The sequence below is a fragment of the Homalodisca vitripennis genome, chromosome 1 (genome assembly GCF_021130785.1).
Source record: "Homalodisca vitripennis isolate AUS2020 chromosome 1, UT_GWSS_2.1, whole genome shotgun sequence".
NCBI classification, from domain to species: domain Eukaryota; kingdom Metazoa; phylum Arthropoda; class Insecta; order Hemiptera; family Cicadellidae; genus Homalodisca; species Homalodisca vitripennis.
In genome coordinates, this window is record NC_060207.1 from 182,358,424 (window position 1) to 182,497,343 (window position 138,920).

At 32.8% G+C, this 138,920-nt stretch overlaps 5 protein-coding genes across 7 annotated transcripts; 3 read left to right on the forward strand and 2 right to left on the reverse strand.

The window, feature by feature from the left end:
- Positions 1-5,388: 5,388 nt before the first annotated feature.
- On the reverse strand, positions 5,389-32,119 carry LOC124352852 (U3 small nucleolar RNA-associated protein 6 homolog). 2 transcript variants are annotated; one of them, XM_046802561.1, is made up of 11 exons: positions 31,997-32,119; positions 21,968-22,104; positions 19,819-19,945; positions 19,332-19,478; positions 17,612-17,849; positions 13,647-13,815; positions 12,267-12,368; positions 11,263-11,458; positions 8,459-8,698; positions 7,520-7,784; positions 5,389-6,520 (listed from the first exon to the last, which is right to left on the reverse strand). In XM_046802561.1, the coding sequence occupies exons 2-11, from the start codon at positions 22,054-22,056 to the stop codon at positions 6,354-6,356; spliced, it is 1,740 nt and encodes a 579-aa protein (XP_046658517.1). In that variant the 5' UTR covers positions 22,057-22,104; positions 31,997-32,119; the 3' UTR covers positions 5,389-6,353. The 2 variants fall into 2 exon arrangements, with proteins under 2 accessions (XP_046658517.1, XP_046658518.1); XM_046802562.1 differs by lacking the exon at positions 31,997-32,119 and adding an exon at positions 24,948-25,054.
- A 2,817-nt stretch (positions 32,120-34,936) lies between these two features.
- LOC124352854 (vacuole membrane protein 1-like) lies at positions 34,937-43,203 on the forward strand. The gene is made up of 2 exons (XM_046802563.1): positions 34,937-35,262; positions 41,784-43,203. The coding sequence occupies exon 2, from the start codon at positions 41,811-41,813 to the stop codon at positions 42,999-43,001; it is 1,191 nt and encodes a 396-aa protein (XP_046658519.1). The 5' UTR covers positions 34,937-35,262; positions 41,784-41,810; the 3' UTR covers positions 43,002-43,203.
- A 6,340-nt stretch (positions 43,204-49,543) lies between these two features.
- On the forward strand, positions 49,544-63,733 carry LOC124352855. Its single transcript, XM_046802564.1, has 8 exons — positions 49,544-49,728; positions 57,607-57,868; positions 58,951-59,172; positions 59,738-59,922; positions 61,772-61,883; positions 62,240-62,401; positions 62,739-62,851; positions 62,974-63,733. Exons 2-8 carry the CDS (start codon positions 57,619-57,621, stop codon positions 63,190-63,192), a joined length of 1,263 nt encoding a protein of 420 aa, XP_046658520.1. The 5' UTR covers positions 49,544-49,728; positions 57,607-57,618; the 3' UTR covers positions 63,193-63,733.
- A 7,531-nt stretch (positions 63,734-71,264) lies between these two features.
- Positions 71,265-99,618, reverse strand: LOC124352856 (ralA-binding protein 1-like). 2 transcript variants are annotated; one of them, XM_046802567.1, is made up of 12 exons: positions 99,392-99,618; positions 96,142-96,280; positions 92,806-93,035; positions 90,171-90,287; positions 88,980-89,121; positions 86,408-86,585; positions 84,804-84,934; positions 82,022-82,205; positions 80,457-80,661; positions 77,297-77,462; positions 76,518-76,599; positions 71,265-71,685 (listed from the first exon to the last, which is right to left on the reverse strand). In XM_046802567.1, exons 1-12 carry the CDS (start codon positions 99,474-99,476, stop codon positions 71,587-71,589), a joined length of 1,758 nt encoding a protein of 585 aa, XP_046658523.1. In that variant the 5' UTR covers positions 99,477-99,618; the 3' UTR covers positions 71,265-71,586. The 2 variants fall into 2 exon arrangements, with proteins under 2 accessions (XP_046658523.1, XP_046658522.1); XM_046802566.1 differs by having other exon boundaries at positions 77,297-77,465.
- A 10,819-nt stretch (positions 99,619-110,437) lies between these two features.
- On the forward strand, positions 110,438-136,423 carry LOC124354174 (small G protein signaling modulator 3 homolog). Its single transcript, XM_046804445.1, has 9 exons — positions 110,438-110,883; positions 116,875-117,080; positions 118,532-118,630; positions 118,874-119,037; positions 122,171-122,381; positions 124,126-124,256; positions 127,585-127,818; positions 135,906-136,000; positions 136,337-136,423. Exons 1-9 carry the CDS (start codon positions 110,815-110,817, stop codon positions 136,421-136,423), a joined length of 1,296 nt encoding a protein of 431 aa, XP_046660401.1. The 5' UTR covers positions 110,438-110,814.
- The last annotated feature ends 2,497 nt before the right edge of the window (positions 136,424-138,920 follow it).

The window sequence follows — 138,920 nt, forward strand, 5'->3', positions numbered from 1 at the left end:
CCAAATTAATCGATCGATTTCAGAAGCAGGAATTCACAAACGAACAGAGAAATGATCACAAGAGTTTTAGTTTGTTACAGGTGAGCGCGCACCATACAGTACGTCAGTTACAATTGTTACAACTTGTTACACGCCTAGAGATATTGAGTCAATGTCGAGAGGGGAAGATCCCGAATTCTATAATAACTGTAGATAAGCTAAGAGAGGATTTAACAAAATTAACAGTTGCATTAAAAGCGGACAGCTATGACCTAGCGATACCAGTGGAGGAAGTGTCTAAATACCTTAAGTTAGAAATAGCTGATTGTGTAATTTCTGGTAACTCAATATTAATAAATTTGCAGATTCCAATCAAGAAACTTACGTCCCAATGGAGATTGTATACCCCTTTAATAATACCTTTTGCGTGGAATAACCAGACTTGTACCATTAAGCAGGAAACGTCATTTTTGGTTAACAGTGAAGACAGTATGGTAGTGATACAGGGAGCAGCCTTGCAGCACTGTCAGCCGAATATTAATCCACTATGCTATGTCCCTAGATACGCCGGTGATGCTGTGTCCGGATCACGTTGCCCTAGAAAAACATTTATGGGTGCGACCATACAAGAGCTGAGCTCACTATGTGTATTTTCATGTGTATCAGGTGACGTGCCACTTATCACCCAGATAGACGACTTCACCTATGTACTAACCCATATTGTTGAGCATTTAGAGTTTGTGTGCAGATACACTTCGAACACTACAGTTAAGATAACAGAGCGTAAGAGCCTGGGTGCACTACACGTGAGAGTGCCGTGTGATTGTAGCTTAGTCGCTGACTCCCACATTTTGGTTTCAGAAAGCTATCCGTGTAGGCAGGAAGCGGATAAGTTAGCTGTGGCACACATACTTCCAGCTTCGTGGTCAAAATTAAAAACTTTGAAAATCACCTCTAAAATTAATCATGTTTCCAGCACTTTCGAGACACTAGACGAATGCTTAGACAACGAATGGCCTAGTCAGCTGCCGCACTGGAATTTATCTTTTTCAGAACATAGAAAGTTAGAGAGCCCGACGCTTAAGGTTTTGTCAGTGGAGAGGGACATGTATACATCACTGTCAGCCGTGCTGCACTCCATTTATTTTTGTTTACTAACCATAATTGTTGTGAGAAATCCCCATCTAGTAGGCTTAGGTATAGGAGCATTTGTGAGAGCAGAAAATGAAATATTCTCCCCGAATCAGGAACAATTTATTGTGGATTTATTTTGTGGCATTATAATAATATTGGTTCTGATTGGTTGTCGGTACGTCGTGGGATTATGGGTAAACTGGAGATCCAAGGTATCGAGACGGAAAGGCGACAACATAGCGATGACCGCCAAACGTGACGTCAGAGACGATGGCTTGCCAAAGAACTTACCTATCACGGAGGTCGATGGAAAGGAGCTGAGAATCACTCTTGAATGGTGGGACCAAGTTCGTGATCAGGTATAAAGGATATCAGGTAATCGTTGTAACCATAGGTAAACTTCGAGGTAAACTGTATAACTGTGAACGTTATAGTGTATGATTAATAAAATGTATAAAATATATTATTTCAGGAGATTATTGTTATCATGAATTCGTAAACATGTAAGTCCAGTGTGTGAATGAAAATGTGGGGAGTGTGAAAGTTTGAATGAAAAAAAACCGAGTGGCCACTCAGAGTGAATGTGAGTGAATATGAGTATTAGCTAATATAAGAGTTTATATTTCAAAACTGTTTATTATGATTGACTAGGTGAAATACATGTTCTGTTTTCAGCGGTACGTATACATACGCCAATATCAGCGTGGAATGGTTAGAAGTTGATTTTGACTAATAATAATTAAATTGTAAACTCATAATTATTCTGTAAATACAGGGGACCCTTGAAATAGTTTTAGAATTCCTAGATTAGGTTAAGACTTAATGTTTAAGAGGATTGGTACGTCGCAATGACATAATAATTTGTTTGTAAAATATAATTGCCTATTGTATTATAACACTGATGTAAAACATTTAATAATAATTCATGTTGTTCTTCCAGTTGTCATTAACGTAATTATGAACTAAGCGTTGACAAGTTAGTTTCTAAGATTGTAACACCGTATACGAAACCAAATGTTGTATATGGTTATGCTAACCAGTGTTAAGAACTAAGTAATTACTTTTGTAATTTGTTTGTAATTTGGGGAATAAAAATAATCAAGTATTAGCTTGTCAATGCATACAAAGTAACTTATAAGTCGTTCGGGTATAGTTAGCTATTAACATATTCTTGTGTGGTATTGAGGTAGTTATGTTAAAAGGTAGTTAGATGTATGTAAAGAGTAAAATTTAAGAGGTAAGAGCTTGGTTGAAAAACGAAGTCATTTCATGCTAAGTCTTAGAGCACCGGTGGGAAGTCCAGTAGCTCAGAGCCAGGCCGGTGACCCGAGAGGTCAGGTGACCAGAGAGGCCGGACGGCTACTGCTGACCACAGCTACTTTTGTCACGTAGACACTGCCGCTGTGCACAACTTCAGTTACAAAACTTTGTACCACCTCTTGCACTGTAAAATATCTGTATCCTGTAGTACATGGTTACGCTTATAATGTCCTGCTATAGTTTGTTTCACTTGTCTATGTTAATGAGTAGGAAGATGTCAAATATCTAGAATAGCCTTGTCGTGGAATTATAATTACAATTGTTTAGTTTGGGTCCCTATAATAATATCAACTTTGTAAGGTTATTATCTATAAAAAAAAAGTGTTTTTGCAATAGTAAGTTATAGTATGGGTAGATAATAGGGATTAATGTACTAGTTAGTAATTTGGTAAATAGTTCTAATAATAATATTATCATGTTTGAATTGGAATATCGTCATTGTACTAGATAATAAGAAAGGGTAATATAGAGGATTAATATATTTTGTTTTGTATGACTCGCACAGAACAGCTGAATGGTTCCGGAATGTGTCATGAACTCATTTATTCATATACCATTATAATTTCTCGCTTCAGTAATTATAAAGACATGTAAAGTTGATTAATGTATTTTTAATATAAAATGTCGAATATACCTACACGTAAGGATAGATGTATAATATAAGGGAATGGACACCACCGCGGGTATTTAAGAGTAAGTTTCTATGAACTAATGTTTCTGTCAAATAAATGCGATTACACCAATAGCAAACATTGCTAACTAGAGTAGGTAGATAGGCTCTCGTAGGACAACATGTTTTGTAGAAGGCAAACCTTTGTGAGGAACGATTCATTGCCTGTTGCTGGAATAACATTAAAAATTAATAAACTTTCCCTGGAAATGTATTAGTGAAGCGGTACCGATGGGAGCGAACGACTGAGGCTCGTGATCGGGCCGTCCCAACGCCAGAGACTTTATGTGTGATCGGGCCGTCCCAACTTCAGAGACTTTATGTGTGATCGAGCCGTCCCAACTTCAGAGACTTTATGTGTGATCGGGCCATCCCAACGCCAGAGACTTTATGTGCCAGTGTAAATGACTGTCCCTGAGAAGTGGCTGCCGCAGTGTCGTTGTTCCCCATGTGTTTCCTCCACATCTAAAGACAAATATTGACTGTTGGAGAACCCCGACCGCTAGCCACACTGTTAGCGATACGCGGCGAAACGTGAGGGTAGACGCCATGGTGACTTGTGCACGTGACCCAGCCGCCCAGCTGAACACAACCAAGGGACCAGCTGCCAGGGCCTGGAAGAATGAAGAAGACTAACTCCTAGAGGGCATCCACCCCAACAACCACCCTTAATTTGGCTGGGGGTGTGTGACGTCGGGGCCCATGTTCCCGCCGTCTGGAAGTACTGGAGGGGGAGGTCAGCAAGGTGAGCGCCCGAGGCGGTGTGTACGTGAGAGGACTCCGGCGCGAGCGGACGTCCGAGCTCCCTGAGGGCCGATCTAGTGTAGGGCTTAGCCTAGTGATGGTCGTGACGCGTGGTGTCCGTGGGTTCGGAAGTGTTGTCGTTTAAGTTAAATAAAGTTGCTGTAATCTGAGCTGCGTTTGGTTCCTGAGTACACCCCCTTCGCCCCCAGCTGAGCAGGAGGCGTGACAATATATACATATATATATATATATATAGATCTAAAAAAAACTAGAAAAACCATCAAATTCATATTCATATGGCGCGTTGCATTGTTGTTCCGTTCAAGAAAATATATACTGTACATACATAGGTCTGAAAAGTCTCCTTCAGTCAAGAAACATCGTCTACTTCTGGTCATTGTAATCCACTTCCAGTCGAAGAACACCATATACCACCCGTTCCGGAATTGGACATCATATTAGCGTTTGCATTAGATCATATTAGCCTGATCAAGAATATCTCGAACATAGAAAAGATTCTTTGGATAAAAAGCGTGTCTTTCCAGCCATTGTTATATACTGGTAGACCATTTTGGTCTACGGCATTTCCAGTAACATATTAGTGTTTGCCTTGTTGTTCTGATCACAACTGTATATCACGTTAGTCTAAAAAGTCCACTTTGGTTAAAAAGCAACTACTTTCGGTTATTGTAATCTACAGTAAATGTCTAAGGTATTTCCAGCACTGTAGTAGCATTGGCCTTGATATCCGGATCAAAAAGGATATACATATGTTACTCTGAAAAGCCTATTTCAGTCATAAAACTAGTACTTCCGGGCATTATAATCTACCTGTCTAAGTGGCAATAGTCTGTTGAGAGCGCAATACACATGAATTTTAAATTTCATAGGTCTAGGACATCAGGAAGTTGTATAACAAAATTATACTCATTGTAGGGGTTGCCCAACCTTATTTTAGCCTTTATGGGTGGTTGATCTTCTTAAAAAACTTTTGATTTGTCTGTTGAGAGCATAAAACTAGTGACAAATTTAATCTTTCGAGCGAGTACTTAGAAGTTAAAAAACAAAATACAATTCTTCTACGGGTTGCAATCTCATTTCAACCCCTATAGATGTTTGATCTTTATGAAATCTATTTAGGTCATGAGGTAAATGTGAGTGAAATATAAACGTTTTTAAATATCGGGAATATTCGAGAATTAGCGATAAGTAAGTGATTAAAAGTGAGGGCTTTGCCTTTTATCTATAGAAATATCTTTGTATTATATACTTTTAACAAAAGAAACTATTTATGAATACAATAGGGCTTGTAATACTATTGAAGACTGAATCCTGTACTTAAGTCAATCCTCTTCAGTCGAACTCAAAGGATTAAAGGCCTATATTATACATAATGAAATTTTCATATTCTTACAATGTTTGTACAAATGACAAGTTCAATCACAATCCATGTTTTGTCTCCAGGATGGAGATCAGTAGGTTTGTTAAGTTATACTGTATTGTTCTAGTAGAGAAGAGAAGGATAAATGAAAAATCTGAAATGTACAGAGTCTCTTTACTTTTTACCAAAGTAACAGCAATTATTTACAGATGGGTATTTTAAAACAAAGATGCATAATTTGAAAACTATATTAAGAACTTGGGTAGAAAGAAACAGCAATATAACTTAAATATGCTTCCTTAACTGAGTTTTAAACAAAATCAAAATAAAACATAAATCCAAACTTAACAAAGTTTTAATTGTAAAAAGCACAAGGCAAAAGTAGTTTTACATCTCATACACCATGATTAAATTTTAACATCAAATTAAAATGTACGAGAGATTAGGCATCTCTTCATTGGTGTACATATTAAGCATTTAAAAAAGTCACAAAATATATTTACTATATTTAAATTCTGCTAAAATATGAAAAATGTAAACCATGGACAAAAAATACAGCTATAGCTATATAGACCACATTAATTAGTCGTAAAATCTTAAATGAGATAAATACATTTGATAAAAATCTGAAATGTACAGAGTTTCTTTACTTTTTACTAAAGTAACAGCAATTATTTACAGATGGATATTTCAAAACAAAGATGCATACTTTGATAACTATATTAAGAAATTGAATAGAAAGAAACAGTAATATAACTTAAATATGTTTCCTTAACTGAGTTTTAAACAAAATTCAAATAAAAAATAAATCCGAACTTAACAAAGTTTTAATTGTGAAAGTCACAAGGCAAAAGTAGTTTTACATGTTTCAACACCATGATTAAATTTTAACATCAAATTAAAATGTACAAGAGATTAGGTATCTCTTTATTGGTGTACACAATAAAAATTTCAATAAGTCACATAATATATTTATTATATTTAAATTCTACTAAAATATGAAAAACATAAACAGTGATCAAAAACACAGCTATAGCTATATATATACCACATTAATTAATCGTAAAACCTTAAGTGAGATAAATATACAATTGATATTTAATGTACAAAAGAGACTCTTTGGAGTTAGGGCGTAGGATTAGGGATAGGAACGGTGCGTATGAGGCTGAACTCGGAGAGGAATGTCTCGAACTGTTGAGGGGACAAGTTTTTACGAGCCCGCCAGTAAATCTCGCTAACTCTCTCCGGGTCTCCACTGTTGATCTCAAACTTGCAATGGTCCATCCACACATCTGTACAGAGAAAAAACAAACAATTGTAAAGAAATTTTTAATAAATAAGAAACTTGTAGGCTTAAAGCATAATATACACCAAAATAAAATAATTATAAAATACTTCCTTACACCTGTAAATGGCAATTATACTAATGATTTCAATGGTATCTAAATCGTGTCAAAATTTTCATTTTTATAGTACAACAAATATATTAGTGACAATACGACGAATTGATGGATAACGTGGCACTTCAACAAATATATTTCAACAAATTGTATTTCCATAACATGCTATAGATACACTCTAAAGCCCAATCAACAATCAGTCCGTTGAAACTACATGGTTAAAACTCCTCTTTGTTCTTTACTATAACAATTCATTACTCTGAATGGTATACCAAAGATGCAAACTCAACATTTCAGTAGACTATACATGCAGAAAGAGATATTAAATTAATAAGTCAAGGAAAAATATGAAGAGCAATCTAATATTTTAAAAATTGTTTAGGTTTAGGTTTAGATAATTATATTTACTTGTATTTGTTTCTAATCTATTCAGCTTTTTCAATTGCATATCATTAAAAAGTGGCTGTAATAACACTATTTAATAGTCCTATATTCATTTTTATATAAAAATATAGTTTCATCAGGATAAATGCCAAAAATTACTACTGCATTGGATCTGGGTAACACCTAAATTTGGTGCATCTCTGGCATGTCAATAAATGTGTTAAATATTAATTCACTTAATTTTTTGAATCACTCCATGAACCGTAAGGATCTCTAGAATTCAACGATGCAAGTGGTTGTCTAATTTGGATCAAAAATAAAGTTAATAAAACCCCAATGAAACCTTTTCCCGACTCCACAAGTTTGTAATTCTTCAAACTAATAAAAGTCACGTTTACAAGATAATCAATGAGTCTACGAATAAACGATTGCATGATTATAATCAACTGCAGATATGTCCGGCAACTATAGAATTAAAATCTTGGTACATTTGTCCCTAGTACTTACCCACATCCAAGAAGCCAAACTGGGCACAAGCAATTGTGTAGCTCTGACGGATTCTCCTCATGTTCATTGTCGGTTGGATGGATTCTAAGTACACCATCTTTTTGTGCATCTCAAGACAAGGAGGAGGCATTTCACACATCTGGTCATACATTTTCCGAGCGATGGCGATGCCCTGAGTCAGTACTAGCCACTCGAGGTACATGGGCTTGAGTGGACCTGATATCTCTGGACACTGGGTCCAACTCTTCTTGAATATCTCCTCAATCTGAAGTTCACAAAATAAATATCACAAATGAAGATAAAAAATAACCAGGTTGAGATAAAAATATAGACAAAAATTAAAATAATTTATAGTTTTTCAAGTTATTCAAAACTGATATGAATAAGTGAACCACATTACAAAGATTATCTGAAAATTGATAAAATGTAATTCAATTGCCTTGTTACTTGTTTACTATTTGTAAATTAACTGCAGTTAACTTTCAAACTAAACATTGGATCTCAAACTTGAATAACCATATACATATGCCCCCCCCAGACACATACACACACATGTATGTGTCTAAACATGTAGTACCCAGTTGGCATAGCTGATGTCTATCCTTTTTCTATAACTTGCATGGTCCACAAATTATGGACCATCATGCCATTTTTGACATTCTGGATAAGGGTGATGAATTTCCCCAAGAAGGCCTAATTGGTTGTTTTCTGCGCTTTTGTAGCACTGTTGAAATTGTGAATTGGTAAGCTACACAGTGTACGTCCAGAATGTCCAAAAGGCCCTTGAGACTTCAGTGCATGGCAATAGGCCGCCTCTTAGAAGAATAGAATATTTAATATTTATGAGTAACACTAACAAATGCCATATTTTAACCTTGGATATGCACCATCAGAACTGGTAGTAGCAGTTGCCCAGTAGGAGTGAATAATTTATCTCACCTTGTTATGTCGTTTGATCTGTTCAAACTGCAGCATCAGTTTCCACAGTGGCAGGGACTGTGTTGTGAGTGCTGCCACTCCCTGGTCGAACACCTGACTGGCCTGAACCTCCTCTCCCTTGGTCAGGTGTACTCTCAGCAATGTATGCCACAACGTCACAGACTCTGGCAGCTTCTTGACTGCCCCTTGCAGTACCTCCACCAGCTTCTTGTGTTTCTCTGGTCCCTGCAGGTGACTGACCTGCAAAAACAATCTTTCAATAGTTATAAACGTTCAAAAGTCCTATTTAGTTTTGAGATATTATTTTCTGAACATAGCACATGCACTCATGTTTCAGAGTATTTTAAATCTTTAAAAGACTATACTGAAGGATAGTTTCAATACTTGATTTTTCTCTTCTCTTTAACCCTTTGGCTGTTCGCCAATTACTAAAAACTTTTTCTACAACTGTTCAGCCATGACGTTTTTGTAGGGTTTGGTTTGAAAGTTTGTAGGTTAAAAAATTATGATACTTGATTGAAATTAGTTTTGAATAGTAATTGCTGGATATTTTTACTATTTATTTAAAAATTTAGAGTTATATACCATATATATTTGTATTAACATTGATAGTACAATATCTTAAAAGTACTTATAATTATGAACAGATCCTGAAAATTTTTACGTAATTTGGATAAAATATGCCTAAGTTATAACAAAAAAAAAATAAATATTAATGTATGTGAATTTAAGGAGGCAACTCTTAAACACTCAGTATAAAGTACTTTTTCAGTAAAAAAAAAAGAAAACAATCACTTTCAAGTGTCATAAAACTCACTTTAGGCTCAGACAATCAATTTACAAAATATAGAAAAAGTTTTTCACAATATGTATAGTTTTTCACTTGTGTTTACCTGGCAAATATGCTTGATGAGGCATTCAGCATGAACACCCTGCTCAAACATAACACACACTATGCACAACCTTTTCTTTTTCCCCTTCAGGGTGGTTGTCACCTGAGCATATCTGGCACAATTTTTCTTTGTTTTTTCAGGGAGCTTACCGAGTCCAAAACTTGTTGAAAGGCCATACCCACTACCCTAAATATTCTGAGTTAGAGATCTGACAGTGATCCATTCTGAGGTAAGGTCCCTATTATTTCCTTCATGAAGTGAACTCTGGATAGCCACCACTAAATCAAGCCGCCAGAATATATTGGTATATAGATACATATGCTAATTCACAAAAAAATTACATTACAGGAAATTTATTGCGCAACAACGCAATATATATAAAACATTTTTGTTGACGTAGGCTAGTTTAGCTTGGTGTGCTTGATCCATATTAATAGTGTAGCCTCCAAAAGTGTTTAACTCTTTGCGATCACCATTAAACTTAATGATTATTCTCTCAGATCACCGGACCATGAGGATAGCCATGGTTGTTCTCTGTGTCAGATCCCTGATTTATGACCATGTCCTAACCCTCAGCTTGGTGGGCCAAACCTAACAGCACTCACTGTTTTGAATTTCAGTTTGTAAGGCCACTTCATGTGGTCCACTGTATTCTGCAGTTATAAAATTCAACCATTATCCAGTTGTGATTGGATTTTTCGGTAAAATAAGTAATTAAATTAATATTGCTCTATTTGCAGCACATACCATAGTAAACATTGTTAAAATTTGTTTTTTATCGACGAAGCTCAAAATAAGGAAACGAGTTTATATCCATGTTTAAATCATGTGACCTATTTGACATTGATTGTATTTTTATTTCGCAAATAAAAATAGTTTTAAATAAATCAAATTTTAAATTACATATTACTTGGTTTGTTTCAAAGCAAATAATAAATAACCAATCGATAAATTTTCAACAATGAAGCTAAAAAACTTTGTGAATTATATGGAAATTTCATTTAAATGTCATTCATTTAAAGAGCCGAAGGTCAAATATTGCCATTTAAACCTGCGTCAAAGTGATGTACATGGTTATGCAAGCACTTAGTGGTGATGCAGAACGCTGCTGGCCACTATGTGTGGCCCGGCAAGCTGAGAGGACAACCATCCAGCTGAGCGAGAGATAAGTTTTAGCCACATTAGTGCACTCCAGATTGCAAAGGGTTAATACAACTCAAAACTATAAACGAACTATAACAATTTTATAAGTTTTATAGGTTGATCATACTTTCTACGAATAACGCTTAACCATTGTGAAACAGCCAGTGTTAAATACCTTAAAAATTCCCCATTCTAACTTAGATACAAACTAAAGAAAATTTGAGAAAAATTTCCAGATCTTATAAGGATTTGTTACCAAAATATTTTTATAAGGTATTTATATAAATATACGTAGATGATTAAATATTAATGTTTACGTTTGATAGGGCATTTAATCATAATTAATAGGGAATCGTGAGACAAAAAAACTCTTGGGAGACCAGGGAATATATATTACCTGCATCTTTTATACTTGGGAAATTATCAACATACATTTGTTAAATATTTTATGAATTTCAAATAATTTATTTTGACATTTGAAATAACACTTAAATATTGATGGATCTTTTAAACTGGATAACTAATATTCACAAATACAATTATTTTAACTAGTACAACCCCTAGTGATTACGAGTATGGCTACTCTTGTGATCATGATCACAATCACTTGTATACTACACTTTCTTGGTATGAATGTCAACTGTAGGTTACCCTGCTAGCACAAAATAATGATTCCTGATTTAAGAAAATATCAAAATAAATCAATTAACTAAAATAACAATTTGTATCTCAAAAATTTCAGATATCAGTTAGTTACAACAGTCTTACCCAAATGAGATAGTATTTCTCTGTGAGTTTGCCAGCAGAGGCTCCCCTCTGTAGTGCAGTCATTAGCAATTTCCGCTTGTAGATGGGTAGCACAGAGCTGTCCTTCGCTAGCTCTAGCAGAGCGTCCAGATAGTAAGCCCACATCTTGGGGGTGTTGAGGCGCTTCACCGCTGTGTCATACAGAGTCACGCACTTCCTGTTGATCCATTAACTACTTTAAGTACAAGACCTTGTGCTTTATGTAAAAGATGTAATTATATTTAGTAACTGCTGATGCAGCTATTTGCTAATTTATATTTTGTGTTAACTTCAAAAGACATTGGCTTTTAAAAACAAATGTCTCATCATCAAAACTTCTGGTTTTATTGAAGCTTAAAAATGACAATGGCGAACTCTATACAATGTCATGTCTCAGGAGGACTCCACAGATTTGACATCTTAATAGATTTTGGATTCAATAACATCAAGAGAGAACCGTGATTGTATACAAGCACAAATACAACTGTGCATCAATTCATGTGCTACAAGGGACAGTGAAGGGGGCAGTCTCACCTCTCTCACATCAATTTTATACTCGTCAGTTACACTTAAACACAATGGGTAAAAAGAAAGTGATATTAATCCTAACTGTCCAAAACGTTTCTTCTAATAAGTGTTGACCAGAGTAACATGATACAAGCCACATCAGGATTATAACTTGTGAACCGCAGTTAATTGCCACCATTACTTTTTGGCTGACATTAGTGTATCTAGGTATCTAGTGTATCTAAGTCCACTAAGATACAGCCAAGGAAGTGTTTTACACTTCATCCTACAGCATGTTTTCTTTATGTACACAGAATACATATTCTCTCTACAAAACTTAAAATCATCTGAAATGTATGAATTACTCACAGGCATGCATATAATGTTTAATTATTAGCAATGACTGATAAGTGATATGAACTAGCTGTGAAATTATTTCTTACTTTCAATTAACACCTTATCCAGTTTTTTGTACTTACCCTATTTTCACTTTGGGGGTTAACTTCTCTTCTGTGTTGTTAAGTTCTCTTTGAGCAATAATATCCCACATCCTTTCATCTGATTCATACTCAAATAGATCACTGCAATTAGGAACACAAACATTTGTACAGATTAATAGAATATAAAATGTCCATTGGTAAATAATCATCAGGTAATTTGTTTAGTTTTAACCATAAACTGACCACTTGTTGTAGCCCCAAGTCATAAACTATACAACTTTTCAACAAGAAATAGGATCTGAAATATACTCTGAATGTGAGTGTACGGTCACAGTATTATTATTTATTTCCCCCTATCTGTTAAAAGTAACATAGAAGAGAGTTTGTTGCGAATAGTCTATAAGTATTTTTTCAGTCATCACACAACATTAATTGAGATATGTTTTTAAAAACACAATCATTTCTTTTTTTAAACCAAGGCAGTAATCAAGGCACAAATCAGATATCTTGAAAAGGAACTTACTCACATGCCCAATCAAATGATTACACTTTCAAAAAATATACAAAAGAAAACAAATATATCCTCCTTTTTTATCAATTTTAGAAGTCAAAAGATCAAGATACTGGTAAGCAATGCATCAACAACATACTGTAGACGAGTCACAAGACGACTCCTGGTTTCTTTGTGTATCGGCAAATTCAAGGTGCTAATCGTCTTTCTTGAGACTCTTAACTTTAATCATGTGCACTAATGTTGCAGATGTAATTACTGACTTGAGTGCCTGCAAAATAAGATGATACCACTACAATATACAACTGCACCGTATACTAAACCAGGGGTCGTTTCGTGACTCACCTACAGCATTTAGCAATCTAACCTCAATATGTAAACCCATTGCAGATCTCAGACGAAATATCTCGTCATGCAGTAGCGGGTCTAGCATCAAGGTGACGAGCTCAGGTCACAATAGTGATCTGGTTTTAATTTCTCCTCCTAATACTTTTGATAATGTCTTGTAGATAGCGTGACCATCATTACTATTCTGCTTAATCTTTTTAATAATGGCCTTTCTTTAGTTTTCTTAAAAACATTTATTAATATTCTATAGATTGCAGTTATAATAATGTAGAAGTTGAAGAATTAGCTGAATTTACTCTCCGCTATGCAGCACTATTGATGTATTTTTTCTTTAGCTGTTTTTATTACAGCCAATGGTTTACCATTTTGCAGTATCACTTGCATGTATTATTATGTGCTGTTAATAATAATAATAATATAAACACCAGCTGTTCGATGTGGGCAACAACACTGTTCTGCTGCCAACACGTAAATTAATTCGTGCCCACTGGAACATGAGACACATTGAAATGGAATGGGTTAACTTGTATTTTAACAGTTAAAAATTAACACATACTTACGTGTTCAATTTATTTTGTAGCCTGACTGCAAAATCATACTGGCCACAAATGTTTAAGAGATCATTCATGAGTTCTACATCATGTAATTTTTTTATAGAGCAATCATAAATGAACTCTGCTTTCCGTGAAGTTAAGTGATTGTTTGTTGGATCCAGCGGTAGCTTCTTTTCTGGAACAAAGTTAGGAAAGAATATTAAACACAAAATAATGGGACTTTACCTTGCAAAAACACTTCTTCATTGGTTATCTACATGTTCAGAGATGCATATCTCATCATGTGTTACAAAATCATGAAATATCAAAAATAAAAACAAAACAAAAATTGGAAAAAACACAGAAAATTTAATAAATAATAAATATAACATAAACAAGATAGGCATTCCACACATGCAACTATAAGCTCAAACCAGTCGGATAGCAATGGTACAGAAAGACGCAGATGTTACGTCACTCCTCTTCCCCTACTTCCTAATGTATTCCTATCAAAGTTTTTCTATAAATTTATTATTATATGACTACAACAATCATAAATTTATAAGAACATTTTCAACAGACTTTGTGATATAGGCACTGGAGATTGGTCAGCACTTACTGCTTCATGAGATGAGATGGAGGTATGAAGGTGGTTTGCAACAAGGATATTTACACAGATATATTGATCATGACTGGCTTTGCTTAACAACAGTCAAGTAGATTTCATCAATTTTTTCACCAGATTAATAACATTATTTCTATTGCACCAGTCTGCTTATCCCCCTCCACTCAAACGATGGGTTCGATAAAACAGCCAGTGCAAGGATAGTTATGACATGTGCCTTAATATGTCCATGGTCGAAGGAAGGACAAATTAAAATTTTGTCTGACAAGTGAGACAACAGAGTTTTCTTCACTGTTAACAAGTACTGATGGCTTTACTATTAAAGGGTGTCAACATCATAATTTATTATGAATTTCTAATTGTTAATCTTAAGATCTAAGTGTGAAAGTTGTAAGATGTTGGAAATTAAATTATTAGGTATAATACCTAGTATTTTTACAACAATTCCAATCAGTAATTAGTTTTAGTTTGAAGGGTTAGCAAAAAAGGACATCCCATAAATTATAAGTTTATTGGCTTGTTTGTGATGATCCTTTAACATATAATGCTGCTGGCTATAAGTTATGAGCTATCACTTCTAAAATGAAAAGGCATGTTTCCTGATTACAATTTGTTATCATTAATTATTGATTGAGCAACAAAACCTTGGGACTGACAAATTTTCTTTCTGCCTTTCTGCACAATATCCCAAGAACGAATTGACCTACAGACTTGACATTTTCTATGAAGCTTCATTTTTAAATAGGGAACATTGAGATCGATGATGGTGCATATCCCTCAATGAGATTCGGCTGAGCGGTAACAATGCCTAACTGTCTTCAAGATATCTTGAGAATGAATTGACCTACAGACTTGACATTTTCTATGAAGCTTCATTTTTAAATAGGGAACATTGAGATCGATGATGGTGCATATCCCTCAATGAGATTCGGCTGAGCGGTAACAATGCCTAACTGTCTTCAAGATATCTTGAGAATGAATTGACCTACAGACTTGACATTTTCTATGAAGCTTCATTTTTAAATAGGGAACATTGAGATCGATGATGGTGCATATCCCTCAATGAGATTCGGCTGAGCGGTAACAATGCCTAACTGTCTTCAAGATATCTTGAGAATGAATTGACCTACAGACTTGACATTTTCTATGAAGCTTCATTTTTTAATAGGGAACATTGAGATCGATGATGGTGCATATCCCTCAATGAGATTCGGCTGAGCGGTAACAATGCCTAACTGTCTTCAAGATATCTTGAGAATGAATTGAGTGATAGATTTGAAGTTTGGTATATTTTACAATCACTAAGAGGACTGATACCGCAGGAAGGTTCACTTCTGGCTGATTTATAACTTTCAGTTAAACCTACACTGAGTACAATAAAAACCGTAGCCATTTACATCTGAGCAACTTTATGGATGTTCGTCCAGGAGTGACCCATTACTAACTGCAAGTGTCAAGATATTAGTAAAAGTGTTGATCGATAGGTCTAGTTTACTGTAGAGAATGGAAAGTTACAAAACAGCTAACTGGAGTGTGTGGCTGGAGTTAGTGAAATTCCCTTAGTGTTAAAAGCTGTTGGGAGTCTTAAACATGAGGGAGTTTAAGACCCCTACCCGCTTTTACTGGAAGAGGTTGGAACAGAGCTAGTCCCCCCTTCTTCCAAAGTGACATGGCTGAGATATACTGCCTACTATCTCTCCTCAGGGATCTCATCAGGAGGCGACCCCTACCCCCCACCTCACCCATCCTGAATATCGGTCACCTGAAGAAAGCACAAACCTTCTTTAAGGATTGAGTGAAATGAGAGGTTTCATCAACTTCTTGTCTTAAATGAACAAAAAATAGAGGGCTGGCACCATTCCTCTTGACAGACAGTCTGTCAGCCTGTCTGTTTGTTTTCAGCAGAATATCTCGAGAACTAATTGAGTTACAGATTAGAAATTTTGCATGCATTATCATTTTTACAATGACAACATTGAGTTCGATGATGGTGCATTTGGCTTCAAGGGAATTTAGCTACGGGTTACCAAGTAAATCCTATGGCTCAGTGGAATATCTCGAGAATGAATTGAACTATAGTATGGGGGAGAATTTTGAGAAAATTGCCTCCTAGGAATCATATTATAAACTACTCTTAACATCAACTCTGAATTGAAAACCATTTTTTCCATTTGGTAATTAAGATATTAGGTAGCATTTTTTATCCCTGCTAATCACTCAATGTTTTTAAAGAACTCGGTTTGAAATGCAGAATAAACTTTCTATTTAATTGTGTTAAGTTTAGTACACTAGGAATAGGTCTACCAAGATTCACTGTTTTCTATTTTTCATTAAATAGATTACTTATTAGGCTTTTGATAATAACTGTTCATTGGCAAAAGATGGTATTATGTCACAACTCTTTAGAAAAGTCACTCTTAATTAATTTAATAGGTTTGCTTACTAACATCCTTTCTTTATGCACACTGAACATTGAGTACTAGAGCAGACATGGTACATGCTAACAGTGGTGTTAAAAATCGGGCTGACTCGGTTACATCCTGTCATATATATTTCACTATATCGAGTTGGTTTTCACTGACTCCTCAACCCCCCACTTCCAAATACTGTGCACGCACAAATGCCAACCTAAGCTGTTACCTTGATAGCTTTACTAAAAGTGTACAGAAATTAGTGGCTAATTTGTAGCCTACCATGTCCTATGTGTAGTATGTGAAATATTGTTTATTATAAGTGGCTAAAGTTATTTATTTTAAATACTGACATATACTAATAAATAAATACCTGACCTCACTCCCTGCTTCATCTCACTGCTCACCAAAAAAAATTCCTCTTCTGGTTATCTATCTGTCCATCTGTTTTCCGCAGAATATATCCAGAACAAATTGAGCTATGCACTTGAAGATTTTCATGTAATTACATTCCTATATAGACAATATCATGTTTGATTGGTGCATATCCCTCTATGGGATTTGGCTGAGCGTTAGTGTAGCCTAACTGACCATCAGCATTTTCACAGTTAGCTAGACAGCGTTGAAGGCGTTAGACCCTTGTGTGTGTGTAACTCTAAACTTTGTTCGGGATCGTTATCAGATTGTTTCTTTCCTTGGCAGAATCAACAATGTGACTTTTTGTTGGGTTCCTGGTCTTGAGGGGGTCTTAGGGAACGAAAGAGTTTATGCCCCGGCCAACCTGGGTCGTGCATCCAACATGACAAAGCCTCAACTGTTCTGTGGAATTCCCGGGTGTAAATCTTTTAGGGCTTATTCGAAGTGAGTTTACACTGAACATGTGGGAAAGTGGAAATTTTTTTCAAAGTTATAATATTATAAAATAGTGTAGTAATATTTAAGTTGGAAGGTCTTACCTATGCACTCTTTTCGATTTCGGTCAGCATCAATCAGCTCAAGCCTGAATGCTTCAGTGAGAAGCATTTTGGAGTCCTTGTGCAAGTGGAGCCCCATCATTAGGTATTTCCTTGCCTTTTCTATACAGTTACACTCATTCAGCTCCCAGTTTGCTGCCATTTTGAATAGTTCTGGTCTAGAGCCTCCATGCAGTTCCAACATTTGCTCTAAAATGCGACTCGCCGCTGCAAAGAAGTTCTGTAACAATTTTAATAAGTTGAAAATTTTATTAAAACATGTTTTAACACTAGAAATCTACACTAACAGAGATTAAAAACAAGGGATGATATCAAAATGAAACATAATTAACTTGATTTCATTCTTACAATGTTGATTTAGCACAAACTTTTAACATACAATATGTTTTACTATAACAAATAAATCCTTTGTTATAGAACATAACTAGCTGTTTCCTGCGGCTTCGCACGCAATTTCCCGTTGAAAACAGTACACTATATTCACTTATTCTTTTTCTATCACATTCTAAACATTGCTGAGATAATTGATAGTCGTTCCATCGTGAGCCTCTTGGGCGCATTATGAAGGTATGTACCATATTCCTGCCCCTATCTTTCGTGGTTTTTGCTAGGTGTTGATAAGTTATTCAGAACAATTAATGTATATGGATGAATCTCGGTAAACTAATTAGGTTATAAAGAATCAAACTCGGTCTGTTAAAATTAGTTTTCTGTCTAAGATATTTCCAGTATTATTTAGGAGTGTGCCTTCAAGAAAATGTATCAAAGAAACCCAATTTCGATCACAAGTGTCTTCTTTCGGCTCTTTTCATTTACCTTCCATGTAACCAAATTCGATTACCTTATGTGCAAACATTCACGGATTTTTACAATGAGGTTGTTTTCATAATAGCGTTTAATAGTATTTTCATTGCATTAGATAGTTTATTGATCATTGGTGCAATCTGAATTTAAAATTAGGCAATGACGTCTTCTATGCAACCTGCATTACACTACTGATCAAGCACTTTACAATAAAAATTTTCTAAATTTTAAATGTAAACAAATGTTTCTGCCTCTTTGATGAACTTCAGCTGAAAGTATTAACAGCTGTTAAGTATCAGTTCGCTTTGTATTATGTGTCGTAGCGCAGTCTGTCGGATCCAATATAAAACACTCTAACATCAACAACAATTTATAATTAAAAAATTAATTAAATAAACTATTTAAACAGCCACCTCTCTAAAAGTATGCCTATGTTACTTCCAGGAACGTGTAGAATCACTGTACAAAATTTCACGACGCTTTGTGCATTGGTTCCAGAGTTATAACGGAACATACAAACAAACATTCGCATTTATATATATATATATATATATATATATATATAGATTCACTGGAAATAATCAGACCTTATAGGTATAAATTTAGTAACTTATAAAAAGAAATAGAAATTAATTGATCAGACAATATATTTTATGTTATATATTTATAAAATACTCTCCCTCTAGAAGTTTTGTTTTTTAGGTAACTATAAATCATTAGATAGAACTATTTGTAATCAACGAAATATTAGCTGAGTTATATATATATATATATATATATATATATATATATATATATATATATATATACTCAAAATCTGTTCTTCCAATAAACAGTTTAATATCTTGTGTTGTTTGTCCTAATTTTAGACAGTTTTAAAAATTACTGTATTACTAACCATCTTCTTGCAGAACTTGATGTAAGTTATCCACAGTTTGATGTCATTGGGAAACCACCTGATTGAGAGGATGAACATTTTATTCAGGCGTCTACCAAGAGAAAACTCTAAATTTGTCATCTTTGCATTTTTTTGTATTCCTTTTTTCTGAAACAAGAAAATTACAAACTATTTTAACAAGAACCAGATATATTTTAAGAAATTTTGCAAAAATGCATATAGCCAAAAGACTATAACACGGACCTACTTTGATGTGAACTACTAAAATACATCTGGAACAAACTTTCTCCAAAAATAGTTTGAGATTTAAGCTTAAATGTTACCTGTAGAATATATCTATCTGTATCTAATCTTAAAAATAATAATATTAACCATTTTTATTTTTTAAGCTTAAATGAAGTTCAATAGAATATACCTAGCTCATCTTAAAATAATAATCTTTACATATCTTACATGTTTAAATATATAACTAAAATGATAATATTACCTTTTGACGAAGTTTGATTGTTTTCATGAGCAGCATTTCATACTTTATATATTTCATACAATCTTCTTTGCGTTTTGCTTGCCTGTGCATTTTATACTCATAATCTTTTCTTTGGTTTGTTATGGCTCTGTAAATGAAACATAAATCACATCACATAAAAACTACTAAACCACCAATTATCCTGAAATTTTAGATGGACATTCTTAGGGTCCCTAGTTATCATATAGGCTTATTCATATTTCGAAAATTCATCTGGGCTACACTCCACTGATCTCTAAAGTTGGGGAAAATCCAATCTTTGTTTCTAAAGTTGCACTACACCAAATAGATTGAAAGAGCTTGTTAAATAGAATCAACTTTTCTGTATAAACATAGTTTTACATAGACAACCATATGTTTTGTTAATTTAATCACTATTTTCAGTTTGCTTATATCTGTAGTCTTGAGAGCATAGAGTAAGCTTGATAAGTATCAACTCTTCTTATTTCAATCATTTCTCCAACCACTATTGAGCACAGAGTAGTTTTATTTTTTATCTTTTATTATAAATTTATATAAGACTATTACAGTATATAACTCATCTCAGGCTTCTCAGACCTGAAGACCTGAGTGTGTACATATTGATTGGGGAAACAAAGCGAAATCAACTATGGCACAAAAATGCTAAGAACGGAGTAAATTATAATGGCTAAAAAGATACACTTTTTTACATATTTTCTTGATCATGGCAACAAGGCAAACATAACATTGGTGTCGGAAATATAATTTGCTTGAATCAGAAGTTCTCATACATGTGCAAAGCCTACGAAGTTGCATGGGAAGCCGTGAGTAACTGTTAGTATAAGCATATAATCAATAATAGGTCATTAATTATTTGTCTTAATCAATTTTTATATAAAATAACTTTTTAAATACATGACAGGTTTGGTATCATCTTTTTAAATTGTTATACATTTTAAATTACATTTTAATTGAATTAAACTTTGTTTCTTTACAATACACCTTGTTTAATTGAGCTTTTATAAACTAAGAATCATATTGTCTTAGGCATAATTGAGAGAAGATCAAGGTCACTTATGGACTAATCAATTGCTAATCTCATCACATATGCTAATCAAAAAGCAGATTTTATATACTGTGGACAAATTCAAATATGGCTTTTCTATGTACTTCAACAAATTACTATCATCCCATGAGGGCAGACCAAAGTTTAGACTCATTTAGAATTAAATTCATTGGTTATGCTTCTTTTTGATTCAAATGACAAATTAACTAGACATTTTTACCCCTGTCAAATCCAAAATCAACCATAGATATTGTCATTCATTATGTTTCGGAGATATCCACGTTATAATAATACTCCATCAGTGTAGGCCACAGTGTAAAATTGAGTTCACCGAATGGCTTCGGTTTGGATGAGCGTTTTGATTCACGTCATAGGTTAATTTTTGATTGAACCGAGGTAAGAATACATAATTCATTTCACATTTAAGAAAAATCATTACTCAACAAGATCATTAAAAATATATTAAATCCCTTCCCTAACAAGATAATAAAAATTCTCTGAGCAGTGTAAAAAGCAAAACAGAACAATGGCAGTTGCCAATGCTTCTAGACCTTTTGATGCCTTTTCATAGCATTTTACATATCGTGCTATTCTTTGCATTGATGTACAATCTAATAAATAAAGATTATTTTGAATTTGAATACTCACCTTCACAGAATTTTTTTATATACGTAATTTGGTACATTTACTTTTTGCATAAGATTCTATATTATTCTACTTATTGGGGGTTTTACTTTGTAAAATACAAAAATTTCTTCACAAGCTACATTTTAATACTGTGAGCTTGCTGTTTTAACTTGTAAAGACATTCATGGGAAAAAGCATGTCGAATTAATTGTTTATCAACCATTCTCTAAATATTTTAAACTTTAACGGTTACAGTACTTCTTATACTTCCCAAATTATCTCTACTGATCGATTATCTAGATTCTATCTTATGTAATTACCTTGTTTCTGTGAGACCTTACAATATTGGAATTACTTCTAGTTTTTAAATCAAAAGCTGATTTTTTAAAATTCATAATTGTTCTATAAAATATGTACTAAAATAGCCATATCAATGTTTTAATATGTCATACTCACTGAACTTCTTCTTTTTCAAAAAGAAGTAACATCATTGATTCCAATTCTGGAATTGATTCCTCACAATTCAATTCTACAATTTCTGCCATTGCTGAGCCTTTTCAAACCAGAGCAAATGTTAAATATACACCAGACACCTAGAAAAATGAATCATCACTATTACACTCAAACGTAACAGAGAACACAGTTGGGTCCAGCAAATACTGGCACAGAGCGTCGTCAATATTGCTTCGTACCAGAAAAAAAAATGCTCTCCATATAGTGGCTTTTATTTTATTATAAAATCTTTTATATTCAAATTCTGTATTGTGACCATTTACATAATACACATTATTTTAATCCAGCACTATGTGTAGTGTAATACATGAGGAGTCAATTTCCTAACTTTTTACACATTTAGTTGACTTTGCTTATTATGGTTGTTTTCAGAATTAAATTCTCTACAATCTGTATTAGGAAAAACAATTTGTTTATTGATCATTTAACAATGTTACTGGACATCAAACATTTAAGAAGGTATTTTTGTTATTAGATGTTTGGCAAATTTCATACTTTTTCTCAAAAACTGTTCGCACTACAACCTCTAGAGTGGTTTTATTTGATTTTTCAGGTGATTTTCTTTATAAATCCACCTTATTTGAGTTAAAAAGTAAAACAAAACATTTCAGAATCACTTAATTTCACCAGGTGACCTGAAAACAAAACAAAATCTTTCGCCAGCCATTACTCACTAATGGAGCGTTTCCGGACCTACCTTTATATAACATTTTTTTCTTATTTTTAGCTCTACAATCACGTCTTAAAATATTTTACCATATTTCTGACTCACCCTGTATACTAACAAATACGAGGGGTATTAGAAAAATAAGGTTCCCTATGCTTCCGAGACAGAATGCGTTATTTTGGGAGAAATCTGGCAACACTGTCTTACTCATCAGCTGTCCCTCTCTCTATCCATACCACTCGCACCTCGCTACGTCCAACAGTGCCGGCCTAGCTGCCTTCGAAGATGGAGCTCCCTATCGTTGTTACCGCTAGATGCGAAATTCGTGCTGTGATACGTTTTTTAAATGCAAAACAGATTTCATCTACTGAAATTCATCGTCAGTTAATCGAAGTTTATGGGGAAAACTGCATATCTGTTCAACACGTTCAGAAATGGTGTGGAGAATTCAACGAAAGGCGCATGGAAATTCACGATGAAAACTGAATTGGACAGACTTCAGTTTCAGATGGAGTTGTTGAAAAAGTTGAGAGATTATTGTTTGAAGATCGGAGAATCACCACTCACGAACTTGCTTTGCTTATTCCTGAGATTTCCAGCACCACAATTCATAAGATTTTAACCGAAAAATTAGGCTATCACAAAGTGTGTGAGCGGTGATTCTCCATGACAACACTCGACCTCACGTCAAACTCAAGAACTGCTGACAAATTTTGACTAGACTATTGTGCCCCATCCCCCCTACAGCCCAGACCTAGCCCCAAGTGATTATCACTTATTCCCAAAATTAAAGGAACACTTGGGTGGCCAACGCTTCAGTACCGATGATGAAGTCAAGGAAGAGGTTACTCGATTCCTCAAAGGATTGGCGGCAGAATTCTACAACATGGGGATAGAAAAGTTGGAGCATCGTCTACAAAAGTGTTTGGACAGAAACGGTGATTATGTGAAAAAATAGCTTGACTTTTAAGTTTTAAATTGATGTATAACACTAAGTAGAAATGTAGAGCTGTCTATTTAAAAAAATCATGGGAACCTTATTTTTCTAATACCCCTCGTAGTAAGGAGATAGGGAATTTTTCAAACCCTGAATAGTTTTATCGTTTTTTCTGTAAAATAACACTAAAAGATGATTTACTGTGTCTTTCTCGGTTTCAGATGTTTGTTTCCCCCCCCCCCTTGGGGCGGCCTACTGCCATGCACTTAAGCCTCAAGGGCGTTTTGCGCACCCCGGAAACACCATGAGGCCTACCAGTCTACAACTTCAGCAGTTCAACAAATCGCCGAAAACAACCTATCAAGTCCTCCTGGGAAAATTCACCACCCCTATCCAAGCTACCTAAGATGGCATACCGCTCTCTTGCTATTGCAGGGCAATCAAAGAGCAGGTGCTCAGCAGTCTCCTCCTGCTCATTACACCTTCCACAGAGCGGATCCTCCTAAAGGATGCCAACTCTGTGTAGATGCTTCCTCAGGTGACCATGCCCCGTAATGAGACCAATGACCTTAGAAGACATTGATCTGTTTAATGAGAGAAGGTCCAAAGCCACCTTGGAGGAAGGTGACTGTAATACCATTCTACTCACTCTCAAACCCGGATGCAACCTCCACCTTCTCCCATGCTCTGCGCGAATCCATTTCGAGACAACCCTAGAGGATTCACACCTTGGAACACCGCAGAACGGTTGAGGGCCCGTCATAATTGTTGCTGAGCCCTGGTTGGCCAGGGCATCAGCTCTTTCGTTCCCAAGAATCCCCTCATGACCAGGAACCCAACAAACGGTTACATTGTTGATTCTGGCAAGGGAGGAACCGGTCTGATAGCAATCCCAAACCAGTTTGGATTTGATTGCGCAAGAATCCAGTTTGTTTTGTTATGTTTACTTTATTATTTAAATGTCATTTTTCCTATCACCTGTCATAGTTTTATCGTTTGATTAATGGTTACGGTTCCGTTATTATTTATGAAATTACGTAATTGTTTAAACTATTACTATTAATTTGAAACACGTGACTTTAATTTAGTATTTCAGATATGTTAATATCGATTGACAGTTCTGTTATTCGATATATAAGTATCGATGATTGTAATAAGCGATATAAAAACTGGGTACGCTTATCGTACTCTACCCTGGTATAGGCCTAATTGAGCTATTTTTTTGTACCTAAAAAGTAATAATTTAACACATTCGCTGCGGGAAAATCCGTAATTAGGTTTGTCATATGCGGGAATATTTTGATTGTGGAATAACTTACCTTTGGTGGTTGAAAGACAGGAACGATGGTCTATAGGATGTTTCCGGTTGAATTCGATGAAATAATGACGTCACAGTTTTGGGCCCACATGTGGGCCGGCCGCATTTCTGGAAAGTGTTGTTATTTTCGAACTACTCAAAAGCGCACAACCACTAATTGTACAGTATTAGTCTAACAACAGTTATAATTCCTTGTTTTTGGTTTTTTGTAATGTTATTTACACTATATACACTCGGGCCCACATATAGGCCGGCCGCACTTTTTGTTAGTTCTGCACTGTCTACCTTCTCGAAAGTCAACCACTAATAAATTTACTTCACTTAGTCTAATATTAGTAATTATTCCTTTTCCTTATTATTCCTAGTTATGATATTTAGACTATATACATTCCCACCAGAATGTTTTTGTTAGTACAAGGAATCATGGTAGGTCTCAAAACATTGACCCATACACAGACCAGGGTTTTCCGGACATGTTCCACAATGGTACAGTGTCTTAGTGTTTGGTTTTCCCACTTTAGTACACTGCCTACACTTTTTTCGCAATGTTTTGTTTTTGCTGTCTTTGCCAGGAATCTTTCCAAGTTTGTGAGCCTCAACCCTTTTCTTTTTTTGAGGAGGTGTTTCAATGGTGTGAGTTGGTTGAGGTAAAAGGCCTTTTATAACTTCCAATCTGAAGTCGTAGAGGGACATTTTGTTGATTCATGTTGTGAAGGCTGTGCGCATTTACAAGTATCATTTGTAGTACATGTATAAATATTTTCTTGTACCACCTTATGGTTTTGTGTTCACATGGGTTGTACGCCATCATTTGATCGGCGCGATCAACTCCACTCATGTGAGCATTATACTTGACAATCGGGAGGGGTTTTTTCTTTGCACGACCTCGTTTGTCTACAAAATCTACTAAATCGTTCTCATGTTCAGTTGAGATATACGTAACATTTCTTTTGTCTCTCCACTTGCCAATCATAACTCCATTTGCGTACTGCGCAATTGTTTCACCTTTTTTCAAAACTGTGTTTGTCACCTCCATAGGTGTATGTTTCCTTCCAGCACGCAATGTTCCGGTGCAGTAGGTCTTCTCAGAGAGTAATTTGCTGGCTAGGGAGTAACTGTTGTGAAAGTTGTCCATATATACAGCATGTCCCTTTCCCAAGTAGTCTTTCAACAGATGGAGAACCACTTTTTCGCTGTGCCCAACACCACCAACAACATTGTCTGCTTTTCCTGTATATAAAAGAAATCTCAATATAAAACCCTGGTGCTCTGGTAGGGTGTATAGTTTGACACCATACTTATGTCACTTGCCCTTTATGTACTGTCTAAAATGTAGTCTACCCCTCCACAGTACCATTGCCTCGTCAAGAGACAATTCTTTTTGAGGGTAATAAACACTCCTCATTTTGTTGTTGAAATAGGTTATAACTAATTCGATTTTTTAAATAGCATTGTCGTTATCATTAGGATTGTGTCTACATAAATGCAAACAACACAAAATTACCAGGAACCTATCCCTTGACATGAACGTGCTAAAACACTTAAAGTTAAAAAGATAATCCGTTCTCCAATAATGCTGAAGACGTTTGATTTTGATTGTTCCAGTGTGCAGCAAAATTCTCAAAAATATTTTTAGCTCTGGCACTGTAATGTCCTTCCAAGCATTAATTCGGGAATGAGGGGTCAAGTTAGGTTTAGCATAAACTTCGTTGAAAGCATAAGAATTGGAAAACTGACAAATTCTTTCGAGAAATATATCGTCAACAAGAAGATTGAAGAAATCCATTGGAGTACCGTTACCCGGGAATGGCACCAACAAAGTATCAGTTCTTAGAAATTCAATCTGGCGCATACCTGCGGTGGAAATACTCCAAGTCGGGCACACAATTTCATGCTGATCATCATCGTCGCTATCATGTGATGAAGAATCAGTAGACGAATCGTCAACAAGTCTTTGAACTTCGTCCACAGAGCCATCACTGTCATGTTCCTCTTCAACATTTCTACTTACAAAGGTGCTGAGACCGGAGGTACTAGGCACTGCAGAATCCATTGCAATAAGTATAACACTACAGACAACACGGTAGAATATATACAATCACCTCAGTTACATAATAACACAACACAAAACACAAAAATATTAGAGTACACAATGGGCCTAGAACAGGCCGACCGCAACGCGGGAACCAAGAACGAAAACAACCGAAACGGAATGTGACTACCACTGAAAAATGCGGCAAAGATTCAACTGTCTCGGACGAGTAGCTGAGCTACATTGAAACATGGGAGAAACAGTTACAGCCAGGCCCACTTAAATATCACACAAATGATTTTACATTGTTTGAATTAATTTTAAACAATATTGTTAAAATACATTAAAAATAGCTAGAATTAAATTGATTTTTATGTAACCATAATAAGAATGGTTTTGTCTTCAATGGTTTAGCTACTTCTAATGCATAATTTGGTTCGCTGATTCGATTGTCGTGGTGGGCCCTTATTATACTGCAGACTATTTTATTTTAACACACCGTTGATATAATAGTATAGACTTAGCGTGACGAGCAACCCCCGTCACGGGTAATTACAACGACGCTAACTGATGACAGACACTATACGTCAATGGTAGCTAGTAGATTAAGCTCAGACAACATGTTCCGAACACATAATCCACCACAACTACGCGTAATGTGACACTGGCCTTACAACGATGAAGTGTACCGTCAGTAAAGTTGGGTGAACTGTGATGTCGTGTTATGAGCAGATTGTACACTGACTGACTCAAGCACACAGTGACCAGTTGAGACGCTTGAGACTCGTCACATAATCTGCAAGTCACACGTTTTCTGTTAATTTGGCCCACAAAACACTACATTGTTAAATATATTTTGTCTTATTTATGTTTTTAACATTTTTTACATTTAGTTTCATAGTTGCTTTATTATTTAAGTTTCAGGGACACTTTGATAAGCGGCCTATACTCTTTATTCAATTGCTATTATTGAACAATTCTATATGTTATCCAACTTTGATGTGTAAAAATCGTACACAATAAGTTATAATAAATTACCGTAACAAGAATCTCTCGTACATTACAATTTTAAAAACGTAAATTTTACAATAATGCTACATAACAACAAAACCAACTACAGTCTAGACTTAGATATCAAAGAAACCTTACAATATCTATAACTTGCCCAGCTTGATATTAATATGAAAACGCTTTTGTGAAATGGAGGAAAGAATTCTCCCCATGTATTAAAAGGAGCCAAAAAAATATGTTGAAGCTGCTTAAACAAATCTTGTCACTTGTAAGAAATCTTACATTTATTTTCCTCATATTCATTTCCATTTTCAAAGTCTACAAATATTAGTTACTTCTTGTTGTTGATTGTTTACATAAAAATTACTATAAATAATAAGTTGAAATCATATGCTAAATTAAATAAATTGTAATATTGGGTAATTATGAAAGTGACAGCCGGAGTGGCAAAACGAGTTTCGCGTTATTAACTTATTGGAATCATCCTACTGAACAAAACAATATAAGGTTTCATGGGATGGAAATGAAAAATAACGAAGTTGTAGAACACAAAAAATGGAACTACTTTTTACGCATGGAGCAGTATTTCCATGTTGTACATCCGCGTCAGACGTTACGTGACCTTTTGTGATCTTGATTCAACCTCGTGATGACGTCATAGGATGCGCTACCATCTTTGGAAAAGTAAATAAAAAAGAATACTGAAATGAGTAGATTGACCCAAATTACAATATTTTTCTTAATTTCGAGCTACAAATTAATTAGTTAGCCTCCGGGCATCAGCGCGGGACAGTATCGTGTAAAAACCCAATATTAATATATAAATGGACAGTAATAGAGAACACTTACCACTACCACGAAATAATCTCGTTTCGGTTAAAACATAAACTCCTACCTTTCCCGACAAAACACTATGACACACAATTCACTACGATTCGTCGGAACTAGTGGATGGGTGATCCATGATTGACAAGCAGTCACTCGATCCGAACTACAATACACGATATCTAGAAATGCACTGGACCACAGCCCCTGAGCGCTCAGATAAGAGACACGCTATCAGTCCCACCCGCAGATAACATTGAGGTACATAGATATCAAGACATACAGAACATAAAATTATTAAAAAACTTAACTATTTATCAATATACACCCTAACACCATGTTATTTGTCATTTGCGGCCCCTAAAATCATATATATTTTTGTTCAGTAGGATGAGAAGAATACGTTAATAACATCAAATTCGAGATTTGCCGGATCGGCCTTTAACCTCATAGGTAACTAATATCGAATTATCCTTCAGATAAACACATTGAACCATTTATCATAGCAATTGAATAACGAGTGTAGGCCACTTATTAAAGTCTAATTAACCCTAGAAGTGTGTCCATGTTACCAAAGATAAAACGTCAGTCCATTTTCGACGTGTTGCAAGGGTTTATTAAAAAATTCTTAAAAAATACTTAATATCCAGAAAACATATATGGTTATATCTCGTTTTTCTTCTCAGAAGTTATACTATTTGAAATAGGAATAAATGTTTTGATATTCTTTGGTTTAATATATATTTTCATGAAAATAATGAGAAACTGCAAAAAGTTTGATATGAAAATTTCAAATTTGGACCTCTGTAAGGTATTGAGATATTACAGTAAGGTCAAAATGTTAAATGTATAAAATGTAGAGAATTTTATGCCAAATTAGGAAATATATTAAAAATTTCTATAAAACAAAAATTGTTATTTTGTCATTTTTTTTACAAAAGTGAAAATGTATAAAAATGTACAAGGGTTTGGGCTTATTTGAAAACACTAAAAGTAAACAAAAAAAATAAACTGTTATTTTATTATAAGTATAAAAAAAAATATTTTGAAAAATGAAAATATTCTGTAACAAAATGCAGAATCAAGCTAAAAATTTTCACTTATACTTTATTTTTATGTAATTTTTTAATATATACACTTAGTAAGTATGTTTATTTGGCTAAAATAAAATATAAGATATGTTCAAATACTTTGAAAAGGAACTGAGTTATAACATTTTTTGTTAACAGTCGTACATTGAAGAATTTACTCATAAAAAATAATCTGGTCTGCAATGTAAAAAAAATGTGAAAACAATTTTTTTACTTGTTATATTATGTTAGCACATAATGTTTGAAAGAAATACACTCAATAATTTTTGAAATTGAGTTAAAAATAAATGTTGTGCGTCAAAAACACAAGCGTAATGTACTGTGGTGCAAGTTACAAGACAATGGCCGACAGGGATGGGTTGGGTTGGTCTTGATGCGACGCCGTGATTCATCTCTTTCGTTTCGCACTGCCGAAAACCTACTGAACTAAATTTACCGCTGAAAGATTGTACCCGTAGATCGTTTCTTTCACTTTTTTTTATTTTCTTTATTGATAATAAATAACAGTGTGAATGTTATTTATTATCAATAAAGTTATTACTAACCTGCATAAAATATGCTGGTTTACAACTTTAGAATTGTCCTTTTTTAGAATATTCATAGTAAATCAACTATTCGTTCTAATGACTTTCTGTTTGCACTGGAAAAAAGAATATTTTATTCTGCGTCTATTGACATATGGCAACACTGTTTGCAGGGAATACGTAACTTGCTGTGATTGGTTGAAAAGGACGTATTTCTTTGACCCGGCCACCCGTGAAATTCAACTCAAATGATGACTTCTTCAGAAAACATTTCACCACGACCGTAATATTGAAGTTAGAAAAAGAAAAGTTTATGAGAATTGTAGAGTGGAATCTCACAATTTCAATGATACCAAAAACATGGTGATTGTTTGAAGATAAATAATTATTTTTAATGAAAAACTGAACCGACATACAATATTCTGGTTCCGCACAACACACATAAATCAAAACCGACATATAATATGCTGGTTCCACACTTCTAGGGTTGTTTCTTTCAAATTTCTCCAATTTCCAAACTTTTCAGGAGCAATGTTCACGTGAACTTATATATTCTTTACCCATGCTGGTTAGTAGAATAAACGTCTTATAAAGTAACTCTGGAACTCAATATGTGCATGGTGTGTTATGGGCTGAAACACTTGGAATGTCTATGACAAAAGGGCTAGACACTAATCATGTAATGAATCCATGGTGCTCAAAAGGTTAATCAGTTTGATAGCTATAGAGAAGATGAATAAAAGCAGACTTTTAAATCATTAAATAAGCAACCAGTTCTAATTAGGGGTAGACTTTTATAAGCGGCCTACACTCGTTAGTCAATTGCAAATATCAAATGGTTCAATTGTTTTTATCAGAAGGAATAATTCGATATTACAATTCATTTAACTTAATATAATTTGAACTTATTAGTTTCAGTAATTTTAATGTAAACAATAAACAGCAAGAAGTAACTAATATTGTAAACTTTGAAAATCGCGATGAATATGAGGAAAATATGTGAGATATTTCTCACAAGTGACTGTTTAACTGGCTTCAACATCTGGATTTGCCTCCTGGTAACCCACGGGGAGAACTCTTTCCTCCATTTCACAAAAGCGGTTACTCATTGATATCAAGGTGGGCAAGTTGTAATATTGTAAGGTTTCTTTGATATATAAGTATAGGCCATACGTTAGTTTGTAATGCTATTGTTAAATTAATGTTTTTATCTCGTTACTGTTATTTAAAACTCTTATTGTATGTAATTTTTACATATCGAAGTGGGACAGTATATCAAATTGTTCAATAGCAGCAATCGAATAACGAGTGTAGGCTGTTTATTAAAGTCATCCCTTAATTAGATAATTATGGTTCCTCCATTAACATTAAGAATAAAATGACAAGCTTAAAGTAATTTCTCTATAACACAACACAGTCTCATTTACATAATATGCTAACCTAAGTTTCAGACATAAATGAATAAAAGAGTTTAAAATACCTTCATTAAAACTAAACCAGAAATTGAATATTGCTAAAAATAATACACATAATAAATCATACAACTAAGAACAGAAATCATACCAACCAATAGTTTATATTATTTACTAAAAACGAACAAACATAACCACACTATTAACAATAACTTCGGAAATCACAATTGGTATTTTGATGTTGATGTTCCTGAAATCCATAGAGGAATTTCATTTATTAGTTGTATGTTCAACTAACTTATTATTCCCGTAAAACCACGTGCTGACAGGAAACAAATCAAAAGAATATACATGTAAAATGGTGTAATTCTTTTCCAACTAAATACATTTTTATTTCGTTTATTCAAAAATAAGAAAATTTAGGAAAATTCCAGAATAATTTAATGTTAATTCCACATTAAATTTTGTGTGTGTAAAATGTGCATTTGTATATGTGTATATATTGTATGCTAAATTCCCACATATTGTCAGTAGACATACATTATTACTCACTAGAAATGAAAAGCAGTATTAGACTGCTCTAAGAAGATCTACTTTAAGAAATGTACTGAGGTTCCACAAAATAAATGTATGTACTCTCTTAGCTTCTCAACCCTTTCCAGCTACTGGTTCTACTAAAATCAATTGTTTAGTCTCACTCCTTGAAAATCCGTGCTGTTTGATTAGTTTAATACATTTTCCAATTTGTAAAACGAAGAATCTTGATAAGTGTGTCCTTTATAATATCAAATACATATAAAATTGATTTTACCTGGGTTTAACTTTAATTTGTTTTTAGAGAAGAAGAGTGCAAGGTTAATTATGATTATTGTGCCAATTTTCAGATATTCAATTTTGATGCTTCTGAGATTATTTAAGTTATGTAATTATTTATGTAAACAAAAAAATAGTGAAAACATGACATCGCTGAGGCACACAAAATATGAACAATCCCAGATTTAATTTGATATTTTAAATTTTGATTCGACGTTGATCTTGGTCACTTGGTATCCGTTGCTCAAATAGGATTTTGTCCATTTTACTGCAAACACTACGGACTGCAAATCCCATAAGCTCTTTTATAATATTTCTGCATCGACTCATTTGAATGCTTTACTAATAATTAATAAAACAGCTCACAACACAAATATCTTTTGAACATCAATTTAATCAATGCAGTTACTGACAATGTCGGTTCAGCATATGATGTACGTTATGGAGGTGGAAGAATATTTTAGTAAAGACTCATTTGTTGTATTAGTGGACTATCTGGAATGAATAAACTGTATTGGATATCTATTACAGTAAACCTCGTTTATGCATATCTCCGGGATATCTGTATCGGATTCTGTACACGGTGTTAGGAATAAGGAATTGTTGAATTTCCATTGTAATTTGTTCCACCGTTAACACATGTAATTTGTGAACAATATGCTGTATGGACAATTCACGTTATTTAGAAAAGTAGATAGAGTAAGGTTTGTTTTTATTGAATAAAACCTTGTAGTGATTAATCAGCTCTATCTTCACAGCACATTGACGAATGTATACAAGTAAAAATATATCTTTTCATAAAAGAGCCAACTAGAGTTATAAGGCCTTCTCACGTGATATCACTAGCAATTTTAGGATCTTTCAAAAAATGCGTAGAGATAGGAATTGTATCGGAGAGTGTATTTATACCGAGAATGGTCATTAACGCACCTCGATAGTGAAATGTTACTAGAATGAAAACCAAAATACAAAATGAATGTGTTTTAATATAATTCCAGTGTCATACGTTAAATAATAATCTAACATATATTTATCCATTTTTTGTTTTCCATTATGTATTTGTTATTTATGTTCTTCTTTTTGGTCGTTAAATATATAGTTCTTGTTATTTTTACTTGATTATATTGCCCTGTTTCATGTGTATTTTTTTAATTAGTTATCCATTCCGAGTCTTTTCTGCATGCTTCGATGTGATAGTTGATATTAAATTGCATGTACCATCTGTATCATATTTGCACAAAAAAACTTTCTTGCGTTCACTATCATTTACTTGAAATCTGTAGTAATATGGGTATGTTTTGGGAAACAATGCTTATTTCAGGAAGTAGGTATTTAATTGGTTTTATGTTTTAATGTAAGTTAAAATTATTGTCAGAGTTTATACATATTGTATACCACGTTATATGTACTGTATGTTATATAAGAAAAGACGACCTCGTGAATAATGCAATGTGGCCTAAACATGTAGTTGTGAATTTATTTTGGTCCGAAGGTCAAGCATCAAGTCTGTGAGTCAGGCCAACAGATTCCTCTAAGTGCAACTATCCAAACTAAAGATAATGTCGGCCTAGGATTGAAATTTCCTTGCGCCAATGTGCAATACATTGGAACAAAATATACTTTTAATTTTTACTGAGACTGTACGTCCAGATATTGTATGTGTATCTGAGCACCACTCAATAAATACTGGTAGTGATATTTACAGTAATACTGGCGATCTGAAAATCAAAGCAGCGTATTTTCGTTCCCAACATAAAAATGGTTTAATTACAATATTTTTAAATCTAAACTCAACTTTAAACACTTAGATTTGCAAAAATTTTGTTTTGAGCAGGATATTTAATTAGCTGGGGTTGTAATAACTAACATACAAATACCTCTGGTGGATATAGCTGTCTTTAAATCTCCTGATGGAAACCTGAATATTTTTTAAGAATCTGGATTTAGTATTATAGAGTTTTGTGGAATTGAACAAGCTTATATCTACTGGTGGTAATGTATGCACCTCAAGGAGGACAACCATGAATATTACTCCAAATTTAGATTATGAAACCTCGGAAAGTTCCATAATCTAGATTTATGGATAGTTAAATGTTGTATACAAAATTGAATCATACACATTAAAACCTGTAACTTTTACACTACCTAGCCAAGGGCACGGGGAATTCAAGTTTTGAATTATTAGACTACAATGTCAAATAAAATTCAAATAACAGCTGTTGAATAATTAAAAAAAAATAATTGTACGCCTGTTGCTCAGCTGTTAATGAAGTTCGATTTTGTATTCTAGTAGGCCTAGCAGACGGCTCTTATATTGCTATCATCAACCGATCAATCTACTATACTACCGAACACAGGTACCACCACCAGTCTTCAGAATCAGATTCAGAACAGAATAGAAACTGTGCCTACATTTACTATCACTATTTGTGTATGGAATTGTCATATTCTGGAATTATTTATAACGATTAGAGTATAAAAACTCAGAACAGAAGGAAATTAATTTTTTTTAATAATTCATTAAAAACTACTGAGAATAGTTTGGTCTTGTGTTTAACAATAATTAATAAAACTATTAGAATAAAGAAGAGGTTATTTCCAGCTCATCGTAAGTACCCATATGGTTATAGATTTAATTAGTATAGTTATTTTTATTATCATTAGAGGTAGTTCTCACATAAACAACTGTTGAAATAATCATGACTATATCGGATCTTTAGAAAATCTGAATGGCATACATTTAGGCAATCATTTAATTAATGATTCAACTAGTGTTAAATTATTACACTAATCCACCAATCAGTTTCAAAGTAGGAAAAAGGAACTAATATCCAAATTGATATCTGTTCTGTTTATTGGAATAACTTAAGTTTATCTGTACTGGAATAGCTGATGACCTCATTTACTGAGTTTCTACTTTATTGGTAGGAAGGCCATGCCTAGTGGAGTAGTCATATTGAGTTAGGTATCAAGTTGTAAGTAAAATCTTATATAACAAAATTAGCCTAGTTTGTCAAAATTATTCAAACAGTTTTTGTGTTAATGTTTTTGCAGACTAAGCTATCAGTTATTTAGTATAACCTACAAACTTTTCTACGCTGACCCCATTTGGGTATCTAGTTTAACATCTTCCAGTCAAGTGGTAGAAAATCCTTGATAAACAACAAGCATATATCAATCCAGGTGCCCCATACTGACTGGAGCTTGTATTCAGACAGACATTTACTTTTTTTTATTAAAGGGCTTCTTTGTATAGAAATGTATTTTAATTGATATAATTAAACATCTTCAGGATAACAGGTACTAACCTATTTGGAAAATTTTGATTAATCCTCTCATCCAGAATCGAAGACAGATGTAACTACAGCTATTTTTCAAACCTATTAACTACATTTGTGTCTCCTCTCCATAAAAAAAGAAACAAAGCCCAAAAATACCCATACCATCCCTCTGATATTATTTGGTAAAACTTTGATATAAATTAAAAGTTTGGCATGTAAGTGCTCGATGTATATTTCAATCCTTAAATTGTATTGTTATAATTGTTTGTAACATATAGGCTAATCATGGCAGATTTAAGAAATTCTATTATCATTTCAAACCTTCCATTGACAATAACAAACTTTAAATAAAGAAGTGAACTTAATGCTAGCAAGAATTTTTTGAGATTTCATTAAAATTGTTTGACAGAGGTATTCTTACAAAAGTAAGTAAGGACATATTATAGTAGTTTTAGATGGCAATTTAAATAGTATCTCTTCATTTGCACATATTAAAATGGATGAAAATAAGACAGTACTACATGTTTGCAAGAAATTAGCAGGTAAGGTTATTATAAATCATCCAATTTTGGAATAATACAATAAATATTCTCTACTGTTTAAATTAATTAAGGGTATAGTATTTTTATATTTTTGGTATCTATGAAGTTAAGGCCAACCCGGCAAATCATGAATTTGAAGTTATTGACATATTCTGCTCATCCTCCCGAACAAAAATATACATGGTATTAGGGGGTGCAAATAACAAATAACATGGCTTTAGGGGGTATATACATAGATAGTTATTTTTAATTTGTAAATGTTTGTGTGCTGTGTGTATCAATATCTCTGTGTATCTTAATGTTACGCGGTAGGGACTGATAGTGTATATGTTATCTGAGCGCTCCAGGGCTGTGCAGTGCTTCTCAAGATATCGTGTACTGTAGTTTGGATTGAGTGAGTGCTTTGTCAATCATGGATCAACCATCTACTAGTCAGACAAATTGTAGTGATTTGTGTGTGTCGGAGTGTTTTGTCGGGCATGTTACGAGTTTACGTTTAACCAAAACGAGATTATTTTCTTTTAATGGTAAGTGTTCTCTATTACTGTCCATTTATATATTAATTAATATTGGGTTTTTACACGGTACTGCCCCGCGCTGATGGCCGGAGGCACTCGTTTCAACCTGATAATAGCTAATTAATTTGTAGCTCGAAATAAAAAAAAATATCGTCATTTGGGTCAAAATTCTGCTCATTTTAGTATTTACTTTACCAAAGATGGTGGCGCATCCAATGACATCATCATGAGGTTGATCAAGGTCACAAAAGGACATGTGATGCCCGATGCGGATGTACAACATGGAAATATTGCTCCAAAGTGTGTGAAAAGTAGTTCCATATTTTATGTTAACTACAACTTCCATTATGTCTCATTTCCACCCCATGAAACCTTATATTGTTTTGTTAAGTTGGAAGATTCCAATAAGTTAATAATACGAAACTTGTATTGTGCCGCTCCGGCTGTTACTTTCACAATTACCATGTTTCTTAAAATAAGACTTTATGACTTGCCCAAAAAGGCTATAAACACTGCCCTTACAATTCTAGGAATCAAAGAAAAGTGAAATATTCTTTGTAATGGTATTCATATGTTTGGTACGTGAATAGACAGGTTGAGGGAGAAGTGTTACGTCGTTGAGTGCCGTCATCGGGATCTGGCATCGTTTTTCAGAGCTTCATTCTGTAATTCTTTTTATAGTTCATCTCAGGTTGTATTACACACCTAAGAGCGTGGGAGTACTCTATTCTTGATCCAGACAAAACTCTCCTACAACATCCTGCAAAAAACTCACACAGGATTAGTTATGTCATTTTTTGTACTGTATTGCTGTTGCTCTGATTAATAGTTACTTCAACTAGATTCAAATACAAATTTAAGCGTATTTTGGTAAAGAATAAAATTTAACATTATCAAGTTTCACTAAAATAAGTAATTTTAGGACCATTCTGTAGTTACAGATTAATAAGTTATAAAAAATATATAACTTTGATTTTACAATGCACCAAGATACTTTCCAACTTATCCTTCCTCAATGTTGTAGTAAAATTAAATTTCATACTTGATGAGCAATAGGAAAACATGCAAAACTGGTATTACGGGTGTTACAAAATATAAACTTGGGGTTCAGCAGAGATTATTAAATGGCAAAAAATTTAACACAACTCAAAAATGTAATTTTTATATGTTTGTTGTTAAATAATTATCTTACAATTTACTTAAACATACACATGATGATTGCTTGACTGATTTAAGGAAGAGAAAATAAGAAGGTGCCATACAGTCTAAAAAATATTGGAGCAGTGACAAGATTAGATACATTTCAGGATATGAAAACCACTAAATATTTGGAAAAAAGTAAAAAATAAAAACAATGTGTATGGATTATATAAAATCAGCTATAAATACATTGTACTTGTCAGTATAATGTTGGCTTTAAAAATACTGATAAAGTTATATTACAGGTGTTACCAATTAAACTTGTAACAGCATCTGTAACCCATGTAACACTAAATTAGTACTAAAAGGAATTATAAAGCCCTAAAATAATACAATTATGCCAAATGACTTAAATCAATACTTTTGCCAATGGGTTCAGTTATACAAAATTTGGTTAGGTTACAGCAGTAACTTTTACATCTTTTTTGTTATGGGTGTTACAAGCTGCAAGCGTTTAGCAAAAATGTAATAGTAAAACAAATTCAAACTTATCTGTGAATGATTCAGTCTGGGAACTATCCATATTATTCTCTTCCAAACTAGGCAATGATTAATTGTTTATAAACTAGCCAAAATATTCTATCGGAAATGGCGAAAGAATCCTCATACTTCATTGTCACAGAATGGCAAACAATAGAAATAACCTTAGCTATTTAAGTAATCTTAAGAACTGTCAAACACGAACATGTGAGGCTTCACAACAGGGCATTGTGCAGACAATAGGGCATTGTGCTGATTCATAAAAAAAGTTGAACAATGGTATAAAAGTTTTCCATCAAAATATTAAGCATTTAGAGTCTAGGAAAATAACTTTAGAGATAATATTATAAGAGGAAAATTCACATATTGTGGTTCTTACAGAGCACAATATGAAATATGGGGCAATGGATAGATTTCAAATTCGGAGATATTATATAAATAATTATTATGCTAGAGAATCTGCAGTTAAAAGGGGGAGTCATGATTATCTAACAAAACCAAATAATATATCAAAAGTTACATGTAAATCTCTTAACAAAGTGTGTGAAGATATAATTTTTAAATGCAATGCTGTAAAGTATCATATAGGTCATTATGCATTATGATTTTATCATTGTATGTGTTATTTTTTAAAAGCTAAGCTCAACAAGTGATGAATTGCTGAAAAATCGTAAAAATTTACTAGTTGCAGGAGATTTTAATATAAATGTGCTAACACAGATAGAGAAGGTAAAGAACTAAAAAAACATGTTCAACAGTTACAAAATGACTTACTTAGTATACTTACCTATTAGAGTAACTAATGAGTCCAAAACAGTAATTGACAATTTTGTTAACAAATATAAATAAAAATCAATTATATTCTTATGGAATTGTAACTTTTCTTGCAGACCATGATGGATAGGCCATCATATATATTAGAGTTAAAAATATAAAATGAGGCTTCTCAAAACTTTTCCAGGAACTACAGAAATATTTAAAATAAGTTTGGCACAAGAAGATTGATTGGGTAAAAAATGGTTAGACCCCAGTAGATTGTAAATATGATGTTTTTAACAATTTGTTTAAATAATATTTTAATACAGCATCCCTAATATTTAATAAAAAATTAGACAACAACAAAGTTTAAATTTGTATTAGTGTTGAATTAAAACAGAAAAAAGCAATTATTGAGTGATTAAGTATAGAAGCAAGGTCTAGACAGAGTTATACTTTAAATAAAAAATAAAAAATTTTGAAACAATAGTACAGAAGGGACCTAAACCATGTAAATAGTATTTTAACAGGAAAATAACGAGTCAAATAACATACCTAAATCATTTGGTAAGTATAGAAGCAAGGTCTAGACAGAGTTATACTTTAAATAAAAAATAAAAAAATTTGAAACAATAGTACAGAAGGGACCTAAACCATGTAAATAGTATTTTTACAGGAAAATAACGAGTTCAAATAACATACCTAAAACATTTGGTCTGTTATAAACAACGACTACTTCAAAATAGCCATAGTTAAAAGGACACAATAGATAATTTACAATTAAACATAAATAAACTGGAACAACAAATGTACATTTAAACCTGAATCCCATGTACGACCAGTTATACCACATGGTTTACTAAAGATTATAGATTCATTTAAAAACAAAAAAAATCAGCTGGTTATTATGATTTGTCCGTTTCAGTATTGAAGGATGTAAAGTATGAATTAACAGATGTTCTGGCACGATTCAGAAATTCTTTTATAACAGGTTCTTTTCCAAATCCTTTAAAAATTGCTAAGATCATACCAGTTTATAATAAAGTTTGTGAAAGTGACAAATCTAACTGCTGTCCAGTATCGCTGTTACATACAACCTCAAAAGTTTTTGAGAAAGCTGTTTCACAAATTCCAAATTTCTGTTTTAACAGATTTCAAATATCTGAAAAATAAATTTATATTGACCCTTACATGGACTTTATCCAGGAAAATCAACCGTCCCTGCATCAGTGAGTCTCATAGAGGCAATTTAAAAACTGATAAAGGAAAAAGTGTAATTGGCATATTTATGGATCTGATAAAAGCTTTGAACAAGTTCATCCCAAAATATTAATTTGTAAAATTGTTAAATTAAAACTTACAGGGATTGCAAATAAATGGTTTCAGTCCTATTTGGTAGACAGATTTTAATAATATAGAATTGACAAGCATAACAGTAATAATCGAGAAGTAAAAACTAAATCTGAGCTAAAAAAATTAAATCTGGAAGTCCTGCAGAGTTCAATATTAGGCCAACTGATATTTATATGCTACAGTACATAATGGATCTACCTATAAATGTTACTGCAATTCTTGAAATAATTGAAGTATATTCATATTTTGATGACAATAATTTGGTTATAGCTGGAAAAACTCAATTGAAATAAAAATCCTGGCATTTTTGGAAATTGAAAATCAGGAAATGGAAAATCTTAGTAATTATTTTAATAAGCGTAATCTAACAGTTAACGTATTATAAACTAACATGATTTCATTTCATACAAGAATATAATTAAACATGATATTAAACGTGATTGATACATTGAACAGAATGTTTTGGTATTTCAGGAACATGTACTGAGCTATACTATGTAAACATTTAAAGACGAGTCTAAGAGTAGTTTTCTCACAATAAGTCTTCACAACATAACTTAACTGAAAGATGTAAAACCTCACTCTTTTAATTAATTTTATCCTGTCAATAAAATCATCATACTCTATTGAAGATTCATTTATAAATGGTATAACTAAATGAAATATGAGTAAATAGGCTTGAGTAAATTTGTTTTTAACTTAATCGGATAAACTGATGTCAACACTTTTTCATTGAGCTCGAATAGCAATGCATATAATGTTGCAGGTGATAATTATCATGTTATTTTTTACAGATTTAATACATTTTTCATGGTCTGTTGTATAAATTATGCTTCTTTCTATAAAAGAGACAGTTTCTAAAATCTGTAGTATCAAATTGCTATAACATGATGTTTATACTCAGCTGTTAATCATATACATTCTTTATTGTTACTTTATGAGCAAAAATTGCATAAGTACTGTACTACAAATATATTGTATTGTTCAATTTTTTTCTAGGAACTGGCGAAACACAAGAAAAAGGTAATGGGAAGGAGGAGATCAAATTCAGGAGATCATAATGGTGGTACACAAACGCTCGTGAAATCTGTTCAACCCAAAGAAAAGCAATCCATTAAAGAGAGTGATATAGTGCTTTGGAAACATCCGTTTCAGACGTTGTCATATTTTTTGTGTGAACTTGGGTACCAGTTCAGTAGGTTTCTTGCAAGTCTATTTATGTATCGAGTGTATGTATTTGTATTGATATTTTTTGTTGTAAATTTGCTAGTATTAACTTATGTTAATGGTCCACACCAACCGGTCGTTAATTGGTGTGCAAAAAAGCTAAAATGGTGCCTATATTGGGTTGGTTTGGGTGTTTTGAGTTCAGTTGGACTTGGAACTGGCCTCCATACCTTCTTATTGTATCTCGGACCGCACATAGCATCAGTTACCATGGCTGCTTATGAGTGTGGTGGACTCAACTTCCCTGAACCTCCTTATCCTGACAAGATCCTTTGCCCGTCTGGTGTTGATCCTCGATGGGTCGCAACCATGGGAAACATCATGAAGAAAGTGTGGCTTGAAGCCACCATGTGGGGTGCAGGTACAGCATTAGGCGAGTTACCTCCGTACTTCTTCGCCAAGACTGCTCGACTCACTGGAATCGGCCAGAGTGGAGATCTCAAGGATCTGATGGAGTTAGAGAAGAAGAAGAAGAACCACAATAAGTTAGGTTATTTGGACCGTGCCAAGCTGGTGGTTGAGGATCTAATCAAACGAGTTGGTTTTTTTGGTATCCTACTTTGTGCATCTGTTCCTAATCCACTGTTTGATTTGGCAGGAATCATGTGTGGTCATTTTCTAGTCCCATTTTGGACCTTTTTCGGTGCAACTCTGATCGGAAAAGCGGTGATTAAGGTAATGATACAAAAGGTTGTGGTTATTACAGCTTTTAATGATGCTCTAGTCACAAAGTTATTGCTGTCATTAAAATACATTCCTAAAGTTGGCTCTCAACTGCAAAGTATAGTCACGGAGTACCTGATAAAACAAAAAGAAAAGCTTCATAACCCTACCGATGACGGATCTAAAGGATTGATGGATATCGCCTTAAACATATTAATATTCACGATGATTTCGTATTTTGCCATATCTATAGTGAATTCTCTAGCCCAAGCTTATCAAAAACGTGTGACCAAATCAAACTCACAAAAAGCTACAAAGAAGAAGTAGTAAATCCTTTGGAAAATGACTTGCCTAAGAATCTTTCAAATAATAACGTATACACCATTCCATGTATTAGTGATCATTGTATACTAATGGTATCTGACATTTGTATGATTGTGTTTGTTACCTTTGTATTTATTAAAATGTATTTTTATTTTTAGTGTTTTATTAAGGATGTTTTTACAGAATAAAAATTTGTTCTTGTTAAGTAACTTATTCAAAACCACTGTCCACTCTACTATTTTATTTTTAAATGGATAACTATTCAATAAAAAATAAATAAAATAAAAGGTCATTTAGTAGTCTGCCACTCAGGCTTTAGTACTATAATTAAGGTGTTTAGACAACATGGATGTGAAAAATGTTACATAATATTTAAATATTAATTGTATTCTAACAGTAGTGGAATTTATGTGCATTGTTCACAGTCAACTTAGATACTAATAGAGGTGTATAATATTTTTATATTTGCTTTGGAGTGACATCTCGTTTGGACTGCCAGAAAAGTTAAGTTAGTGTCACTGTCCAATTTCTTGACTCAGTTCATCAACCAATCGTAAGTAATTGGTAAATTTATAATATAAAGTAAAAAAACATCAAGACTTATCGTAAGAATTTAGTCATATCAACTAATTTCCATGAAATCTTATGATTTTCACTTGATTGGTTGATTATTTTAGAATAGATATGAAAATTGACTATGGATTGTAAAGTTAAAATTTTCTGAAAGGTTTTTCATATCCTCATTGATTATGACTAGAGACGTAATAAGGTTTAAAATAATGATAAATTATCAACTTTCACAGTATTTTGCAGCCATTTAGCCAAAATAAGTACTGCAGCATATATTATCTTATGATACTACAATACTCATATATTACACATTTTGTATATGATAATATATTTATATCACATGCATAAATGTTGTAGTTAAATTATTATAATTGGATTACCACTCACATATGCCAAATCTGTTCATGAGAATATGTGCTTGGTATTAATTATTGTGCAATTGAATAACATACTCGTATAATTTTTATCAGCTTGAGATTACTAAATAATAGGGTATTAGCCTGCTGGACGCAGTATTAACTGGTTACTGGCTAGTGAACAATTAATGATCTTTATACTTCCCTACTCACTATCACCAATACAATCACTAATACCTCATACACTTCACCTTGTCCTAGATTCATGCACTACTACGATACACACATTCTCATTCAATTAGGAGATCCTTCATATGTATATACTTCATACTTTTATTAACTTTAATTATGTTTAAACATTCAATGTTGGTATTCTACTCAGTGTGTAATCATAACAGTTTTATGTAAAGAAAGTGAGCTAATAGTTAGGATGGCTTGTGGTTAAAAATGTTTGTATTAATTGTCAGATACTAATCCTAACTATGGAGGTGCTTCCTTTGATTTGTATAACTTATAATCAGTTTTTATATTTATGTCCATGTTCAAAATTAAACTTCTTCCAAGTACAATTTGGATTTAAAATTAGGGCTATCATGTAGATTTGCTTTTGATTTTTTTATATAGATTAAGATTGGTGTTAACAAAATGCATGTATTTGAATTTAAAACCCTTGCTGGCTGACATAATTATCAAATTTAAGCATCAGGATTTTTGCTAGGAGCATGGTTCTAGTTCTCTAGAATTAACAGCAGAAAGGCATTGGTGCCACAAGAAAATACCTAATTGTAACTATTTATCTCGAAAGAACAACAGGATTTTGGAAATTTGCCATCATTATGGTACAAAAAACAGAACGCTACTATGGAATCCACCCTCTTCTTAAGGTATAAAAAGACTTGATAAAATAGGTTAAGGTGGTAAATTTTGGGTTTAGAATATATCATTTGTAAGTTAAATTCATAGCCAATTAAGATAGCTTCCTTAAGTACAAAAAGTAGAAATATTTTTTGATCACTCCACGTGAAATAGGTACAGGCATTTAACGTAGGCAATTTTGTAATTAGGCTCAAATAAAAACAGCCGAAGATAAAAACACGAACGTTTTACAGTATGTACAATGAGTCGCAGCTTTAGTGAGTGACAGAAATGTTTTTTATTCATTTATGACTTATGGAAATTATTTGTTTTCATTGAATATAATAAAATTAAATGTGTTAAATTTGTTTCTTAATGAAGTACTTAATAAATAAACATTTTAAAACTTTTCAAAGAAATCAATATTTTTATAAAATGTGATAAGCTGTAGGAAAACTTTTATAGCTCTAGAGTAGTGTTGTACCCTTTTGCCTCAAAGGATGTTGAATAACTAACATTGGTCCACCATTTGTTTCATAGAATTGCAACTTTAGTTAATCCATTAATCCTTAGGATGTCCGTGTTTTGGTAGCTTTGGCCTTAGCTATAAATGCACTTATGAATTATTCTTGTTTAACATTTAATTGCTCCATAGAACATTTAAGCCAATAGAAGGTCTAGACCAACTTTCATACCAATCTGTTAAAAATTACAGGTGTAAGCATGATGGTATATAGAAGTCATCAGCGTGTATAGATACAGGATTTATTATTTGTTAGATTAAAAATCAACCTTATTAAAGAGTAAAATTATGTTGTTCAAAATATTGTGTTTATGGGTAAATCATATACCTGACAGACACTGTACATATTGAAAGTAAAACAAAATTGTAGCGAAGGGCGGCTAGGATTGGGTAGGAGCGAAGTAGTCAAGGTTTCATTTCAATGTTGCCGCACTGTGCAGTCTTAGATGGTCACTGCCTCCGAACACAATATGCGCGTGCTCTGTTCTAACCGTATTGCACCACCCGTCGCAGAATCGCTTCCTCATCATAAGGCTCATCACATTGAATCCACCTGGGTTATAGCATAGGGAATACGCCTTAGTAACATAAGGGTGATGTTTAATTTAGTAAAATAATATCTTTTGCTACAGAATTTTGCTTGCTTGCTTAAGAATTTAAAACTGAGAATGGTGCAATTGAAAATCAGGCAAGCTGAGCCACAGTTACATCTGTCTCGATCCTCCCCATGCCAGGTTTGTTTTACTTTTAATTCAACTATAAGTAATTACAAGTATTGAAGTTACCTCCAACGACAACAGGGCCCTGCTTTACAAGAAGTGCGTCCAAATCGGCTGGGATGAAGCCAGATCTCGAATTACAACCCCTGTGGACTCAAACTGTGTGCTGTTACTTTAAACTATCTGTCCATTGGAAAAGAGCTCTTGGAATGATGTTAGGATTGACACGAGTAAGTCAGATGGTGATTTCTTATAGCCTCAAATCAAAGGAATGGTGGATGATATAGACTTCAAAATTGGATTCACTAAGACAAAGCCAGGTGTAGCAAATTGCAGTGATCTCTTCTCATCTCTCAGCACACTAGATCGCTTGCTAGCGCGAGGCTTTGGGCGCGGAGCGGCACCTGCCAACACGCATCTCGTGGGACCACTATAAAATGCCATATCACAATGTCAAGGAAGCCAACCAGTTTTAATTACCTTATGTGAAAAGATTCAAAGCCTTGTTTATTAAGGTGAATTTTATAACATTGTTTTAATAATATTAACAAAAACTCAACAGTATTTTCAATGCAACAGATGTTTTTAGTTCTTCATTAGCGCAATCTGGAATTACCGTTATAGAGTAACTTTGTCTCTGGTATCTGCATTCCACTACTAATGCACTTAATATTTTACAAATTAAAATGTTAACAAATGTTTCAGTCTCTTTGATGAACTTTAGCTTAAACATCAAAGAAGGTTTAAGGGTTTCAACAGCTGTTTAAGTTAAGTATCGTGAAATATAAAAATATCATTATTTTTTCAAATTCTAAAGTGTTCCAGATAAATTTTCAGTCTTTCTCAAATTCGCAATATTCTCAAAATCGAAGGGCGTGTAGCCTTCTTGGTGAAAGCATTTATTTTATGATGGAGCTGCATGATGTTTTTCGAACAGGAGTAGACATATTAGGTAAATATTATTTCAGTTTTCAACGTTGACAATATAAAAATGTAAGTAAAAGTTAGATGGTAACTCGTCTTTGCAATGTGCAATACACTACTGATTAATCACTGTATTTCTATTATTTAAATGTGTGCCTTTTTGATAAACTTCACCTGAAAATATCAACAGCTGTTAAATTTCAGTTCACTTTGGATTACGCAATAATAATATATTGAATATATTTCAATAATTGTCCCGAATTATAAAATATTCTGGGAAACTTCTAAATTTTCTATCCTTATAAACCTCTCTCGGATCACAACGAATAGAAAAAAAGAATTAGCCGGATTGGTCTAGCCGTTCCCGACATTAGCGCCTTGCAACACATTTAGCGATTCATTTTTATATAGAGATTTCTGAATTTTAAAATAGTCCGGAAAACATTTCCTATTTTCTTTTCATCAAAACTTACCTCAGAATTCAGCGATAAAAAAGAGTTAATCGAATTGGTCTAACAGTCTCGAGATTATCGCTTAGCAACACTTGTGGGAATTTATTTTTATTTATAAAAAGACTAGCTGTTACCCGCGGCTTCGCATGCAGTTATCAAAATCGAAGTTCTTATAGGCGTACTACTTAGTAAAAACACTTATGATGTAGAACTATGATATATTTTAAACATAAGTAGGTTTATATCAGGTACATATTATATCAGTGGTCCTGGTTAAGATGATCAAAGTTTGACCTGACATATCTTTTGCTCATGTAGGGATATTTCTGATTCGAATTTATTCTATTTTAGACGCCACAGCCGAGTTTGCCTTATTGCCCCGATTAAGAAAATACAAATACGTAGGTCTTGTAAGCCTACTTCGTTCAAATAGAGTTTAATTTTAGCCCTTGACATATACGTTGTGTCTAAAATATAAATCCAGTGTCATAGTTGAGTTTGTACTGTAGTCCCGACGAAGAAAATATGTGCAGTATATACATAAGTAGGACTGAGAAGCCTATGGCGGTCTAGGGAGAAATCCTACTGCTTTCGGTGTGAGGGAGAAATTCATTTTATGTTTCATTAAATATTTGAAAATAATCGTTGATAAGGTTTTCCGTTATAGAAGCTTTGTTTTTCTCGGAATGTAGTCTGGAAAAGAATGGCTCATTTCTCTGTTTACCCCCACTATTACACTATCATTTCAGTATCACGGAAGCCCACCAATTACGAATAACTTATGCGCAAAACATTTACAGCTCTCTTTATTAAAATTGGCTTTATGGCAGTGAGTAAATACTATTTACAATGCAATAGATGTTTTTAATTCAATTAAAGTTAAATATTAACTTTGTCTTTTCTATTTACATCACTGCTGATGAAGCACTGTTCGAAAATTTAAATGTAAACTAATTCTTCAGCCTCTTTGGTGAACTTAAACTGAAAGTGTCAACAGTTGTTTAGTATAAGTCAAATTTATATTATAAACATAAATATTACAATATTTTTAAAATTCTAAAATATCCTAGGTAACGTCTAGATATTTTTCTTCATATAAACTTTCCTCAGATTGCAATGAATATTAAAAATAAGTATTGGCAAAATTGTTCCAGTCATTCTTGAGATCAGCGCTTATCACCACGTTTAGAAATTCATTTTTATTTATAACATTATGTCGATTTTGTTTTGAAGTCGTAATCGACAAAATCCCAAAAATACCCTCAGAAGTTACGTTACAGAGCAGCTACAATATGTACATATATATGAAATCCTAACAAGCATTCATAGAAAAATATTAGAAAAAAATCCTATTTATACAAAAAATTTCTGTTTTTAAAACTGTTAAGTAATTATAGTGCATTATCTGTAACTCTTTTTTCTTTTGTTTTAGAATATGTAGCACGAAAGAAAATGTATTATAATATTTCAAACCAAACATTTGTAACAATCCCAAAAATAATCGTTTTACTAACGTTAGCGTGAATTTTTTCTTAATTTGTAGTTCTTGAAGGAATCAAAATTCATAGCGACATGCAACTCCTGTATCATGCAACTTGGTATATCCCAAATAAATTGAAGAATACGATACAATTATGACATCCTCGACACCAAAGTTGTACTTAAAGGTGTAGATAGTAAAAAATATAAAAAAACTTTAGAACTTTTAGATTCAATTTTCACTATGAGATAATACTAAGAGATTAAAAAAAACATATGTTTTGTGCTAAATGTTTCCTTAATAGGGTTTAAAAATATGTATCTTACTCATTGTACCCTATTTTGAAATGATAAAGTTTTGATCTTATAAAACAGAACATAAGGACAACGACGTTGGAGCAGGGCTGTAAAACTAATAATGTATCTGTTTATGGCGTAGGTCTACATTTGAGAATGACTCGCTAATATGTTAAAACTTAAAGATTCGTTAAAATAGGCATTTGGATGTTTGATTAATGTATTTTGTGGTTCACAACTGCAAATTGAGTGGGAGTTGGATTCGTTCGAAGAGGTAGATTACCACCAATATTACAGTGGCACAGCGATAAGGCGGTGTGCCATGCGCATGCACTTCCGTTTCCTGGCAACCCAGACAACAATCCCGCGGTGTAAGAATTAGTTCGGCCAACGTGCCGTGGTGAAAGGGTTTTGTGTATTTCCGAATAGCGTTGACTTGCTTGTTAGTGCATTCGGCGGCGTTTGTTTACCTTGCTTTGATAAACTATTTTAACAGTTTATTCGTTCTATTCCGATTTGCAAATACTAAACATTAGGCGACCATTGCTTCACTAGGTATGTAGTATGCGATACAAGAGTTTTAAAACCGGCCTGTAAATTTACTTTAACCACCAAACTTAATCAAAACACTTATTTATCAGTATAGTGCCTATTAATATATCCACATCAGCGACAAAATTAAACTAGATGACAATTGTAATGACATTTTTCACGCCGCAAAGTAACCTTCCGGTAAATTAATTGTAGCCTTTTAACTGATCAATCATACTAGTGTAATATTAATATTGTAGCAATTTGGGTTTTTTTTTTTAGAGTGAGAGAGAGATACTGGATGGTAAAAACATATTTCTTTAACACGTTTTCTGCATTTTGGAATCTGAGACAGTTTGAGCCGACAGTTATCTATGCAGATAAACAGTCACAAATCAATATAGTACTAAAACACATGTAAATAGAATGGAGAAACAACTTGGAAAAAAAATTAAATTTAATCTTAAAATATAATTCAGTCAAAATAAGATAGTAAAGTGTTATTTCCATTCTATTTTTTGAAAGTAAAAAATCAAATAATGTAGCCTATAAAATTAAATTTTAATATTATATAATCAGTTTATTTTAATATAACACATCACATACAGTACATGTAGAAGACATAGATATAACATAGAAATATGGTTATAGGAACATTGAAAACGTAAAACATAAACAACACAGAAAATCAAAGTAAGAATTATATATATATATATATATATATATATATATATATATATATATATATATATATAATAATAATAATATTATAAATTATTATAATTATTTTTTTTATTTTCTGTGTTGTTGTTTATGTTTTACGTTTTCAATGTTATTTTAACCACATTTTTACAACTTTGATCAATTTGCTGATGATTATTTAAACGGAAATATAGAAATCGTTTAATAATATCGTCTTATTTATTATTTTGAAGATAAAAAATATATGTATATACATACAAAATAAATATTATACGTTACTGACACCTAACCCATTAAACGCTAAATTAGTACTACAGAATACAGAATGAGTAAAGATACTCAGTATTCTCCAGGTAGGTCGTTTATAGCGTACAAAGGGTTTATTTATACTTTATTCTATAAAACCCTAACCGTAAGACACCATCGATTAAAAGTGTACAAACCATCATTGTGTAATTAACTGTTCTTCAGTGGCTTACAGTTTAATACATGTCCTAACATTACAATTGACGAGTTTTTCGAGTTGCGACTATGTAATTATCAAAAAGGTATGGAGTCGCAAGGAGAGGTGCAACTGACAGCAGAGCCGAGGTAACAAAATGTTTCATAAGCAGCAAACCACCAACCGACACCAGACATGCAAAGCAGGCACGCGACCGCGACAAAATCAATGGTTACCACCTGTCTTCTACCTGTCTAGCCGTTTCCAAAAGTGTGATAACTTGGGGATTTTGTGAAAACACAAACATAAAGGGTTAGTCTAATTGTGTTATCAAATTTATAGAAATAATGTTTGATTATCGACCGTCATCGGATATTTTGTGTAGATTGTTAATCACACTGTCATTTTCATCAATGCAAGACCTCTTCTGCTTCACTTAAGATTTTCTTATATGTGTCGTAGGTCTAAAAGGCACTGCGTTCGTTTTTCTCTTCCCTTCTTCATATTACTTAATTTTATAATTTACGACGTTGTTTTGTGTTTTTACACTGTTACACTGTTTTCGTATGTGTAAAGTAAATTATTACTTTGTTCTTTTTGAAACTGTGCTTCGTGAATTATTTGTAGGCTACGTTTCTATTGTTTGTAGTTTTGAGACCCACGTGACATAAGTGGACGCACATACAACCAATATTCAGTGTACCTATTGAATGTGAACGTTCCTATTCCGTCGACTTTCCCCAAGCACCTAAGAGAAGTTGAGCTGTGACTGATGATATCTTTCCTTACTGCCCGACTTTACAGAGGCGCGACAGACACTCCACAACAGTCACCAAGTCAAGTCGGCCTCACACCCCTGGTTCCCGCCCCTTTACATAATCGATGATCAGGGGTAACTTTGAGCAAGCAGTACGATGATTTATTTATCTCATAGAAAACGAATCTGTTTTATCACCCTTTATTTGCTGGCCTTAGTTCCATTAAAACTGCCACTGCAGGCCCCTGCACCTGGTTTGTCGGAAGTTTGAGGAACCCTTAAAGGTAAAATAATCCGTGGGAGTTCAAGATTAAGCTAAAAGCAAACCGAGGCGAAACATGGTTCTATGTCGTATCTCGATTGCATAATAAGACAGATATCTTGAGGAAGTGTATCTCTTGTAAACTTTAGATAAAATGTTCTGTGTTAAACAAAGAACATTCTTGGTATAATTCCACCCGTCTCTTGCGTGTCACAGATTGTATCAGTTTGTTTATAACTCTGACAACTTCGACCGAGCATTTAGTTGTGCAAGGCATGTCTTGAGAATGTGAAAACCCTGGCCATAAAACTTTTGCAATCGTACCAAGGGCCATAATGCAATTTATATATGATGTGTGGACCCAGGTATTGTCAGTAATCCTGCAAGCAAGAGAAATGCGTAGATACATTATTAGCACAAGCGTTTTCTTTACCTTTTCCAACTTTCTGGCTACAGAAGATTTGGATACTTCGAGCCGATCCAGCAAGGAATTTGGAGATATTCCCGCAAACTCGACTTCAGGAAAATGGGACGCAGTATCACAGCCTCACTTGAAATTCCGCAACAGCTCTATCTGTCCCGACAAGGCTCAAATGCAGCAAGATCGATTAAAACGGCAACCTTCGCCAAGTACTTGAGAATACCTTTCAGTGGGAAGCAATGCGTTCCTTCTATAGCTGTTCCATAACCAAAGACAGCAGAACAGCGTTCTAATATTTTGGACCAACAGCAATTCCTCGCGCACTTCTACGTCTTTTGAAAAAGGCGAAGATGCTGATCAACACTTTGACTGCGGCAGACGCCTTACAGCGCAGAGGCTTAGTACCACGTTCTGTAGAATAGACCAGCAGTGAAGGTGTTGACGCCTTTGTCATGAGGGCAATGCGGATCTACGGCGTCTAAACTCCAGACAAATTCATTTCTTCTTCTAAAAGACATATTCCCTGGTTTACCATTAACACGATCATGATGGTAGTTGTATATCTGAGTATGAACTACAGGTATGAATACGTCACGCAACAAACGAGGAAGATGCCTGAGTGGGTCCACGTCAAGGACTGGTCAACGAAAGAAATTAGTAAACCCTCCAACAGTTTACTAACTTGACGCTACTGAAATGCCAGAGAACTTTACTAGACGATCCATCTTAAAGACTCGAGGAGTTAATAAGAAAAGTTCACTGGGTAAATGGTTTGAAGATACCGGTTAAATAATGTTTTATCATTCACTAGGAACTTATTTATTAAGCCATATCAAGTGTACTTGTAAGTTGGAACGGTTTAATTAATAACATTTTTGTAAACACTTGACTTGTTATATTACTGTACACTACGTTTAACACAGTCTTTTCGTTACTTGTGTTGCTTACAAACTGAAACCGTCCCTAACATTCCACATTCCTGTAATGCTTATAAACACTTCGGTAGCGATTGGTTACGGGCTTGACATACGACTTGCTTGTTGTGACCAGCGAGCAAAGAATAAATAATGTTATTTCTGTGATTTCTTGTTGTTACTTATATGTTTATTCAGGAATATTTCCGTACTAGTATTGGGTTTTCATTTGAACACTATAGAAGATGTTTCGCTGGGTTACCATACATATACAGGACTGCTTTTAATTTTTTTTTTGAATGGCTTGGTTTAGAAAAAATTGTACCGGTAGCTATTTTGTTTTTAAATATCACAAACTAAACAGACTGTATACTTTTTCTAGAGAGATTTATCAAAAAGCAAACTTGGAAATGAGAACTAAAATTTTCACCAATTGGTGGTCTTTAACCAAATCTGTTTACAACTTTACAAGCTTCCTTCACTGTGGTGGGGACTCTGGAAGTAAAATAGTTTTGTTTAACACCTTCAGCTCCACGAGAAGATTCATAGTAAGATTATTTTCACTTGTTCTAGAGTAAAATATCCGCATGGGCTGAAAATTTCATATAAAAATACCTGAATAAGAACAACGCGTTGAAAAACGAAATTTTGTAAAATATTATTTGTATTAGTTCTCTACATGTTAGTATCAAAAAGGATAACCCTCAAATAAAAAAAATAAGGACTAGTCAGTTTACATTTGTAAAATACAGTAATTGGCCGTCATTGTGTACTGTTGTATAAATTTTATTTCCTTCTCATATAATTTTTTTTGTTTCTTTAAAATCTTTGAAATTATACGCAGCTTGACCTATGCCTACATAAAAACTTTTCATCGACACTTAAAGGAAGAGTCCCTGAAGAGTATGAGTCTCTAATACCACATATAAGTAGTTTTTAGCTCGAAAGTCGACATGCAGAATTCAATTTTTAAATCGAAACATTAAAAATTATCAATAATTTTTACGACTGAAAGACGACAAATATGGTTTTTGCGTGCACCGCGATCGCGTTTGGGGGCACTCCCACTCTCACAGCTCTCGCTGAGGTATTTTACCCGTACACAGCTCGCGGTTGCTAGTTTTTTTCAATTGCTTTTCTTAAGGAAATGATTAACATACATCGTTGAATGAGATAAATAGCTAGGTAGGCTATAATCCAACAAATCTTTTAATAGACAGTCTACGCACGGGTCATTATTTAAAAATTACTATACTTTAAATATACCTCTCTACTGTGCCTGCTTAAGTAAACATCTGAAAATTGTCCTTAAATAAAAATTACTTAACATCACCTTTCGGCTATCTAAATAGACAACCTAAAATTGTTGCCCAAGTTTATGTATATCTACAACCTATAGTTTAAAGTCAATGTTCAATATTGTATTAAAAGGCCAACATTTAGATTTTAACCATTTTTATCCATTAATTTTGATGAAACAACTATAGTAAACTACTTTGTTTCTCTGCGGCTATCTCTTAAATTACCATAGAAATACTTGAATATATTGAATATTGATATTTAAATTATGATAAAAATGAGGATTTTACTTTTTTCTATAAAATTATATACAACCTAATCATAAAGAAGCATTTATTCCTAAAAAAACTGCAGTGGAATTTTTGAAAAATCTTTTATTGATAATAAAAATTAAATAGTTTATATAGTTCTGCGTTAAATAGTTTATTAGCGTTCTTGTAGCTATATTTTCCTAACTTTTTCGGTATATCGGCTTTTATAAAATTCTACGTTAAGTTCCAAAGCAGGTCCTGTTTTAAAGATCAGAGACGTTTTCTAACTATAAGTTAAATCTCGATAGAAGTAGAAATGCAAAATTTCAACGCGTTATTAGATTTTGCCATTTAATAAAAATTACACACATGGTGGCATAGGAATTCTTGAACATAAAATGTTTTATATTTACTTATTTTTGTTCGTTTAAATGTTCTAAGATAATTTGCGTTGTACTGGGAACTTATGGGTACCCACGGATACTATAGTATCCGTGTGGGTACCGGTGCATTTTCGTCATGTATTGTGTCGAACAATTAATTATTCATGAAATCGTGACAGACTGGAGATGTCTACTGAATGCGATTGAAAGCATCGATTAAACGATCGATGTAAGCCGAGACAACCTGTGACATTCAATATTCTCGAGAGCGATTACCGACACTGGCACCCCACCTCTTTGTTCTAACTCTGGCCGTGCATTCATATTTTCCATCTTATTCGTACACACCTTAGGTTACAAAACTAAGAGTGCAAACTCCCATAATACGAACGAACTATTTGTTCTATGATACTTTTATTGGTATCTTACGTGCAATGGTGTCATAATGATCAATTTGGGTCTATTAGATTCACGTCTCACGTTCCAAAACGTTATTCATTGTTTAAAACTATTATGGTGACCGATTAACTTTTAAAATAAATGCTTACGAACTACTTCAGTTTCTATTTCACTTCCACATGTAGTTAATGTAAATCATACAAATACAAAAATTGCCAAGACTTTACGTTGTTTAGTTTAATTTTATTTTTAATTTGTGCACATAAATTTTAAAGTATCGTTAAAACTGTACAAGCACATTGCAGACATAGAAAGAGTTGATACATTTATGACTGTCACTTTTTTCAATGCATACATCATTTCAGGTAAATATTTTTTACAAAAAGTATCGAGAAAATGCGTTTAGATCGACACAACGTTAACAGTCTGCTTTGAAAACAAGGCTTCGGAATTTCTCAAGGATCGATTTTGAGAGCTATGTTATCACTTTTATAACAACGGTATGGATATGTCATTGCCTCTCATCAGCTAAACTCTCTATGCAAAATATATTGTAGCTATTTTCTCACGTAACTCAATTGAAGATCTAGAAACAAAAAAGGTTGTATGAAGTTATATGTTACTTCTTCTAGCAGTAAACACATCTCAAGAGCCTATTGTATCGGCAGCCATCTTTATTTTAATCTGATAAGAACGATGTTAAAATCGGACAATGACCACCTCACCTGTACGCCCTTATGTTTAATATTAGAATTATGGAAGATGCCTTATTTTAGAAATATCAATGATACGCAACTAAGCTCTTAGTCATTTTGTAATTTTTATTGACTATTCATAAAAAATATCAAACTTTTCTTTTTCATCGTTCGTAAATTTAACAAGTACCTATAAATGTTATGAATACGTTTGGATGCATATTTTTATGGTTTTAAAATGGGACACCTCCCATAACTCTATAAGACCTTAGATGTGTTTGAGGTTTAACATTATTCTTATGGAGTAAAACTCAACATTGTTTCAATACGGCCGGCCCATAAAATAAAATTTAAGTGTTGGTCAAATTCGTTAATTGATTTCTTAAAGTACGACCCAAGTAATCTAACTAAATAGTCTGAAATAATAGAAGAATTACAGTAGTAGCTCAATGGAATGTTTACATAATAGTGCAGATTGATAGCGATAGGCTGTGATTGATTGATTGTTATCCATCTGTATGATAATCAATCTTAGATGTTGGCACTTTCATATTGATTGCAGTCGATGACGGCCTCTATTTTATAGTCATCTTGCCAAGTTTAGTATTAAAACAATGATTTGTTGAGGTTAGGATTGTTTTACCTTTTCTATGACCTTCTATGTAGGGTTCTGCCATTCATAGCTTGTACAATAACAAGATTCTTGCTTCAAACACGACGTACATTACTTGTTGGCCTTAATATATATATATATATATATATATATATATATATATATATATATATATATATATATAATGTTTTTCAAGTAAAGTTAATTAAAAAAACTAAATACAATGATATTCACGTCTCTGTACCGTACACATTTGAAGCAATGTTTGAGAAATTTAATTTGCTAAGTATTTTGATGTGGACGGATTTACACACAGTAAGCGATTACGTCACGTGTGATAGAGTGAATTTGCTCAAAGTATCCATTGAACTGACTGGGTCTGGCGGTGAATACCCAAATGTCGGGTCTGGCGACCGCGGTGTTGGGACTGCCAATTAATATGCTGTGACTTTTTTAATGTGAAGACACCGAAAGCACCTAATATAAGGATGTTTCTACTCAATTAAGAATTTCTTGAATTAAATGTAGCTGGACAAGAAATTTTCACTTTTAAATTTAGTTTGTAATTTTAATCTATAATTATTTTAACTTTTGATATTATATTTTTATTTTTGACATTTTCCACTGTTTGAGTTTTTGAATTGAGTTGCAATTTGGTGTATCTATATTTTACACTTCATGCGGTAACTTAGGAATATTAAAAGTATTTAAAAAAATTATACTCAGCTAAATTTTCCACTTTGCTTCAATAAGTTTTACTTTAGGAACTTAGGATTATGGAAAACTCAAACTCAAATAGTATTGCTGAAAACAAAGAGAATGAGTCTAAACACGAAAATACCCACAACAAAAATGACTCTACAGTCAAAAAAGATAAAGAGTCTGCCTTGAGTCGAAGAGTTAGTTTCATCAGAGAATCGGTAAGCGATAGTGGCGTGCCCCAGCGGAAACTGAGTGCAGCAATAGAAGCAGTCAAGAGAAGTAGCTTGTGTTCGCAGGAAGCGGAAGCTGATACTGCCAGTCAAGGTAAGATATGATTCAAGATTCAAGATCTTTATTGGTCTTTAAACACATTCGGTAGTGCTATAGACTTCTTCAAGTTTCTAAAATATTCTAAACTAAAACTAAAACAAAGAATTCAGATTCTACCTACTCAATCCAGCCTACCAGTAAATATATAGATCTATATAATTAATAACAACAATAACCAAACAACCAACAGATCTATATAAATTAACAATAATAATTAACTATTAACGCATTTAACATGGATACAATTTTAAAACAATATTAAAACTGAATAAATAAATACATTGAGAGACAAAATTTAAAAAATTATTGTTGTGGTATCACAACTTAAGAATTTATCAACACAATAAAATATATTAACTTTTAACCAGCACTTCAAAACTGTTTTAAATTTGACTAAAGATACAGATCTAGCATTGGTAACTTATTAAACAATTTAATTTTCATAAAAAGATGACTGAATTTTGTTTTGGTTAATTTAACTGGTAAGAGTTATAACAAATGTTACCGTACAATGTATATAACATATATAAACAGAGAAAATCGAGGAGGACTCATAAAAATGAAATGTGTGGGTGAACTAGGAGTAGCAAATACGGTGAGGGGTACCAAAGTAAGATCTTGCAAGGGTTAAATATTAGGGACTGTTCCAGATGAGACTGAATAATTAATTCTCATGTACATGTGGAGAATCATTGTCATTGAAGAGAGGTTACCATAAAATATAATTGGATAAGAGTCGTTTTCTGCACTAAAATCAGCTGTGAACAACAGCTTTTCTTTGATTTATTATGATGAAAAATATATTTGTACAGCGTATGTCAATGCTGTGTTATGTAGAATTACTTTTATTTCAAGGATTTTTCAAATATGATATAGACAGCTATATAGTTTTTCTTTATACCGTTAGCTCTATATGTTAGCTGTAATCATTTGCAAAGAACAGATTTTACCTCTTTCATTTACTACACTCATCATGCACATCCTTCATACAGAGTAAGTTTAAAATACATACATAGTTTGATTTGTTATTATTGATTGTTTATTTAATAATGTGTTATCAATATGACGATATTTAGTGAGTGACAGCACGAGAGTGCCGCGTAAGTTCATCTCTACCTGGAGACAAGCCTGTGATCGCACCAAGGACAGGACAAAGGAGCTGCTGAAGCGATGGAGGACTTTGCCAGAAGGCAATGTCGAAATGATGGTTGCTGCAGCCACTGGCAACTCGTCAGACAGTCCAGCATCAAGGGCAACTCCCACAGACAACCCCCATAACTGGAGTGTTCATGTCTGGGGTGAGTACAAACTACTTTATTTAGGGTAAGGTGATAGTGGAACTTCTGAAGTAATAAATGATTATTTTCAGTGTATTCCCATTTGGAAAAACATCAGTTGCAACCATTAATCATCATAGTAATCTTCAAATTTCGGGGAGTAATCCTCTCCTCATCCAGTTTTGTGTGATTTATTTACAAATATTGCACAATTTTAGGACTTTTTATGCTCAAGCATGAAACCGTTTTGATTTTTGATTTTTTTAAATACAAAAATTAAACTTACTGTTAGTGCTCTTAAGCATCTTTGTAACTTAAATAATAAAAAGAGATATAAACTTATAAAACAGAATTATAACCAGTTGTCCATGCTTTGATAAATTGTTTTTTACTGATCTATCACATTGTTTTGATTGTAAAAAACAGCATTCAATATAAAAACAGGTTATTAATATCCTAGAATTTTGAAAAGTAGATTTTAATTTTTTTGTATTTACTTGTTAATATTGTATTTGTGTATAATAATATATTTATTTATTTTGTATAATTGTTCAATTATTAATATATCTGTTATTGTCATTTCAAGCCTCATACATCAAAAGATACCCAAGCGAAGATGAGAACTTAATGCTGACGGGAGATGAAACTGCAGCTGTGACCAACAACTTGTCCTCTACGCAGAAGGAGAAGCTTGGTCACTTCTTTTCTCATTTACTTGACAATGATCATGATGATTTGATATCCGAACAAGATTTCGAGAACTTCTCTGAGGTAATAATTAATTTTTATTCTGAAATACTAAGGGGAGAGATGAACCTTTTCAGATCAATCCTATTTAAATGAGAAATTCACAACTTAATTAGGACCCAATCACTTTTAAACGATACCATAAATTATTTTGAAATTTTCAACACATTGTAGGTTACATGACGCATCTATTAGGTTTAAAAATATATTACAAATTTATAAGTTTATGATTCTTTTAATAAAATCTGTTTTAAATTGTATTTCTAATCTGTTATTATTTACAAAAAAAATAGTAATACGTACACCTTAGTAACCAACGTTCAGAATTAATTTCTGACCTTTTGAATAACTGGTTTAGAAGAAAATTTTACCTGAGTTAAAAAAACAAGATTTCCGTAATCAAGCTTTTAATTAAAACCTTACTTACTATGACTTAAAACTCTCCTGGTGAGTAGTTCACATGTTTGTTTTCTTTTTGCCTCTTAAGAAAGCTCCTTTTTTATCTACTTTCCTTGTGTTGCTCCCATTATGAGTTTATATGTATGAAAAACTACAGTTGCACTGTGTATGTGTAGCGGCGTTTGAAACCAGGCTTCATAAAACTAATGCGTCTTTTTGATAATATAAAACACACACATATATTCTTAATCAATATAAACCAAGAAATATTTTTTTGTGATAAAGATACAATTTTTTAAACAAAAAGTGCATCTGTTTAACCGCTTAACCTTCTGGTTAATAATGGTAACATTCCAGAAAGATGAGTGAGCTTTTAGCATCATGTAGCAAATTTTATAGCATTGAAAAGTATATATACTACACGAGTTGTGCACCACAAGGCCTTTAAATCATTGTCAGCTGATAATGAAAAATATTACAAGCATGAACTGTAGGATACGAGTTCTTATTTATAAATAGTGAAGTACACACAAGCAAATAAACTATGTACAACTTAAGTGTGTACCCTATAATAACAGTAGAAAGTAACTAAGGGCTGTGTTACTTTCTATATGTTTAACCAAAGATATATTTAAGTGTTCAACATTTATTAAAGAAGGTAATATGAGTCTTATAAGGCTGATAAATGGATAAATTTGAATAATTAGATGCTTCTTAGATAATAACATGGTAATAACAAAATGGCATGTGAAAAGCAGAAGTGGACACAACGCAAACATTGGGCTTTTTAACGAAATAGAAGAGCTTTTCGTTAAGTTTTATCTGATAAAGGATTACAATTTTATTTTTAAATGAGTTAATTCTTAGCTCTGAAGGAATTTTCCAGCTAATTGATGTATGTATATGATTTGACGAAATTTTACGTAAGCAATTTTCAGAAGTGTTATCCATGATAGTTTTTAAGAGAAACATAAAATCGGATCCTAACAAGATACTTATTTGCATAGTTACAATATTTTCCTTTGTCCGTATTGAGATATTGATTCTCTAATGGAAGACACAAATGTATTACCTAAGTGGTTGCCAAACGTAATATGTATTGTATGCACAATGAGTCAACAGTTATTCTGCTGTTGGGTAAGCAGCAGAAACATTTGTTTACACAACGTCAGCGATATAAACAGAAACAATTGGAAAATTTTATGGAAAAAAAAGAAAAGTAATATGACAAATGTTATTACCCATAATACGGCACAAAAGTATGTTACAAAGGAAATATTAATGTATCAATGACACACAGGCAATTGCCTTTATTTTGACACAACAGGCTTTTGACATCTCTTGTCAGTGTAGAGACAGGATATTACCATTATTTCTATTCTACAGTATAATGAGGTTTGAAGCAGCTGGGATTTTATCAGTTCTTACAGAATCGGCAAAAAAGAGAATTCTTGAACTTTCTGAAACTTTGCAGAGATTGAGAAGATTTGCCGATTGGTCAACAAACAGTCCTGAGTTCCATGTCATGGTTCAAGTACAGCACGGTTTTGTGACAACATTCATGAGCAGCACCTCTTCAGTCGGAGGTGGGTACATACAAGTTCCATATGAAAGCTTGAGGAAAGGACGTAGCCAGCAAAGGTACTCCCCCAAATTTTCATTTTTTAATTACTTTTTTAGTAAACTATTATTATTATTTAAATAATTCAGTATTACTGACATGTACTGCTGAAAGATCGTTCTCAACAAAGAAATGGGTCAAGAACTTTTTAAGGAACAAAATGGGGCCTTGCTCTCTGTCCACTACGGGAAAATATCAGTTGTCTGGACCTCCCAAAATTTTTCCTGGCTACACTATTGGCTTGAGGAATATTTACCTACTCTATACACGTTGTAAATTACTAATTTAATAACTTCATTTGACATGTGTTACATTGGGCAGACGAAGAACCAACCAAGGTAGCCTTGTGGAAACAATATATTGGACTAGAGGAATGGTTTCATTGTTGGAGCAAACTATGTTCTACCACTCATAGCCTGTCAGACTTCCCTGTCTGGTTGCAGTATCTACCCAAACTGTTTTTCCAGGCTATCAACAAAAGTGGTAAGTTGACACAAAAGCTATACAGTAGCACCTTCTGAACAACATTGTTGGTAATCTAAAAAATCTGTGAATAGAAGTAATGAAAAATCCAAAAATATTGTAAAGTAATAAAAACATTATTGCTAACTGTTTAACAAACAAAATATTAATAGTCAGCAAGTATTGTGACACTACAGCTATGATTTCATCTTGTATTTGAATATACGAGCTGTAAAGCTCTAGAATTTGTTTTTTGTTAAATAGACTATATATGTTCAAATGTTTTTTTAAATATCAATATTGTCCTCTCGGTTTATTTCTACTGTTTAATGACTTTCACTAAAATCGGATTTTACAGGATCCGGAACCATTTCTAGGGATGAGTTGAGTTCTTTCTATTCATCAATGTTGGGATTTACAACACAGAGAGTTGGGGAGATTCTGGATGAAGCTTACAAAGCATTAACATCTGTAAGTTGACATAAGAATTTTTTTAGAAATTCTGTATAACACTTTTCTTGATTAAAAATGCATTCCTTCTCAGGATAAAAAATGTAGATAGTCTAATACCATATGAAATGCCCTGTGAGCAGAATGGAGATCACCCTGTGAGCTACGCTGTGTATCGTCTGGCCTTCACCAACTTCCTGCTGGGTCGTCACCCGAACGGTCCAGGGCAGTACTTGTTTGGCTGTGTGGCCACCAGAGTGTGCTGCTTCCCGATAGATTACAGTGCTCTAAACTGCCAGCCTGAGGACCGGGAGCACTACACGCCAGAAAAGAGGAGCAATCGAGTCTCTGTTATTGTCTGAGCAGTAAGCATGAAGTTTTGGAAAGTGAAACGGCCTGAGGGAAGATAGGAATCAACAAGTTTTGGTCGGAGAACACGTTCATAATTGTTTACACTAATTTGTAAAAAAATCAATGTTCTGCACAAAACTATCAAAATATATAAAATTAAATGCTTAGACAAACTTTGAATATTTACTACCTACTAAAGGAAATAAATTTTTTTAATGTAACAGCAAGTCTAAAATTATAAAATTAATTAATTTTGACCTGGGTATTAACATTATTAAACCCACTCAATACATTATTGTTAAATAGATAAGGAAAAACTTAATATTAATGAAACCTTTTTTATTATTAGTTTAAATATAATGTCAAAATAGTAATAGTATATAAGTTGGGAAAATTCCAACAGAACTTACTAATTTTTATGGTTCTACTTATTACATGACAATTTGAACTAATCAATGACTTACAATCTGACATAAGTTACTTCATAAAAAAATATGTTTTACTGTTTATTGAAATGGTAACCTCTGTGGAATAAATCATTGATTAAAGAATCTCCTTGTGATACATAATTTTTACATCTCACTACTGTCAATGATCTTTTTAGTAAAATAGTTGTTAGTGATTATTACTTATTTTAGCATCCAACATTAAAACACATTAAAAAAATGTAATATCCACTATTTTTTTAGTGATTATCACAAATTGTGTTTTTTATTATTATTGTTTCTATCTCATCAATACTTTAAAATGGTTCTAAACTTTACACATGCCTACATTTAAGACTGGTTGACAGTTCTGTATGTCGTAATTAATACTCGTATATCCAAGTTAAAATTCGATTATGAATGGAATAACATACGTTTATATTATTTAATAACAACACATACATTGATATTTGACATATATTTATTGAAGAATATATTTTCACTGGCCAAAGTAATTCAAAATTAATTTTAAAAGTAATGTACATCGAAATTCATACTACATATGATTTTTTTTCTTTCATGTAATACCACAATAATTTGAATTTGTATAGTGACAATATACCCATATAAGTGTAAATATATTTTTTTTTAACACTGTGTATAATTTGAAAAATAAATAGCCTTCCCAGTATCACAAAGTAAAAGGTTAAAATAGGCTCAAAGTCTAGTACACACTTGGCAGACTGATGTGTACACCCTGCCAAAATAATAATTACAAAATGTTTAGTGATCCAAATACGCATTATACTCAAGGCTATAGTCTCACTTGCACAATAGCTCCTAATATCATTCTTTTTTAATAGTACGACAGATTTCTCTTATTTGGATATTATTAGTGTGTCAAGATTGATGGCTGAGAAAATGTAGTTATCTAAGATGGTTCTGGACACAAAACATTTTAGAATTTGTTTTAAACACACTTTGTACAGTCTTGCTTGCACTTTTCAGACTGATCACTCACAAATTTGAGCACTTACCCAAAAATTAATTAATTAATTTAGAGCATCCCTACACTCATTCCAATGTAAAGTTACAAAGCACATAATATTATACATTGTATGTCATCAAACTACTAAAACATTTAAATGAAGAAACTTTAAGTGATCTGCTGAATATAACAGAACAAGCAAAGTTCAACAAACAACAACAACAGAAACAAGTAAATATTTTCATACTTCAGGAAAAATACTAAATAAGACTTTGCAAGTTATAGAAGATTTTTTATTTAAAACTAAAGTAACACTTTGTACTACTGACATTTCAGAATTTGCTGCAAATATAGTTGCTGTTATATAGTAGCTAATATTTAGGAAAATAAACTGATATAACAGAGTACCACAGAACCAAACATAATGTAATGAAAGAGGTAGCGCACAGACAGTCAGACAGACGGACGTACTGCTCTTTTACTTTTAGACCCTAAAATCAATAGCGTTATTCCTTGAACCAAGAGGAACCGATGCACCAAGTTTCAAGTTTATGGGACCTTTCTATAAGATTCATAGAGAAACAAATCACACAGATGAACAAATAATGACACGATTTTAATAATAATAATAATAATGTTGTCTTTATTTTCATCAAGCGTTTCTCAGTTACATACAGAACAACTGCTTTTCAGAACAACTATCGTCACATACAACATACACATGAAAATTAAATACAAATAAATAAAGAAAATCTATACATTAAGCAAATTCTGCCTTATCTTATTCTTAAATGTAGCTATTGAACATTGTTTCACGTTTGGTGGGAGGTCGTTGTACAATTTCGGGCCGAAATAAGAGAAGCTCCTCCTTCCCAACTCCAACCTAACTTTGGGAAAGTGAAAAAGATTCCCATGACGGGTTCTGCGCTGAGAGACCTCATCCCGAAATGAGAGCTTCTCACTAAGGTACTGAGGCTCCTGATTAACGAGAGCCTTGTGGACCATGCAGCACGTCATGACCCTGCAGACGGTCTCTACTGACATCATCCCAGTGGCATCTCTGTAAGGAGAGACATGCTCAAATCGTTTCAAATTAAAAATGAAACAGATTGCAGAGTTTTTAACTTTTGAATGCGATGCATATCTTCTCCAGAAATGCTATTCCCGTAGGCTGGGAAACAGTAGGCGAAAACGGACAGGACTAGTGACTGCATGATACATAGTTTCGCAGACTCAGGTAAAAGATCTCTAAATCTGTAGAGTCCCCTCAGTCTACCGAGTGCTCGTTGACAGGCATGCGTGACATGGTCAGAGAACGTGAGGCCGCTGTCTAGCACAACGCCAAGAGTCCTCGCCCTATCAAATACAGCCAAACTCTGGCCATCAAGCCTCACCATCACTCCTCTTTCACTGAGGGACTGCACAATGTTGTGTGGCGCCGTATGCAACACAGTGCACTTGCCTATGTTTAGTTTCAACCCATTCGCCATTGACCACCCCAATATTTTTTCAAGGTCGACATTGATCATATCAATGGCTGACACCATCTGCGATGGCTCATAAGACAAGTGCAGCTGCGAGTCGTCAGCATACAAATGAACTGTGCAATTTTGCACACAGCTCGGCATATCAGCTGTGTACATATTGAACAGAATAGGCCCTAGGCAACTACCTTCAGGAATGCCTCGATACTTCACAAGCGGGGTTGACGTTTCACTCCCTTTACGCTTCACCTGCAGCCTGGAGTCTAAGTATGACCTTATCCAATTGACTACGCTCAAGTCAAAGCCATAATAGCTCATCTTCGCTAAAAGCATCTCATGGTCCATTGAATCAAAGGCCTTAGAATAATCCAACATAACAATGGAGTTATATTTACCCACTTAATAAGTCAAATCCATAAGATCCAGCTGTACTAGTAACCATCTTGACTTTAGCCATATAATTACAGTATTAAACCTCAAACGCTGTTGAGGACCTTATGACTCCTTATTTTTAGTCATAGAATTTTGGGAAATGTTTTACTTAAAAGAGATAATTAATGCACATTAATACAAACACTTTTTAAATTTTCCCCTTACTCAATTATTTTTTAGAATTTAAAATACTGAGTGTTTGACAAGTTTAATAAAAATATTCTTAAATATGTTTAAATTCTTTGGTTTCTTTTTATACTTATATCATAAACGTGTATAAGAAAAACTGTTGCCTATTAGTATCCAGTTTTCGGTAAGTCAAAGCTTGCTAATTAATGTTTTTGACACAAAACGTGTTTAATAAGTGTTGTATTTGAATTTATGGAATAAAATAAACAACAAATGCAAATACTCAATTATTTATTAAAAAATATATTTTTGTACTACAGTTTTGAAACCATTAGAGATAGAGACAAACTTTAAATGTAGAAAATGTTTATTTTTTAAAGACCTATCTAACTATGTACAACACAGCCTAGGTTGCTATTTGATTTTTTTTAGATTGGGGATGTTAAGCATTGAAAAATTCTATGTATTTTTAAAATGTGTAAATTTTGGGGTAGGGTGGCATTTGAAATTTTTCAATAAGCCGTCTCATCATTAGTTTTGAATAAAAATTTCGTCTCTCTACATTTTTGCAGGTAGTTGCAATAAATTTGCCCACAAACACCTGATTTCTTAACGTTTTGGTGTACCCTGTATACAAGCGGCAAGATAGGTTCAAACTTTTGCATAAAAATAATCAGTGAAGAAATACCTTTAAAATGAGGTTTAACTCAACATACCTTTACATTTGAAAATTTTCCAAAAACCACTCCTACCCCCCAAAAACTACCCTTTTGGGGAGTTTTAGAGATTTAAAAATAATTTTTCCAAATTCTTTGGGGTGGAAATAGGGGGGTTTAAGTTGTTACGAATAATCTACCTCGTTTGGTTGGGCCGCTATACGTACTGTACGGGTGGTATGCCTCACCCTGTATAAATAAAACAATTAATTATAAAACATTATTTATATACACATATATCAATACATACATAAACACATAAAGACACATACATACACATGCACACATAAACACATCTAAAATTCAATTTTTCAATTCTATAAAGTCATCTAAGCTATAGAAGGAGTGTTTAAAAATATGTGTAAAAGTTTAATAAAATGTTATGTCGATATTTATTTATAAGTGGTTCCAGAGAGTTATAAATCCTCAACCATATCACTATATGGCTATTGAAGGCTTTACTGAGATGGGGAACTAATCGCAGATCGCAGCATTAGTTTTAGTTCATGTGTTATGTAAACGAATTTCATTATAGGATTTTATATATTTTGGACTTTTTTAATGTAAATACATAAATTATATATATATAAGCTGGCAAGGTTTACAGCTATAAACGAATTTAATTCAAGATTTTCTACAGATATATGCGTTGCTAACAAAACCAAATCATCAGCATACATAACGGTTTGGGTGAAAGGCTCAACATTTTGTGGTACCGTCATTTGCGTATAAGCTGAAGAGATCGGTCCAAGAACCGACCAGTGTGGAATACCTCTTTTTACTAGTGAGAGGCTAGATGTAGCCCTATTTCATGACCATTTACCATTTGTCTTATTTCCACAAGCCACTCTCGATCACTACAGTCTTTTAAATCACTTTATTGGATTTTCCCCGGCCAAGAAATCTCAGTATATCAAGTTATTAGGTCATGGCCATAAATGTACCAATAACTTTTTTGCTTTCATCCATGCTGACCACTAAATGTTCTACCAGATCTATAAGAGCTGTCTGAGTTGATTTCTTGTGGAGGAAGCCATGTTGACTCTCAGTTAAGATGTTGTTAAGATGCTCAAAGATTCTTATCAGCACAATTTTCTCAATAATCTTTGAAAAGTTGAAATAAGCAAAACCGGACTATAGTTTTCAACACAGTTTTTGTTTCCATTCTTGTACAGTGGAATGACTTTTGCGATTTTTATTTTCTTGGGGAACTCTCCACTATGTAGGGGCAGATCAGTGATATGCATCAGTGGGAGAATCAACTCACTTTGAAGGACATAGTTCTTGATGATATATCATCTCTAACCGAGTGAATAGTTTTCCTTTCAAGCCATTTAAGACTTCGCTTAGTTCTTTGGGTGTAGACGGCTTAAGTACTAGAAATGGAGATTGAACAGAGGTGTATTTGGAATTGCAGGATATGGATGTCCACAGGATCTATAAGGATCATTTTATAGCGTTTTTTAGGCTATGGAGGGATGATTTATATTTTCTGCTGATCCTGTCTTTCTCAGGTCTCTCTCATGGTAAATAGAGTTCCAAATAGCTTTGGATTTTTTTGTGGAGTTATTAATGTGGTGAGCACTGAAATTGTATCTGATAGATTTCAGTTTTTAATCATAGGTTCTTTTGTATTGGACGGGAATTTTTTATATTCTTCTTCTTCACTCAATATATATTTTTCTTCTGCCTCAAGAAACTGTTGTTTGAGTGCTCTTGCTTCTGTGTCACAGAGTGGTATAGTTTTCAAGTTGAGCTACAGAAATAGGATGATAGCTCCTCAGCTGATCTTTTGGACCAATATATATGGGGAAGATTCTGGAAATTTTTAGTTGTCTTGGAAACATTTCCTCTTTTAGTAACTGGTTGATACAAGTCACAAGAGGATACCCTTTTTAATATATTGTTTGACATATCATAAAAGTCAGGACAGTCAGAGTTTTTCATTTTTTTCTGGCTATCAAAACATCAACTGGAGTTATAATTTTCCATATAAAAGACTGAGTGGACACACTAGGTAGCAAAAACTCATGGCAAGGAACATTATTTACAGAGGTTTTTATTGTTTGTTTAATTTCATGTATGAAATTTATAAAATAATTATAAAGGGTATCAGAACAATAGTATCAGGTCAATAGTTACTATTGACCAGGATATTATTCCTCTAATACGCCAAACAGATTTGCATTTGTTAATACTTTTCTCTATATAATTTCTATTATTGTACGGTGGCATACTCTGGGTGGTTTCAGACCAGGGAACCATAAAGCACCAGACAAACACTACTTTTGTTGAAAATTCAGGTGATCCACATAATAAGATCCAAGTTCCTCCTGGATTTTGAAATAACATTGGGCTTACTAATTCCGGAAAGATCACCCTGAAGTAGATACAGTATAATTTATTCAGACCCCACTGCTTCTGATCTCATAAAAAAGAATGAAGGATTAGTTTTACAAGTAATATTAACCCATTGACCAAGATATTTTTCTTTACTATATAAGCCTAGAAAATTCAGGTTTTTAGAGATTTTTGAACTAATTAAAACAAATAAATGGTACATAAATTATATTACTGTTTATATATTTTAATGAGAGGTACAGAATATGTTTCTTATTAAATATACCTGCTCAATAACTTTTTCCACTGAATCAAAAATTATTGGGAAAAATATCTTAGCCTAGCTTGATAATTCAACTCAGGCTAAGAACTGTCACTGAAACTGTTCTTGTTTTCCAATTGTAGTTATTCTGTAGTAACATAATCTGTGATTTTTATTTCATCATCAGTTGAGGAAGAAAGTTCATAATTGTCAATATAGATAGATTTCACTACCATTTCACTCCATGCCATGCTTACTATTTATAGAACCTCAAACCGCTGTTTTGTATTTGGTTATTTTATTTCTAGTTAGAATATCCACCTATTTCAAAAAATGTAACTAAATTCATAGAGGAACTCTATTAGATTTTTCCCTCTCTATAAAAATTTTCCTCTGACTTTAACAAATATTAAAAAAAAGGAATTAGTTGAATTGGTCCAGCCGTTCCCGAGATTAGTGCTTAGTAAAAAATTAGCAATTCACTTTTATTTATAAGAAGGTATTATGTCACGTTCAGCTGATGCTTGATGGTAGGTGTTAAACTCCATTACATTATTTGAATACCCATAGTGCCACAACACGTGTTTTGATCCTATGTAAAACAATTTCCCATGTTCGTCGAGAGCAGGACTCCCACTTTTATACACAAACATCAACCTTCCATCAGGATGCAGGCCATTTCTTTGCCAAGATATTTAAAATCTTTATTTAATATAATTCTTGGTATAAAATAACACAAACTTATTTCTTAGACCAGCACATTCAACCATTTGAACCCTGAGAAAGAAAACAATGGGATCAACCAAAATCAATTATGTTTGTAGAACAAATAAGGAAAATAAAAGTGTTTATAACATTAAAAATTATTTAATATAGCAGTTTTATAAATAATAAGTATATATATACACAACACATGAACAATAACAATACCACTATACGTAAATAATTAAAATGTACAAAAATAAATAAGTTTAAAAGAAAAAATTCTTTATTTTGATAATTAATTATTGGTGAACAATTATAACAAGATCTATTAATATCCTTCTCATGGTGAGCTAGGAGAAGATACTAGAGACATTTTTTCAACTAAGTTTATAGTTTTAGCATAAAAAAATTGTAAATAGGGTTTGTAAGTCTCAAAATATTAATGAGCAAGGCACAGTTAGTGCTTGCAATACATGAGACACCATAGGTAACTCATTCATGCATGATCAGGTATGTCCTTTCTCCAGGCCAACAGTATTGTAGTAAACATTTTTTTCAAAACTATAGAATAATTTTAAAATGCACAAAAATAAGTAAAGTTATCATTTGGTAATCATTTATTACTTTCTAAAATCTCACTTACGACATGGTGGAAATATTAAGAGTATCTTACTCTTTTAAATTTGTACAACTACCTTAACTACACAATGAAAGTAATAATTACATCATTTTGAAAATAACTAACATTGATTTACATTAGTTATGTTGTTTATAAGTGAAATACAAACATTTTGCTTTCGCTAACAAAAGGTAACAGATCATACACTTGATAAAATATTGTTTAACAAAACAGCAATCTACTGAATGATTACATGTAGAGAGCATAGAGGAGCAGGGGAGGTCCAAGTTGTGGAGACAACAAACTCAACCTTTAGCTGCCTGTGCTAACTTGATCTGAACACGCAGGTCCACACACGCCAGGCGCTCTTCTAGTAAGGAGCTGATCAATGCTTGCTTGTGATTCTACAATTGAAACACATCACTATTTGTTATATCATTCTAAATTCAAAATTTATATAAATGAAATGAAAAATGTCTTTATTTACAGAGGCGAAGTTAGGATTTAAAAGTCCTCTCTACCACTTAACCTCCAAACAAAACAAACAAAGTAAAATATAATCATACCTATTACAAACCAAAATAACAGCAAAACGACAGCATAAAAAACAAAAACAAAAAACAGCATATAAAAAAACAAAAAAACAAAAGCAACAAAAAAAACAAAAAAACACCATAAACAAATAATAAGCAAACAAACAGCTGCTGAAATAACAGCATTTTTTTAAATAGCAGTTTAATAATAACTAAGCAATTTCAGAATGAACACAATCTGAATAAAGTTTACAAACAAGCCATTTTAATGAAGATAACCCCTTCACCACATCAATCTCAAAGACCAATGATACCTAACTAGTGGAATTAAAAAAATGAAGTAACCAAAATAACCCTGAGACCAAAGCATAGCCTATAACACTTGAGAAATAATTAAGCAATATGAGGATCTACTACTTATCATAAATGTCAAATAACAATTTTATTATTGAAGAAAATTAGTAAACCAATTATATTTCAGTTTGTAAAATCCATAATTGGGAGCCTCCATAATTATCTGGTACTCGCTCTACCATTCTGCAAGGTGTTTGGCTCACAGTCCTCTTTGACATCCCATATTTTTTCTGTAATGTTCTTTACACCTCCCTCTCTTCGTTTACAATACAAAAAGTTTATACAACCATAGCCTCCACACCATTTTTTTTTTTTAATTTATTGATCCAGATTGTGAATACTCTAAATAGTTATTGTGAATACTTAAAATGGTTATTAACCCTAGAACTGGCAATGGTGTCACTCTGTACTGGCGGCTCTATTTTAACAGCCTCGCAGACGTTTCTTATAATGTATCACATTTCATAACTGTTAGTACAAATATAAACTATTATATGTCAATGTATTCACAACTATATGGAGACCATTATAATAACAATATCTTATTGTTTCCATGGAAACATATTTTTATTTTTTTACAAAATATAAGAAAAATGTTTTTTGGAAATTTTTTTTGTAAATATTCCGTTGTGTAACTGCTTAGCAATAAGCTTTACATCAAAACCGTAAATGTATAACTTATTCGAAATTTTGTCCTAATTCCAAAAAATTTTAATTATTGTGACTTTTACCTCAAAACGTATATGTTACAGAGCTTTGTATGAAAAGCACCCATATTTACTTATTTTCAAAAATGCGTACATTTCTAAATAAATATTATTGTTCGGGGGTAAACATAATCTCTTGACTGCATTTATACTTATACATATAAGTATGACAGTTAAAACAAAAATAAAATAAAATAATAAATTTTAATCTTACCTTATTTACATATGTACAATATATACAAAGTTTCATTTTTCACTCAGCGTCACTAGATCCCGCCCTGCGAGCTCTCTAAGATCATTTGATCGGTCTCTAAAGTTTTCACCCATACTGAACAACTAAAACTATAACCTAAGAAAGCTAAAAAAAACAATAATAACAACACCAAATACTACTGGATTCGTAACCTCAAACACAAAACCCGGCACTTGTTTACAGTTTCACAACAATGTGGTTGACCCGTACTACGTTCACGTCAGCTGTCCAAAAAAAACGATGTTTTACGTTAAACAAAGAAGACAATAATCGAAGTAAGAACAGTAAATCGGTACTATAGTTATTGTTCTTCCAGAATATATCAAATAAAAATCATTTATATGACCTTAATTGCCTACAATTTCAATAACTGTACATGTCTACTTTGGCGACGAATATTCGTCGTTGCCAAATCGGACGGGCCTTTGGCGACGAAAATTCGTTTCATACCAGGTCTAGGGTTAAGTGTCTAAGTTACCGCCACAGAAGGGTTTTTATGTCGTTCTGAGAGAATTTAACATGTTTATAACCAAAAATAAAACAAATACCCAATAGCAAAGGACATTATAATGGCATCAGTTTTTTTTATCCTGTGTCCAATGGTGCTGATTGCAACACTATTTTGTCTAATGTGATCTCAAATATTCTCGTTTTGAGAGTATCCATGCTCAAAGTTAGAATATCGGATCTGCATCAAAGTCATCAACCGGGTAATCAATAGAGCTATCTTTCCGAGAATAAAGAATATTTCTGACATGGGTATGTCTAAATACCATCTTATTTCACTATCATCTGTATCAGTTTTGCCATGGTAAGTAGTTGGCAAACAGCAAAACGCACAATCTAACTTTGTATCTAGTGACTGTTTATAAAAATGTATAGTCATAGTTGTGTAAAATTCCTGTAGGTAGCAGTCCTCCTTCATCATATTCACATAGTAAGCACATTTCCATCTAGAGTGCTCCACATGTTTAACAGACCGAAATAAACAACAAACAACAGATTGAGCCCATAATGTCTAAACAGTGAGTAGCTGTGTGGGGAAACATGTTAGCATGTCTACAGCCATAAAGGGCTCAATGTGCTGCAGAACCAAATACTCCCTGCAGATTGAAAATTAATCTAGTCAAAATGTTCCCCCTCTGGTTTCAGCAGGATGTAGCACCTCTTCACTATGATAAGGGTATGACAATACTTAAACAAAATGTTCTCTCAAAAATTTATTGGCCCAAGGGGAGCTGTAGATTGGCTCAACTTAAATTTTGAATAAATTTGAAAAATATGTTTAAGGAACAAAAAATTATATTGTAATAGAGCCGATGTAATAAATTATACAAGAAACAGGACTTATTTCTGAATAAACAGTACATAAGTGGTAATAGCCTGCATATTGTTAGACTGTAAAGGGAAAATATTTTTAATTTTTATTATAACCTTTTATACAATTTTCACTGTGGATTTTCAAATATTCATTTTATTTTCATCTATCCATTCATGTATGATTAAACCCTTTCCACCATAGCTACATTATGTGTATTCAGTTTAATAATGAATATATTATTGCTCCAATATTTATGACATTATTTTTGTCCTAGTATCTAATACAGTAGTATTGAAATAAACTATTTTAATGATAATTTTTAATTTTTTCAAAACCTACTTTTATAACGGGCATGTGTAGCATTTCAGAATAAATAGAATTACTCAAATACCAATGCTCTGAAACTCTGACTTGTCAACATTTATGATAGGGTGATTCTTTTGAGATGAAAATAGTGGCTTCTTACTCAAAAGATAGGTTTTAAATTAGAATGCCATTCGTCATAGCCTTTCATATGAACTTATATGTGGAATTCTCCACAGGTCAACTCTTATATTATTGAAACATTACATTCAACACCGAAAGATGAGAGTAAACACCATACAACTATAAATTTTAAGTTTTTATCTGTACCCATTCAAATTATATACAGGTGGTTTTATACTTTTTAATCATCCTGTACTGCTAATCTAACGTAAATGTTATTATTTTATTTTTACACATATTATAGAATTAAAACTCATTTGTTTGAATAAAAAAGACAGGTTGAGAATTATAAATTGGAAATACTAAAATATAGCTATGTCTCTGAAACAATATATTATGCTTCAGTTTGTTGTAAATGATGTCAACATAATTTAAAATTTAAATTATACCACTGGACAAGTTAACCCTCTGAACCCCAGGTGACGATATATCGTCGCCGAGAAAATATGCAAAGATCCCTGCAGCGGCGATGTATCGTCGCCAAATGAAGACGCGAGGATCCCCAGCCGACGTAATATCGTCGCCATGGTATATGCGTTTAATACATGTTTATTTGAAATAGTAAAATACTTATTTTATGAGTATTAATACATATTTATGATTATTTTATTAAAATACTATTTTTTTTGTTAGTAATATAGTTTATTTAAAATAACATCTATGCTCAAAAAAATATATTACTCTTTGTTGCTACGTAGCTGTTGCCACCACGCCATTTCTACTCCACAGCTGTATTTGTTTACAAAGCGGTCTAATGTTATGTATATTGTCTTTGTGCGTGTGAATTGAGTTAAATGTTGTAATTGAGGACTGTTTTTAGTCACTTTTTCTTTAGTTTTACTTTTATAGTAATAATCAGTTCTGTGAAAAATGAGTGACAAGATTGTAAATCACCCGAGTGAATTGGACAGACAACTGGATGTTGACCTATCAGATGATGATTGGTCTGACGTCTCATCAATTTTCAGTGATGACACTGATGTTGATCCTACCTATAGGCCAACTATCTCGGACTCAGATGACGAAAAAATGCCATTTAGTCAGCTATCTACTTCTTGTGGTAACGCCGCCGCTAGGCCTACTCCGGACAATGACCAACCGGCCTCAGTGAGATCGCGGTTGCATAATCTTTATCTTTAGAGATATCAATATAATTGTTTTTGTACATACATAAAACTAAATTTAGAAAAATAAAATGTGGGTGCCCATAGTAAACATTTTTCTTATTTTTGAATTAAAAAATCTTAAAATCTATTTTTTTACCTAAAAATCTATAAACATATATTTTAAAGTTATTTTAATGTTGTTAAACAATTTTTTATACTTCAGACTAAAATTTTTCTGTGTATACAATTTCATTCTAGACATTTTGGTGTGTAATACAAGACAATAACATAAAAAATAGCAAAAGTATTCATTTTTTAAGAACGGTATGCAATACAGCTGTTTCTGTTCCGGGGATTCTCTGTAGTCCTTAGGTCAAATGGTTTTGGTACGTTTTTCTCACCATCAATATTTTGGTCTGGGGTTCAAAGGGTTAAGTCATAATGTTTATTAAACTCAAAAGGAGAGAGTGCATTACCTGGAGTATTGCAGTTTCTTTAAAAGCACTTATCATTCCTTCGCTGGCATTGTTGTCTGCAGCATTGTCCGATGTGAATCCGCTGGACAGAAATTACAAGGACAAATTTCATTTTTATGTCTTTTCTTATTACAATTTCCTTAAGTTATAATTCATATATGTACTAAAAATTCCCATATTCTTATCTTTAAAATTTTTCTTGTATCTGGTTACAAAATTGCACAAAATTCTTTAACCTATACCTCCTCATGGAGTGATAAAAATAACATTTTTCTTCTTTTTCTACATCCAGAGAAGGTAACACCTTTAGTCGGTAACACCAAAGTATTGTGATCTGAATGTCTTTATTTATTTAGACACATATTTCACTATTTAATCTTTTAAGAAGATATCTTACTTCATATGCAGTTTATTGATGAATGAGTATTACATTGTTTGATTTCATTACTTGAATGTTTCAGACCCTACATAAAACTTTATGTGTCTTATTTTTCCAGGTTGTTGTTTATTAATGATAAATACAATAAATCATTGATAAACTCGTAAAAAGAATTTAGGCTATTGGCTTTTTAAAAACATGTTCTGATATTATAAAAAAACCAAAAATATTTGAAACTCAGAAAAATATTGACCACTATGTATGCACAAATTGCATTTCAATATTTTAATTACAGAAAGGGATTGTTTGACACGTATTATCAGTAAATACTAATGCCGCTTATTCTTACTCAACTTACATACTCCTAATATTAACAGAAGAATAACAACATAGAACTAACCTGTATATAGGATTTCCTCCAAGAGCCCTGATCTGAGATTTTAGGAGTGCCACTTCGGCTTTTTCATTCTCTACTAGCACTTGTAATGTTTTAGCCAAATTCGTAAGTTCTTCTGTTTCAAAAGTCAAAGCCAATTCTTCTTTTTTAGCCAACCAGGATTTTTCTGCTGCTGTAAATACACAAAATTGCTGATAAAAACAGAAAGTAATGCATTTTTACACAATTTTTAGAGGTTTAATACCTTTATTACATTGAACAAGATTACTGTGTTAATATTCTACATATCGTAATGCACATATTATCTTGTTCCTCAATATTAAAATATGAAACAAAAGATCTGTTGAATATTACTCAATTTTCAGACAAAATGTATTATAATAAAAAAATAATGCTAGAATCACCAATTCTTAACCCTTTAGAATGTTATCAATGTGGTCTAAACTTATCTCTTGCTCAGCTCGGATGGAGTCTCTCAAGAGTTGTCATTTCAACTCACCAGGCCACGCATAGTACTGGGGCATTATACGGCACCTGTGTAACCGTTTACATCACTTTTACTCTGATTCAAATGGCAATATTTGACCTTTGGCTCTTTAAACTATTGAGATTTTAATTTAATTGCCAAATAATTTATGTTTGTAGCTTCAAGGTTGAAATTTGATTAATCGATCATTTACTATTTATTTTTCAACAAATCAAGTAACATGCAATTAAGTTATAGGTTTATCTGTTTTAACCCTTTAAGGAGTATGGATGTCATATGACGTCTTCCTTTGATAGTCTAAAATGAGTGATAGATGAAATAAAAAAAAAATACCAAAAGGAGTAAAAAATTAAAATCTCTTAAAAAATGTTTATTTACATTTGAAAGCTTAATAAAAAAGGACAACGTGTTCTACAAGTCAATATTTCAGTACTTTTTCAAAATCCAATGTCTTGTTTCCTCACTACGGCAGACTTAATCAGTATTGTCTGCTATTTGGATAACAGTAACAAACTAGATGGTTGTTTAACAAATATGTCACTCTCACAAGATAAATATGGCCGCATTGTACAAGGAATGGATAGTATAATGTGGCAACATATTCTGACAGCAAAGCGATGCTCGCGCGACGCGGCCTTGAGTCGGTGGCTTCTACCGGGTGTCTACTGCGATCTGGTGGTAAAATCAGATTACAAGTGAATGCGAGCACAAACATGGAAACTAAGTATGTTGCCGATTGATGGAACCACTTTACAGACTAATCTACCTAATGGCAATCAGTAATAGCAATGCATTTACGATAATACAAAAATACAGAGGCTAAACGTCATATGACATCCGTACTCCTTTGGGCCACTATAAGAATATACGTCATATGACGTGCTTACTCACTATGTAGTGTTTACACGCACTCCTTAAAGGGTTAAAAGTATTTTTATTTGCAGAATAAAAATAAAATCCGACTCATTAAGGTCTTACTATCAACAGAATATCATCTCGTTTCCATATTTTAAGCTTTGTCTCGTCTCCACCAAATGCACTAGTATTTGAATAAATAAAAGAATATACTATGGTCGCTACAGTGACACTGACGGATACAAAAATATTTCTAAACAATGTTTACTATGCGCTGCAAATAGAGAAATATTAATTTAGTTATTTATTTGGTTTAGAGATTGCAACACTTTCCACCCACAACTAGATAAGGATTGAATTTAATAACTGTACAACACAGTGAGCAATACTTAGTGGCCTGGTGAGCTGAACAGCAAAACAGTGAGGGCCACTGGGCGCGGCCCGCCGGGCTAAGGGACAGGACGTGGTCATAAATCACCGACCTGAGGCAGAGAACAATACCCTGGCCACATTTGCCATATTTGGAATCCCATGGTCATATCTGGATTTAAAAATATGATATGATTTATTGTCCTTCATGTTTATATTTGGCTGAACAATTTTTTGAACATAATATCAGCCCACCGATTGTATTGAAATTTTACATGTACATTCTTACTGTCCCTGGTATGAATATAGGCCTATTCCTATTTCAATAATCCCTCTGGACTATGCCCCACTGGTCTTTTAAGTATTGAAAAATCCCATCTTGGTCTCTAGCTGTGGAATATTAACTGAAAGAGCCTGTCAAATGTAATCAGCTGTTCTGTTTAAACACTGTTTTATGACAGAACAACCATATGTTTAAGAAGCCACGGGTAACTGCTTGTTAATTAATAATCCACAAACAGATATCTGAATAATACTATATATATGTATAATTTCAATAAACATTGAATCAAAAAAGTACTTGCTCCGCTAGGACTCGAACCTGGGTCTCTCACTTGCCAGGTGAATGTGCTACCATTACACCACAGAGCCCTTACTTTTTACGATTCAATTATTTTGTATTTGGCCATATTTGTCACATATGCATTTAAATAACCAAACTAACATATGATTGGAAGACCAATTACCTGTCAAACGACTTTTATTTACATTAATTAAATTTGTATAAATGTCAATAGTCAAATTTAAATTCAATAAACATTGAATCACAATAAGTACTTGCTCCGCCGGGACCCGAACTTCTATATATATAAGAAGTCAATGAATAGTTGATCCCCATCAATTACTACTATTGGTTACTCGCAAAAGTACTAAAACTATTTTTATAGAATCTTACACAATTGCATTTACAACTCAATGCTATTGTGGATGCTTTGTACTATTAGGATTCTTAATAAGTCATGAATATAGTATGTATATACAATTTGTTTTGATCATAGCTATAGTTCACTAGATATTCTCTCATATCCGTAATCTTTTGGAATGAAAAAGCATGGTAAAAATAAGAAGAGAAAAAGGTTAATAAGGAAAATCTAAATACAAATTACACTGCACTTCATCACTCATAAGTTTTTGAGAAAAACAAGTATGTGCTTTCTGCAGAGCCATTAGCATTCCATTCAAAAGATTATGTCGTTCTGACTCTAAATGTTATAGTCACCCTCAAGTAAGACTAATATTGTTGACAAAATAAATCTTTTTGAACCAAAAGAATATTTATTTTCTGAGATAAGTAAATATATACATTTCATGTTAGCATGCTAAAGTTTAGTGTCAAATGCAGGTACTACCTGAAATAATCAGACCAACTTCTCATGTGAAAACCTCAATTACCTTGAATTTCTAAAGAGTCAGCACTGCAGGCAGCCAAGTTTGGTTTCTCCACAACAGCCTCAACAACCAGCTGTGTCGGTGACTGCGGCTGTGGCTGTGACTGATGCTGCAGACTTAGGTTCAATTCCTCCTCTCGTCCACAGTCCGGTTCCTCTATACTACGCTGAGTTGACTCTGCAGCCCGCTCCAGCCCTCGCAGCCTCCTCTACAGATTAAAATGCAAAATTCTTTTGCATAAGCAATATAATGTTGACTTCTAATGATCATTTACATCTTTTTCTAGAACGTAAATATAGGCATGTTTATGTACAAAAACACCTATTCAGTGGAAAGTGGATATTATGATGCTCAGAATTCATAAAAAGTATCATTCACCAAAATTGTAGATACTGTGACTATCTATATTTTACTATTGAATAGGAATGGTAAAAAATACCAGTGGAACCATTTTGTACAGGTTCTAACCAGTGAAAAGAACTGAACCGACTGACTTGTGTGAAGTGAAGCATCACAACAATAGAGGGTGGATGTTTCGATAAAGAGTAGTAGAATTTGTTTTTGTTGAGCATAGCTTCATTAAAATCTGGGTCAGGCGATGGAAGCCAGTTTGCATTGTACACAACCAAGTTTTTCATGAAAACGACAAAAGCCACGCAAACAAGTAGCCAAGTAATAGATGGGTAGGGTCAGGTAGCAAAGAGTTCGATTGACAGTGAAAGTCAGGGATGAATATGAACGATAAGAAAGGACGTTGAAGAGGAAATGCCAAGAAGTGTAGATGTGCCTGTTGACAGTCTATAAAAACACTGAGTACTTAGCAACTCTAGAACAAACATAATTCTTAAGATGTAAAACTTTAGCGTATTGTTGGTTGTGCCATATAATGAAGATAAAATACTATAATTTTGCAGAATATTGAATTAATTGCCATACATTAGTGTAGTAGTCATAAATTGAAAAATCAAGTAATTCATTTGTTGAAACAAGTTTGGTACAACAATATTTAAATGTTTATAAATGTTATTGTAGCTAAATTAATTTCAAATCACACAAGAATGTAGTTAAATTACAACACTCCACAGTTATATTTAATTTTGAAGAAGGATGACATTAGTTTTTGACATTTTTTAAGTGTCCACTGTGGAGGTTCTACTTGACATTAATCAGTTAATTTAGAATAATTAAAGATTTCAATGATAATAAATTTTGAAATAAATAATAAAGTTAAAGTTAAATAATTTTTTCCTTCAAGAAGACGCCTTTATTGTATAGTTTTAATACTTGATTTTTTGAGATACTACATTTTTGTTGTTAAATTTAGATGTGTTAAGTTAATCATAATTAACTTATTTATAATTTTTGTCCATGCTTAATCTTATGTTTTGACTTCTGAAGAAGAAGACAAATTCCAGTTATTCTTTTTCCAGATAGTGTTCTATTTTTGAAGTATATAACAAATAATGGCAGATGCCCAAAATCTTATTAATGTGACTAAATTTTTAAAAATAATTTGCATAATTATTTACAGTTTTTGACAGTAAACATTAAAGAAACTTAGTCAATACCTTAAGCTGAGTGATGATTCGTTGCACCTCCCACAGCTGTTCCTCCCTGTTCTTGGAGCAGATGCCGGCATGCATCTCACTGTGCAGCTGACCCAGCAGAGACTCTTGTTTGCGTAGTTCTTCTGTGATCCCCTCTTTGGTCTCAGGAAGAGATGGACTCCCACAACTCAGAGGGGGAATATACCTGTAACAGACACACTTGTTAATTTGTCAATAAACAAAATCATAAGTAATCATAATGGGTCTTTTTGCTCAATGACAATTTAAAAACATTCTTCACAAAAGCCACATTATTCCCTATGAAGCATATATTCAGTGAAACTATCTAAAGATTTCACCAACAATAATGTATTATAGATCACGGTACACTGCTTGACAAACTTGAGTCCCACAGCATTCGAGGCGTGCCTCTTAACCCTTTTACTGCCGGACACCTTTTTTTTAGTTTGTTGAAAAATGCCGGGCTGAAATTGACTAAAATGTAATGATTTTTTTAAAAAATCATGGATTCATTATTTTTTATCATAAATTGATAAACTTTATCTTGTTTTTTTCCTTATAAGTTGTAATTTGCTACAAAAAATAATTTAAACATTTTCTGTCCTTAAAAAATATATATATTATGTCATGAAACAAAAATTTTAAATAAATAAAAATTATTTTTTGAGTTTGCACTTTAACAACTATATTTAAATATTAAACCACCACCATAATTATAATTTTTTTATTGTATAGTAATTATATATAAACATTCCCAAAAAGTTTTAGGAACATACCTTGAAAAATACTGAAGCTGTGATGAATTTTTGAAATTGGTGCAATATCCTCGAATTTCAAGATAACACGTTTATTGATACATAACTTTACACTATATCGCTTTATAATACATAAATCACTTTATAATACATAAATCACTGTCCATTGATATGAAAATATAATACATAATAGAAAATTAAAGTTAAAAGACACTTTGATCAATATTTACAAAAATATATATACATTTTTAGGTTCATAGGCCTGCTGATTAGCACTTGTGTTCCCCAAAACTTGTGGGATGAACACCTTTTTTACAGTTTTTGCAGACAGTCCTGGTTCTCTTCCTCTTCCCTCCAGTACTCATTTTATTAATCGTAAAAATATGTAGATTTACAAATATAAATGTCAAATAAAGTGTAAAACACGAAACAACACAAGTGGAACTCACAACTAATGAGATCGACCATAACCTCATCAAACCAAACTCGAGTTATAACCAAAGAAGTTCAGTAACAAAAATGGCTTCCATAGATTATAAAACCTGTTTTCTGTGTGTTGTCCATATAGTAATGAATAACACAGCTGAATTTCGATGCATTTGGACAACATTGAAAACCAGTATAAAACAAATACGAGACGGCTTTTATAGCGCACGTTGGCGATTTTCGCACAAACGGCAGCGTGCGCAATCGCGCACGTCGGCAGTAAAAAGGGTTAAATGGCTTAGCTCGTTCCTAAGTCAGAGATCCCAAGTTGTCCAAATATCAAATAAATCATCACAACCAATAGACTTGAGATATGGAGTCCCTCAAGGGCCTACCCTCAGTCCTGTGCTTTTCCTGCTTTATGTGAACGATATAAAATTATCGCTTTTGCATGGAATATTGGTGCAGTTTGCCAATGATACGACTTACTTTTTCAATGCAACGTCAAGCGAAGTTTTGGATCAACAGGGTTTGGTTGATATCAACAACTGTGTCCAATACTTCCACAACCTCAAACTAACAACAAACTCTTCAAAAACCAATGTTTTGAATTTTGCCTTGCGCACTGCGGGCAACCAGTGTGGGCCTGCCATTTTGTTAGATGACTCCACACTGGAAGAAGTCAGCTTTGCAAAATTCCTTGGAATGTACCTTGATCGAGGGCTGACTTGGAATGAGCATATTGACCATGTTTGAGCAAAAGTTTTCTCAGGCATTTTTGTTTTGAGATCTTTAGCCAAATACTGTCTGAGTCAGGAACTGATTACGGCATACTACGGCTTGATTTAGCCCCATCTGGCCTACAGAGTGGTCATTTGGGGAGCTTGCGCAAACACTCAGTTTCAAAGAGCATTCAGACTCCAAAAAAAAACAATTTGAGTAATCGCCAAAATCAAATTTAGAGTCATGCAGGGAAGCTTTCAAGAAATTGTAGCTGTTGACTCTGCCGTGCCTCTACATTTTGGAAACAACTTTGTTTTGTATGAGTAAATGTGCCTTAACCAAAGTCCAAGACACACACATGTATGAGACGCGTGGCAGAGCAAACTACCGGACTGGGAGGCACAGAACGGTAGTTTATGAACGCCTACCCTCGCAAGCGGGTGTGCATTTCCTCAACAGACTGCCCAATTCAATTAAAGATGCCCCAACGCCTAAGGCATTAAAGACTTGCCTCAAACGTATTGCCATACAATGTACATATTGTCACTGTAATAAAAAAGATTTTGATTTTGAGAGTTCAATAATTGGTTTGCTTGCTAAGTCAGAAAAAGTCTCTGTTGAAGCTTAGTAGCAGCTGGGTAATTAGCATTTCAGCATACCAGATTGGGAATGCTCACACCTTGGCTCAAGTATGTTTATTTTGTGCTCTTTACAAATTACCTCATACTTAGACCTAAACATGTTAGGTCTGAATTTATCTGTTATAAAAGGTTTTGGGATAAATTCTCAGATCATTTACAACTAAAAACCAGCCTCTTGGGCACCAATGACTATCAATCCAGCTATACCAATGACTGCTACATTCTTTGTATACATACTTGGTGAGCTTGCAGTCAGGGAACAGGGAGTCACAATGGCAGAGGAGAGCAGATATAAGCTTCTGACTTGCTTGTAGCACAGAAGACATGGTGGTGGCTAGACTTTGGGCGTTCATCTTGTTGGTCTTCTCCTATCAACATATGAGGACTTTGACTTCAACACACCTTTGTCTAAATATAACACAATATACTTGTGATTATGAAATCAAGAAAACCTCGTACTCAGTTCAGGTCCAACTGGAAGTCAATCAGATGTTAACTTCCCTGGTTTGAACAATATTTTACGAGCATGGGAGAAATGCTCTCCCTGCACAAAACTACTGCCCGAAAAGTGCTTGGATGGATCAATTAATTTTTTTCTGCCTGGTTTCACAAACAATTTGTACCTCAAATTAGAGCACATTTGGCCAAAAAAGTTGTCCCATAAAATGCTATTGCTTATTAGACAATGCCCTAATATCGAAAGTTTGCTCTCTTGTGATAAATCCAACATCTGTAAAACAGTTTTGGAGGTCTTACAGTATTAAAGATACCATTTTCTTTGTTACCAGTACATAGAGCAACTTAAAAAATGGCTGGAATAAACTTTGACCTCAACCTGGAGGAAAGAATCTGAGGAACCTGAGAGTGTGAAAATTGACGAGACGGTCAATTTATGCAATAATTTACAAATCAGTACAAATTTGATGTAAGAAGTATCACAGTGGTTAGAGTGAGACAGAGTGGACAGGGGGGTTTCAAATTTTGAGTGATGGCAAAATTGTTGCTAGCGTAAGTGGCACCGAAAAAGAAGATGGTGCTGATGAAGACAAGTGTCCAAACTATAACAAAAAACAAATTATTAGCCACTCAGAGGCTGAAACAATGCTGTCCAAGTGTATAGAATGGTTTTAAAGTCAAGAAGAGGCCAATGCAACGCAGACACTACTGCTCTGAAAAATATGAAATATTGCCGTGGAGAAACCTTGAGCATCAATGAAAATGACTATTTTCAAGCTACATGAACTATTTCACTTGTAACTTTATATTACTGAACATTATTTTGCCACATTTGTAGCTGCTGTACGGATGTTTGTATTATTTAATAAATAGTGTTATGAGCTATTACAATCATGCTTAATTTCTTTTCACTCCGAAATATATTACATTACTGTGAGAGTGACATCTGCCTATAATATAAATAATTGAGGTCATGTTTTGAAGGAATAATATAGTGTTTTGTTATCCGTTTATTCGCTCAACCGTCAAGACCATGATTCCGACAATAATGGTTAACCAAGTCTTTACTGTAATAAAAATAAAAGTACAGATGTTGGGCTGGAGTTATGCAGATCAAAACTTAACCACATCATGCAGACAACTTAGTAAATGCAATGTACTGACAAAACAATTTCTTTCTCATCCGTTTTGACACTAGCTAAAAAATAAAATGGATAAGCATTCTGTTTGTCTAAATAAACAATGGTTTATTTAAAAAATAATTTAGCTTTCTGAAGAGACTCAAGGCTTAATAGATTCTTTAAATGGAGTATTGTTCCCAGCGAAAGGTTGTTATTCTGATTAATTTAGTAGTTAACAAGTTTTGTAGCACATTGCCAACTCACATGGGCGACTACAGCCTCAAAGTGCCTGATGAGCCAGCCCAGCAGTTGACAGTTACACTGAGGCAGTTTATCCACCAAGGCCCGGAGCTCCACTGCTCTGACGCTCACGTCCTTCACTGCAGCTGCCTCCTCGAACTTGGGTAACAGCTCCGTTGTCATCACTGGCTCTGGCAGTTCTCTTTAACAGATATTATTTTATAAGTGCCGGACTAGAATCAAGTTTCAACTACATGAAATGCGGTCAGTTAATTATTTTAATTAAACATTAGCCATTTATGTTGATACAGGCATTATTTAGGAATTTTGTTGAGGGATCACCAAAAAATATCTCATCTAAAAACAAAAAAAAGTGCAGATCGAAAATTAAAATGAGATGAAAGAGGAGAGAGGTTAATAATTTTTAATTTGTTGTAGTTAAAAGAAAATAAATACACATTGTATTAAAAATATGTTGGCAAAAATAGACATTTTTATGTTCTTTATAAATTTTATAATATTAAATCCCGGGGAATAATACAAAATACAGCATTATTACTTGGTAATAACAACATAGGTATATCTTTTCTTGGAACTTAAGTCGCCTGGAAAGTAAAGTGATCAGAAGTAACATTATTTATTGTAACTTTTCCCCCTCAGTTTTTATTGTAACAGTCCCTTGACCCTAAAACTCAGGTAGACTAATGAGGCTAGGACAGAATTAGGCCAGTCCTAATTCCTTGACTTTGTAAGTGAGTGAGTGTGAGTGTGAGGTGGCCTCACCTTGCATTAAGAACTTTCATTATTCATTAGAGATAGTATGTAATACCACACTAAGATTCAGCCAATACTTTGTAGTGTGTTTTTCGTTCCCTTAAGTTTGTTTATAATGTTTTAAATAGGAATTCAATAATAAGTAGGCATAGAACACTTAGTAGTCTCAAGGCATCAAAACATTTTAAAATATCAAACAATAATGTGTTGTGAAATTACATTTTTATTAGCTTTACACACTTAAAACTAACCACAAGATATGAAAATTACAGTCAGGCAATCCTATAAAGACGGGTTTATGGTCATAATTGTTGACTTTTAGTCTCTTTATGTCATAATCTGATGATGATATGACTATTATTTGTGTCTCATGGTTGCTTTTAAGTAAGTAAAGCTAAGAATAATGTAATTTGAGGAACATTTTGTTATTTTTAAACTCTTTCAATACCCACCCGTTTCGATCCCTATCAGACCTAACATAGCTGACGATCAAATTATTTCTTATGAATAATTCCTTATCCAACTTCATGAAGAACAAGATTGAGTGCTTATACAATGCAAATTTTCTCTCGGCTCGGCTTCTAGACTATTATCATGTATAATACTGTAAAATTGAAGTAAAAAAGAAACCATGAAATTTCTCGCACAATTTCTTTGTGAATTAGGTTATTAGCATGTTTATTATTTTCAACATATTTTAAAAGTATATACGAAAATCATACACCTCAGTACAAATTGTGGGTTCTTTCATCAGAATTGAGCAAATACTTTAATTTGGGGACAAAAGAAAAAAAACAGTACAGTAAAAGTAAAAGGAAATCCAATGTACTCTTTATCAAAAGATTGGTTATATTAAATAGTAATAACACAAAATTTCTAATTATTTAATTTAATGCTGCTTATCAAATTGAATTAAATTTTTCTGAATGTAATTTACAAAGCTAAATACAATAAAAAGACAACATATTACCACAACACCTCTAGATGTGTCTGATGGAATTAATGATTAGTTTATATAACTTTCTTTCCTTGCTCTATGGCATCAAGATATATGATACTATCAAAAGTAAACACATTTAATATTCATTTCTACAAATGAATATCGAGCTGTTTTACACGAAAAAGGCCACATTGATTTCAGGCTACAACCTTTCAGCCAAACAAGCTAAAATTGCTAAAAATTGCTAAAATGTTTGAGGGATTAAAGTAAACTTTTTAAACGTTTTTTGTTAAGGCCAAGAGGAAATTAATAATCCATGCATTAAGGGCATTTAGGAATTTTCCAGTGACTTTTTCTCATACATTTTTACACAATAGTTAAACATTGTAAACTTTGAATATATTAAATTCCTTATAATACAGGAGATAACTTTTCTCCTGTAAATTGAATTAAATTAAATTCCATATCATTTTTAGGATAACAAACTATTCTGTTATATTAAAACAGTTCAATTTTTTAACTATACACCCTTTGACATTTTCTGTAAATTCTTTCTGTACAAATTTATTTAGATTTTCGTTCATAAAGATCATATTTTTCATAAAAACGACAACTGCAAGACAAAATTGTGTCAATAGCACAAGCTAGGTTGATGGCTTAGCTTTACTGACACCAGATACAACATTACAACCAAGATTATTAACAATTTCTCCAACTCTAAACTGTTACAGAATACACAGTAAACATAATGTAGAAAAGGAAATTAAAATTTCAACTCAATATTATATTTCTAAAATATTACAACAAATAACGCTGTTAAGCTATTTCTACTTTTTTAAACATTAAAAATAAGTAATAATGTTACTTTTAATGAAATGTTACCTTAGGAACAATTTTAGCAAACTAGTTGTGACTGGCAGGTCATACTCTGTGAGATTCACCGGTTCTCTCTGGTTATAGAGTCGACGTAAGCTCTGGGCCTTGGACTTGCCACTAACTTTGTACAGCCCTTCATGGTTTAAACCTGTACAAAAGTTTGTATGATGCGGACTTCATTTGCTTACCAAAAATACAGAAATAAATCAATCTAAGTTTTATTACATATGTTATTAGCAATATTTTAAACCAGTAATTTTACAAATCAAACCTAGCAACACAAACTAATATTAATATCACATAATTTTGTGAAAATGTTAAAATAAAATAATCCATGAACATTTTGGTAATTTCTTTTTGAAGATTCTGATGAAGTCCTCATAATATAATATAAGTGTACCTAAACCTATTGTTTCTCTCTTACCTTTCAAACGGCTACTATTGTTTCTAATAAAAACTCCCAAGTTTCTTCTTAAATCGCTTAATTTCTCAAAAATAGTACAACCTTTTTAGTTTTTAATTGCATAATTAATAAAATTGTTTTCAGGAAAAAGACAATATTACCGATTACCAATATAAGACTATAAATACTGTAACACTTACATCCACATTAAGAACTTTGAAATCAACTTCTACACCTTGGAGCATAGTGTTTGTAAATTCATAACGTTTGGTACTGTTCATAACTTATGAGTTAAAAATTAAGAGAAACTTAACATGAGCATATTTATAAAGTTATTTATCGCCTGATTATAACTAATAAACTATAAGACAGTCATTAAATAAAGCAGGATACAACATAATATAGTCAAAGTAATTCTTTTTATTTTTAACCACTTAGTCATTTCTCAAATGTTTTAATGACAAATTTACAATTGGCATTTTTACTATAGAAATTACTACAGAATATTAAAAGTAACCATTCTTCTAACAAAAAAAGTTATGTCAATAACAAAATTAAACATAAAGCAATTAAAGTTCTTTAATTTCAAATGTGTAAGCATGTTTCTGTCAAATATACTGTAACTAACCATAAATTAAGTATTTTTTATGTATCCTGTAAACCCATTTAATTTAAAAAAATATCTTAAAACCTTGAGGAATAAAATTGTAGTATATTTTAGATAAATGCTTATGGGCTTTGACAGTTTTCACACACCACACTAAAAGGGTCAAAATAGATAATTGCCAACTCACCAGCCTCCTGTATATGGTCAATACACTCTCGAACTATTAGGGGGATGTCCACGCCATCATGGCACTTGTTGCGTTCTGTAGCCACTGATAAGGGCACTCCAAATATTGGCTGCTCCTCTATACAACAGGGAAATTAAAAGTCAGAGAACTTGAATTATCAGTTGGATAATTAATTATATTGATAGGGTGACAATAGATAAAACTTTAAAAATTAGAATGGAATATTGATACAACATTATTATCTGAAGTAAACGGGGTATTCCCCAGGGATCTATCCTAAGTCCACTGCTATTTGCCTGTTATTTTATGGATCTCCCAGTACTGAATGAATGAATTAAATATTTTTTTCAAGCACATAATACAAATTTAAAAAATGTTATTTAAAAATGGAATAAGGTTGTACAAATAATCTATAAGAATTTACACATTTCAACATAAGTTTAAGAAAAACACAAAGCTTATTACTGGCAGTCTCAGTTTAATATCTGATGACTAAAGATGGTTCCTCACAGTAAAGTTGAACTTTTTCAAGAATTTGTGTAAGCAATGTTTCTATGCAGTTTGAACTGGAAAAAAATATCACAATCTCAAGTATGGTTCAAATATCACATAAACTAAACAACTCCCTTGAATGGTATTGATCACTGGTCTACAAGAACATAGCCAGGAAAATATTTGAGGGGAGGGTGTCCAGACAATAAGGCCCCATTTTGTTCCTTAAAAAGTTCTTGATCAGTTTCCTTGTTGACAACGATCTTTCAGTAGCACATGTCAGTAATACTGAATTATTTAAATAATAATAATAATTTTCTAAAATAGTCATTTAAAAAATTTGGGGGGATTGGGACCCCTTGAACTCCCTCGCTAGCTACGTCCTTGTTGGGTTACTAATTAGTGACATAGAACTTGTTAAGAAACAGTTAATCTTAGCTAGAAGCGTCTATCCATTATACTCATCATCTTCCTGTTATGAAAGGATGTTCCAGTATTGCAGTTATATTCCCCATAGCTAATGTACTTGGATAGGTAAAGTGACTAAAGTTGGTATTTGATAATTTTTTCCAGCATTGGATAATATACGTAATATATCTAATACCCTTGTGGTTGAATGTTGATGCCAAAGTAATGAATCTGAATCATGAAATTCAGCGGAACTGTGATAACAGCTGAGTGTCATCTTGTCATGTAATTCAATTCAACAATACAATTTTTTAATTATTAAGCAGTTGGTAGAAGATACTGGTGAACAATTTTTATCACACTTAAGATGTCTTTTAATAGAATTTTTTTAAACCTGTAAGGTGGAAAAAATAACTCTTACAGTTTCTCCACAATGTTCCTATGATTAGAACAGCAATATTAATAATTTTCAAATAATCATAAAACCTTATATATTCAAATATTTCATAAGAGAAATATTTTTCACTTTCATTGAAGTTGTATGCTTTCCAAAATTATTTCACTATAAACATTGGTAACCCTGTACATTTACTTTTGGGTCAAATAAAAATTTTTCAAGCTTCAACGTTTTTATAGTTATAACAAGAATGATGTATTATAATGAAATGATTTATTAGCCCAGTCAAACATTACACTGTTATAATGCTTCTTAAGATATAAAAACACTAAATACTAAATAACAAGGATCAAACTGTTTTGTTGTTTAAAAAGTATGTGTTTTGAACAACATTTCAATAGCCTTGAAGATAACAACAGTTAATCAGTGCACAGGTGTGTGTCTGTTGACAATGATAACAATGCCTTGTGAAACCTGTCCCGCTCAGCTTGTTTAGGTATGTAGGTCACCTACCACAAAACTGTTACTTATTTTTCAACATATATTGCATTAATCATAATGTATAAGTATATGGCCACTTTAAAATTATCAATTATAAGTTGTTAATTAGTAACCCTGAGCGATTTATAATACTACAAGAATAACAAATCTGAAAAGTATAAACAATAATAATTTATAATGTATTTGTACAGTTGTTTTGGAAATTTACTCATAAAGTAAAAATTATTTTAAATATATATAATTAACTAATAATTTCAGTTGTAAAAAATGTGTGAAGCTGTTTACAGATTTATGTAGTACACCTATATAAATGATACTTAAACTTTGAAAGCCTGATATATTATAATTTAATTTAAACATAAGTAAACAAATTTAATTAGTCTACATTAACTCAATACCTACTACTACTAAAAAAGTAATTATTTTTACATTAGAAAACAATATTAAATGTTTAGTTGTTAAAATTTTATATGTACTAAAATAAGGTATAAGAATGAGTTTGATAATGTTTGTTAGAAATTGATAAAATAATTTAACATACAGTATTAGACTCACTGCTTTTAGTGCTCTTTCTAAAACTTCTGGTTCTCTGGAAGTATCGCATTTTACAGGCAGTTGGTTATCAGTCCATGAGAGTGAGACAGAGAAAGAGATAGAGAGAGTTGTCTGTGTGATGGTCCACCGCCCTCTACACTCTACAACACTTACACTCACCTCAGCCAGTACCTAGGTGGCGGTGGCTCTACACTGCTACACTGCCAGTATGTCTGTAGCTGTAGCCATGGTTGCTATCAACAAAGCTTGTGCCACCTCATCTATTGTAAGTGGATTTCTCACCTGCTATCTCCACGCTTTCCTCTCCATGTTTTAGTTTTTTCTTCTCTTTCAGTTTGATCTTCACTTTGCCCTCTTTCTTCTTCTCTTTATCCTTATCACTATCTTTCTTCTTATCCTTATCCTTGTCAGTTTCCTTCTCTTTCCCATCCTTCTCTCTTGATTTTTCTCTTTTCTCCTTTTTGGTTGTGGGAAACTTAAATGGTTTAGACTTCTTGACTTTTGATGGACTCCTGTGTGAAAAATTTAATTTTAGAGTATGTGTTGTTTATATGAAAAACAATTAGCACTATATTAATTTATTTCTAGCGATTAACAATTTATATCCATAAACTAGCTTGCATTAGATGTGATTTTCAAAATTGAATGTGGTAGCCAACTTATTAAAAGAATGTATGACACAATATATTATAATATAATAGATCCCTATGAAATTTTTTTAATTGAAGTAGGCATATATTTGGCATTTATTACCTCAGTGTCAATAGTTAAGAAATTCAAAAGTTAGATAAAAGTTTTACTGGTTTTATTTCAGGTTTTTATTGTATTTCTGGTTGAAATCAATTATATTTCTGACGCCACTATTGGGTTTGCCTGCCCTGATGAACCAATCAAGAAAATATAAATGTCTCGGAAACCATCTTTGATCAAATCTGGCCCTTGTAATTTATTTTTGTTCTAAGATAGTTCAAATCCCATAAGTTGAGTTTGCCTTTGTCATAAAAGAAATGTCTGTACTTATGTAGGAATAAGGAGCCCTAAGTCTAAAGTCTTTTTATTAATGAACAGTCTAAAAGTGTCTATTCCAACAATTTAAAATGAATTCCGTTCTATTGTATTTACGGTGCCACATATGAATTTGCTATATACATATGTTGGTTTTCAAAATCTCTTCTTATTTCAGGGTTTACACATGTAGGAACATGAACATCTGGTTCAAACTATATTTCTAATGCCATTTGAGTTTGCCTACCCTGATGATAATTAGTTTGATAAACATGTATGATAACTTCTTTGTCACCTTGAAAAAAGTGAAAATAAATTTCCTTCCCATAAACTGAAACACATTAGACAAGCTAATAAAGTTAAATGGTGCATTTAATGCTTGTTCAAGGTAAATATCCATGTCTTACTGATAACTAAAATGTTATTAGTTCAGCAGATACTGCAAATGAGTTAATAACGTGTGAAGAGTGACAAAATAGAGCAGCAATAATCTTATAGGGTTACAAAATGAGCACTCACAATCTTAACCTTTGAATGGTTAAGAAAGCTCTTGGGCAGGCATGGTTCAAAAGCTTCAAATAGATAAGTTTATTGGATGGGTACCTTGTGTTCAGAAAATGTCATTAATATTTTAAAAATTTGCTACGGAAAATCTGAAGACTGCTTCTGAAGTCTGGAACCTTTTAGTACATGCATAGATTGGGCTTGCATGATGTTTGTTAGCATGTAAAAATGCTGCTCTCAAACTGGACCATGGACCCAAGTCTCTCGGATAATATGATGATATCCCAACCAATCAGCTACTAGAGAAGGCTGTGAATGAATAGCCAAATAACTAATGACAAGCAAGGCAGGCCTAAAATGTTAAATGTAAACAGAACCACAGATTCCAATCTTTGCTGTATTGATAGACTGCTGGATAAAAGCTTCCATTTATTCCATTCCTTCAACATCTCTTACATTATTTGGTCATTTAAACAAGGCTCCAAAATTAAGTCAATTGAATTAATTTATTTACACAATGCAAGTTTACAATAATTAAAAAAATAACTACAAATTGGTACTTTAAGATATACTCGAACATAATGATAAATAAATGATTATTTACAAAACACAAAAGGTAATAAACTAAAACCACTGTGGTACAATAATAAATCAATACGATACAACAGACTAATATTATCATTCAACATTTCCATTTTTTTATAAAAAAAATAATTTGTTCAGAAATAGCTCTTTAACATCTATATATATAAAAATGAATGTTTGTATGTTTGTCCTTTATGGAATCCTGAACTATTGGACCGATCATGATGAAAATTTGTACGTATATGTATTTTTCCACGGAGAAGGTTTATAAGCTATGCCCATCCCTTTCCCGATTCAGGATTCCGCCCCACTGGTTACAGAAATACCCATAAGAAATGCATTGCAGCAAACATATGTTAACGTCTTTTCAAATTTTTAATCAGCTGTTCTTTGTAAACATATATTACACTTATAGTTTTAAAGCATAGAGTAAGCTTAAGAGAAACGACAAATTTTGTTTAAACTGTTTTTGCAATCACTGTTAAACATAGACTTTACTATCCAGATAATACAATTCAAATTTGACGTAAAAATTCACCTTTAACTGCAATATTTATTTAATATAAACCATGCTCATGCTTGATCAGAAGAGTAATGCAGATATCATAATTACTATCTTACGTTGGCTACAAATATAAAGAATGTTATAAAATCAACCTTAGTTGTTTTTTTTTGACAGAAGTATGGTTCTCAAAACTCCGTGTGTACATATTCTCTCGATCGAGACAACAAAGCAAGCTCAATCGTGGCATCGGAGATATAACTAATTTAATCTAAAATTTATTATAGTAAAAAAAAAAATTTACTAAGTAATATAAGGACTTCGGTTCTTAAGATTTGCGTGCGAAGCCGTGGGTAACAGCTAGATAGAGGCAGGAATATGGTACATACCTTCATAATACGCCCAAGAGGCTCACGATGGAACGACTATCAATTATCTCAGCAATGTTTAGAATGTGATAGAAAAAGAATAAGTGAATATAGTGTACTGTTTTCAACGGGAAATTGCGTGCGAAGCCGCGGGCAACTTTTGCAAAAAATTATTGAAATGCGCAGCAAAGCGCGCCGGGCCCGCTAGTTAGTTTATATATATTGATTCAGGAGATAGTACACTAAAATAATTTGGAATTTCACTGAAAATCTTTATACTGCACTGTGTTTAAACAACTCTTCAAATACAAGAAAAGTCGTTATTTAGAATATAATTTTAACAGAAATACTGAAATTCAACAAAGTAATTCTTTATTTCATTAACTGTGACACATAGTTAAAATATTTAAATTACCGTACCACAATATATCTGGAATTATTACATAAAACACCACCAACCCCTTACGTAATAAAGCTTATTTCATACGAAGAGAACTTTTAAGTAGAAAAAAAGTTCATGTTGCATGGAGAGTTTATAATTAAATACATTTTAACACTGAATGACAAGGTCTGAAATATCTGAAATGATATGTCACTTGCTAGTCCTATATTTCTGAACTTACGAAAATTTATTTAAAAATTTCCAAAACGTACTTGACATCTGTGTCTTCTTCAGGAGAACTCTCCCCTTCGAGGGTAGCATAGCGGAGATCTTTTTTCGTATCTTTCTTGTCTTTACGTTTTCCAATTAGAAGATCTTTTTTGGATACCCGTTCATGTGCTTCATCACTAACTGAAAATTATTCATAAAAGTTATCTGCTAATTTAACTTATGTAATCACTCACATAATAGGATAATGGATATTATAGCACATGTCCCACTATGATATAAATTGACCGTGCAGCAGTTAGTATTTAGATTAACACTATTATTACGAAGGAAAACAATAATCTATTACTTTTTCATTTAAGGAAAAAGTCCTTTACTATATGAGACCACATATTTTACCTAAAAATAACAGGTTAATGTCTACATAAGATACACACAAAGACTAAAAAAATGTTTTGCAAATCTAAACACTGGTATACACTGGTAGTTGACAACCTAGACGTCTCAACTAAAATTGTTGTTTAAGTATCTTAATATTAATTAAAAATTATGCATTTAACTGACCTAAATTTAAAGCTATTTTACAGAATTTTAAGATTTATAAAAATATATATTTCCCCTGTATTTATTAAACATTATTAGATGATTCTTAAAGAGACACATGTCACATCTAGACAGAAGTTTTAAAATACTGTTAGCACCTCATGTTATTATCTTTTTATAGTCTCTAATGAAACCAGATATCTTTCCCTCCAGTTTGAAAAAGGGTAAATAACACAACTTATCAAGGCAGTAAATCCGGTCAATATACAAAACTATCATCCAATTGTGGTTCAATCATCGCTAGCCAAACTCTGAAGGCTTGTAGTTAAAAATGAACACATTTAATTTTAGGAACACAATAGTTCCAGAACAGCTTGGTTTCTTTAGGGGTAGATCAAACACTATCAATCTTATGGCATTTCAGTAACATGTTTTATGCCTTTTCAAGATCTCACTAAGGTGATTTCATTTAAATGCATATTTCCGATGCCTTTAGTTGAGTAAATCATGAACACTGATTGCCAAACTAAAGTTTTAGTTGAACAAATCCTTCTTTTTGGTGATAATGCCAAATTTTATAACTTTCTAAATGTTATAACTTCAGTTAAAGATTGCAAAGCTCTCCAATCCAGCATAAATTGCATATTTAAGGTTGTGCTCTTTAAATAATATTGTTTTGAAGTACATTTTTACAAGTGTTCTGTGCTGACATGACCAAAAGTCCCTCTTATTTTTCCTACTTTACTTCAGATCACCATCCAAATTAAAATTACTTTTACATTATATTCATAAAAAATAACGCGTATACAATAAATGGCTACAGTATAATAAGCGGCCACCAACACAATCAGATTATGATTATCGATTTTAAATATTGTAAAGAAACATGACGTATCTAAAAACTATCTTGAGAAGACTTTTTTGGACATTCTAAATTTGGTTGTGAATATAATGAAAAATCGTGTACTATTTTAGTTGAAACCAAACAAACTACAATGATTTTTAATTATTAATGAATTTACTTTTGATGAAATCAGTGCCTTTAGAAATGCAATTTCAGACGTACTATGCTGCTCAAACGTCATTTAAATATAGTTAAGCTATTTTATGCAATCTGAAACAAATACATTTATTTTAAATATAAAAGTATAGCTTCACCATAATACGATTTTAAAAGTATAAAACTTAATTCAGTTAGCTCAAAAATAAATAAAAATAATATCGTGTTTATAAATACATTTAAAATTAAAATCATGTGTTTCATTATTGACTAATGTTGGCAAGAACAGTCACGTACATGACTTCTTTGTTTCACAAGCAGTCACGTTTATCCTTGAAAATACCTAAGGTAATTAAGTGTTATCGTTTTGTTGTAATTATATATTTTATTTTAATTTGTAAATTATATTAATATTTATACTTTAATTTCTAAGATTGAAAACAAGCAAAACTATACCTATTATTCTTTGAAATATCTATTACGTTATTTGGTCCGATATTTTGGTTTTAGTCTTTAACAGTTTGCTTTCAGTCGTTTGGATAGTCATGAATATCGATGATTCGAATCATTCGATAATCATCATCCGATTGTGTTGGTGGCCGCTTTTTATAATGCAGCCAATGAAATGTATAAGATAAAATTTGGTAAATATTAAGATCAGCGACTACCACTTCCGATCGCCGTAAGGTTTTTCGTACTAACACAGGTTAACGTAATTTCACCGAAAAAAATAATCCTGATTATCGCTAACACATAAAAACCAGCTTTTCGGCAGTAAAATGTTGGCAATACAAAACTCATAAATAACAAGATTTTCGACTATCAAACTTAAAACAATGGCCGACCATGGTCGTTTTGATGAGTTGACAGTAGTCACGTGACAAACAGGAAAGTTTCCGATTGGCCGGGCGGGTCACATGACCTATAGGACGGCTTCGATTGACTGCCAGACGTAAACAAAGAAACCCACATGGACAAGGAATAATTAGTGAAGTTATTGACATGGCGTGCGATGGTTCTTGTCACACGCTAAAAAGACCTTAGCTTGCCTATTCAAAACTCAGATCACGCGATGCTTGCCCGCTGCGCAGCGCTTCGCGCTGCTTGCTCTTTTAGGAAAAAAATTAACTCGAGCTTGCAAAGTCCAAGCCCAGATCACGCCATGATTGCTTACACATACAAAACTCAGACAGAACTAACGCAGGTTTCATTACAGGCAAAAGGTAAGGGGCGCGCGTTTATCACTGATAAGACGAGTTTATACTAGAAGTAGTACCTGGACTACTGCTCTACGAACTAATAAGACCAAAAAAACGAATAAATGCAATGTCAGTCAGGTTTTTCAAATTTTATTTTTTCCAAAATTTTTTTTTTTTGGGGGGAGTAAACGGCTACGGCGATAATCGGGACTATTTTTTTTCGGTGAAATTACGTTAACCTGTGTTAGAATGCAAAAAATTACGGCGATCGGAGCGGTAGTCGCTGAGCTTAAGATTTACCTAAAATTTTACAGTAACAAAAGTAAATTGATCGATTTCATGCAGAAAACTTGTTAATTACAGGATAATAACAATGTTTGTGATCAACCCTGCTTCACAACTGTTGAAGCCTCCTTGACTTTGTTGCACTGGGTCAGAATGTGATTTTCAAAATTTGTAAAAAATGCTTTAAAACGAATCAAAACGTCAAAAACAGTAATGTTAAGCACAAGGAAGCATTTACAAACATTGTTATTCAAAATTGTCACTTACAATCACTTTCATTGCTCTTCTTTCCAGATTCTGAAGCATATAAGCCAGGAAAATCTTTTTCAACATCAGGACTTTCAAATTCCATCTTAGCTAGTCCTACTATTTCAAAATGATAAGAATAGTTTTTACGTTTATAATCGCTAAATCATTTCAATATTCTAGGTTTGCTAGAACATAACCTCAAACAACACTAAATTACCATAGACTGTTACTGTGACTGTAATACAAAAAAAGTCAAGCACCTCACTCATTCTGTTTACTGACAGCCGATCGGTCCAACCTTTTTTCTGATGGTTGAAAACACTACTCTTTAGTCTTTACTATAACCTCAAAGCAATAACTTTTAAATACTATAATACATTTATCGTCATAGTTCACACTGTATGACAATTATTATGATGAATGTTAAACTACTTTTTGCACTTGTTTAAGTGTTTTGTTACGCTTACTTTCTTAAATTGCTCATAAGTTTATTTATACACTTTTTAACGACATTAATTTATTTATTTACAATCTGTTCAGTTTGAGAGGAACAATAAGTAAATATTATATACAGAAACAAATTGAGTTAGATATTAACCATTGTTAACGTAGATTTACCACAAGGTGGTTTGTGTGATCTTCTAATCTTGAAAGATAATAGCGACTGAATTTAATAATTTCTTCTTTGACTGTTTGGGTGTTCAAATTTGATGTAACGTTTTATTTTATACATATAAGGCGCTTTTGCAATTTTTCTTCAAAACTTTGATTGATATAGTTGAAGTATCTCCAGATTTGATTTGCTTGCTGTGCACTATAACTGCACACCATATGTCCATACAGTTTTATAAAATAGTATCTTGCGGCCTGTTCTTCAATCTGAGTTTTTATTTTGATCCGAGTATCCAATTCATTTTATTTGTTTTTAAATTTAGCTAACGTATCTTTATCCAAATGTGGGATTTCCATGTCTTCTGTCTAAGCGCATGGCTAGATAATTTACTGGGGGTAAATAAAAATCATTCAATTTAACTGGAAGACAATAATTTTGATTTAATTTGAACTGATTTATTTTCGTTAATTCTGATTATCCATGTCTTAAACAAATTATTAATTGCATCCAAGCTCTGTTGTAAGTAATGAGATGCTTGAACACAATCTTTATGGACTGACAAAACTGCAGTAACGTCTGCGAAAGTTGTAATTTGAGTATGTACATTTTCTGGGAGGTCAGCGATATATCAATATACAGTAAGTATCAAAATGGACCAAGTACACTTCTTTGAGGAATTCTGGATTCTATTAAATGTAGCTGAGTAAGAACATCTTTGTATTTTATTTCAAAAGATCGGTTTGAAATAAATTTTAGACCCTTAATACAGGTCAAAATATTGTTCTCCCTTACTTAATACAACAGTCTGAAATACATAGTTTTATAGGACAAAACTCAATATGGCTCTTATTTGATGAATTTGGAATAAACTTATTCACAGAACACACAACCAAATCCTTTTCAGTTCTAATTATTTTTATTTTATGCCAAAACACAAATTTTACAATTCTGAAAACCATTATAGCACTATCAAATTTAAAGTACTACTAAAGTACACCGCACGAAAATAGTATGATATGGTGGTGCGTACGAACCACCCTTCTGCTCTCCGCGACCAACACTGTTGCCAGTTTTACATGTATAGAACATTACTCATCCGTCGAGCATTTTTTGCAATAAACAAACATTATCAGCTTTTGCCGTAAAAATATATATTTCTAGATTTCATCCATCTGTTCTGCAGACAACATATAAATCAAGCAGATAGTATGTGACCATGGCCACGCCATAGCGAAAACAGTTTGTAGTCAGTACAGCGAAATAACAACACTATATCAAATACCATAGAACTATTTTTGTGCTGTTACAATGACAAATCTTCAAGCAATACATCTAATAAAATCAGGCGAAATAATAATAACACAAAATATTCATTTGAAACAAAGTAACAAGGAATGAGTATTACATATCAATTAAGATATACTACTAGTACAATAGTAATAAATGATACTACGTGACAAGCTTCTACAGCGCAGATACGCTATCTTGAAAGGAGTCGTTTTCATTGGAAACGTGATAACCGGTTCGATGGATCCATATAATGTATAGAGTCAAATGTACTGAATTGTGGAAGATATAATTACTAGTACATTAATGGCGGTGGAACAGGTCCTGTTTCTTTGTAGATGAAAGAAGGGATTTACAGAGCAATTAAACTAAGGAGATCAGGCAAGTCTACTTGTCAATAGTAACATGTACAATTTATTCCAAATCCTTCTCGCTAATAGAGGCGATAGGTTCAGAAGTTAAGCTACGTCTTAGAGTGGAGAATTCATGTATTTGTAATCTGTAATCTAGTTTTGCTTCCAATGGCGCGCAGCACCCGCCTACTTATACTTCCAATACTTTATTTTCGTTGTTTTAGCACAATGTATGGACAACAGAAATTGGGGTGACCCGTGCTGCCTCATTGTACTATAAATTTAAAACTATGGCTGTCCTTATATTATTAAAAGAATTAACGATGAGTTAGTTAAGTTAAGTTATAAAGATGAGTAATTGGTTAATTAATCATATTAAAAGTATAACATACTAAAACTGTTAGTAGGTTAATGTATGTTATAACCTTCAATTTGTATTGCAGTGAAAGGTTATTTACTTTAAACTAGGATTTTAGGAATATAGGATTATTTGTCTGGTTAAAAAAAGCTTCTTGCATAGGGTCCTCCAGACATTTCTATTTGTAAAGGAGGACTACGGTTGAAAAATCCTCTACCAGTGACCATGAATGATAGGTGTTCACGTTGTACTTTAATGGCTTATTCTATTAAAAAGTTATTTCTTAACAAGGTTTAAAAATTATTGAATTCTTTGAAATTTTCACAATATTGTCTGGCTGTAATATTGACGTGACAACGTCTTAAATTAGGTTGCGGCTCGGATGTCACTCATGAAAAAGTGTAACGCCCCTGGTAACGTTACGATGCACCGTCCAGTGGGTCACGCCACGCACGGGATAAAGCAGCATAAACTATGTTTATTCGTGAAAATGTGGAGGTGCTTAGATTCGTCATTTACAACATCTACAACAATTAAAGGTAAATAATTGTACATGATACTTTCATTATCGTAAACTATGATTGATTGATTAATTGTTAGATTGACACAAAGTTCGCGAGAAGAAACTGAGTTTTATAGGTTATGTCATACTATGACAAATGTACAACAATAAAGGTATAATAATTGTACACTGATATTTCTTATCGTAAACTATGATTGATTGATTAATTGTTAGATTGACACAAAAGTTGAGAAACTGAGGCTTTTATAGTTATCGCTTATGTCATACTATTGACAAATGTTGATAGTGTTAAGTAAATTATTAGTTTAAATCACTCTGCAATCAATCGTAATTCAGTCGATTGAGAAGAAACAGCGCGTCTTGCTAGTCAAACATTTAAAATATCAAATTATAACCTCTAACCTGTCTTTAACAGTGCGACCAAACAAACGAACTATAACCGACCAATCACCACGCGCGGAGTTAGAATTTAACTGTGTTTAGCAAGAAATTTCAAATTCCAATTTTAGTAAATGTTTTATTCAACCTTTACCATTTGAAGACGTCTTCAGGGGAAAAACAAGCTCAGTCACATTTTGCAAAACTTTTCAGGAAATAGATTTTAAAGTTTAAAGTCTAGTTTCTAAGTTAGTTTTAAGGTCAGGTTATTTTTTTAAATGCTATTGTTACTATTTAACTCTTTTAATTTCACTATTTAATTGTGTATTTAAAAAAAAACATAATATTTAAACATCAACGTTTTTAAAATATTTGGTTAAAGTACAGTTTTTACAGTGAAAAAAAAACAGGCTCGTCCCGGACTGAGCCTGTTCTTCCCATCGTACTCTTAAACGAGGATTGAGACTAGGATAGTTAACACAAACCCAACCAAGTCCCAAAAATAAATACAGATATTTATTTTACATATAAAAACTTAGCACATTGGAAATATAATTTAATTTGGATTGCTTCATTTAAGATCCTAATTTTATTCATCCAAATGGGGAAGATTGGTGAAGTATTCTTAGGCAGCACTACTACTTAAATATCTTTGAAATTCTTTCAAAGTCATTGTATTTGGCCTTCTTGATAGGCAGTGGACCTGTAACAAAATAATAAATTGCAATAAGGCCTAGCAAGTTAAAATTGTTTAACAGTTAAATTAGGTTCTTTTAAAATGTTCACTTTTTACCATCATAAGATTTTTCTGGCATTAGAAATTCATTTTCAGCACATACTGTTGAAGAATGGGTTTTTTTCTTTGGCCGGAAGGATTGAACATTTGTCCCACGCTGCATAGTAAGAACTCCTCAGCATCAATTTTTGTTCATTACCATTGCCTTCCTTGGAAAATTTTAAGCTCCTTTTATAGTCCTGGTAGCATAATGGGCATTTTTTCATATATAATGTGTCCAAGAATCTTTGTCCACTGTCTACAGAATTGATTGTCAATACTCACACTTTAAAGGGAAAAGGGTTCTTTCTAGCATTTTCAAAAAACTTTCATATCCAATCTGAAGGAAGTTCTGCCTTAGATTTTGTGTTGACAAGCCCCATATTCTTGTCGCATTACATGTATGAATGGCCACCGCCACAGGGAATGATTACTTTGATGGAGTCAAGTTTCTTTGCTTCATAAAACAAGATAATGTAAAAATCTTTTATCATTGTGAAGTTTTGTTCTGGCACCGAGCCAAGAGTCACAGAATATGTGAAGGTTGTCTAATTTTTTCATCCAGATGTTCATAGACAAAATTGTGTAGGAAAAGAAGAAAACATCATCACTCCCTTTCTTTCCTTCAGTCTCAGGATATAGGTAAAAAAATTTTACTTTTCGCCACCTAGACAACTCATGTATGTTAAAAGCATACATTGATAACTGCCGCTTGTAGTAGAGTTGTCATTAGTGGTAATATTCGGCAATTGTAATTCTTACCAAAGTCCATACTTATGGCCTCTATGTTCCACTGATTGCTTACATATAATTGTTTGGCACGTGTTTTCCTTTTGTAGAAACACATCTGCTTTGATTTTGTGGTAGTTTTGCTTCGATTTTCAGAGAAGTTATTTCCTTATTAATGCCGGGTCACACCAAACCAAACCAAAACATAAAACTCCAAACAAATCAGCAACACAACAACTGCAAGTTTTCGAAAAACAGGAACTAATTGTCAACTGCTGTCCACATTATGAAAACAAAAATCAGTTCTTTGTTCTCAATGTCTTTCGTCCGCTTTTTGTTCTCGTTTTTCTTGCAACTTTGTGATCCCGATAGAAAATGTGGCGAGCTCGACAAATTTGGTAATTACAAAGGAACAATGAATTATTTATTTGGGCAGCTGGTTTTTATATTCCTAAACCAAAAAAAAGAAAAAAACGGTTTTTTGGGTTAGGCGAGCTTGAGAACCGACAAAAAAAAAACTATGTTGAGGAATATTGGAGATTTATGAAAAAGACGATGAGGTATTAGTGGAGAAATGCGATGCAGCTTCAAAAAACTTTTTAAGAATGACCAGTACTGATCTTGAAAATTTAATAGAAATCATTGGACCCTCGATACAGAAGAAAATACAAATTTTCGAAAATGCCATTAGGTGTAACAGAACGTTAGTGATTACTTTAAGATTTTGGCAACTGGGGAGTATTACCAGAGTCTGATTGTATCTTTTCAAAGTATCCAACAGGCAATATCAGTAATAATTCAGAAAACCTGCGATGCTCTCATAAGTGCCCTAAATACATATGTCAAGGTAAAATTTTAACATTATTAATAGGTAGCTGTTAAAAAATAAACTGATTTTTTTAAAATAACTTTTATTTGGAATGTCTATGTATCTGAAAAATCCATGTATGACTGAGCTGATTCATTTGTTGTTATCCGCGCGTAGCTGGCCAGGATTCATCAATCTGGGTGGTTTGTTGATTCGATGAGCAAGGACGGGACTAGTCAGTATCTCGTAGGTTGAAACGCTTGGGTGGGTTTGAATTAAGGTTGTATGCCGCCTGGATTTGAGTAGGTTCCAACGTCTAAGGGTACTTGCGCAAGACGGAATGCTATCTGGACTCATATAATTGTGGTTGTTTGTATCTGTAGAACTAGTGTGAACTGCAATTGGAGATCGAAAATGAAGGAACGGTGGGGTGTCCAATTGCTCTTGAGTTTCTGTGTTTTTTGGTTGGTCATATTCTCCTATTTTTGCTTTGTAGGAGAAGATCATTGATTCAAATGCTGCACAGAGTAGCTTGCGCATAAGGGAGTACGAAGTTTTTCGCACTTTTCTAGCAACTAGCTCACCATAATATATCAAAATCATCGGGTTGTACAGATGTTCCTTGCTGATTTTTTTTTTTATATACTTCTTGTAGCATTCCATAAACTTCTGCATTTTGCTTCTCACTAGTGGTTAGAACTCTTTTCTTTGGTGTGGTAGATTTTGCTTTTAAGCTTTTGGTCGTTTTTTTTTATCAGTAATTTCCTTTTGAGCCTGCAAAATCTTCAGTAGCTTTCTTGTAATTCTCCCCAGTATTACTTGTACTCTGGCTGACGCTAGCGGTATCATCGTCATTTGTTTCGGATTCTTTTGCCTCTTCATCACTGTCTGAATCATCACTTTCCTGTAAAGTAAAGATATGTATGTTATTAAAAACTGCATAAAAATATATTAAAAAAATGTATATTAAAAGTGAAAAAGTCTATTAATAAGAACTTTCATTTAAATTTATTTGTATTTTATTTCAGACTCCTAAAAGTGAAGAGGGAATGGGAAAAAGTCTTAGCGATGATCTTCAACAAGATTTGGCCACTTTCCACATTGCATAAGGCGCAATGGTCGGAAAGCACATTGTAATCGAGGCACCTACATTCAGTGGCAGTGAATTTTTTTAACTATAAAGGAACATTCAGTGTAGTTCTTTTTGCTGTTGTTGACGCAAAATTATAATTTTCTGTATGCAAACGTTGGTTGTCAAGGACGAATCTCTCTGACGGAGGTGTTTTTAAAAAATACGCCATTTTACAAAACTATTGGTTGAGGAAAACTAAATTTGCCACAAAAAACGTTGTTCTTCTTGGAAAGGGACAAAGAAAGTCCTTATGTTTTAGTCGCAGATGATGCTTTCCCCTTAAACCATGCATTATGAAACCATATATAGCGAGCCATCAAGATAAGGTGGTCAATAGAACGTGTCTTCAATTACCGAATTTCACGTGCTCGAAGAATAGTTGAAAATGTGTTTGGCATATTTTAGCGTCTGTGTCGTTTCGAGTGTTTCGCAAACCTAATGCTCGTTACAACCAGAAAAGGTAGGAAAAAGTGACTTTGGCATGCATTTGTTTTGCATAATTATCTAAAGGGGTGTGTGTCTTGTCGAAAAATAAATGAATAATCCACCAAACAGCTTTGATGTAGAACTTTTTGATAGTGGTACACTAGAAGATGGCGCATGGAGAAAAGATCAACAAACTTTACAGTCGTTTTTTTAATCTACAACTGACTGCAAAGAAAATCATCGTAGAAGCTATGGAAATAAGAAAAGAATTTGCTGAATATTTTATGTGCTGAGCAAGGTCAAGTTCCATGGCGCAGTTAAAATTTTTGTTAATCTATGAGCAAAATGTACTTGATTTTTTAGGGGAAAAATGATTTTTTAATTGATTTAATGATTTTATTATTCTAATATCTAAATAACTAATAAACAAGTTCCATGGCAGTTAAAAATTTTGTTTATCTATTGAGCAAAAGTACTGATTTTTAAGGATAAAAATGACTAAGAATGTATAATGAAATAATATAAAGTAAATAAATAATGCATATAAATATTATGTAAATTTTATATCTATAAATAAAATAAATAAATAAATATTACCTGTGTATTCGATAATCCGCCTATATTCCCACTTGGTCTTGGCTTGTTTTTATTTTTAAGAAGAAATTAATAGTGAATAAACCAAACCACTTCGAAACGAAAGTTTTACCAGCTCCGGATTTTTTCAATAATAACTGATAATTTCTGTTTTCTCTTTGGTACTTTATGGGTATGATGTTTTTTATCTTTCTGTCTACTTCTCTGAAGAAACATTACACAATATTCCTATTTCCTTTAAGGCGTCTGCCTTTTTATAACGATTTTTTATAATCAGGTTCGTGTCGGGCATCCACATAACAATTTACTTTCTCTATAAAGTTCGATTAATTTACATGTATTTTCAACACTCCAGTTTATTGCTTTTCCCGATGAAGTCATTTTGCACACAGCACGAGACAAACTGAACCACAAATTTTTTAAGTTTTGTTTTTCTTCCTGTGGATAAGCGTACACACTAGTCCAACAAAGTTGCCAGAAACACAAACAAAACAGCAACAGTTTGATCTTTACCGCCAGGCGACGGGAAAACAAAAAGTTGTTGAAAACACGAACAAAACAAAATTGTTGCCGAAAAATGTTTCGCTTTTTGTTTCAAAAATGTTGGGAAACATTGAGTTGCTGTTTTGTTTTTCTTTATGTTGGTTTGGTGTGGGACCCGGCATAATGTTAGCAACATCATCGGATTCTCTGTTATTTTTTAATTGTTTCTGTAGCCCTGTAATTTTGGCCGTTAGTTCATCCTCGCACTTACTGCAAGTGTCAGTTCTGGGGTAGCCAAAAACTTGATGTTAAAGTCACCTGCAAAAAACATTGTCTATATGTTTCATATGATACCTTTGCATTTGGATATTTTGTCTGAAAAACATTTGATGCATTTTCGAAAAACATTCAATTCTTCAGTAGGTAGGATTTGTTACTTTTGTGGAGGCTTATTAGTGCGATGATCTTCCTTTAAATGATTTTATGTGATCACGTATAAAGATCTACCAGTTTCAATTAGATACTCTATGTGGCCTATTTAATGTTTACCACGTTTGTCCTTTGGTGGATGTGCCAGCAGATTTAAGACTCTTAAACCAAGTAACTCAACTTTGGCTTTGGAAATTCCGTGAATAGAATCCCATGAATGCCTTACGACAAATGCTTTCTTTACTAACATGTTATCTTTCAATACTCGTACTTTATAGGCATAAGATGCTTGAGTTTCTCTAGCATTTTTCTACTCTAGGCCCTTCTACGCTGAACAGGCTATGACAGTTATTAACCCACATAAATAGCTATTTTGTTCATCATGTGACCTTATAAAGATTAAAGTCGCGAGAGAATCTTATTCCGAGATGTCTCATTTACTCGTCTGAAACAGCCACGCAAACACTGACAGTCACTGCCCATTTCATGGCTTTGAATTTTTAGCATTTTAATCACGGCCGACATCCTGCCATATTTTTTCCGTTCTTTTTTTTTTGAAAGCTTGACTCGTTGGTTTTGCTTTGTTGCTGCAGCAAGGCATTGCACTTGAGTGAATATCGTCCTCTCCACTCTATCGCATGCCAATAACTTAAATATACAAGGCCTAAGAACCAATATATCTACAGTTATCTTGCTACTCAAACAACTAATGTTTGGAGGTTATGTTGAAGTTGCACTTGTTCTGACACATCACTAAAAAATTAGCCTACATCACAATTTCCCTCTTCTAGCGCTCAACTACAAACATAAAAACATAAGCTTACTATCTTCACTTGCAGAGGAACTTTACAATCATAACAGAGTGAACATGTTAACAGGATTAACTTTTAAAACAACACCACCAATCCAATCCAAGAAAGACAAAATAATAATAAAACAGATCAGCTGATCCCACTCCCACAGTTCTCAGCTGGACTGAGCCTTTTTTTCCCCACAAAAGTAGGACTAAGCTCGTTCTTCCCAGGACGTGGATTTTTCTTATTTTTATTACTAGGGGAACTGAGCTTGTTTTTGCCCAAAAATTGATGTATAGATATGTTTAAACAATGTTCAATTTTGATTATAAATAGAAAAAAACGTATTTTGAAAAAAATGGACTGAGCTGTTTTTCCACCTGACGTCTTCATTTACAATAACAAATTTTAATTAATTTCAAATTATGTACAATGTTTTAGTAAACAAAATATTATTTCTATAGTTAAAATAAATTTGTGCAATTCTTATTTTTAATTCAATTCCTTGTTCTATTGTGCAATTTAATAATATTCATATCAATAAATATTCTACCGAGAAAAAGACGTTGTCACGTAAAATCTTCGCCCGTAAAACCGACTTTACAGGCAACCATATTTTTTTTTTAATTAAATTTTGATCTTTAAATCCTAGTATTTTACTGGTAATTTTAAAACATTGGTTTTTGGTATGTTTCTATTTCGGGCAGTTAAAACGTATTTTAAGGTTCCTTGTACTAAAAGAATTTCAGAAAATAAAGGTTTAAATAACTGGCGTATTGTAAATAAATTACTATTAATTTTGCCATGTCAAAATCTTATTTTGCAGCTTGTGACTATTTCCCGTATTCCAAATTTTATATTTTTAAACCAAGAATATTTGGATATTCTATATAATATTTTTTGCACAACCTAGCTTTGTTTTGATTTAAAAAATAATTGTTGACTTTTAATAATATAAAGTTTGCTAGTACGTTTTCAAATTATCATATGTTATATGGAATTACTCAGACACATTACCTTCTAGAACTGCTTTTTAGCAGTTATTAATTCTTTCCAGGGTTAGCTGCATAATTCTAGTAATTAATGTTTATAGAAAGGGCGCAGTGGAATAAATAGAAAAGGAATTTTTCTCAAAAAACGGTCAGAAAATGTATAACCCCATCAGGTCTTATGATTTATTCTTATTTTAGTTGATAATATTCTCAATCACTAACGGTACTTGGATGGATTCAGTGAGTGATGGTTAGTTGATGGCTAATCTAGTAACGGGGGCTGTCTGGCTGTTGAAACTCACATGTTAAAAAACTTACCCTCCCCCATCCAGCTGTTGATAAATAGAGCAAGGAATATGGAACAGACGTGGAATCTGTCAATTGAAGTAATACCATGTCGTCTGCTATCTAAACATCTGTCAAAATACACCCCATGTTATTTTGTCAGGGTTAAACAAGACTTTTAATAATTATTCAATTTTGTATTGTGTGTGTGTGGAATACCTTTTAATAATCATAAAAATCTGTTACCTATCAATAATTATTGTTACAATAATCTCTGAAATCAGTTGAATATTCTGCCTTATGCATAACTGAATTTGGTAGACAAATGGTGTTAATAGGTGTTGAAAAAGCTTAAATGTTTTAAAACTTGAAACAACTTGCACAGACATGATCATATTCGTAATAGCTGCCTTATAATAGAACAACACATATTTATAGTAATTTAATAGATTTTGAAAGTTTTTAAAACTTAATTCAGTAACATGGATGTAGCAAAATCTCTTTTTGGATCAAGAGCTCATGAAGGTTATGCTGGCAAGGAAAATTACAATGTAAGTGGATTTTGCACTACAGTACCTTTTATGATGCTGATAAAATCATGTCCCAGAAAACTTCAAACTGGTTTTATTTGAACAAGTCAGGACCTGCCTTTTATTATTATTAAACAGGTTAAAATTTAATCTTTTAGTTTGTCCTGTTATTGTGCTTGAGAAGGATTATAACACATTTTAAAACTACTAAAGCTTGTTACATTATGGATGATCTAGTAAGATTTTATTTTATTCATTTTTATAGTCTGTGCTAGTTATTTTGTATCATATTTAATCTTGTTAACTTCTCTTATAATATTTTCAATGGTCTGTATATACAATAATCATAATTTACAGAACTCTTCTAACTCAACTTGATCTCAAAATTAATTTAAGTGTGGTGGACAGGATTTTTTTATTTGATGATAAAATTACGAGTTGTATTTCTCTAATTTATCAAATTAAATTTTCTTACTACTGATGGGCCAGTATAATAAGTGGCCACAACAAAAATCCAGTCAAAAAATCAAACTATTGATTAGGAATACTTAAACTAGTGAATACAAAAACATTCTAATTACAGTTATTTACAATTAATTATTGCCAGCTCTTTTAATGTAGCCTATTAATATTGTTATAATTTATTCTGGTAGACCTTAATAAGCAGCCTGTACTACACTCATTATTCAGTCATTTTTATTGGATATTTTGATTTATTTTATCCAATGAATAATTCAATATAACAATTTATTTAACTTATAATATATTTTCAACTTATTAATTACAATTATTTTTAATGTTAAAAGTAACAACATGAAATAAGTAATGTTTTGAGAACTTGAAAATGGTGATTAAATTGAAGAAATTATATGAGATATCTTTTAAAAGCGAAGAGATTTGTTTAAGTGGCTTCAAGATTTAGATTTGGCTCCTGATAATATCACATAGGGTGTATCCTTAATTTTGTTTCATACGAATGGCTGTTTATTGCTATCCAGGCAAACTGCAAATATTGTAGTTTTTCTGGCAGTTAGGTCTAGAATAAAGTTGGTTTTATTAATTTTTATGCTATTGTTAAATTTATTTAATTAAAGTTAGTAATGTATTATTCTTGTTGTTAACGTGTGTTAGTTCTTGGAGCGTGTTATGATTATTATATAAATATCGAAGATGGGTAATATAACAAATCGTTCGATAATAACAATTGAATAACAGGTGTAGGCCACTTATTATTATTAAAGTCTCCCCATTAATGCAAAGTAACATTATTTGTATGGTATTTGAGTAATGGCCATAAGTACAACAGCGATTAATATGCGTTATTGGTGACAAGCTATAACATGTTTAAATAGCACTTGAAGTAAGTTTTACACATAATTCTTTATTACATTTAATAATTGTACATAGATAGTTTTTTACTTACCATTAAATTATTTTTTTAAATATAAAAATATAGCTAAACTATTCTGTAATTGTATATAAAACTATAATGTAATTCGGTTTGACATTTTGTTTTTTATTGTTTGGTAGTTTAGATAATCAGATATAGCGGTGATTTGATTGTGGTAGCAGCAGTCACTTATACTGCAGCCCATTCATGTATACTAGAAAATGAATGTTTTAATACAATTTGAGATGATTAAAGAGGTTGGAAATTTAAAAAGGTACTTTGATATTATCAGGAGGCATCTATTTTTGGAAGAGTTTTTCTTATCAGGTATGTAAAAAAAACTGCATTGTTACAGAAAACAGACTTTATTTTACTTACTGTGAAAATTAAATTATGATGATTGGTTCTTGTTTTCTGCCTGTTTGGGACAGAGTGGCCTCCTTCTCATCAAAATTGCTTTCTTTTGGGATGCGGAAACAATAACCGATCGTCATAATGATATGTAATTTTCACTTTTAAGTCAAATAAAGTCTATTCTTTCTAATAATGTAGTATTTTTAGGTACCCTGTAATAAACACTTTTTTAAAAATAATGGCCTACAGATAATACCAAAGTACCCACAAAATAAACTAATAATAGCTTCGTTTTTTTTATTTGATGAAGCAAACAAGATTTCCTCTACCTCTATCTACTAATTGGGTTGAATTCTGTTAGCTGCCTTCAAATATTAATTTGTTTCGATGCAGATAATTAACATTAAAACAGTTTCATACATTTGGCAACAACAAACTTTTATACATGTTGAACAACTCAACCAAGAATCAGTTTTATAGTCATTAGTGAAATATCCGGGTCAAATATCTTATGACCATGAAGATGTATAAAGCCCAGGCTTGCAACTGGTCAGCCGGAATAGGAACTTCATCGTTTTTGTAGATGAGTTTATATTTGATAACTCTCAGACTGTAATCTCAATCTGTAGAAATTGTATTCTGTTATGTGATAGGCACTATCTCAAGAGATATTTTTTATTCGTTCGCTATCAGTGCGGGGCATTCCAAACTGATGGGCAGAGGTATTTGTCAGATTGTTCAGAATCTAGAAATATGTTCTGAAATCTTATTGAAAAAGTCATACTGTTTTTATTGGTTTCCATTTCTATTTCAGTAGATAAAAGTTTAACACGAGAGCACCAAACGGAATTGACCACTGTCTGTATTATATGATATTAGTAACTTACACAATCTATCTAGGTAGTTACAAATAAAAGATATTTAAAATTGTAAATTTTGCTACACCTTATTATTTAATCAGTCAATGCAATTCTCATGTGGTTCACAAAAATGAGTTCTAAGATGATGTATAAGTTCTATCCATGAGATTTGGCTCAGCGTCATTGAAGCCTATAACTCAGCAGGCTAGCACAATTTCTTATTTTGTCTTCCGGGGCATGTCTGTATTTTGTCTGTATGATCGTGTGTCTGTTTGTTCGCAGAACATCTTAAGAATGAAATAAGACATAGCCTTGAAATTTTAATGCAACCTCAGCGAAACCTATTACACAACATGTGATCTAGTGTACTGTACTTCTTCCTCATTACATAAATGAAATGTATTATGATAATTAAGTTTAACATGTATGTATTTACTAATAAAACACAAATTAAAAATAGCCAGAAACATTAAAAGAATGTATAAATAAACTAGCAGTAACTGCAACTTAGCACGTGATTTCTTATTGAATAATAGGTATGTCTTAGGCATATCCTTTTTAAATGACATAATAATTACTCTGGAAAATTAGTGACGATCATTGGAAGATATTCCAGTCTACCAATCTAATTGATTTAAGTTAGAGCAATATTTTGGGGCCACGAAGTTGGAGAGTTAACAAGTGTTATAAATACCATTGAAATATACAAATGTCTCTGTAATATTCAATAATATTTCAATAGCTGCAACAATTTCAGTAACAACTGAATTAATTTAGGCCAGTGTGATAATGTAATATGCTAGAGCTTTCTAATAATTTTGAATCAGAAGTAGATATATAATCCATATTATATCAATGTTAATGGTCAAGAAGTTCAAAAGTAAAACAAAATTGCAACTGGCTCTTATTCAGGTTTTGGTCTGTATAATGAATCTTCTGGTTGAAATGAATTATATTTCAGACATCATAGTAGACTTTGCCTTGTTTTTACAATCAATTATATATATATATATGTAAATATGAAAAACCAATGGCAGTCAAGTAGCGTCTACTGGTCTAAGGTGTTTTTGTATAGTAGATTTTGCTAAGACAACTTAGTAGTGAAGGAAACAAGGATTTTTCCGCACATTTGCCATCGTTCACTGATATAATACATACAATACCGTAATTGTATTATATTACTGAAAGATGACAAACTTTCCGGAAAAATCCTGTTTCCTTCACAATTCTTCCATAGTCAAAAACAAACTTCAAGCAAAGAATATAGTAGTGTTTGCCATCTTGTCCTGATCAAGAGCGTATATACATATGTTGTTCTGAAGAGTCTACTTTGGTCAAAAAGCATCTACTTGCTTTCATAATAATCTACTTCCAGTCTAAGATATTTCCAGTACCATAGTGGCTTTTGCTTTGTTGGGCCTGATCAAGAAACTGTATATATATATATATATGTGTGTGTGTGTGTGTGTGTGTGTGTGTGTGTGTTTATTGGAAGAGTCTATTTCAGTCAAAAAGAAAATACTTCTGGCCATTACAATCTACTTTCAGTCTAAGGTATTCCTGGGTGTTGATAATCTGTTAGCGTAATAAACATGTTTGTCAAATTTAACCTTTCTAGGACATCAGGAAGTTAGAAAATAATAATAATAGTTCTTGTAAAGTTGCAACCATATTTCAACTCCTATGCATGGTTCATTTTCATGAAAAAAATTTTGTTTTGTTTTTTGTGAGTCATGAAGTATGTATACACCAAATTTGATCTTCTCAGGAGATTGGGAAGTTGGAAGAATAAACATACAGTTCTTCTATTGCAACTTAATTTCAATTCCAATGGATGATTTATCTTCATGAAAATTCCATTTATTGGTCTGTTATTGTTTAAAAACAAAATATAGTTCTTCTATGGGTGGCAACCCATTTCAACTGCTATGGATATTTAAAACTTTTGAGATATCTAAAAGTTAGAGGATTAGTGATGAGTGAGTGAGTGAGGGCTTTTCCTTTCTTTATATGTAGATATTAAGTTAGAATAAATATTATGTCTATATATTTTACTTAAGTAATGGGAAAATCATTTTGAATGTGTTTTACATCTTACCTTGTTGATATGGGCTTTGTTGTAGATATAATATATAATATCAATTGTTTTATATAAATCTACATTTTCATGAACTCCACGACAATATAACAATTCTTACTATTTATAGATGCTGTTTTATCCCAATTTTGTATAGTGATAATAGTAATAATAATAGATCCACACTTTTTTTTATAAATCAACAAAAATCCAACTGATAGAATTAATAAACCTGAATTTTATAACTCAAAGAGTAATATTGTTAGTTGAATTATCAGAAAATATTATTAGTAAATTTTAGGTCTCAGAACACTGTCCAAAAAAAGGTTAGGTAAATCAGTGCTGATCTTAAGAGTACCAGTAGTACAGGTATGTCACAGTATATGTATGTCTATACAACAGAATATTAGCCGCAGTAGCTTCAGTACATTGTACACAGTCTGGGATGAATTCAGCTATCAATAAGATGGCACTTGTACAGTTACTGGACATATACATATAGAATATTAATTTATGATATAGTTTTGTAAATTTCATTCCTTTGTGAATATTTCAAAGTCCAACATGTTTTAAATTAGTGACAGCAGTTTATGTACAAGTAGATGAATTTACTGTCATTACCTACATAAAATAACTGAACCTACATTACCTACAACAACTATATGACTAATACAATTAATTGTTACTGTTTTCACTACTTACATATTAATGCAATATGTATAATGGTTTCAATCATCTTAGTTCTGTAGCCTTTAAATGAATAAAGAGTGAATAAAAATTGATCACTATGTTTTTCACTCAGCTAATTCAAATCCTCTGTTTTTAACCCTGTTACTAAAAATACGAGAAGATAACAAAGAGTATCATATTGTTAATTATTAAATTTGCTTAATGGACATACTTGACTACACATAATTTAATCAATCGCTGGAGATTAGAGGGACAGAATGTGTTTAGATTTGGTCGTCTGTATTGCTCAAGTTTCCATTCTTCTAATCAATTTTTGAAGATCAAGATTATTCCATTTTCTACTTTATAAAAAATTACTTATTTACATATCCTTGAATATTATTTATGTAAACTGTGGTGAAGAGTGATTCCAACTTTTTAATTGATTTTTTAAAAATTTCCTAGCTTATTTCCTCCACAATTATTAGTCATTTTGTGTTTGTCAGGTAATTTTATTTTGGATACACTATACAAATTCTCAAAGACTTGGCATGAGCCCAGAATTAATTACTTATTACATAATGTCTACATTCCAGAAAAACAGTTGCTCATTTTAAGTTAACATTCCTGTGAGTACGAAGGCAGTCTATTTATGTCAACAGGATAAAGTAGAGACCGCAGTTTCTGACGATGAGGAGACCAACCGGACAGATCTGGAGGGAACGGAAGGAATGGGTTTGGCAGTGGAAGGAATGTCCCCCACGCCTGGAGGTCCTTTTTCTGCGTTAACTCCTTCTATGTGGCCTCAGGATATCCTGAGCAAACTGGGGCAGCTGCCTGACGACCCAAACTCTCAGCCTGATTATCGGTAAATTGTTAAAATAAATTCTATTTACCATACCATAAGACACAACTATGAAAAGATTTGTATCCTTAATATTGTCCACAATTTTTTTTTTCATAAAATGGTGTTTAATGTTAGTTTTTATGCACACTAAAATGTTTTATACAATTTAAATGTATCAAGGAATGTTTTCCGAAATGTAGTTTTGCTGTGATAACTTTATGGAGTTTTGATCTAAAGTTGGTACAACTATTTCAAATTAAAATCTTTCCTATACCCTAATTGTCTCTTCTTTAATTTTTAGAGCACTAGAATGGTGCTGATTATAGTGTTATATTAGTGTGTTGTATAATTATATTTTAGCTTACTATGCTGGTAAATTTTAATAAAATATTGTGTATTCTTTATAATTTTGAGAAAATTGTCTTACACATTTTTAATTCATTGTGGATTACCAACAAAATATCTCAGCTGGGCCAAGTGGCACAGTTACGAACCCAGGTCACAGAAGCGATTTACTTTTAATTGTATCTCCTAATAGTTACAGACTCATTACTAGTCTACTGAATGTTTTTAACAGAAGTCTTGAGCTTTAGTTTTCTCAAACACGTTTGTAAATATTCTGTAGATCACAATTGTATGTAGAACCAGCTGAAGTCACTCACTGCCTTGTAGCGCTACTAATGCATTGTTTTCCACAGCAACTAGTTTAGCATTTTACGGTTTCGGTTGAGTGTATTATTTGCCGTTCAATTTACAAGTAAGTTGAGTATAAGCACCTGGCGGTACAATAGGGCATGCCATTACTGTTCTGCTGCCGACGTACAAATTAGTTCCCGCTTGCAGGGACATGTGCGGCGAAACAAATCAATTCTTAATGGATTAAAAAACACAGATTGGCTTTAGAGTCATTTACAAAATAAATATTTTCATATATCACGATTTGTTGTTTAAAGTTTTTTATTGTTTGAGAGAGTAGAATACAATTATTAAAACATAGTGTTAAACTTATATAACATAACAATGGCAAATGTCCGAAATCGTACTATCCTTTTCAGATGTCTATTCTTTTTCATTATTTAACCCATTATAAGACCACTACCACCTATGCAATATGCTCAGCTACGGGTTTGTTCTAACTAGTTAGATTGTTGGTTTTTCATTATTTAACCCATTATAAGACCACTACCACCTATGCAATATGCTCAGCTACGGGTTTGTTCTAACTAGTTAGATTGTTGGTTTTTTATTATTTAACCCATTATAAGACCACTACCACCTATGCAATATGCTCAGCTACGGGTTTGTTCTAACTAGTTAGATTGTTGGTTTTTCATTATTTAACCCATTATAAGACCACTACCACCTATGCAATATGCTCAGCTACGGGTTTGTTCTAACTAGTTAGATTGTTGGTTTTTCTGCAGAAGGTTGTGTATATTACATTTTATTAAAACGAGTCCTACATTTACCAGGTTTGATGAATTCGGCTTTCGTGTTGAAGAAGAAGATGGTCCTGAACAAAACTCAAATAAGTTGCTTGGAGTGCCATTTTTGGAAGATACGCAACACAGGTATGTTTTGCTGTCAGCTGGGCCTAGTTTAATCGTTGACTCTACAAATGGTCATCAGTCATTCTTTTGTTAGTGGACACTTATAATAATAAACCATTTAACACTTGGAATAAAAAAAATCCAACACACATTCCACAACAACATCCATTTAACATTTGGAATTTTATTCCAAGTGTTAAATGGTTTATTATTACTCATTTGCTACAATTTAAAAACAAACATTTACGTGGTGTTTTTATAAAGGCTGAAATGGTTGGCACACCTCGAGTTCAGCCACAACAAAGAGTCAAGTGACCTCTCCTGGGACAACGTTGAACGTCGACTTCCTCGCACGGACAAACTGAGAGCTATGGTTCGTGAGGGGATCCCACATTCTTTGAGGCCCCAACTATGGATGAGATTGTCAGGTAGTGTAGACTTAGTTTGACTTAGGCGTAGACAGTTAATGTAATAATAATAACAGTTTATATATATATATATATATATATATATATATATATATATATATATATATACAGTGTCATCGAAAAATAATGCCTAGATTTAATAAAATTATAACATCAAAACCTTTCATGTTAAATGAGTAATTCTTTCACTGGACGATAACTGGTGAACGCAAGTTTTGTTTTTAGTTCGTCTGATTGTGTTTCCCTGTCTTTGTGATGCGCAGACAAGCTGCGCAATCGTCAAGGTCAGCCGGCCACAGACGCGCCGCCGCTCAGTACGATGTTGACCGTGCAACAAAAAGTTTCACATAAATGGATGTGTAAATCGTCACAATTGCCGTGTATGGGGATCGCAACAGCCAAACGAAATCCACGAGTATGTGCGTGATTCTCCCAAACTCAATGTGTGGTGTGCGTTATTTCATGACAAAGTTATTGGACCTTTCTTTTTTGTAGAAAAAACCATTACAGGCCTAGTTTACCTGGACATGCTTGAACTGTTTGTGTTCCCCCAATTAGACGATATCGAACAACAGACTGGACAGCGAATCATTTTTATGCAAGATGGGGCTCCACCTCACTACCATCGCGAGGTACGCGCTGCACTAAATGCACGCTTCCCAAACGGTTGGAATGGTAGAGCAGCCCCCATTTCATGGCCTCCTAGAAGTCCTGATCTTACCCCTTTGGATTTCTTTTTCTAGGGGTTCATAAAAAATAAAGTTTACGCAGAAAAGATTCGGGATTTGGACCATCTTCGGGAGCGAATTTCTTCCGCAATCTTAACTGTTACGCCAGATATGATTGGACGCACGTGGCAGGAAGTTGACTACAGACTTGATATCTGCAGGGCAACGAACGGTGCTCACATTGAAACATACTAAGGTATGAAAAAAAATGTATTTCTTTCCGCACATTTTAAGACTACAACCTTTAAATTACCTTTAATAGTTTTTTTTATGACAGTTATTTAAAATCTAGGCATTATTTTTCGATGACCCTGTATATATATATTACTACATTAATGCATGTAACCAATGTTTATAGTAAAAAATTTTAAATTCATAAAGGTTTTTCTACAATGATTTTTTTTTTAAATAATTCCTTAATAATTAAAAATAAATAACATATGTCGCAATAACCATGTAGGTATGCAAATTATTTTAAAATGTAGTTATTTATACTATGTTGTGTCCAGTAAATTCACCAATTATGTAGAATACTCTGTACAAAACTAGTCCATAAATATTTGTACAAAACTAGTCCATAAATATTTTAAAATGATATTGGTTTCTAATTTTATATATTTAGGGAGTCTGTAGTATAATCTTACTCCTGTTTGTAGTGGAAGGTAAACAAATGTAGTATGTAATCTTGAGGTTAGGGATTGGATTATATTGCGATTATCCCTTCCCTCCAATGATTTACATTTAAATTTGAATTGTATTATTGTTTTAAATATGTAGACAAGTAAGTTCAGAACTTCTAATTCTTTAAAAGCAAATTTACAGCTCTCTCAACTGTAGTTTTTATATAATTCTTAACTCTTTCAGGGCCAGGACCAAATATGAGATGTTGCAAAATTTTTTCACATCTCATATCCCCTTGTGACTAGTCAAAAGTGCCAGGCTAAAATTGGTGATTTTGCAGTGTCTTAGATTAAAATTTATAATTTTTCATAAAAATTAGAGAATGACCTAAAAGTTGCACCAAATTACTCGTATAGATATATACTATCAAGAAAAAAATATAAAGATGTAGTTTTAAGTAATTTAAAATTAAAAAATAATGTTTTAATAGATGACATAACAAATTTTTATTTAATTTTTTGCAAATAACTAAAAAAGGAACAATAATTTTACTGTGGGAAGCTCTTTTATTATATTGTACATTTAGAAAGGAACAACCATACAACATTTTGTGTTATTTCTCTCATAAATAAATTTTTTATGACACATTTTGTATAAATACGCATAAATGTACTTCGCAACATTTTATAAATGTTAAAGCAACTGACTCTTACATTGCAAGAAACTTAAAATAAAATATATGGATGTACCGGTAAACAGATGATTGTAGGATCCATAAACAGTTTCAATACAGTTAAAAAACACTATTTACCAAGCAGTATTAACACAATTTTATTTGAAATTTATTTATACTTTTTCTATTTACAAATGTGCTATTTACAATTTCACTCCTGTGAGATCGCAAATTGTCAGTCATTGTAACTACTACACACAATAGCTAAGCACGTAACAACTAATACTACTAATATTTGCAACCACAAAATAAAATAATGAAGAAGAATCCAGCATTTCAATAATACGATTACAATAAAGCATAAAGAATTAACAACAAACGATTAAGTTAGCTGATAATGTCACGTGACAATTACAAAATAAAAATGCATAGACCTCCAAAATAAAAATTGTATTCATATTAATTATCTACAAATATACCAGGGAATAAAAAAACATAAAACTTTAATCATTTGACGTCGTATTTATTTAAGAAAACGACGAATATCAAGGAGACTATATATTGCCGCCTGGCGCTTTTCGCATATGTCACCGACGGCAATATTTTGCCGCCTGGCACTTTTCAGACGCGATCTATGGCGGCAATATATTGCCACCTGGCCCGGAAAGGGTTAAGGACATTTTTCAAGACAGCGTAATGTTCAATATCCTATCAGAGAATATTTAAATATAAGCAGAGAACGCAATACTGTTGGATGTGACACAAATTTACAATAAGACTAGCAAAAAAAAAAACCATTACTTGTTTGTGTATATCTTATTTACCAACAACATCACGATCTTGGCTTATCCAGACGGACCAATGTGTGGAGTACCTCGTCATGTGACTGAGCTAATTGGGCTTATCTTATTTGAAACTGCAGTTAACGTGTTTCGTACTAATATATAAATACACAGTTTATTGGGTGTAGATGGGCTTTATTGTTTGTTGTCACGTGTCAAGCATTGAACAAAAATGATTGTGTTTAATCTTGTTTAGTATCATCTCTAAAGGATTATGATTCACATGTATTTAAATCTACTCATCAAGTGGTAATAACATGACTGTGTAGGTGCACTTGAGAAGAAGGAAAAGTCAGATATGAATTATAAAGATATGGTGAAAGCCTCAAACAATGATGCTCTGTCGACATCCAAGCAAATAGAGAAAGATCTGCTGCGTACAATGCCGAGTAATGCTTGCTTCAGCCACCTGACAAGTACAGGGATCCCTCGTCTGAGAAGGGTATTGCGTGCTCTGGCGTGGTTCTATCCTGACATTGGGTCAGTATTTTTGTGTTTCTTGAAGTTAACTTTAGTGTAAACATGTACTGTAGCAGAAGTTATTTCAAGCTTAGCGTTTATTTTTTATCTCAAATCGGTGATAATATAAGTGTTCAAGGTAATTTTATATTTTATTGAGTTCCCACAAATTAACAATAACTTAAACTGTAAAATAGAATGTTTTTAATTTGTTAAACTACACAGTGACCGATAGAGAGCTGATTGGTTTGTGATTGTGAGGAATGCAATAATTGTGATTGGCTGGCTTGCTGTGTCAGAATACTTCTAGGTTTCTCCACTGCTAACAGCTGATCTAAATTTCATTTCTTCATTTTTATTTGCCACAAAAATGTTTAACATCATTGACAAAGTCATAAATACAGCTCATTATTACAGCCATGTCAAAATTTTAAAACTAACAATAATTAAGCTTATACAGCACAACAGTGATTGTAACAGAATACAAAAACACAATAATCATTAAAAATCCATATTTTTAATTTTGAAAAATCCATCTAAGCTATTAAATGGATTATCCAACAGCCAGGAATAGAAATAATTTTTAAATCTGTCAGAAGGATATGAGTTAACTTGACTTTCAACAAAATTGTAAACCTTCAACGATACCACAACATAACTGTTAAGGGCCTTGCTTAAACAACATTGTCCAATTTCAGCATAATTTTTATTACGGATGTTAAGGCTATGAATTTCATGTTTACATTTAAGTAAATTTGGATTTTTATGTATATAGATAACTAAATTATATATATATAGTTTTGAAGTGTGGTTTACAATGCTCTCTAGGCTCACATTTTTTAAGAGCTCTAATAGCCTTCTTCTGCAGTAATAATATTTCTTCAATCCTAGAGCAGTTACCATACAGTCCTAGTCCATATCCAAAAACAGATTGGAAGAAGGCAAAATATGCAGCTCTAATGCAAATTACTGGTATTATATCGTTCAGTCTACTGAAGAGATAAATAACTCGTGACAGTATTTTATGGGATGTATAATATCCTAAACTTTATTTCTAACTTTATTCTACTTTTTCTTTATTTCTTAGTAGAAATAAAGATAAATAGTAGAATACAGCTTAGATCGACTATGAAACAAGTAATGAATGATAATTTTGTCCATTTTTATGAAAATAAAATAGATAGCAGATGGTCCTGTTTCCTTAATTTATGACTTTTCCTTGATTAAAGACTATTACAGTTTTTGATGAGTAAAAGGATACAATACATATCCTTATTCACTGTTTTTTTCTTCAAGAACTGAATGTTTATCTTCAATAACTTCATCATATATATATATATATATATATATATATATATATATATATATATATATATATTATAATATATCCTTATTCACTGTTTTTTCTTTCTTCAAAAACTTCATCAAATTTTGTTTGTATGTAACTGTTAGTGCTATTTGTTAGAATTATTAATTAAAAACGTGGCCGATATTTAAATTGCATAACGCTTTGGCTACCAAGCGGTGCAGAGTTATATAATGGGAGAGTCACCTCACACTATTTCAGTAACCAGTTATTACTGAGTAATGGTGTTCCTATTCCTGATACTCTTTTCTCTGGTCCGTGAATCACTGTAATTGTGATGATGTTTTCTTTAGACAGCTACATAAGGCAATACTTGGTGGCTGCCTCCCTTCTGCTAATGATGGAGGAGGTAGACATGTTTTTCTGCAGATACGGAATGTATTTTAATTTACTTGTCAGATATTGCCAAGGCACTGGTGTGATGGCTGCCTCCCTCCTGCTACTGATGGAGGAGGAAGATACATTTTGGATGCTCAGCACCATAGTTGAAGATATACTGCCCGCTTCCTATTATTCTTCTACACTTATAGGTCGGTAATACAAACTTCATTTAATTAAAATTATATTTATTGGCAGATTGAAGCTATTTTCTTCATCTTTGTTTCTTTTTATTGCATTTTTACCTGTGTGAGAAAGAAAGCACACATTGTCTTCTTATTAATACATTTTCTTAATTCATTTTGAATGATTCTCCAATGTAAACAAAGTATAAAGATTTAAGGCGTTAAACATATTTGTTATTTGTGTAAATTTTCTAGGAATAACTTATGTAATAAATTTGAACATTTTTTAAAGAGAACAGAAGTGCTCGTATGTGAATAGAGAAGACTGTGTAGATGATGGTCTTAGTAACAACTGTAGGGCAATTAGTACCTCTATGTGGTTTGAGTCTGTACCTATTAAAAATGAATGAATATAAAACTGAAAGCATATTTTATTATCTAAAAAATATTGGAATGCAAGACTCTATTTTTAAGCCGGTAAAGCTCTTAGGTTTAACTTTAGACCACAAGCTTATATGGGATGAACACACAATTCAATTTAATTTAAAAGCTGTTGAGAGTTTGTTTTTTACAATGAAAACTAAAGAGCAGTATTAGTATTGACTTAATTAGAATTGCTTACTTTAGTTTTATTATTCATCCTCTTATGTTGTGTGGAAACATAGTATGGGGTAATAGTGTAGGTGCAGAAAAGGTTTTCTTGTGGCGGAAGAGGGCTACAGGAATTTTGTTTTGTTTAGACTGTAGGGATAGTTGTATGTTATATTTTATTAATAGTAATACAGGGTGATTCAAAAAGAATACCACAACTTTAAAAATTTGTATTTAATGGAAGATACATAATAAAACCTTCTGTTATACATCAATACAAAGAGTATTAAAAATAGTTTTTTTTTTTTCATTTAAAAACAAGTTCAGTGGTGTTCAATATGACTCCCTCCAGACACTCGAGCAAAAAAACCTGATACTCAAACTCATTCCACACTCTCAGTAGCATATCAGGCATAACAGTTTGGATAGCTGTTGTTATTTCTTGTTTCACATCATCGATGGTGGCTGGGAGAGGTGGCCAAAACACCATATCCATAACATACCCCTATAAGAAAAAATCACAGGGGGTAAGGTCAGGGCTTCTTGGAGCCCAGTGATGAAGTGCTCTGTTGCGGGCTGCCTGGCGGCCGATCCATCACCTCGGTTAGTTGACGTTCAAGTAGTCACGGACAAATAAGTGCTAATGTGTTGGCGCTCTATCCTGCTGAAATATGAATTGTTGTGCTTCTTGTTCGAGCTGAGGGAACAGCCAATCCTCCAACATCTCCAGATACTGTAGTCCAGTTACTGTAGCACCTTCGAAGAAAAAGGGACCTAAAACTTTATTGGCTGAAATTGCACAGAAAATGTTCACATTACGCGAATCACGTTCATGCTCAATTTTTCCCGCGGATTATCAGTGCCCCATATACGGGCATTGTGCCGGTTGTCTTTCCCATTAATGTGGAAAGTAGCTTTATCACTAAACACAGTCTTCGAAACGAAAGATTCATCTGCTTCTGATTCTTTTGATCTTATCAGCTCAGAAAGGGCTTGAACCAATTTCAGACTATAAGGTTTCATTAGTAACCTTTTTCATAGGAATCTCTATACAGTTGTATGTGGAAGTTGCAGCTCTCTGCTAGCTCTTTGAGTTGATTTACCTGGGCTGCGAACAAATGCCTGCTGTATGCATGATACATTTTCATCACTCGTGCGCGGCCGTCCAGAACTTTTCCCTTTGCACAAACACCCATTCTCTAGAAACTGTTTCATCTCTCGTGCGCAGCCGTCCAGAACTTTTCCCTTTGCACAAACACCCATTCTCTAGAAACTGTTTATACCAACGTTTGATACACCACCTATCAGGAGGTTGAACACCATAATTCGTTCGAAATGCACGCTGAACAACTGTCGTCAATTCACTTCTGCCGTACTCAATAACACACTTTCTGTTTAGCAGTCGCCATCTTAGCATCAACTGACGCTCACGCCTTGTCAAAAGCGCCTCATGTGAACAAATGAGTAACTAAATTAAACTTTAGAGCTTCCTCAATTCGCTGACATATAGTGCTTAGCTTTCCTTTTATTCTCTGCACAGTTATAAATTTTTGAAGTTGTGGTATTCTTTTTGAATCACCCTTGTATAATGACTCATCCGTGCATTTTGATTTTCCAACATGTAGTTTATGTACGAGAGAATTAAGAAGATTTTACAAATTTTATTGATATACAAAATTATTATACAAGACGTGCCAACGACTTAGTTCTGACTACAATTAGATTAACTAAATACAGTAAAAGTTATAAATACTTGCAAATCAAGCTCTTTAACAGAATTCTTGAAGAATGGAGGGATAAAAATCTTTAAAATAAAAATTTTCAAACAGCTCACCACTCAAGCCTTTTACTCTCTAAATGAATTTTAGAACTCTGAGGTAGATTTCAATGTTTAGTTTAAATTCGGACAAGTTCAATATGTTTTATAACTGACCATATCCATTCTGTAATGAAAATGACAATTCAAAATTATTCTGATTCTGACTCTCTTATCAGTTATATAATCTGAAACATTTAGAAAGAATATTGTCAGTAACCGCTCTGTGGAAGGTGTAATGAGCAGGAGGAGACTGCTGAGCACCTGCTCTTTGATTACCCTGCAATAGCAAGAGAGCGGTATGCCATCTTTGGTAGCATGGACAGGGGTGGTGAATTTTCCCAGGAGGACCTGATAGGTTGTTTTCGGCGGTTTGTTGAACTGCTGAAGTTGTAGACTGGTAGGCCTCATGGTGTTTCCGGGGTGCGCAAAAAGCCCTTGAGGTTTAAGTGCATGGCAGTAGGCCGCCCCAAGGGAGGAAAAAAAAAGCACAACAAAACAGTGCTATAGATAGTGTAACAGGTAGTTCTATATGTAAACTTTCAAACTATGTAAAAGGTAAAGGATATCTTATTTCACCAGGCGATGTTAGAGGTAAGAAGCCCTACTGACATTTAACCTGACACTATGTGTAAATATTAGTAATTTGGTTAGCAAAGTGGCTTGCTCTATGTTTTTGATATTGTAAAAGTGATAATATGTAAATATGATATACATCCAACATAATTCATATAATACTTTATCTAAGTAATAAATTATAGTTAGGAAACTAAAACCCAGCCACAATGTGTGATTTAATTCACACAGGAAGGGATTGAATACGTAAAAACAAAAATAATAAGAAAACAGGTCAATGTAATTGACAGCAGGCTCTTTCAAATGGAATTGTTTTATTTTCACCCTTGTAGTTGGTATATTTGCACCCAGTTAACACTCCTCTGTGTGCAGGTATTCAAGCTGACCAGCGCGTATTGAGAACTCTGATCTGCTCGTACCTGCCGGATGTGGATCTGACGCTGAAGCAGCATGACATAGAGCTGAGCCTAATCACACTGCACTGGTTCCTCACACTTTTCGCATCCGTAGTCCACATGAAGGTGCTTCTCCGAATATGGGATTTGTTTTTCTTTGATGGGTCATTGGTCTTATTCCAGATAACGTTGGGGATGTTAAAAATCAAAGGTATGTTAACGTTTCAGGTTTCATCTTTTTTATGAGAGAGGTTTTCCTGTGAAGTCTGTGTAAATGCTTTTATAGACTTGTTCTGTTATGGAGTGCTTTCAGTAATTAGACTGACTGTCATGAGATGGCCGGTGATCATGAGATGACTATTGAGATTCCTCCATTATACAAGTAGTATTAGTGAAACATATAGCCTAGTAGTACTATAAGTACATTGATAAGTTTCCAATGTGTTGTTTTACTATAAACTCCATTACATGGGAAATGAGTTCCGGTGGGTAGGTAGCCTATTTCATCTACCTTTGTGTGTAGGAGATAGGTCATTTAATGGCTTACAAATGACATTCTTACTATTCCATTCCTTTCCTATTTATATAATTTTCACCACTATTTCCATTTATGATGCTACAATATATAAAATGCCTGTGTTTTATTAGTAGTTTTGAAGATATCTACAGGTATGAAAATAGTTTAAAAACTGTTAACAGTATTATTTTAAACTACAACAAATATTGAGAATTCCTTTTTTTAATGAATGTTAGTAATATAACACAAATGATTATGCATTTAATCTCTAATTGTTCAAGGATCTCTTTCCTGTGTAAGTAGTATTTAAAGTCAATAATTACCACAGATGTGGTTAGTTTATCATACATAACTGATAATATTATAAAACATCTGAGATCGAAAAGGATGTTGGGCTCATTATAGCGTGTTCTCTCGCAATAAATAATGTATTGAATTAAATTGGTTTTATTCACTACAGTACTTGGAAGATTTATAACATCATAATATAGAATAAAATAAATACAATAAAATAAATTGATTCACACTGTAAAACTTCCAAACATAATAATATTTAACCTTGAACACAACAAAGGTAATACTGTATTATAACATTTACATTTTGTAAACAGCAAACTACGCCTTTATTTTGTAATACAATCAAAAATTTCTTTTTCAATAATGTCATAATGAAATGAATAAAATAATTTTTATTGTCCTATAATTTTTACAGATAATGACAATGTCAAGTTGCAGCTCAAGTGGCAAGTTGAATAACTTACAATCTAGCAAAGGTTCATGCAACAACTTGGAAGTACAGGATACATGCAAATAACTTATCAAATTTAGATTAAACAAAATATCCTCGGTTTCCAGCAAATGCTGATGGGTGCACTGTATATATTGTTTTCTGCGATAAGGAAATATTAATTGTAAATTAAAGCAATATATCGTTGCCGTTCATGCAAAATGTTGTATGTAAAAAAGTGTACTTTTCAGGAAACAAAAAAAACATGATAACTTTTAACGTAATATAACTATGTGGTTTGTAATAAATAAATGTATGTTTAAAATGATATTGGTTAAGCTCAAATATATATAAATGTAATATAACCATTTTTCTTAAGTTTAAGTGAGCATACGACTTTTTGCAGTTAAAATCATTTATTCGGGCTAACATAACGTATTTTGTTGCTTTGAAACATAGACATTATTTTGTGAATTATTAAGGTTTAAAAAAGAAAACAGATACATCGTTTTAAAAACAATACAGTTTTATCGATACTTACTACTCTACTAGAATTAGTACTTAAATGCACAAACAAACGTAATATTAAATAGAATAGGACACGTTGAGAAATGTTTAGTATTTTGGCCATATTTACAAATTTGATCTGCATTACATTTACTTAAAAAAATTATTGCAAGTTAAAACATTGCTATTTTACAAGTAAAACATGTCTGCATTGGCTTTTGTCATCGTTACACTCGTGGGGAAGTGTATCATAAAAATTATGGTAGTCCTCATTAATAACTTTTTTTAAATACTGCAAATCTTCAAACTTTCTTGTAGTAATTTTTATTGGCGACTTGTAAAGACTACATAAATTTTCAAAAGCATTATGTGTTTTGGGTCGTCTTGGAAGGGTTTGCCAATTGTCTTCCAAATCGAGCTTGAAGTAAATGCAGCCTTTGAAATAGCGAAACGCACACACATCAGAGACTATGGGATCACCTTTCTTCATGCCAGGCCGCACACTAGTGTAGTAGCCATTTGAAAAGTCAATAAAATCAGTGTACTTCAGTACTACAACATTAAACTCTGTTGGTTTGCTCCTTGCTTCTCGAATCGATCTGACATAGTCAAAGGGCACGTAAAACTCCTTTCCTTTAATTTTTTTCTCGATCTTACTATGGACCGAATCTACCTCCATTTGTGTATGTCCTACCTTCAAGGTATTTTTTGATATATTGTTGCTTTATTAACATTTGAAAGGTGAAGTAGTGCATTTGAGACCTTCTCGCACCTATTCTGATACCCGCACCCATCTGACCAAATTATGATTTCAGAAAGGTTTTTTGCACAAATTTCTTTTTGTAAGAATTTGTACAGAATGGAAGCAAACACATCACTTTCTAAGCTACCATTGGCCTCATGCCACAAAAAACAATTTACTTCTGCATTTTTCATATTATAAATTGTATAAATTATGCAGTTTTAGTTTAGTTTTGTAGTATGCAGAAGAAGAACTCATTTATGTTAGGTAATAAAAGAACGGCTTGAACACATCAACTGTGTAAACGCCCAATGATTCGTTACTTAATGCTCTTTCCTTATCTTTTTCCTTTTCTGCCCTGGATTTCTCTTTTTTATTTTGATGTATTTTGAATTCTTCATCAGACACAGTTTTCCTAGTTTATGCTTAATGCATGTTTCACATTGGTCTTTTTTGGGTTGGTAGAGATCAATGTTAAGCTTATACATAACCCTAGAAAATACTGACCAACTAGCACTTCTACTGTTGTCAACGCAAAAATTTTGCTTGTATTCCTTGAAGAGCGCTACTTTACTTTCCCATACTGGTTCAAGGTAAAGTTTTTGGCTTGATGCCCTGCAGTAGTGGGACTCCATCTTTGGGAGACTATGGAAGAACTCTTCTACCGAGCGAGACTTAACATCCCTCTGAACCTCGCTTCTTCTTAGATTTTGCAACAGGAATGACAGGATTATTAACATTTAATGGTTCAAAATTGTATTCCTCTAACTCAGTGTTATCATGTGACAGTTCACGAAGCCATGACTGAACACTTCTTTCACCCACATCCAATGTGTGTAAAAACATTTTCTTGCAAACATTAATACGCATGTTGTCTTTGATTAGATGATATTTGTATGTTACATTCTTTTAGTTGAGTCAGTCAGAATAGATGTTTTAACGTCTTTTAGTAATTTTCTTTCTTTCTATCAAAGAGGAGATGTAGGCTTTTCTACCAGACCAATCATTTAAAACTTTCCAAAAATATTTAAAGTTTTTCTCTCTGTCTTCCTCCTGCAGACTTGAACATGACAAAGAGGTTTTGGTATTCTTACTAACTCCACTTACACGTACAGCGACATTTCATTTTCCTACCTTCCTTGTCAACACTCTATGTAAACTTTCCATTATTTTTTTTTTAAGCCCTTGTAACTTTCTCCCCGCATCCTCTTTTCTTTGTTGACTTGTGTTTGCCATTGCTGTGGAATTAGATAAACCTTTCCGACTTCTTTTACGTTTCTGTTTTATCCCTCTTATTTCTTGCCCTCGAGCTTCATTTTCTATTTTCTTCTCCTTCTCTGTTTTCAACTACACTAATCTTTATTAGTATTCACTTGGTTATCGCCTGTTTAATATTTGTTCAAAAAACTACTGTTTCTTTTTCTGTGCTGCTTTCTGGTTCTTGTCCGATTTGCTGTTGTTTTTCATAGTTTGTTACTTTCTGAACTGCTACGTGTTTCAGCAGACTTACTTTATTAATTTTCTTCGATCTTCTTTTCTTTTTTGGTTCCTCATCACTGCTAGAAACCTCACCAAATTCACTACGGGGAGCGTAGTTGTACTCATCTGAATCCGAAAATAAAGGACTGTCACTATCTGACAATTCTTTGTAGTTTACAATTTGACAGAGTTTTGTTTTTACTGTATTTGAAGTGTTATTTTCAATATTGGTAGTAGGCTTAGGACTTACAAAATAAGTATGCTCATTAAGGTTTGTTGTACTGTTGTTGTCCGATGTTCACAAATACCAAACTCACGGTCCATGGATTGTCGAACCTCTGGTGAGACCTCATTTTCCTGCCAACGCCAGTTCAACTAAGCGCCTGCCTCTGAGAGCCATAATTGATAATCTGAAAGAATACAACAGATGTAGCCTAATTACTGTAGTAAAATACTAATTAATTTTACTGAGAAAAAATTTAACTAGGGATAAATTATTATCTAATAGCCGAAAAATAAATATATTAACATTAAAACAGTATTTTAGGTACAGCCAAAATATAGTTGGTTACAAAATGATAAGCATAGTGAAACATTCAGAAATATTCAATTTTACTGATACTTTGATTTTATACGATACCGTTATGTCAGGATATGCAACACCTGCGAACAGTTATCTATAATAGGCCTAACTTATAGGTCTCAATAGCGTTATGAATTCATTACTCTCTAAAGTTTTGCCCCATATATATTATCGTAATGTACTTTACAGTATCTAAGTTTCAGTTAGATATAAAGTCTTGATTAGCGCCTAAAACTTTTGATAAAACTATTCTAATAAACATAAATCCTGCAACAATCAAACCCAACAAGGTAATATAATTTTATAATTCCTTATTAAACGTTTAATAAATTCAAGTACAGTTACAAAACTGTAGGCCTAAAAATAAATTTAATTAGGCTTAGGCCTAGGATAAATAAGCCCAATATACTTAAATAGTATGTTAGATGTAACTGTAATATAATACAACATTAAGTAGTTTAAATTAAGATTTTAGAACTACATAATCATTTGATTCAAAAAGTCTTAAGTATGAATTGAAACAAGCCTTTTGACAAGAAAAACTTACGACATTTTGCAGTAATAACATTAAACACTTAATAAAACAATTTACATAAGTTTGTAAGTAAATATAATAACGCCCCAACACATTGGCAAAATTAGAATCCTATAAAGAATCCTTTTTTCAAACCAAATCAAACTAAAAAATTGTTTTTGTTGCAAAAATATTCAACAACCATAACCTCACTTTCACTGACAAATTACTTTTAGATGTCAAATCGAGCATTATTGTTATAATTTACAGTAAAAACATTAATATATCTGCCTAAAAACAAACCAGAACTTTTAACAAACAGCAGCTGAGTAAAAATAAGAAATTATACTTTATTTCACTTACCTATTATTATTTTAGAGCTGAGTTGCCAATCAATCAACAATCCAATGACAACATGAGACAATTTGCAGGAACAGGTGGCTTGACATGAAAACATATGGCATTTTGCATTTTGCTACAGCTCTTTTTCTATTGGTCAAAAACAATATGACATTTTGACACAAGTTCCGGATAGTGAAGTCAAAACATATGATGCAATACAAAAAAATGGAAATTTTAAAATAAGACATTTTGCACGAGATATGCCTAACTATTCAATTAGATAGTAACTAATATTTGCTTGTAAAATAATCAACAAACAACAAGAAATATACCACAATAAAAACTAACAAGAATAAACTGCATAATTACAATTAATAAGTAATTGAATTGAATTAAATTTAAATATCTTTGAATGTTAGTACATAAAAATACATAAATGGTGTCAAAATAACAATTATATATTCCTACTTAAGGATTATACTATAATTGTGTATTGACTTATATGTTCTTACCCCAAACAATGCAGCAAAGACACATCCAATAAACCACTATTTTACAATACTTAAAATCTCATAATCTCAAAATAATAAAAAAAATTTGGCCGCACAGTAAAAAAAATATGTAAATAAATACAAATAACGAAATTACCAATAACAACTAAACATGATATATAAATTAATAGCATTAACAAAAGGCAATTAAAAAATAGTACACTATAGAAAACAATAGCTAAATAATAATATTAAAATGTAAATCCAAACAACATTGCAATCTGAAGACTGCAGACAGATTAATAAATATTAGGAACTTGATTTCATAGAATATCAGAGCTAGGTTGAAAATGTTAGTTTTGGTAAGTGTTGTTATACAATTAAAATTCATTATCCTTCAAGTCAAAGAATTCCTTAACTGAATAAAATGGAGCACACAAAAACCAGTTGTAAAATATTTTTCTGAAGTTTTTAGCAGGATACAGTGTGATGATATGTATAATATGGTTGTAAACTTTTAATGGTATTACTGTATGTTTTAAAATGCTATTTAAAGTTTTATAGTGCCTGTGAAATTTTATTGTTGTGTTTTACTTAATATTAGGTATTGTAATGGTGTAGCGAGTTAATGTGTTAACTAAAGAGCTAAAGATCATACTGTTGAAGAATTTAACAATTAAATTATGTATATAGAGATTGATGATTGTTAAAATTCCTGTTTGAATGAAAAGTAACTTGCAATGGTCTAAAGGTGGTTTTGTGATGGTTCTGATTGTTCTTTTTTGAAGTTTTAAAATATCCTGTATTCTACTGCAATCACCCCATCAAATTAAGCCGTATCTAAAAATTGGTTGAAAATAAGAAAAGTACAAAGATTTTATGTAAATTCCCTGTAATACCGGGTGATTCCAATAAAAGTGCGCATTTTTTCACAGTTGATAGAGGGTGTGAATACAAACATATTTTGTCCAATACGCATAGAGTCTTGAATGTTTCATTCCCAAGCAAATTGAAAAATTGTTAAACGCTTCCTTGTACGCAAGTGTTCCCTTTGAGGTTCAGTCAGAAAATCGCAAAGCTAAATGTGTTTTTCTTGTTAATAACAGACAAAAAAACCACTTAATTAAAAAAAGTATGTAAAAAATATTAATTTAAAAAAATAGTATAGCAGCAAATAGCAAATAGCAGCAGAAGTAAGAGAATATCCCCAACTCTGACAAAATGTAAGACAGTCGATGTAACAAAGAGCTCAGCTTTGCATTGACACAAACGGGAGGAATCTTGAGATTTGTTGTAATAATAATTTGTTTTACATTCTTGTTCACATTATGTAGTTATTTTATATGTTATTTCTAAAGTTTTCCGTACAAGGAAGCGTTTCACAAATTCCAAATTTTCCTGGAAATGAAACATTTGCAACTCCATGTGTATTGGACAAATAATTTGTTGTATTCACATGTTCAATCAACCCTGAAGAAATGCTCACTTGTGTCAGAATCACCCTGTATAATGTTAATATCAATTAATGGAATTTCTATATCTGTTTTACAGTTCCTTTCTTTTGATCTAAAGAGAAATCATCACTATGCTTTAGTTCCTGTCTCACTTCATGAGGACTGTAAACTTCTGCTATCAAAAACCCCTGACCTGAATGGATCAGAGTCTGATGGTGTGATTAATCATTGTGAGTGATCTTCATCTCACTTCACCATTCAACTCCCACCAGACCTGGAAGCTAGTGGGCTCTGATTGTTATATGACTAAATACACTTATGTGGATTGTGAGATACCCCTAATACCCATTGTATTACTACATTTCCTTACAAAAATCTATTCTCTGCAATCCTCACAAATCTTTAATGGAGTATAAATCTGGCACCTCGGTGAGATATCTCCGACAGGTCCTTAATGATTATAATCATTCATACGTAAATACAAAATCCACTCATTATTAGATTAGGTTTCAATATTTTTAATTTTGCTTTAATCTATTTTTCTTTCATTTATCTTATAACGTAAGAGGAAGTTTGATTACATTTTGACTATTTCACATAGGGTATAATTTACAAAATGGGTTGTTCTGTGTTTGTGTTGAAACTCATAAGATGTAGATGAACAGACCTAATGTTGGAAACTACCTGTTCAGTGTGTTCTCGGTTCACCAATTGAGAGTATTACTATATTTAAAATTAGATTAATTAGATTAGTATAGATCATCTATATGATAACCTTGAGTTAAACCAACAAAGGTTTTGGAAAGGTGTTCACCACTTAAAGATGTATGAAATAAAATATTATGATAATGAAAACTATTTAATATAGATTGTGGTAACGGTTTATAGTGTATAATCAAACATTTGTTATGTAATAAATTAATTAATTACAATTTTTTTCAGAACCAACATTGAAAGATCTAGAAAACTCAGCACAAATATTCAATGCACTCTCAGACATTCCAGGAGATATAGAAGATGTAGATCAGCTTTTAGAAGTGAGTAAATTATTGAGATTATGAATTAAGTTTAAATTCTTTGTCTAAGTGGTCAGTTTTCAATTTAACTGTATTTATTAAAAAAACTAGGCTACTATTCACCACTATATCATTACAATCCTCCAATTGGCCATCAAAACCCGACCAGTAGAAGATTAAATTTTCCAAAACAACTCAGAGATCTAAGCATGTAATTCTGTCAGACTGAGCTCTTAAATATGGAAGGTGTGAGTAATCAACTATAGTCGAATAGAGGCAACTTCCGTATTGGCGTGCTGGGGCGTTCTGACGTTGGAATGAGAGGGAGAACTGCCTGGTTGGCTACCTGACCAATAGGAGCGAGGAGCGTCAACAGGAGCACTGTTGCCACATCGCACCGCAGCGACCGCTTCTCTGCGCAGTCCTCAAATGCTACTAGAGTGACTACTTCGAGTTTACTGCTAAATTTGTTGTCTGTGTTCGGTGTTTTTGCTGTTCGTTGCAAATATCAGGGTGTGAGTGTGTGTTTGTGTGTGTGTGTTTTATATACTGTACGTTGTACATTAACTGTCACCGTAATGGAAAGAAGAGGAGAAACCAGTGCTAATAAAAGAGGCCGCCCTCGCGTTCGCCAGGTGAGACCATCACCATACACCAAAATCGGCCAGGGCTCTGCTTAGCGCAGTCAGTCACGAGAACTTGTGGTTAAAGTCCAGAATTTTTCAGCAAGAAAAGGATAACGGGGCTATTTTAATACCAGTAGAGAAAGTGGTAGAAAGATCCACAGCTGCGTTAGGCATAAACAAAAGCACCGTATTTTGTACACAAGTATTTTGACAGCCCCCGCAATAAATATATTCGTGCTGTGAATGCAATATTAGGTTTTCAGAGTACCCAAATTATTTGTCCTTCACGATATCCGAATTATTTAGTAGTTGTAGATTATTATATAGTATAATGGTAACATATTAATATCGCACATATTTTGTGTTAAAATTAGAGAAATCTCGTTTTTGATTACTAGTGTAAAACAATCAAAAGACAACACACACTGTCGCGTTGTTTGTTGGTAAGTATGCTGGCGCGCACCGTCTGATGTTCTCTTCTCAGTGTTCTGTGAGAAAGTGACCGCTCACGGCAGTGCCCGCACCAACGCGGCAACACCGGGGCATCAGTCTCCCCACTGCTCGCTGCCTCTCCACACCCTTCCAATACGGAAGTTGTATCTATTCGACTATACACAGTCATAGCTCAAAAATACAAATTTAAAACATTTTAATGTGGTGAAAAGGGTTTGTAAAATTATTATGGGGCCTCTAACACTGAAGTAATGACTAATGAATGAGTCTCAGATATGAGAGATAAACTCCAGAACATTAAACCCTCAGTATAACTTCATTCACTAAATCTGTGTAACCGACCTTGTTCCTGACTATGTTGGCACACTAAAGATGTCTTCCAAACAAAGATTTGTAAACCATAAGACAAGGATCCCTATCATTCAGAAATGTTTTCATATTGGTTTTATGTTTATGAAAATGGCCAAAAATAAACACAAATAACTGGAAACAGTAGTTTCATTCCATAAAAAAATAAAACAGTATTTTAGATAAGTAACAGGATTTTTTTCCATTGTTCAGTGATACAATAAATAACACTATGTTTCAAAATCTGCAATCTGATCCCTTCCTCAGGCGGACAACTAGCCTACCCCCCCCACCCCCCCCCCCCCCCACCCCCCCCCCCCCCCACCCCCCCCCCCCCCCACCCCCCCCCCCCCCCACCCCCCCCCCCCCCCACCCCCCCCCCCATAGAATGAAAAGTCGCAAAACAGAAGGCTTAACAATTATTTTGTATTCCGATTACATTTTTATTAACTTGAATTTAATCAATAGCGGTTACTCGTGAACACTATAATAGATGTAATAATACAACAGCATATACCATTAGGTTCATACAGCCTACGTGTTCAGACAAAACATACTCTCGTAAGAGACCATAAGACAATAAATGCCCTAATATTGAGACGTTTTAACGACACACAAATTATGGCTTTCAGCATTAGGCAAATTAACGAGGCCATTACAGATAATGTTAAGCTAATTTGTGCCCTTGGAGTTGAAAAAGAACTACCACTGTCAACTAGCAGTAATGTTGAAAAATTAATTATGGCCATTACATGTTCGGAATATCCGTATATTGGAAGCAAATAACCGGTTTAGATTTTAATAATTTAATTAATTGGACAATGAACCACGCTGAAGGGAAGTTTCTTTAAACAAACAACTTATGTAAATCAGCCATTTATTATGCTTAAATAAATATATATACAAGAGTTGCGGTTTCAGCTATTTACTAGTTTTTTATGAGAGACTATAATAACTGGCTTTAACTCGTTATTCGATTGCTACCATCGAACAATTCGATATATTATCCAACTTCGATATGTAAAAATCATACACTAAAAGAGTTATAATAAGTTACCGTAACAAGAAGGATCTTGTACATTACAATTGTAAAAACACAAATTTAACAATCACATTACAAAATAACAAAACCAATTATGGCCTAGACTTAGATATCAAGAAACCTTAAAATATGTAAATCTTGCCCAGCTTGATATCAATGAGTAACCGCTTTTGTGAAATGGAGGAAAGAATTCTTCACATGGGTTACTAGGAGCCAAATCCACATGTCAGCCACTAAACAGTCACTTGTGAGAAATATCTAACATATTTTCCTCATATCATCGCTATTTTCAATGTTTCCAAATATTAGTTACTTCTTGTTGTTTATTGTTTACATTACAATTACTATAACTAATAAGTTGAAATATGCTAAGTTAAATAAATTGTAATATCTAATTATTGCTTCGGATAAAACCAATCGAACCATTCGATAAACACAACCGCATAACGAGAGTAGGCCGCGTATTAGTCAA

Coding starts and splice junctions, on each gene's coding strand:
- LOC124352852 (XM_046802561.1), bottom strand. CDS start 22,056: ATGGCAGAAATTGTAGAATTGAATTGTGAGGAATCAATTCCAGAATTG. Junction 17,850..19,331: donor TCAAGTTCTGCAAGAAGATG/GTTAGTAATACA, acceptor AAATTGTTACAG/AACTTCTTTGCAGCGGCGAG. Junction 11,459..12,266: donor ACCCCCAAAGTGAAAATAGG/GTAAGTACAAAA, acceptor ATGGATCAACAG/GAAGTGCGTGACTCTGTATG.
- LOC124352854 (XM_046802563.1), top strand. CDS start 41,811: ATGGGAAGGAGGAGATCAAATTCAGGAGATCATAATGGTGGTACACAA.
- LOC124352855 (XM_046802564.1), top strand. CDS start 57,619: ATGGAAAACTCAAACTCAAATAGTATTGCTGAAAACAAAGAGAATGAG. Junction 57,869..58,950: donor AGCTGATACTGCCAGTCAAG/GTAAGATATGAT, acceptor GACGATATTTAG/TGAGTGACAGCACGAGAGTG. Junction 62,402..62,738: donor CCAGGCTATCAACAAAAGTG/GTAAGTTGACAC, acceptor CGGATTTTACAG/GATCCGGAACCATTTCTAGG.
- LOC124352856 (XM_046802566.1), bottom strand. CDS start 99,476: ATGGAATTTGAAAGTCCTGATGTTGAAAAAGATTTTCCTGGCTTATAT. Junction 90,288..92,805: donor GGAAAGCGTGGAGATAGCAG/GTGAGAAATCCA, acceptor CCTGTTGTATAG/AGGAGCAGCCAATATTTGGA. Junction 77,466..80,456: donor TGACTCTTTAGAAATTCAAG/GTAATTGAGGTT, acceptor GTGTATTTACAG/CAGCAGAAAAATCCTGGTTG.
- LOC124354174 (XM_046804445.1), top strand. CDS start 110,815: ATGGATGTAGCAAAATCTCTTTTTGGATCAAGAGCTCATGAAGGTTAT. Junction 110,884..116,874: donor CTGGCAAGGAAAATTACAAT/GTAAGTGGATTT, acceptor TTATGTCAACAG/GATAAAGTAGAGACCGCAGT. Junction 119,038..122,170: donor ACTATGGATGAGATTGTCAG/GTAGTGTAGACT, acceptor ATGACTGTGTAG/GTGCACTTGAGAAGAAGGAA.